General features: G+C 40.1%; 1 pseudogene across 3 annotated transcripts; it reads left to right on the plus strand.

Annotated features, from left to right (window-relative positions):
- Positions 1 to 19145: 19145 nt before the first annotated feature.
- LOC149251532 (pentatricopeptide repeat-containing protein At3g12770 pseudogene) lies at positions 19146 to 104693 on the plus strand (annotated as a pseudogene). 3 transcript variants are annotated; one of them, XR_016266895.1, is made up of 5 exons: positions 19930 to 20059; positions 20145 to 22727; positions 103238 to 103308; positions 103434 to 103503; positions 104217 to 104693. The product of XR_016266895.1 is annotated as a pentatricopeptide repeat-containing protein At3g12770 pseudogene, transcript variant X3 (transcript). The 3 variants fall into 3 exon arrangements; XR_016266893.1 differs by having other exon boundaries at positions 19146 to 22727; XR_016266894.1 differs by having other exon boundaries at positions 19146 to 22727; positions 103238 to 103298.
- Positions 104694 to 144179: the final 39486 nt, after the last annotated feature.

Raw genomic sequence — 144179 nt, forward strand, 5'->3', positions numbered from 1 at the left:
CACTCTGGCTGTCACTGTATAACCTGCCCAACTCCTGCTTCTTGCCCAATTCATCCAGAAACCTTTGTAACCAAATCATTTATTTACTAGCCTCTATAGCAGCAACATACTCTACTTCTGTTGTTGAAAGTGAAACAACACTTTGGATTTTTGAAACCCAACTGATAGTTGTTCCACCTACAGTAAACACATACCCTATTGTACTCCTCCTCTTATCTCTATCACCTGCCATATCTGCATCAACATATCCCTGTAGAGCAATGTTTGAACCACCAAAGCATAATGCTTGATTTGTGGTACCTCTCAAATACCTGAGAATCCACTTCACTACTATCCAATGTTCTTTTCCTGGATTGTTCATGTACTTGCTTACAACTCCCACTGCATGTGCAATATCAGGCCTTGTGTAGACCATTGCATACATTAAGCTTCCAACTGCTGATGCATATGGAACTTTAGAGATATGAGCCATTTCTTCCTGAGTCTTGGGACATGCCTCCTTACTTAATTTGAAATGGATAGCCAAAGGTATACTAACTAGTTTTTCATTCTGCATATTAAACCTTTTCAACACCTTTTCTATGTACTCACTTTGAGACAATGTTAATTTGCGATTCTTCCTGTCTCTAGTTATTCTCATACCAAGGATTTGTTTTGCAATACCCAAATCCTTCATTGCAAATGAGTTTGCCAATTTCCTTTTGAGCACATTTATTTCCTACATGTTAGAACCTACAACAAGCATGTCATCTACATACAATAAAAATATAATATAGCTGCCATCATTTTACCTTTTGAGATAAATTCAATGATCAGAGTGACATCTAGTATAACCTTGTTCAGACATAAACCTGTCAAATTTTAGATACCACTACCTTGGAGCCTGTTTGAAGCCATACAAGCTCTTCTTCAACCCACACACTAGTTTCTCCTTCCCTTTTACCTCATATCCTTGTGGCTGCTGCATATATATCTCTTCCTCCAAATCCCCATGGAGAAAGGTTGTCTTTACATCTAACTGCTCAAGATGCAGATCTTTAGCTACTACTAGACTTAAAATAGTTCTGATTGAAGTCATTTTAACAACAGGAGAAAATATTTCATCTAAATCAATACCTTTCTTCTGTGCAAACCCCTTCACCACAAGTCTAGATTTGTACCTCTGTTTTCCTCCATCTTCTTCCTTCAGCCTGTAAACCCATTTATTCTGCAATGTCGTTTTACCTGTAGGCAACCCAACTAAGTCCCAAGTCTGGTTATGTGCTAAGGAGTCCATCTCTTCTTTCATGGCTTGCTCCCACTTCTTCATGGTTTCTACCTGCATTGCTTCTTCATAACATTCTGGTTCACTAGAATCAGTCAACAATACATAATATAATGAAGGAGAGTATCGTTCAGGGGGTCTACTTTTCCTGGTAGATCTTCTAACACCACTTTCAGGTGTTTGAAGTGCTTGTTGTTGTTGTGGTTGCTGTTCTGGCTATTGATCATTATGATTTTCAGGCACCATCACTTTTCCTGCGATATCGTCAAGCACTGTGTATTCTCTGTTTTCTTTTTCTTGTTTCTTTTCCTGCAATTGATTCTTATACAAGACCTTTTCATTGAATATTACATCTCTGCTCCTAATGATTTTGTGATTTTCATAATCATATAAGCGATAACCAAAATAATTAGCACTATATCCAATAAAGGTACATTTCTTTGAGTTTGCCTCAAGCTTTGTTCTATTTTCTTTGTTAATGTGGACAAAGGCTTCACAACCAAAAGTCTTTAAAAATGAGTAGTTTACCTTTTCACCTGTCCATGCCTCCTCTGGAATACCACCATCCAAAGAACTTGAAGGCCCTCTGTTTATTAGATAAACAATAATATTTACAACATCTGCCCAAAATTGTAAAGGCAATCCTGCATGCAATCTCATGCACCTTGCATGCTCCATGATTGTCCTGTTCATCCTTTCTGACACACCATTTTCTTGTGGTGTTCCTCGAACTGTCTTCTCTCTACGAATTCCATTCTCTGAACAGTACCTGTCAAACTCTTTGCTGCAATATTCACCTTCATTATCCGATATGAGACACTTCAACCTTTTCCCTATCTCATTTTCAACCAAAGCTTTCCAATTCTTGAAATTATCAAATACATCAGATTTATTTCGAATACAATAAATCCAGGTTTTTCTGGTTGCATCATCAATAAAAGTAACATAATAACGAGAGCCACCAAGAGATAATACCTTAGCAGGTCCCCATACATCTGTATGCACAAGCTCTAATTTTTCACTCTTCTTTTCTTTCCCAACTCTAATGAATCTGACTCTCTTATGTTTTCCATAAACACAATTCTCATAGAATTTTAAATCAACATGCTTCAAACCTGGTAACAATTTCTTGAGTGAAGAATCTGCATCCCCTTCTCACTTATGTGCCCGAGCCTATGATTCCACAATGTTGTATCTTCTCCTGTAGAGGTTAAAGCATTAACAAAATTAGAAATACCATTACATAAATACAATGTACCAACCTTTTCTCCTTTTGCTATTACGAGGGATCCTTTAGTGACCTTCTAGGTTTTAATTGTGAAAGTAGTTACGCAACCTTCACCTCCCAACTCCTGTTCATATCAGATTTTTCTTCAGATCTGGAACATGCCTTACCTTCTTCAATAGCCACTGTTTTCCATTTTGCCGTTTTATGAAAATTGTACCCATTCGAACGATTTTACAAGGTTTATCATCACCCAATCGAACTTGTCCAAAATATCCTTGAACATAATCATGAAAATGTTTCTTATTAGGTGTGGCATGGAATGAGGCCCCTGAATCTATCACCTAGGCATCAATAATATTTTCTAATGAAAGAATCAACTCATCTTGCAACACATCACCTGTTACATTCGCTTCATGATTAGTTTCTTGTTGTGCATCTCCTTCTTTTCCCTTTCGAGACTTGCAGTCTTTCTTCAGGTGTCCTTTCTTCCCTCATTTCCAGCACACTATCCCCGATCTGGACTTGGATCTGCCTTTTCTTGACTTACTGCGATATCCTGGGCTCTTTCCTCTTTCCATTTTTCTTCCCCTAGTCTCTGCAATCAAAGCATTACCTGATGTCTCACAGAGCTTTTCTGTCACATTTTCTCGCTAAGGATTGCACCAACAACATCATCAAACTTTAAAGTACTAGATCCAAAGACAAAGTTACTAACGTCCATAACTAAACCATTCCAACTTTCTGGCAATGAGCACAGAAATAACAGAGCCCTAACTTCATCATCAAAATTTACCCCTACAGAACTTAACTGACTTGTAACTGTATTAAAATCATTTAAATGATCTGTAACAGATCCACTTTCTGACATCTTCATATTAAATAAATGCTTCATAAGAAATACCTTATTTGAGGCCGAGGGTTTTTCATACAGTTTGGCCAATGCCGACATTAACCCCTGTGTTGTCATTTCCTTTGAAATATTAAATGCTACCGACGTTGCTAGGCACAACCGTATTGTTCCAAGTGCCTTTTTGTCTAGAATATCCCATTCTGTGTTTGTCATACTCGTCGGCTTCTTTGTCTTTCCGCTCAATGGTAGGTACAAATCTCTCTGATACAGATAATCTTCCATCTGCATCTTCCACAGCTGGTAGTTTTGGCCGTTGAATTTTTCGACCCTAAACCTACCATCTTCCGCCATTGCTCCCACTCGAACCAGGAACCCTTATCTCCTACGAGTTTATCAGCCAAATAGACCTTCGGCTCTGATACTAGTTGTTAGAAAATTATATATTACGGAGCAATGGAACACATAAAATATTGCAGAAATATAAACACAGAAAACGCATAAAACAAGAGAGACACAGATATACGTGGTTCACCCAGTTTGGGCTACATCCACAGAGAAACAACTAGTCCTTCCTTTTATATTATCCAGCAAACTGAAGAGATACAACCTACAACAGATCCGTTGTAACACCCTCTTTGCTCTCAATCTCCGCTCTCTTCCTCACTCATAATACAGATATGCATAGATGCAATACAATTCCCTCATATATAGTGAGGGGTTGCCTTCTAGGGCAAAAAACCCTACATTAAACATAACTTCTACCGTCAGATCATCTGCCTAATGAACGACCCAGATTTACTAGAAATTACTAGAGTTTTACAAGGCAAATTTACATCTATTTTTAGCTTCTAGGGCGCTGCCCCCGAACCCCTGCGGGGGGGACAAGTCCCCCGCGCACCCCTCCCCCCCCCCGCGTGGAGGGGTGTATAGTCTTCATGGGGTATACATCTAGCTGAAACCTTTGAATACGGAAGATAATCATGCTCCACACCCAACATGTATGGCAAACATGTGGGTCTTTAACTGATAATCCCCCATTTGAAGTCTGACATTTTCACAACAGCCTTCACATTTCATTCTTCATATAGAGGCAAGATGACAGATAACTAAGTAGTGATAGCTGCACAAGGCCTCTTGTACTTTACCCAACTTGTTTCAAGAGTCATACATGGTTTCATGCGAAACTTACCTACGAACAAAAACAAGCAAACAAACCACAGAGCAAAGCAAAAGTAGAAGCAATTGCAAAATGAGTAAACAAACAAGTAAACAAATAAATAAACAAGCAAAGCAAGTAAGTAAACAAGCATGCAAGCAAGCAAATTGAAAGCAAACACTACTCCTACTCCTAAGCTAATAGAGCATGGGTTGTCTCACGTGAAGTGATACTTCCAATGTAGCCATCGGTGCATTGGTTGACCCATGTCGGTGAAGGCATGGTTTATGAACAACACAGCTGCGTGAACCAACAGATGTGAAAGATACAACAATGAAAATAGACACACTCCGAACTTACAAGCATCCACAAAACAAAAATGAGTGAAAGCGCATGACATGCACTATGTGGGATTGCCATGGTGTTGTGCTACATTGTGTGCAGATGTTAAGCATATGCACACTCTTGACCATGACATGCAAGAAAACGTGAGAAAGTGAGACCACTTACATTGTGCAAGTGTTCTTGCTATGTAAGATTCCTCGAATGCATGAGCGATGGGATCGTGTAGTTCGAGTGGAGGAAGTGAAATCTGAGTGTTGGATTGTTCTTTAGTGCATACATATGAGTGAGGAGCCTTAGATGTTTGAACCATTTCCTGATCGAAAGTGAGACCAACCTCAACATAGTGAGGGCCTGACATAACCATCAGCTCGGGCTAAAGTGCCTCGACAGTTTGGGTGGTTTCGACTTCGTCGATAGATAGATCATCATAGACCAATGGTTTAAAGGGATTATCAAAAAATGAATCAACATCGTGATCAAATGATGAGGTAAACATATCACGACAACCAAGATCAGAAAACTCAAGATGTTGGTTGGCATCCTCATGATTTGATGAATCACACACAGGGGTAGATGAGAAGAAAGGATTTTCACCCTCTGTGTTTATGGAAAAAGTAGATGAAAGATCAAGTGGATTTTCAATGAATGATTTGTCCTCTCTGTTGTCGGATGATGGTATGACATCCGGTGTGTCCTACGAATGATCAACAATGGGTACATCTGTGTATGGAGATGCACATGAAAAATCAGGAATGGTAGGATCATCAAGGATTCTAGGAAGAAACGGAGGAGGTACAGACAGACAGGGATGGTCCCCTGCTGCCACTGGATGTTTAAGTTCCTTGTCATGCTCTTCATGAATGCCAGCGCATGTTGGTTGTGCAACACCAACTCTGTCGATAGATCAATCCTCGTTCAAAACAAGTGTGGAGTCCGAAATGGAAGAACACAAAACAGTGTCATTCGGAGGATGATCAGAATACGAAGACATAGGTTGAGGTACAAAATACATGTGACGAGGTATGGGACTCACAACCAATTCTGCGCAACAATCAGAAGGAGCAATGTTGGGAAGTTGTGACGGTTCAACAAATGTGTGTTCATGCTCTCCCACATCACTCTGTGATGGTGGAGCTGTTTGATGAGGGGACGATGTACAGTCACTTGTGACAATGACCGTGTCCGTTTGTGATTGCGCAGCTCCATCACTGAAGTATGCTGAGCGGGGTTTGAGCTTGAACTTCTTTGTTATGAAACCAGCTCACAAAAAGATAGAAAAGATAGATGAACACCTTAGAAATCAGCCTCTTCGAGGGGGCAACCTCCTTTACATTACACAAATGAACAATTCTTGGATGATACAAATGACAAGACCTCCTTTCTATATATAGGAGTCTAAGGGGTCATAATATAATAAGAGCCGACATAACAATAATAATGTAAGGGCACAATAATAACAATATGGGGACTACATGGGCACAACAATATTTTAAGGTAGTTGTACTAATAAAAATAAGGGGTTATACTAGTAGTATAGGGACCTAACATGGCCCTCTTCTTCAAAAAGTGTTGTCCTCAATGCTTGAGTAGTTCTTGATACTTCTGTATAAAATTCTCATCCTTCCATGTGGAATCTTTAATGGGTAAGTTCTTCCACTTGATTAGATACTCTGAAATTGATCGATTCCGTAGCTGTCGACTTCTGTGTTCTGTGAATGCTTCAGGTTCCAATATGATTTTTCCTTCCTTGTCAAGTTCTGGCAATATTGTTGGAACTGTCAACAACTTTTGAATGAGTTCCCACCATGCTTCACCATTCTTCCATTCATCCCTTGCTTTGTTTATCAAATTTGGCTGGATAATTATACCAACCTCTACCATTTCTGCAACTGTATCTTCAATTTTACTCCTTTGCGCATATGGATATCTATAAGGCCTGATGTTTGGAGGAACACTTCCTGGAATCAAATGAATAGCATGATCATGATCACGAATATGTGGGAGACCTTTGGGAGTCTCAAATACCTTGGAATGATTGTCCAAGACTTTTTGGAGATCTGGAGAAATAGATGATTTCGATATGGGAACCATTAGCAAACATAATTGTGCAATTACCCCTTGTTGTTCTTTTTTTAGAAGATTTTTCATTCCTTTAGAGCTGATTATCTTTCCTGGTTTCCCTATGATACCCCTTAATTCAACTTCCTTTCCTTCCGAATAAAATTTCATGAAAAGTTCTTGAAAATTAAAAGTTATTGTACCCAAGGATTGTAGCCATTGGACTTCTAGTACAACATCAGTACCACCCATTGGAACGGAAAGCATTGGGCTATTCAATACATATTCTCTCATGGATATCTTGATATTATGGCACCTTCTAGAGCAATTTATGGTTCCTCCACTTACAACCGTCACTTGACAGTCTAGTGCTGGATATAGGAAGCAATTCAATTCCTTGGTTATCTTACAATGAATAAAATTATGGGTACTACCCGAATCAATCAACACTATTACCTTTTTCTTCTTGATATGTCCTTCTATCTTTATAGTTTGAGGAGTGGTAATTCTAACCAATAAATTACAAGATATGGTCAGATCCATTTCTTCTTTCTCTGGGGTTGGTTCCTAGTGAGTATCCTTTCCTTTTGATGTTTCTTGATACTTTTCTTCCTGATATTTCACTGCTTGAACCTTCTTCTTCTTGATATGTCCTTCTATCTTGAGAGTTTGAGGAGTGGTAATTCCTGCCATTGCAATACAAGATATGGTCGGATCCATTTGTTCTTTCTCTAGGGTTGGTTCCTGGTGTATATCCTCTTCTTTTGACGTTTCTTTATCCTTTTTGTCATCCGCTTCACAATCAATGTAAAATAATTTCTTCTCGGCACACTTATGACCTTTAATATATTTTTTTTATCACAATTGTAACAAAGCCCTTTTGATATTTTTACTTCCAATTGTTGTGGTGTCAACCTTGTAGGTTGTGTAAGGCTAGGAGAACCAACACTTCCATCTTTATAGTTGTGAGGTGTAGACATTCTTGTTGCCATAATTTTGCTTTGACCACTTTTGTTTGAGATTTATCAATTGGCTAAAGAAGGTGTTGCTCTTTGTATCCTCATAATGTGTTATCATTTCCTCCGTGAAAATTGACCACGTAACAAGTGGTTTACAAGAACAAAGCCCTTTATACCATAGCAATTGATCCGGTTCTAAATATGAAGATGCAATCTGTACCTTTTGTAATAGTGATACACCATGCAGATCAAAATATTTCTCCATCCGTGTATCCAATTTATCGGATCCTTGCCATCAAACTTCCTCATCTCGCTTTTTCTTGATTTTAGGAGCTCGATATTGAAACGAATGTAACTCTGTAATTTCAGATCTTTAAGTTATGAAATTTCTTCCTGTAATAGCCCTTTGAGTCGTCTTTCTAACTCTGTAGTTCTAATCGCAGTTGGATTCCCGAAGAAAGATTTATTCCCAATCTCCCGCGATGACCTAATTATAGACTAGTTCAGTAGAGTGAACTTGTACGACGTGCCACATGTCACTATTTCAACCTTAGGTTCTAAAACTTATACCCAAACAAAATATAGTCTGTCCTCTTTCTGTAACTTCTTACGAAATTTCAATCTGATGCTCAGAGAGAAAGTTATGATGATTTTCCCAAGGTCACCTGTTTAGGATGTAATTCGAGAGTCTGCAAAAACCCTAACTTCCTCAGATCATATATCCAAAAATATAGCGAGCCAAGATTTGAAATTCGGACCCAAGGTTTAGACTGATTTCTTCTCAAATGGGTTTTTTTTTAGCTTCTGAAACTTCGTAGTGAAAACGTTATAGCGAAAATTCCACGATGACTTGTTTTAGATGAAATTCTGGAGCTTGCAAAAACCCTAAATTCCTCAGATCATATCTCCGAAAATATAGCGATACAAGATCTGAAATTCAGATCCAAGGTTCAGCGCAATTTTTTCTCAAATGGGTTTTTTTTTGCTTCTGAAACATCGTAGAAACAAAGTTATAGCGAAAATTCCACGATGACCTGTTTGGAGCAGCGAAACCCTAGAATCCAAAGCTCTAATACCAAATGTTATGAAACCAGCTCACAAAAAGATAGAAAAGATAGATGAACGCCTTATAAATCAAACTCTTCAAGGGGGCAACTTCATTTACATTACACAAATGAACAATTCTTGGATGATACAAATGACAAGACCTCCTTTCTATATACAAGAGTCTAAAGGGTCATAATATAATCAGAGCCGACATAACAATAATAATGTAAGGGCACAATAATACCAATAGTGGGCTTCTATGGGGCACAATAATAACAACATGGGGACTACATGGGCACAACAATATTTTAAGGTGGTTGTACTAATAAAAATAAGGGGTTACACTAGTAATATAGGGACCTAACATTCTTCTTGGGATGGGTAGATTTCTTAAGACAATACGTGAATCTATCCCAAAGATAGGGAAATTTCATCTGACTCTTCAGAGCTTGAAACTGTAGATCACAGAAGCGCTGCCAAAAATCCATAGGCGATTCATGCAGAGCCTTCCGTTGTTGCAACAGTTTTTGGTCAAGGTGTTCTGCATCAAAATGATAAAAAGTGTCTTCAATGAGATCACAGAAGTGCTCAAGTGAGTGCACGTTGTCAGTCGATAGGCTGCACAACCACCGATGTGGAGATTCACGAAGTGTGTATGCAAGCAATAGACTGGCATGTTCGTTAGAACATCCATCTTCCTCATGAAGCATGGAGAGGAAGTCATGTAAGAACTTAGGCCAGGCCTCTTCGACTTCACCATCATAAGTGAATCTAGACAAGAGATTGAAGAACTCCCTCATGATGGTGATAGATTCGGCATGCAAAAAACATTGTGGAGGGAGGAGAGTGCAAGCCTCCATGATAGATATGCAAAGGTTCAAAACAAGATGAGAGGGCACAAATTGTCATCTGGCCCTCCTTCTAGCACCAAAAATGTTGACGTGCTGGACCCGCCAACATGTCAGGGGATCTCCCTGGTAAGAAGTCCCAATTAGACCTCAGACCATTTGGTGTAGGAGTCCCAGCAGTGGGTCGTACGGTAATGCCTTGACCGCGGTTTCGCATAGAGGCAAGTAAGATTTCCTTGTTGGTGGCTAGGGTTTGACAACTGCAGTAAATCAAGGAAGATGCATGAGAGGTTCTAATACACGGAGAGCGAGGTAAATGTGCCCCTTGGAAACCTGTAATAGTACGCGGCTTGGAAGGGAACACATGAGCGAAGATGCACCACAAGCTAGAAAGCAAGATAGCGAGCAATCCAAAGTGATGTTTAAACCAACAACACATATGCAACAAGATTTATACAATTGCATACAAAATAGTTCATACATAAATGCATAAGTTAAATAACACACATTGCTACAACCAGAATAGTCCAACTACAATAACAACATATGCATGAAAACATGCTAGCTCTGTTATATTAAGAAGTGTAAGTTCCAGTCATAAAATACATCCATGTCCAACCACTAGTTCCGATAGTGGAACATTACAACCACAACCGCCTGCTCCTCTAAAGAGATATACTAGCTCTGCACAGTGGAGAAGACAAGGCGTGTTGTAATAATGTCCAAACTTTCTCTAAGATACTCCTATCGAAGCTTGGATGACCAAAAGCCCTTACAATGAGTTATGAGGTACGATTTATAGCAAAGGGTGGGGTGACCTTTGAAATTCCCCTTTGAGATCGTTCATCTATCCTCATGACTCTTCAACTACTCTATGACTGTTACATTCAACTATTGACACTTGAACTTCCATTGGACAAGATGTTACATTACAATGCACATGTGCCCATGTGAGACAAAATGGCTTGAGCAAGCCATGCAAGACATCACTGACACTCAGACCGTTGTGGTGAGACCAACTCTTTGACATGCTTGTGATGGTTGAAGGTGGTGAGTTGATGCCAAGCTTGGTTGTTCGTGACGATGTCCATGCGCTCAATGGTGACATCTTATTGAAGCAAACTCTTGCCTTCGTTGCATCTGGGTGCACTGATATGGCTCCTCTGTCCAACTCGTTTGATAGCATGAGCATGGTTGTCCTAGTGCGATTGGACCGGAAACACGTTGATGCATAGTGTCTACATTGCTCTCTAAGCATGTGTTGGTGGCCATGTGCATCAACTTGTCGAAGTACATGTTCAGCTCCAGTCGAACTTGCTTGTTGTCTTCACCTCAGTGAGTGTGCCAAATGGGTGGGATCGCATGTGTGTGCACAATGACATGCATGCTGTTGCATTCCCTTGCATGCAATCAACAACATTGCTCACCTTGTCTGCTCTGTGCCAGCTGCTGGGATGGACCTATAACTTATACGGGCGCAGTTTCATCTGTGAGTGCATGTTGCGTCCCCTGTTGTACATGTTCCTGCCATTCTCTCATCTATACAACTCATGTTCTTCCTTGATTTTTTGCTTTAGCACATGCAACTCCTTCTCTGTTTCGTTCTTTGCCTTCACGCGATCTTCATGTCACACCGTCACCTCATAGCCTGAGTCTCCAAAGTTTCTTTCATCACAAGTGGATCTGCTTGAGCTTGCAACTTTGTTTCACCTCTGTGTTGTCAACAACCTTCCTCTTGCATTCGTTGCATTCGGTATGCTGCCTTCAGCTATTATTGATGGTGCTGGTTTTTGTGCTGTTGCTGCCGTCATATCTTGATGTCCTTTTCTACGAACAACTTGATGTCTTCGTGGGTAGGAAAGTTCATAGACACTTGATCGACTGCATCCCCAAGTGTGCTCTGAACAGTGTCTTTGACTCTGCTCTCCTGGAAACCATTGTACCTGTGTTGCTGAGAGGCAGATGAACACCTGCGATACCTGGAGACATGGCAACACTCATGGCAAACAATCTATCAGTTGAAAACCAAAACGAACTTGAGAACTGACTTGCAACATACCTGTGTGACTGATCATGAAGATTGCGCAATTTCCATCGAGAGGTCAGGAGACTGACTTCAAAAACTGTGCAAGGCATAGTCCGGGCTGTCAGGAGGGAGACTGACTGCTGGAACTGCACAATGCACAGTCCAACATGGCCTACTTAGGACTGAAATTGCGCAATGCATAATTTCAGTCAACAGTGACATGCAACCAGCAAACTGCATTGCGCAATTTCTCGAGCCAATAGGACACTGCCTCCAAGAATTGCGCAATGCAAGCCTAGAGGTCAGTGCCTAGCTAGAATTGCACAATTTCTGGAGGAAAGGCAGAGCCTTCACTTCCGGAAATGCGCTGTGCTAGCCGGGCAAGGCATGGTCCGGGCCAAGGCAACCTAGTCTGGTCAACGGGCGACTGAAAACATGAGAAGTGTGAATGCATGATGAGAGATAAGTGCAAACAAGAGTGAATGATCATTCATGCAAACATTAAGTGCATGATTCAAGAAACAAGAAAGCATGCATGTGTGTGAAGCCAGTTGTTGCAAAGACTACCGTTTGTGCAAAAACAATTTCATGCATGCGACAACAGTGAGATGTTAAGGAAAATTGAAATGGTGCTAGTACAAGCTAGTATGCATGTAAACGATAGCAAGCGCTCACTGAAATCAAGTAGAAATCACTCACACAAAGCGAAACACAAAAAAATGACAGAAATGCAGCACAAGTCATGAACAACAGGCTTACCCCAAGACAACTGAGTTGAACGTGCTGACAACTCCTAGATGTAATGTGGGATGTCAGAGCTACAAGATCGATGTGAGGAATGAGCTCTACAATGTCCAGTTGATGAATTTTGATAAGATCGAGGTTGTGACACGCATGCCACACATCTAGGAAAAGCGACACTCAGTGGGAGGTTTCTCAAAAGATCCTTGCATGTAACCTCTGACTGCTAAAAGTAGATCTCTGAATCAAGGGATGCCTTTTCATGCTGCCTTGGGAGAAGCAATCCATGCATACAAATAAGTTTTGCTCGGTCCCGGAGGGAACCGGTCAACCCAACTGCACATGCAACAGTTTGCTCAGCTGAGGGAAAAAATGCGCATTTCTCGGAGGGAGCTGGGCTGGCTTCCCAAAGGGATTGCACAATTTTTTGGGTAGAGCAACTGACTGCTGCCCAAAATTGCGCAATTTCTGGGCTGAGTAGCTCTGCTGGGAGGAATTGCACAATTTTCTCAATGAACAGTGACAGTAAGATTTGCGCAATTCTGGAGCCCAGCAGGTTGCGAGACATAATTGCGCAATTTTTGGAGGGAACGCTGGTTTCCCTCCAAAATTGCGCAATTTATTAAGGGAGTTGCTCAGCTTGCAGCTGAACCAAGTCTGGTGAAACAACCTGTGAGGGGGATGCAACAAGCTTTGATGGACAGGCTGTCATTATGCAAGAAAATCACTGAAGCTTGTACTTGACAAGGCAAGACATGCTGTTGTGAAAGGTTGGTAGGGAGGCTCTAAAACGAAGCTAAGGCAAAAATTTGGAGGGTGGTTGTAGTCGCTACAAGAGTTACATATATATGTGCATGGATTTTTTTATATGTTTTATAATATTTTATTTAAATTTTTAATGTGATGTGTGTGTATGTGCGTGTTTGTATGGGAGGCGATGGTGAGTGTTATCCAACTTAGGGTTTCTAGTGTAGGTTCTTTTTGTGGATGTTGATCAAGTGTGGATAGGCCACATGGATGAGTTGGGCATGTTTTGGTTTCCATTGATTAGTGAAGGAAAGATTAGTCTCTCTTATGGTGAGGATCGACAAAATATATGGTTGGATGAGGGAGTGGTTTGATTGACGCTCTCCTCAGATCACTACGTGAAATCACAAGGATGAGCAATGAGATCTATGACATCAAACGAAGGGGTTTTTCAGGTCCTCAACCCTCTGTCGAAAAGTTTTGGCCATACGCATCTCCAAAACTGATAAACATGTTTTCTGAGGCAAGGTTTAAAGTTGATCCAGATATGGAAAATTTTGGTTCTCCACCGAAAAGTGTTGAGTGGCAGTATTGTTCAATTAGACCCATAAATATTGTGGATAGATATGATCGTTTTCCAACTTTTTTCTACTATAAATTTGAAAGCAACTCAACCTCGTGCCAATTTAGTTGGGTTTTTACAGATCATGAAATTTTCTATATCTTCATTTAAAATACAAATGGGAAGTCTTCCCTATTCTGTATTAGGGACTCAAACTCGATGAAAAATTTGAGGCAACACATCGAGAACAAGCTAGGCATACCGACGAATTCTCAGTCCTTATTTATTGAATGGAAGATGCATCAGGATTTATACCAAATGAAGGACAATAATATTGAACTTGAGGCTACAAGGAGGAGCTTTGGGACCCAGAAATGCGAGTGGATCTACCTCCTACAAGGATGCGACACAAGGAAAGGCATCTAAAACAATAGATCAAACTCAATACAACCTAAGACCCTACATTGTAGAACAAATGAAGCAAGTGCCAGCCATGGAGGTTAAGCTTCTAGAAGTAAGCTACCTTTTTTCTGCTCTCCAATCCAAGGCTGTGATATGTAGGTTCAATGGTTTTTGGTCTAGATATCATGCTTTACATCAGCAGGTATTTTCATCTTGAACCCCCCACTATGATATCTATTTATGTTCCAAAGGCTTTTTTTATAATCCAAATTGACTCTTAATGCCTTCGTTTTGGGGAAGCACTGGGCTCTTCATCACCCCTTCGTTCCTAGATTTTGATGCCACAAAAATGGTGGTCTCAACAATGTCGTTATGGGTGAGGCTACTAAATCTCCCCCTCCCTTTCTAGCACAACAAGGCTCTAAAGGAAATAAAAAACACCATGGGAAAATTTAAAAAAAGGTGGATCTCGAAAGAACAGTGAAATGCATATTTACCTTCACCAGACTCTATGTAGAAATAGACCTCAACAAAGGCCTACTTGATCACATTCAATTGAAACATAAAAGCGTTTAGTGGACCCAAGTATTAGATTATGAAAACATGACATTTAGATGTTGAATATGTAACCAAATATGACACTTGCAAAACACGTCTCCACTAAAGATCCCAAAAAAGAAAAAGGGGTAGCCCCACAAATCAAAAGGATGACAACCCTTTGATCTCAACCTCTCAGAAGAGGAAGAAGAAGAAACCATGGAGAATCCTTCAAATCAAGTTGAAGAGGATGCATAGGTCCAAAAGGGAACTGTAACTCATACGAACGATTCACAAGAGATCTAGTAGGCATAGAACGAAAGAAAAATGAGATACATATAGAAATTGGGTCGGGTTTACAAAGAGAGTACATGTTTCTAAGAGCTCAGACTCAGATAAAGAATTCCCATTGAAGATAATAGGAAGTGAATTGTCTAGTTGTTCCAAACTCAAGGGGATGGAAGAAAGTGCAAAAAACAAAAGAGAAGTTAAGTGATTATTATCACACTTAACTTCGAATCTTCATATGTAATTTTTTTCATTCTTTTTTCTCTTTAGATCACAAACTATGAGGCTTATGTTACAAAATGCTTTCAACATATGCAAAATGTAATTTTGTTTTTTTTTTCAAGATGAACAAAATTATGAGTTTTTTTCTTGGGGATATATATATATATATAGAGAGAGAGAGAGAGAGAGAGAGAGAGAGAGAGAGAGAAAGAGAGAGAGAGAGAGATTATTGTAATTATTATTATTTTAATATATTTATTAAATATAATTATGAAATCATCAAATATTGTAGTAATGAATATCAATCATCATTATTTTTAATTATATTAAAATCCTTAAAATACATATAGCTATATGTGTATAACATTTTTTTGACATGTTTTATTTATTTGTTTTTTAATGTGATATATTTATTTTTTAATGTGATATATATATCTATATATATAGATATCAACCATCATTATTTTTAATTATATTAAAATCCTTAAAATACATATAGCTATATGTATATAGCATTTTTTTGACATGTTTTATTTATTTAATTTTTAATGTGATATATACATATATACATACATATATACATATATACATATATACATATACATATACATATATATATATATATATATATATATATATATATATATATTAACCATCATTTTTTTTAATTATATTAAAATCCTTAAAATATAGATAGCTATATGTGTATAGCATTTTTTTGACATGTTTTATTTATTTATTTTTTAATGTGATATATACATATATACATACACACACACACACACATATATATACACACACACATACTCACACACACACACATATATATATACACACACACATACTCACTCACACACACACACACACATACGCTTGGTAGGACTACATCTTCATCATGTCCAACTTCTCACCCCCATCGGAGGGGGGATATATATATTTTGTAAGCTTGGTAGGACTACATCTTCATCATGTCGAACTTCTCACCCCCATCGGGGGGATAGCACAAGATTTGAACCCAAGACTTCCGGTTCGGTGAGATTTCATTTCCACGGCCATTGCCAATTGAGCTTCCCCAAGCACACACACGCACACACAATTTTTTTTAAAACAATGTATTATAAGTATTAAGTCTTTAAATCATTATTAACTTAATTTAAATATGAAGTTGTAAATGTTATGGTTACAAAAATGAATCATTATTATTTTATTTTTTTAAATGTGATATGCATATTCTTAATTTTTTTGGAAAAAATTGTTTATAATTTTATCAATAAAAAATTTAAAATATAACAAATTAAATTGAGCTAGACTTATTACTTTTATTGTTAGTTTAATTAAATGGACATTATGTTTTATTATTATTAATTATTTTTGATTTAATCCTTCACTACAACAACTCTCCATTTACTACAACAACTCCCCATTTTGGGTTGTCCAACCCCTCTCGGAGCAATAAAGGATATGCTCAAGGCCAATTGAATGTTGATTTTCCCCATGGGATTTCAAGGGAAAATCATTCTCCATTTGCATTGATATTCTTCTGTCGTTGAGTATCCTACTAAGTTAACTTGTTTTGTGGATTATTTATTTACTAGTTGCAATTTAGTGGTTTCTCTATAGATTATTAATCTTTGTTAAGTAATTAATGAACTAAGTGCTTAGTATTATTATTGTGTGAGTTTTTCTTCATGTTATAATGGTTTAATGGTGGTACACATCTTAACAACTCTCTATCCTCCATTTTTAGGTGATTTTGGAGCTGAGAAATCAATTGTTCTCATTTCAAAGTTAATGCTATTAGTTGGGAATTGCTAAATTGGTTTACAAAGATGTAGGGGGACTTCTCACTTTTCCAAGGTTACCCTTTCACTCCTTAAGTCGAATTGGCAATGGTTGGCCGTCTTTTCTTTAACCCCGGGCTATCTACAACAATCTTTTGCTTAGTGGGCATGTTTCCTTTGCCCATGGGCTGTCTACAACAATCTATTGCTTAGTGGGCATGTTTCCTTTACCCATAAGCGATGCACAACATTCTATTGCTTACTAGGCATCTTTCTTTTGCCCATGGGTCATCTACAACCATCTATTTTTTGTTGTGCATGTTTCCTTTGCTCACAAGCTATGAACAACATTCTATTGCTTGTTGGATGGATCTTCCCTTTGCTTGCAAGTCATTGGTCAACTCATTTTGTTATCTAAATGTTTCCTTCACTATTGTTCAATTCATTTTGTTATATAAGTTTTTTTCTTCATTGTTGTTTTGGTTCATTTTGTTTTCAAAGCATTTTTCCACTATTGGTGGACTCATGTTATTCTTTGAGTATTTCCTTCATTATTGGTTGACTCATTTTATTATGCTAGTGTTTTTTTCACTTGCTAGTCAACTTATTTCTTAGGCTAAGCATTTTCTTATTGTCAATTGATTTACCTTATGTTAAGATATTTTAAATTTTGTGTAGATGTTTTTGATTTTATGATAGTTTTAATGAATCATGAACACAACATGCCTTATCCATGTTAATTCATAACTATATATAGTTTACTTGAAAACCCTAGTTATTGATACTAGTTAGAAGATGGAAGATGCTTCTTTTTTAATGTGTAAGTGAATTTTAAAACTACATTGTGCTAATGAGTTGTTAGAGTAGTGCTTTAAAATGTTAAGCATGCAAGTTCAAGATCACATTCAAAATTTTCTTTAAAACTTATTTACATGTGAAATAAAAAAATATATTCATAAATTTAATAATTTAAAAAATTACCAATTTTATATATTAAGATTTTTTTTTTTTTTACATGAATAATTTCATAATCATATTTTAGATATTATATTATGTTTTTTAAAATAATTTATATCAATATTTAAAATTAAAAATTAAAAAAATTAAATTCATAACTTAATATTTTCTAAATTTTTTATAAGAAAAATAAAAAAATTAAATTATTATATTTCTAAAAAATAATTTAAACAAAATAAAAAGTTAAATATACTTTATGGAAAAAAATAATAAATAAATATAAATTAATCCAAATGGATATTAAAATACAGAACCTTTAAGGAAAACTAATATGCTTATTCTATTGATTAATTAAAATATATTATTTTTTTGGTATCTATTAATGGTGTGGAAATAGATTCAACGCTATCAATAATCCTTGAAGCATCCATAATCTTGAAGTTTGACAAGCACAACCCAAAATCTTGAACAATCCCTAAGCATCCAAAATCTTGAAGTTTGACAACGACAACTCGAATTTTCAAAAAATTTAGTGAAATTTTATCAAAATCTTACCCATATTTTTATTATTTTCCATGCAAAATTGTAACCTCATTAGAATATCCTTTAACTATTTTGAAAATTCAATTTGCAAAAAGATGAAATTAAGTATTCAATTTGACTTTTCTCTCTTATTCCAAAGTTTAAGTTATATAAGAACAAAATTAACTAAATTAATGAAGTGTTGGGAAACAAATGAAATATTCCAAAATTTACAATCAGATCCAATCCAATAGGAAGTGTCTACATATGGAGGAATTCTCTGGAAAGTGGCTAGGCAAAAAAATTTCAAAATATCTCACACTAGCCGTGTTTGAATCATGTTTCTAATAATATTAAGTATCATAAAAAAATCACAGGGCAACCAAAACCTTAAAGTTTAACCTAGATTTACAAAAAATACCCAAATTTCCATAATTTTCGGGGCAAAAAACAATTTAATTAAACTAAAACAATCCCATAAAAAAATCACAAAACACCTAAAACCTTAAAGTTGGACAGTAACCTAAATTTACAAAAATCCCTACCTAATTTATATGGATTTTCTTTTCAAAGTAAAAAAACAGTTTAGTTAGAATACGGCAATCCAATCCAATCCAATATGGTCAGATTATGACATGCATGTAGAGCGCTGCAACCCAATTTCCAAGATGTCGATTTAATGAAATGAAGGAATATATAGTGTTTCTGAACTCGTTTATGTAACGAAAATAATGGCTATATAATGCTGTCTGAGCTCGTTTCATGCAAGGAAGAAAAAGGTATCCTCTGTGTTACTATTGATTTGTGATGCTGCCAAATAGTTGTGCTCTCTGAGAAGGCAAATTATTGTAACTATGTAGTACCTGGTTATAAATGTGACAGTATGTGAGAAACAGTATTAAGCAGCGAGTTTTAATGGGATTCTACATTTTGAATCATACAATATATATTTCATTGATTCTCCCATTTCATCTGCTGATACGTTGCCATATGCTCCTCAGTTGAGTGGATCCCTTCCATTATGGTTGTTGTTACAGTCCATAGAAAGTAAATTTGAATGGTATCATAGCTCGCAATTGGGTTCTCGGTCTGCCGGCAGCTTAAAAGACTTGTGTCATTGCAATTACATGAGGCTACGACTTCAAACAAAATACAAAACTTAAAAAAAACAAAACATAACGCTGATGACGTCCCAATCCCAATTGCAATATCTACCCAGCACCGATGGGTTCGCGATGCCTGTTTGTGTTGTCGTTTTTAAGACCATACAACAGAATCAAATTAGGCTTCAAATTCATTTATAACGTAAAGATTACTTCTTTGAGCAGTGGAATTTACAGTACTGAACTATCTCCAACTCTTTCGTCCAAGCATGTGAACAATCTGGAATTGGGCCGAAATGGGGTTATTCGTGAGAAAGCCCAGTCAAAAGCGGCATGGAGTATTTGCCCATCTAGTCCAATTGATGATTTTGTTTATATATTGCAGGGATGTGGTGATACCAAATCCTTGGCTCAAGGTAAATCAGTGCATGCACACATGTTTATCTATGGGTTTGACCATGAACTCATTTTAATGAGTAAGCTTGTGACTATGTACGCCAGGTGTGGAAACATGAATGATGCACGCCAATTGTTTGACAAAATGCCTAAACAATCGGTGTTCTTATGGAATGAAATTATCAGAGGATATGTGAGGTATGGCTTCTACGAGGAGGCTCTTGCTCTCTACCATCAAATGCAACATTTTAACATGAACCCCGACAATTTCACGTTTCCGTGTGTTCTCAAGGCCTGTGCTGGTTTATCAGATATGCAACAGGGCAGGGAGATCCACGATCTCATAATGCGTAGTAGATTAGAGTCAGACCATTTTGTGGGCAATGCTCTTGTAGCAATGTATGCCAAATGTGGGAGTTTAAAAGATGCACGCCATATCTTTGACAAAATGCCTCAAAGAAATGTGGTTTCATGGAATGCAATGATTGCAGGGTATGCTCAACATGGGCATGGTAATGAGGCTTTGGAACTCTTTCGTGAAATGCAGAGAGAAGGCGTGAAACTGGATTCATTTACCATGGCTACTGTTCTCTCAGTGAGCAGTCGAATGGGAGCTCTGCAACAGGGTAAACAGATTCATGCTTGTGTCGTGAGAGGTGGGTTTGAGTGCGATGTTTTTGTGGGCAGTGCTCTGGTGGACATGTATGCAAAGTGTGGAAACATGGATGATGCAAGCCAATTGTTTGACAAAATGTCTCAACGAAATGTGGTTTCATGGAATGCGATGATGGCAGGATATGCTCAGAATGGGTGTCACAGGGAGGCTTTGAATATCTTGCGTCAGATGAAACAAATGGGAGAGATGGCGGACTCTGTCACGATTGGATGTGCTCTCTCTGCGTGTGCACAATTACAAGCTCTCCAACAAGGCAAGGAAATCCACAATAACATACTCAGGACAGGGTTAGAGTTTGATGTCTTTGTGAGCAGTGCTCTTCTAGACATGTATGCCAAATGTGGGAACCTGAAAAATGCAGTAGAGGTCTTTGACAGCATGTGTTATAAAAATGTAGTAACATGGAATGCCATGATTGCAGGATATGCTCAAAATGGCCACGAGAGGGAATCTTTGGATCTTTTTTACAAAATGCTACAGGCAGGAGAGAAACCCGATTCAACAACTGTGGCTAGTGTTCTTCCAGTATGTGCTCATTTATCAGCTTTACAAAACGGTAGGGAGATTCACAGTTACATATACAGTAGTGGGCTTGAGTCAGATATTTATGTGGGGTGTGCCCTTATAGATATGTATTGTAAATGCAAAACGATAGAGCACGCACATAAAGTGTTTGACAAAATTTATAAAAGAGATGCAGTGCAATGGACTGCACTGATTGCAGGGTATGCCCAGAATGGGCAAGGTGATCAGGCCATTAAACTCTTTCACCAAATGCAAGTGGAAGGGATGAAACCCACTTCGACCACCATTGCTAGTGTTCTTCCAATATGCACTGACTTAACAGCTCTTCGAAAGGGTAAAGAGATTCACAACTACATATTAAGAAACGGATTTGAATCAGATGTTTTTGTGGGGAGTGCCCTTGTAGATACCTATGCCAAATGTGGAAGTATAGAGGCTGCACACTGGACTTTTGATAGGATACTTCAAAAAAATGTGGTTTCATGGAATACAATCATCGCAGGTTATGGAATGCATGGATATGGTGAAGATGCTCTCAAGCTCTTCCATGACATGCAAAAGGCAGGTACGAATCCAAATTACATAACATTTATTGCTATTCTGTCTGCATGTAGTCATGCAGGCCTAGTGGATAAAGGTTGGCAATACTTCGAGTCCATGAGTCATCAGTATGGTATCACCCCTATGGTGGAGCACTATACATGCATGGTTGACATTCTTGGACGCGCTGGGCTATTGGATGAGGCACTTGACTTTATCAAGAAAATGCCACTGCAACCTGATGCTGGTTTGTGGGGAGCTTTGCTTGGTGCCTGTAGAATCCATTGCCATGTAGAGATAGGGCAATATGTGGCACAACACATTTTTGAATTAGAACCACAAGACACTGGATATTATGTACTCATGTCAAACATGTATGCTGTGGCTGGTAGGTGGGATGAAGCAAAAAGAGTTAGAACACTGATGAAAGACAAGTGGCTGAATAAAAACCCAGGATGTAGCTGGATTGAGGTCAAGAAAAAGGTTTATGCATTTATTGCACGAGACAGATCATACCCCCAATCACAAGAAATCCATGCAATGCTAGAGAACTTGGCTGGGCAGATGAAGGAGGGAGGCTATGAACCTGCAAGGAACTTTGCACTGCAAGATGTGGAGGATGAAGATAAAGACTCCGGTCTCTGTTGCCACAGTGAAAAACTTGCTATTGCTTTTGGGCTGATTAATGAATTTCCTGGGATTCCTATCCGTGTCACTAAGAATCTTCGTGTGTGTGGTGATTGCCACACTGCCACAAAGTATATCTCCAAGATTGTCAGACGAGAAATTATCGTGAGGGATGCTAGCCGTTTCCACTATTTCAAGGATGGTGCATGTTCCTGTCGGGATTATTGGTGAAGTGAATCAAGAAAACCAAGAAACTCAAGTTTAAACTTCACAAATAGGCTACACACATTCTTTGCGTTCTTTTCATGGTGTATGACCAGGTATGATATGTTATTTCTGACTTTGTATATCTTATATTAGATTGTTAGTGCATGATGTTTTGCGGAAAGATATTTGTTTAGTGGCCTGTTTTTTTTTTTTTTCCATTCTCTACAACAATTACTGGTATAAGGGATACAGCCTTAGTTGCCTCAATAAAAAGCTGACCATTGTTTTTCTTTCTAGTTAATGCGTTACTTTGGAATTTCTCTCTGGATCACCTGGAAGCTTCTCATGTGTTGATTGTTGCAGCACCATGAAGTTTATCTCTAGGAGGAGAATGCAATTACTCTTCAGATCACCCGGATCTCTGCCCTGCTTTGACTGTTACAGTACTACTGCTATCAAACTCATCTCCTGAGTGAGAGGTTATGGGAGATACACTACCTGTTTCCACCATTTCCAGGATGACATGCATTATTTGCTTTATAACTGATGTTAATTGAGAAATCCATCAACCATAAGATTACATCACAAGAAGGTTATCTATATTACTGTAATGTCCCCTATGGATTGATTGCCTATGGGAGGATGAAGTAGCCTATCAAACCCTGTAGGCTATAGTCTTGATAAAGGGGGAAAAACCCAATTATCCAATGTTTGGGGCAACATTAGGTAAATTTTGGGTTGGATGTGGCAAAAAGGCTCAAATTGGAGTTGCACTTGCAACCCCTCACATTAGAGTGAACCCCATCAGAAAATCTATAAGTACTGTAAAAGGGAGTTGGAATCATTTATCACCATGAATTTGGATTTGATATCTCTATTTTTCTTGAGCTGAGGCTCTAAAGGTTTAAGACCCCTTCTCTTTCATTAGTTTCGGTGGAGGTGATCCCACCCTATCTAATCATCTGTCTAGTTTCGGTGGAAGTGATCCCACCCTATCTAGACAGTTTTGGTTTAGTTTAGGGATTGGAGATTTTACCTTGTCCTGGCACAACATATTCCTTGGAGCAATTAGGTCTAGTCTGAGGCAGATTTGTTGTGCTTTCTCTGTACAATTAAGCGATTCAAGACATAAAATCTGTGCAACAATAGTGGGTACCTTCCAGGCAATTAATTAAGAAATACTACCTCATAATCAGCAGAAGCGACAGTGAATTTTTTGGAGGCTGTAAGGCCACAGTTGCAGGGCCTCAGGCTAGGGCCGCATTTTCTGTCCGATCCAGCACAACTTGGTAGCATTTCCAATCAGTTTTATTGCTCGTTGTTGGACAAATTGAGGGATTCTGAGGCAGCGAAGACAACTAGTGGAAGAGCTGAACTATCCAAGAGGCAACAGCCTAGTATTCCATCCTCTTAGTGATTCAGATCTTCATAGAAGGGCAGTTGAACTTACAACAGAGACGCCTAACCTATTGTGCATTCCTGATGTGGCTTATAATTCTATAAAGTGAGCTATTTAAAGACGTTTTTGAGGATAGATGCAATTTTCTGAGCTCTGGGTACCCTCAGGAAGGTGGCCGAGCATATTATAACTACTCTCTCAGACTAGTGAATTAATAAAGGGCAGTCCAGGTTTAGTACAAGAGAATAGAGTAAAATAGATATCAGTAGAACTCAGCTAAATTGGTTTAATAGTGGATCTGGTTATTTACATTTGCAAATAGCAGAATATTGGTGGAATATTGGCTGTGTACATTCCCTGTTCATTGGACAATCAGTACTATTTATTGTCTGTTTGAGGATATCATATTGCTGTTGATTAGATTATTCATGCATTTATACTGTTGTTGTTGAATGACTTGTATATTATATGAAGGAAGGTTCGCTGTTGTGTGAGTAAATGAATTTCTGTTCAATTGGAAATCCTAGCTTGAATAAGAATGCTAAGCTGAAAAACTACCTTAGGATATTACAGTGGTATCAGAGCTAGGTTCACCTTGCCAGCCTATGATCAATTAGTTTAATGTCACTGACCAAGATCGTCAGGGAAGGATTCAATGGAGGATTGGCAGAAGCGATCTTGGCAAAAAACTAGGCAAATGATAGCTGCTCAAATGCAATAGAACCAACAACCGATAATTCAGCTTCTGGTCACTACATCACAACATGTAACCAAGCCATTTGGCACCCTTCAGGCAATGCCTTGGATGACTAGTGGTCAAAGAGGGGAGTCTTCTCCTTTTGTTCAATCTGGAGTATCTAGTCTAGCCGTTAATGGACCTATGCAAGTAAGGGTAACATCTCTGTTGACTCCAAAGGCATATGGTTGTTATTTTTTCACAATGTTCTATGCTGTAACAATTATTCAAACAATTTCTTCTTCCAATAGCATTCACTTTTCCAATATAATATTCAATCACCCAATAACAATAAGCAATTGTAGATAGAACAGTAAACAATATGCACAATAGAAGACAACTAGGATCAATGGGACACAGAGATTTAGGTCAAAGACCAGGGAGAAACCCCAACTAGATTCTTCTTCTATTAGATCAAATGTTCAGCAGAGAAATAATCCAAATAGTACATCCATCAACAAGTCAAAGTCAAGCTTTGACTATCCCAATTCAACCAATCCAAAAACCATTCAAAGATGAGAAATATAGTCAAATCTGGTCAAAGTACCAATCTGCAATTTTCGAACCTGTAAACAGTCAACAACTGTCAATGACTTGCCCTAACCAATCAAACTGAACGGTCCAGCTGCTTAGAAAAGTTCAGTCAAACCAGCAATGAATGTGGCCTTCCTTCCTTAGTCAAACCCAGTCAAAACAGTCCACAGACTCTGCCAACAAATCGGCCAACAATCACAGTCAACCAGTGGTCAAACCCTAGCTCAAATCGACAGTCAAACCAGTCAAAATATGCCGAGAAGTTCAGTCAAAGTCTCCTTGATTTCGGCCTCCCAAAATAGATTAGAAATTTAGTCAAACCAAGTCAAATCAGCCCAAGTCAATGCTGGTCAAAGAATGCCCAAAACAGAAAGTCAATGCTGGTCAGTAGAACACATCTCTCCTTTGCACGTGTGAACTCGTCCCTGCAGTTTTCAAAAGTGTACGAACCATTTGATGAATGTGTGATGTGATGATGATGTTTCCAAGTGAGGTCAACGAACTTGTATTTATATGGGTTGGAGGAGGGTCAATTTCTCTCTCTAGGCCAACTTGACTTTTTCATGCTGACTTGGACTAGCATAATAATAATATTTTCCATGTGCAATTTGAATTTTCTCAAGTAGAAGAGGGGTCTCTTCAGGGGTTGTTGGGCTTCTCCAATGGGGAAATTGCTCCCTCAACTGCCAATTTTCAACACTCCCTCTCAGCTAGGGAGGAATTTTTCCATCTGCATTATAAGTCATCTCGGATGTACATGTCTCATAATCGCTACATCCAATGTCTTCTCATCTCTATTGAAGAAGAAGAATCATCACAGGGGAGATCAATTTACCACTAAGGTAAAGATCCTCCAAACCCTATATCCATCGACTGATCTTCATCGACCATAGGGGAGATCAATTTACCACAAGTGGTAAAGATCCTCCATACCCCATGTCATATCCAACATGATCCAGAGTGGTCAAGTGTTTGAACACCATGCATCTCGAATTTAGGGAGATCAATTTACCTGACGTGTTTGCCATAGGTAAAGATCCTCCATACCTAAATCTCTTCACTCATTGGCCAGATGAGTGGCAATCCCAACAAGCCCGACTTGTGGGTAGGATGCATGTTGGGGTATTTACTCCGCCAAGTCCCAAAATTGGCTAGGGGAGATCAACTTATCAAAGGATAAGGATCTTCTGTAACACCTCCACCCCACATTTACCTGCTTTTACATGCCCTCCTGGTAAATGTGAAGCGGAGTGCCACTATGACATGACCCAACCTCCTAGTTCCAATTAAGGAAGTGGGGTCTACAAACTGACCACAAACTGAGATCCTGTAGGGACTACAAATCACCCAGGGGCTGAAGAAACACTTCACGTGGTCAATCCTTGAGATGGAACCTTGTTTCACTGACCTCGACCCCCAACAACACCCTTGACACTGCTTCCATGTAGTTATGAGGCTATAACCACACTCATAAGCCTAGCTACCCATAGTTATGACCTAAAATCCTTGGTTCAATGCCTGTGGTCCCGAGATCTGAGCTACTTTTCTAGGCTAGCCTCCAGACCATTGCCCAAAACTTCCTGTAACTTTCCATAATCATATCTCTCATGAAGACAAGGCTAAACATTCAAACTTGAATAAAAAACTTGACGTAGACTGACCAAAACATACTAGGCATTTCGTCAAACACATGGTAAACATGTAAGCTACAGGTCATGAATGCATATCTGAGTATAAACTGCTGTACTGTAGCTGAGAATCACTGAGAAGGTCTAATGCCCTCTTAAGTAGCTGCAACAACACTTGTTAGCCCATGCATTCATCAACTTATCAAACCTGAACAAGTGCCATAGGTAGAACATATTATAGAACCATGCTTATAACTAGCATATAATAAAAATATTAACCATGACAGAACCACCATCAAATCAACATAATAACAAGTACAAATACTCATAAATCACAATAGGAAAATAACTCTTATTAACGTATGCAAAAGCCAACCAAATCAGGGACTTCCACATACCACCTAACCATAGATTGAGCTGAACTTTTTTCAGCCAATCACCCCTGTGCCATATTGTTAAAATTGGCAACTAGGGCCAAACTCCACATGGGTCATCTTATTTATGACAACTGATATTTTTATTAGATTCCTCTCTCGGAGAGGTGTAGGATTGATCTAAAGATCATCTGATTCTAACATGTACAAATGAAGATATGAATTTATTTATATTATGGACAAATTGTCAAGGTCGGCCAGCAAGCAAAATAGGCACACAAGCCCCCAATTCATCCTCAACGTTGCATATAAAAAGAAGGAGACCTCAAGTCATTTTCACCATCATCTCATCACACATATCTCTCTCTCCTCTTGTGATTGGGCACACTATCCGAGGCAGTCTTCTCTCTCTCCACACGTGTGAACTAGGGTTTCCGTTTGCTGTGTTGACTGAGCTGCTGGGAGGCTATTTGCCTTCGTTGACCTGTTTTGACTTCGGTTTGGGTGAGTAATCTCTAAGCAGGTTGTAATTCTGGGCATGAAAATCAAGGAGTTTTGACCAACGTTGATTGTGGTTAGGGTTGACCGCAGGTTGACTGTTTGACTAGACTTTGACTGGGCAAAATTCCACTGTTTTGAGGGCTATTTCATTTTGCTGTTTGGAGGCCGAAGTTGATTGAAGTTGATCAAATCTTTGAGGGTCAAATCTTCCCTGTTGACCAGTGTTGACTTTTCTGGTTAGGGCTATTTTACTGCTGTTATAAATTATCAGAATTTGTAAATTGTACTCTCTCTGCTGAACTATTGAAGACTAAAAGAAGATTTGATCAAGGGTTTCCCCACATTGGGGTTTGTCCCTGGTTGGTGCTACATCTTGTGTCCTCTTGTCTTGGCTTGTCTTCTATTGTTTATGTTTATGTTCTATCAACATTTGACTTACATGTTTATGTGATTGCTAAATTGAAATTGATATTGGGCTCGTAAAGAAATTGAATTAATTGCTCTAAAGCATAGAACATACCATTGTTGCCTAAAATTAACATGGTATCAGAGTTGAGGTGAAGACAAAGCCCAAGCAAGAGTGAAAGAGCAATCACCAAAGACAGTTGGACAAGGACAAAAGACTCAATGGGTTCCTCATCCTAATTCCCGGCTGAAGACAAGCTCCATGATAAATTTGACTATCATGGATGGAAGATGTCTCTTGACTTGACCTTGGAAGAGAAGGAAGTGATGGATTATGTGCAAGGTAAAATCCCTGAGCCTCCTTCAAATGCATCGGTTGTTGCGAAGACCAAGTACAATAAGGCTGAAGTCAAAGCAAAGAAGATTATTAGGGTTTCCATTGACAAGCATCTGGTGGCCTATATCTCCAAATTGAAGACCTCCAACGAGATATACGACAGGTTGGTCAATATGTTCAAGGTTAGTAATGCTAATCAAATTCTCTTTCTCAAGAATAAGTTGAAGGATATTAAGAAGGGCAAGGACGAGGACATTCAATCCTATTTCTTGAGGATCACTGAGATGAAGAATGATCTACTCTCGATTGGAGAAGTCATTCCTGACAGAGAACTTACTCTCACCACCCTTGGAGGACTCCCACCTGAGTGGTATGTATTTAGAACCACTATACTCAACAATGATCGAATTCCAGGGTTTGAAGAATTGATGTCGAGATGCATTCAAGAAGAAACAAGAATGGTGGAGCAAGAAATGCCTTATAATAGAAGCAACCCCATTGCATTCTCTGCTCATGCCAAGAGGAAGAACAATGCAGGTTCAAAGAAGCAAAGCCAAGGAAGATCGGGATTCAAAAATGGAAGGAAGGGAAGATGCTTTGTTTGCAATAAGTTTGGCCACTATGCAAGGGAGTGTCTTAATAGAAGGGATACACCTCGAGATGATGACTATCATAACAATTCCAAGGGCAACTTCAACAACAACAATCAAAGGAATGGCAGGTCCAATGGCCAAGGAAAAAGGAATGCGGACATCAAGGAAATGGTCGACCCTCCAAGAAATCAAGGAACTCCAGGTATGATGAATCCAATGTTGTTAACTATAATAAAAAAGAGTACTATCTTATATCGGCCTTCTCCACTGCCTCTCCTCTAGACACTTTGGGAAATTGGCTGATTGATAGTGGTGCCTCAAGGCACTTCACCGGATACAAGGAAACCCTCTCTAATCTGATAGAAAAGGAGACAAACTTGGAGATCATCCTTGGAGACAATGCCACCTATTCTGTAAAGGGAGTAGGGAATGTTACCCTTCATTTGCAAGAAGTACTATATGTACCCGATCTCAAGAAGAACTTGGTGTCCATTTTAGCAATGGAAGATAAAGGATTCAAGGTGGATTTTATCGATGGAAAGGTACGTGTTTGGAAAATAAATTTCAAGGATGCTTTTACTCTTGGGTTCAGGGTTGACAATTTGTATCATGTTGGAGGAAGTCCATTGGGAACCATGTCTTGTGACACATCTCTACAATCTGAACTATGGAACCGGAGGTTCGCTCATCTTCATTATAAGGCCCTACCCGATGTGAGACAGATGGTGACAGGTATGCCCGAGTTAGAATCCAATGAATTCCAAGATTATTGTAGAGAAGCTGGCATTAAGAGGGAGACTACAACGCCATACACTCCCGAGCAGAATGGTGTGGCTGAAAGGAAGAATCGCTCTATTGTAGAAGCTGTCTGTGCCATGCTTCATGATCAAGGCCTTCTGAAGTTTCTATGGGGTGAAGCTGCAAATATTGCCGTGTATGTTCAAAACCGATGCCCTCATCAAGCATTGGACTCCAAGACTCCCGAAGAAATGTTCACTGGTAAGAAACCCGATGTCTCTCATTTTAGAATTTTTGGAAGCCCTGTATATTTTCATGTGCCGAAAGAGAAAAGAAGCAAATTGGGTGCATCTGGGAAGAAAGGAATCTTTGTGGGCTATAGTGAAAATTCTAAGGGATATAGAATTTATGTGGCTGGTTAAAGGGAAGTTGAGATAAGTCATGATGTCACCTTCGACGAAGATATGGCCCTTAAGAAGATCAACAACCTTCCCATCTGAAGGAAGGACAAAGACGATGACACAGGAAATCAGGGTGAAAAAGAGGACGAAATGATGCTTGATGTTGCTGAACCTATGGATCCTATTTATCCACTCCCTCATGAGCCTTCCTCCTCCAAGAGGAGACCCTCATGGCTTAGGGATACTCTCGAAGATGTTGAGAGGCACATTGCACCAAGGCAGACTTTCCGTGAAAGCAAGAAGCCGAACAGGTACCAAGGATATTTGATCGCCATGAGCACTATCATTCAAAATGAGCCTTCATCATTCGAAGGAGCCGTGAAGGAACAAGTATGGAAGGATGCTATGAATGAAGAATACGAGTCAATTATGAAGAATGATGTCTGGGATATGGTCCCTAGACCCAAGGACAAATCCGTTGTCACCTCGACATGGCTCTACAAGATCAAGCATGGAGCTGATAGAAGTGCTGAAAAATTCAAGGCTAAATTTGTTGCTCGAGGCTTCTCTCAAAAGGAAGGTGATGAGCACCAATATTGCAGCAAGGATGCTGCAATTCCTGGGGCTACTGACTTTACTTCATCAACCCGGGGTTCGTAAAAACTTGGAGGTGACAGTGCTGTATACACAAATACATGTAATTGGTCTACTCTTTGTCACTGCTGAGCTGGGGCAATAGATTGCTAGGGTTTCTCAAACCAACCTTCTATTGACTAGAAGAAGTCTGATTACCACTTTGGAGAAGGGAAATTTTTAATTTACCCTAATTGGAAGAAAATAAATGTTGTCTATTGCATGAAGGAAAGACTGAAAGAAATGCTTGCAAACCAACATGAAATCCTTAATCTACTTGCTAATCTACTTTGCTTGCAAAAGAACCCTATTTTAACACGTGAGGTTTTAACTAGTCTAAGCATGAAATCTGATCTAAAGAGTGCTAACTGCTGTGTGCAAGAACAAATGTAAAAGAACTCTTTTTCTTTTTATCTTCTTTCTTGAAAAATGTAAATGCTAATCTTGCTCGGTTAAATGGTACGGGAGACCAGGTGTGAAAGAAAAGGAGGACAATGGTTCAGATGACTTGGAGGGCAAGTAGGGACCTAATCCAGGCTTTTAGTGATGAATTTTCTCTATTCGGGCTCAAAACAGGCCACTACAGGTTTTCCTACAAGATGTCTACAAGAAGTACTAGTTTACCTACATGATCCCTTGTTGTACTACAGGAACAGGCTAAAAGCTTAAGGAGTGGTCTAGAAGGTGGGGTGGAGCTTGGAAAAGGTGAATAAGGAGGGAATAAGGCATGGGAGTGATAGGAACTTACTTAGAACTCAAGCCAAAGCTTTAAGATGGTTGGATTTGCTCAACAGAGATGGCTAGTTTTCCTCGTAAGACAAGAATTCGAATTGAGACCTTAGTGACTTTTGGCAATCATGGGTGGATATGGCTTGGCTGAGGCTGATGAGATGAGGTCTTCTTGCAATTTAGAATCTCCTACAATCAACAAACATCATTCTTGGCATTCATATATGAACTCCTCAAAAACAAGAAAGGTGTATTCGAGTAAAAGAAAACAGAGTTATCACCATTTACTTTGCTAAGCTCATGCATGGAAATGCTTGGAACCAATATGAAAGCGAGATGAGATTAGTGCAAAACTTCAAAGATTAGAAAATACCAACTGCAACTTATCTACGAAACTGCAAGATAATGACCTAATTAGCAAGAAAACCCTAAATTACACAAAAAGCTAGAATTCTGTCTTTTTGGGCTGCATGAGAAGTATTCCTCAAACCATGATCCCTGAAAGGGAGAAATGAGGTGAAAACCACTTGCTGTCAGCCTTTTTGGAATATATTCTTATCACTACAATGCTACTATTAGAACTATTCACAAATGGAAGCAAACTAATCAAATCTACCAATACTTGCAAATTAACAATACCAAAATCAGTTTAACAACTAACTATGAGATAACCTAAGCATACATATACAATAAGAGGAACCTCTGCTGCTAGGGTTGGGCCCTAACCCAAGAGCTTCAGCCCTCTGAGTCAACTCAGTGTTGGATCAAGGGAATGCTGCTCATTTTCATTAAAGAAATCAGAAATACATAAGAGTGCTTGGTTACAATGCTTCAACTCGAAAACTGCTTAGCTATCTTGAACAAAAAATCCGAATCCTAATGAGGCCCTAGGCCTCTTTATTTATACAACTGAAGTTACCAACAACTTCCTTAAATTTAGGGAGGCTTGGCTCCAATCTCGAGATCAACTGGTCTTCAACTGTCACTAGCTTGGCTGCTAATGAACTTCATGACTCGACTGCTTGCAACTCCGAGTTGATGAGATTTGATTGAGGAATCTTTGAGTGAGTGAGGAGTTAAGGAGGGAGATCCTGTCTCCTAGAATCCCTCTTGCTTGTCTCCATTCGAGTTCTTGCACTTTAATTAGCCAAAATTTGCTCCAAAACCTGCAATCAATGCACATTAGACCACTAAACATGACATCTCATCTTTACTCTCCTCATTAAGCAAAACATAATTAAAACATGTAAAGAATGATGAGAAAAGTTGATTTTAGTAAGCTGGAGGTGCATTAAGGTTCATATAATTTACCCATTGATGGGCCTCATCAGAAGGTGTGGACTACGGTGAGATATTTGCACCTATTGCCCGATATACCACCATCCGTTTGATTATAGCCCTTGCTGCCTCGCAAGGATGGAATCTACACTAGATGGATGTCAAGACCGTCTTTTGACATGGTTCAATTAAGGAGGAAGTTTATGTAGAACAACTCGAGGGGTTCGAAGTTCAAGATCGTCAGACACATGTATGTAGGTTGAAAAAAGGCCTCTATGGGTTGAAGCAAGCTCCCCGAGCTTGGTATGAAAGGATCGACAACTATCTGATGAAGCTGGGATTTACAAGAAGTGAAGCTGATCCAAACCTTTATTTTAAAGTTGAGAATGATAGACCTCTCATCTTGGTACTTTATGTGGATAATCTCTTTTTGACAGGTGCAAACCCTCTCATTCACAAATGTTAGAGGGAGTTGGCTTTTGAATTTGAGATGAAGGACTAGGACTGATGCACTATTTCCTAAGGTTGGAGGTCTGGCAAAAGCCAGGTGAAATTTTCCTCTCTTAAGGAAAATATGTTGTGAAGATATTGGAAAGATTTGGGATGGTGGACTGCAAGCCTGTGACTACTCCGATGGAACATAACTTTAATAAGTTATGTGGTAGTGCTGTTGGACCTGAATTGGGAAATGCTTCTGAGTATCGTCAACTCATAGGAGCCTATTTCCATCACGGCGGAACTCATTCACAGGATTTCTCGGCTTCCCTGTAAGGGAAGGGACCCCGGGGAAATAGCTGGTAAAAGCAGCGATTTGGCTCTCGCGGAAGCCATGAAAACCAAATATAAGCTGGAAAAGAAGAAGCGCGGCTATGCAATTGCGAGCATCAAGGATAAAGGCGTGCGCGTCGCCACCCAGCTCCTGGCCGGCAAAGTAATGCGGAAGTGCCATGTAGATGAAGTACCAGCGCCTGTGGTTGCGTTGGCCGAATAGTGCGCGGAGGGCATCCAGTTCAACTAGGTTGAGTTCCTCTGTGAGGAATTTTTGATAAACTGCAAGGAGGCCCAAGAGCAGGGTAAGACCTTCCACTATGCGTGGTTGCTCTTATCCATCTTGCTGGTAGTAGGCAAACTACCGGCAGAGAGCCAGTTCCCGCCAATCGACCAAGACCTTCCTGAGGCTGCGAAGTACGCTTCGCTCTGGGCCATGAAGGATGCAAAGCAAAATCACGCGGTCAAGGTGTTTTGGGTGTTGATGGAGGCAAGCATTCGGATATGGATAAATAGAAGGCCATGATTGTCTCCCACATTGTACGCCACTCTGAAGAGCTTTGCAGAGTTTAAAGCGGACATGCACAACATTCATGTCTGGGCGTGCAAGGATCCAGTGTAGAAATTGGTGAAGCTTCCGTTCATCGTAACGTATTATGCGATCTGCGCAATGATGGAGTCATGGCCTCCTGAGTCGCGCGTCTCGAACTTGGTAGGAATGGAGAAGGCCGCAGCCTAGCAAAGGAAGGACACCAAGCTGCGCATTGCGCAGCTGGCTGAAAAGAGGCGCTAGGAACAAGAAGCAGCGACACAGCAGAAGACGACTGATGCAACAGCAGTGTCGCAGACGACGACTGATGCAACAGCAGTGTCGCAGACGACAGAAACCACAACAGCACCAACAAAAGATCCCGAGGAGGGCCAGGAGATGTCCACGGGGCAGCAAATAGGGGAAGTGGACAGGACAGAAGAGCACGCGAACCCCGGTTTAACATCGACCCAACTCAAGCGACTGCGCGACCCTGAGAAAACGACTCCCAGGAAGAAGGTAAAGGCGACAAAGATGTCTGTCGACCCGATCACGCTCATAGAAGGTGATCTGTTTAACATCAGCGAAACGATTTGCGAGGTCACAAAGGACGCGCTCCAGGAAATGAGGATGGAGTAGAACATTGTGTTGGGGGGCGCTCAGTGCACAACTACAAGGCTTACAGGTACAGCCCCCCCAAACAGGTACAATGGCTTCGTACGTCATAATAGGAACAACAGAGGCCAAACAGACGCTGCGCGCCCGTATTGACAACCCTTTCGTGTTGCTCGAAGGCGCCCTAGCAGCAGTAAGCGAGGTTGACCAGGGTGCGATGAGCAGCATGAAAGGTGTCGGCTTAAACTTGGCAGCCTTGCCGCGTGAAACCTTGTACTAGTTACAGGATGGGGTCATCGCAGAGCTTCGCGCCAGGGAAGGCCGCGCGATCCAGGTCTTGAACGAGCAGAAAATCAACATGGATCAGCTCAGCCTCCAGCGTGATGAGTTGGTTGCGCAAGCTCGTAGACTGGAGCAGGTGGTAGAGGATGCGTGTAGGAGCGTCCCAGAGTTGGCCGTGCCGACAGAGCTACCAGCAGCAGAGCGGGTCCACAGATTGGCGGCTGGAGTTCGCGAGGCCAGGGAGGAAACGACGAAGGTTCAGTTGGAGCTGAACCTGCAGATCGCCGAGCTACGGTTGAAGGCGCAACCTTCCACGCCCCAGAGGTCAGAGAGCAGTGCAACTGCGCTATCCAAACATGGTTGGAGCAAATTGGCCAAGCGGTACAAGACTGCACTAGGATGTTGGATCAAGCACTAACCATGCTTACATACCTGCAGGAAGATCCAAACCTACAACGCCTAGAGACAGAGGTGCACGAGTTGCAGCAGGAGTACGACAATGTCCGGGGGACCGTGCAGACGGTTGTCCTTACTCAACGACTCGCCAAACTGCAGCAGGCAAGGGCACTAAAGGACCAGTTAGATGTCGCGCGACAAAAAGAATCCTTGCTTAAAGCGCGCATCCAGCCATGGATCGATGAAGCTTTCACAATTACAGCTACCATTGAAGAAAAGCTGGCACAAATGCAGGGACTTTATGCAGTTAGACAGGAATGTGACCCTGCGCACGAAGGTTTAGAGATACGCATGCAGCAAGTACAACAGACAGCGATAATGTGCCGCGGACACCCAAGCTGCGCGAGGCCTGTTGGATGGGATCCATGCCAAGACCGCCGCACCAGCGGAGTGATTCGGGACGAGTCACGATGATTGTGTTGGGGGATTGTTGGGCATGGGATCCCCTGCAGCAGGTTTTGGGGCTTAAAGCTCGAGTTTTGGTCAATTGTATTGTAAGACTCCGTGAAGTACGAGCGCGGAGCGCGAAAGTCTAGGATGAGTCATAGGGTTGTCCGCCCTAAGAATTGTAAAATAATGTGAAGTTGTGTTGGCCTACCGGACCATGGGATTGTATAAATAGAGCGAGGCTCTAAGTGTAAAGATAGTTTTTGGTAAGAAAGCAAGTAATAGATAGATGCGAAGGTATGGTTAGAGCATAGAGTGACAACTGAATTGTACTGGGTCGTAGTGGTAGGAAGAGGCTCTGCAGCTGAGTGCGCGGACCCCTGCAGCTAAGTGCGCAGGGTGGAGTTGGGTATGTAAGTGGGATTGTACTTGGATTTGAAAGCTAATAAAAAGAAGTTTATTCTATGCATCTATTCTTGAATCTGTATGTTGATGTTATGCGTTACTTTACTCTATTATTTACTGCGAGAAATTGATAATGACGTATAATTGCTTATATGTGAATTTAATCTAAGTAATCGGCTAATGGAGACTAATTAAGGAAGACTTGGGTAAATAACACGGGTCGCGCTACGATTAGAACTGCGCGAAGATAGTATCATAGGGCGCGGGGTGCCCACAGGTGCGCGTAGCACAATAAGTGTGAAGGTTGGACCACGTACCAATCACCACATATCAAACATCCCTAGGGTGGGGAAACCTGGTTCCAACACCCTCCCATACTACTTTGGGTGAGACCTCAGTCCACACTCCGCAGACTGTTGCTGAAAGGGCCAGTAGTACTGGGATTTGCTTCGCTAAATCACTTCTGAACCTGGGTCAGGCCCCACTAAGCCAACACTTTTGGATGTTGTTTTTCTTTGGGTTTTGCTTTGATATCCTGGATGAGCAGGAAGCAAAAATCGGTTGCTTTGAGCACCATCGAGGCCGAATACATAGCTGCTAGTATGGACTTCTTTGAGGTTGTCTGGTTGAGGAAGCTCTTTAGTGAGCTGTTTGGACATGTGTTGGATACCACCGTGATCTTTTGCGACAACTAGAGTGGGATCTGATTATCAGAGAATCCCGTGTTTCATGATCGCTCCAAGCATATAGATATCAGGTACCACTTTATTTGGGATATGGTATAATGGGGAGCAATAAGGCTCCATCGCATTGGGACTGATGAGCAGGTCACTGATAGGTCAAATTCTTGGCCTTCTGAGAACTACTTGGAGTCATGGAGAGACCCTCTTGTGAGGGTCCTGTATGAGATGGACATTGAGCTCTGTGAGCTCTGGGGGGCTTGGGTTACTTCTTGGAGAGGTGAGCAACCATAGGGTGAGTGGTTCAGCCTTCCCCTAGTGGTTTGTTGTGTAAGGGTGAGTGGTTCATCCTTCCCCTGTGATACCCCTTGGTGACATGTGAGCAGGATGAGTGGTTCATTCTTCTCCTGCCGAGACATCCTACCCATGGAGTCTGGGACTCATGGGAAGTACTTTTCATCTGGCCAATGAGTAGGGAAATGAGGATAGGGACCATAATACTACTGTTGGCTTAGTGGGGCCTGACCCAGGTTCAGAAGTGATTTAGCCAAGAAAATCCCGGTACTACTGGCCCTTATGGCAACTGTCCGCGGAGCGCGGATTGAGGTCTCACTCGAAGTAGTATGGGAGGGTGCTAGAACCAAGTTTCCGCACCCTGGGGATGTTTGATATGTGGTGATTGGTACGTGATTCAACCTTCGCGCTTTCTGGGCTACGCGCACCAGCGAGCCCCTTGCATCCTTCGCGTAGCTCTAGCCGTAGTGCGACCAGTGTTAATTACCCAAGTCTTCCTTACTTAGGTTCTGTTCGCTAATTATTTAGAGGGTTTTCATACATAAGCATTCATACCAATGTTTATCAAGTGCGCGCATATAAATAAATAGATACCATTAACGCATAACATCAAAATACAGATCCACGAAATAGATGCACAATATGCCGAATCAAACTTATATTTATTAATAATCCTTTTCAAGTTCAGTTCAATATAGACCCAACTCCGCCCTGCGCACTCAGCTGCAGAGCCTCTTCCTACTACTACGACCCAATACACTTCAGTTCCACTTCTATTCTCTAACCATGCCTTCGCATTTGTCTATTACTTTCTTACTTGCCAAAAACTAACTTTACACTTAGAGCCTCGCTCTATTTATACAATCCCATGGTTCGCGGACCATGGGTAGGCCGACACAACTTTACATTATTTTACAATTCTTACGGCGGACAACCCAATGTTGCACGAAGCAGAAGCGTTTTTTGGAAGCGGGGACGCCGAAGCGTCATTTTCCAAAAATCTAGGAAGCGAAGCGTCCGCGGAAGCGTCTGCTATATATATATATATTTATATTTTTTTGCATTTATACTCAAAACAAACATCCCAAATACCAAATTACTTGTAGAAGACATGAAAACATGCATATTTTTGCATAAATCAAGATAGATATAACATCCATTGTACATTAATGATCTAGAATCTAGATTCTTCTCATCTTGTCTAGCCTTTGCCTCTACCTCGATTGTCTAGGGATATTAGTCAACATTGCCCAATTTTGATCAAACTACCTAATTCAAGACTTAAAATATGGTAGAAAAAGCTTAACATGTTTGATCGATGATTTTGACTTGATTGAAAGGTAATTTTTTGCTAAGGGTGTGCCGCGTGACAAAGGAGTTAAACAATTAACACCACCAACACTAGGGTACATATAGGGCTTGGTGCTCTTGATTAAATGCTAATCGCATACCTTCATACTTGATATAATCTAATGAAATGCCACAATCCCATTGATCCTGAATTCTTGAAAACTGTTATGTCTGCTGAATTTTGAATAGGATATGAAATTCTATTTTCTCCATATGAAGTCCAATGAGGCTGGAACCACTCTCAAACATCCCGAGTCATTTCATGGTAATGTTAAAAATTTAAGTAAAAGGATGAAAATGAAAAATAAAGGAGAATGTCACTTTTACTTTAAGAATTTAACATTACCATGAGGGAGCATCTGCTATATTTATATTTTTTTTGCCTTCATTCGTCACCCTAACCCAAGGTGGACCCTCCCCCAACAAGCAAACTCACCTAAAATAAAAAAAAAATGAAAAAAACGATTTTCTAAACGCTTTTTCGGAAGCTTTTCTGGAAGCGTACGGGAAGCGTACGCTTCCTCCTCTGAAGCGCCACGCTTTCGACGCCCGAAGCGTCGTACAAAGCGCGCTTCGGCGCTTCGGAAGCGGCGCTTCCGTACAACGCTTCCAAATTTCCAGGAAGCGGCTAAAAAAGTCGAAGTGGCGCTTCCGTACGGGACGCGCTTCGGGGCTTGGAACCTGGGGGATGCTTCGTGCAACACTGGGACAACCCTATGACTCATCCTAAACTTTCGCGCTCTGCGTCCATACTTCGCGGAGTCTTTACAGTACATTGACCAAAAATTGGGCTTTAAGCCCCAAAAACATGCTGTGGGGGGGATCCGTTGCCCAACAGGCCCCCAACACAATCATCGTGACTCGTTTCGAGTCACTCTGCTGGTGCGACGATCTTTGCGTGAAGCCCATCCAGCAGGTCTTGCGCAACACACTGTTCGGCTGTCTGCTGTACTTGTTTTACATGTAGCTCTGAACCTTCATGAGTAGGGTCACATTCCTGTCCAATTGCATAAAGTTCCTGCATTTTTGCCAGCTTCCCTTCAATGGTAGTTGTAATTGTGAACGCTTCATCGATCCATGGTTGGATGCGTGCTTTAAGCAGGGCTTTTTTTTGGCGCGCGGTATCTAATTGGTCCTTCAGTGCCCTTGCCTGCTATAGTTTGGCGAGTCGTTGAGTAAGGACAACCGTCTGCATGGTGCCCCGGACACTGTCGTACTCCTGCTGCAACTTGCGCGCCTCGGTTTCTAGGCGCTGTAGATTCGGGTCTTCCTACAGGTGTGTAAGCATGGTTAGTGCTTGCTCCAACATCCCGGTGCAATCCTGTGTTGCCTGGCCAATTTGCTCCAACCCCATCTGGATAGTGCGGGCACGCTGCTCTCTGACTTCTGGGGGCGTGGAGGGCTGTGCCTTCAATCGCAGCTCGACGATCTGCAGGTTCAGCTCCAACTGAACCTTTGCTGTTTCTTCCCTGGCCTCGCGGACTCCGGCCGCCAATCTATGGACCTGCTTTGCTGCTGGTAGCTCTGCCGGCACGACCAACTCTGGGACGCTCCTGCATGCATCCTCTACTGCCTGCTCCAGTCCGCGAGCCTGCGCAACCAACTCATCACGCTGGAGGTTGAGCTGGTCCATGTTGATTTTCTGCTCATTCAGGACCTGGATCGCGCGGCCTTCCCGGGCGCGAAGCTCTGCGATGACCCCATCCTGCAGTTGGTACAGAATTTCACGCGGTAGGGTGGCCAAGTTCAAGCTGACGCCTTTCATGCTGCTCATCGCAGCCCGGTCACCCTTGCTTGCTGCTGCTAGTGTGCCTTCAGGCAATACGAAAGGGTTGTCCATACGAGCGCGCAACATCTGTTCGGCCTTAGCGGTTCCTGTTGCGACGTACTGAGCCATTGTACCTGTTTGGGGGGATTGTACTTGTAAGCCTTGTAACTGTGCGCTGAGCGCCCCCAACACAGTGTTCTGCTCCATCCTTAGTTCCTGGAGCGCGTCCTTTGTGACCTCGCAGATCGTTTCGCTGATGTCAAACAGATCACCTTCTGTGAGCGTGATCGGGTCGACGGACGTCTTTGTCGCTTTTACCTTCTTCATGGAAGTTGTTTTCTCAGGGTTGCGCGGCCGCTTGAGTTGGGTCGATGCGGAATCAGGGTCCGCGCATTCTTTTGCCCTATCCACTTCCCCGGTCTGCTGCCCCGTGGACATCTCCTGGCCCTCCTCGGGCTCTCTGGTTGGTGCTGTTGTGGTTTCTGCTGTCAGAGCTGCTACTGCTGCATCAACCGCTTTCTGTTGTGTGGCTGCTTCTTGTTCCTGGCGCCCCTTTTCAACCAACTGCGTGATGCGTAGCGTAGTGTCCTTCTTTCTTTGTTGGGCTGCGGCCTTCTCCATTTCTGCCACATCCGGGGCGCGTCACTCTGGAGGCCATGACTCCATTATTGTGAAGATCACATCATCTGTTGCAATGAACGGAAGCTTCACCCATTTCTATGCTGGATCCTTGCACGCCCGGATATACAGATTATGCATGTCTGCCTTGAACTCTGCTGCGCTTTGCAAGCTGTTATAAATCGTAGGAGACAGGCGCGACCGTCGGTTGATCCACATTCGGATGCTCGCCTCCACGAACACCTAGAACACCTTTGTCTCGCGAATCCTCTTCACGTCTTTTGTAGCCCAGAGCGAGGTGTACCTCGTAGTTTCGAGCAGATCACCCTCAATAGTGGGAAACTGGCTGTCTTTCGGCAGCTCCTCTGCAACCAACAGGATGGATAAGAGCAACCACGCGTAGTGGAAGGTATTACCTTGCTCCCGGGCCTCCCTGTAGTTCGTCAAAAACTCATTGCAGAGGAACTGCGCCCAGTTGAACTGGACCCCTTTGCGCACTGTTCTGCCAACGCAATCACATACGCTGGTACTTCGTCGACGCGACATTTCTTCATTAGCTTGCCGGATAGTAGTTGGGTGGCTACGCGCACCCCTTTGTCCTTAATGCTTGCTATTGCGTACCCTCGCTTTTTCTTCTCTAGTTTATACTTGGCCTTCATGGCTTCTACGAGGGCCAAGTCGCTGCTTTTCCCTGCTATGGCCGCGGGGTCGTGTCCTTTGAATGGCAGTCGAGAAATTCGGTGAATTAGGTCGGCCGTGATGGGAATAGGCTCCTCCAGCCAGAGATACCCATCATGCACCAGGCACAACAACTGCCTAATGACGAAAATGGTGATGGGCACGCGGTGGTAGTGGGGTATCCATCGCAGATGGAGTAACCCAGCCTTCTCCACACCACGCAACCATTTCTGCTTCATTAACTTCTCCGCGGCTAGGTGTGGGAACTTCTCGCTGTCCGCGAGGTCCCAATCCTCAAACTTCATGGTAGGTATTCATCCCAACGGCGGACCTTCAAACCTTATACCATCGGGGAGGAGCGGGGTCTGGAGCGCACTCTTCGTGGCCTCCAGGTCCTTCGGTATCTTGGCTTTCCCCTTCCACGGGGGGACGTACGGAGGTAACTTTGTCGCAGAAGGCATTTGTGAGACATCCTCCGCCTCATCGTCTTGTGCCTCAATTTGAGCGATCAGAGCTTGCAAGTCTTCCTCCTCCTCGTCTGTTTCAATGGTGACGGCTTTTCCCTTCTTTGCCATTGACAATTTGCCAAACCGTGGGTTTCTTGGGGATACACAGATTGGCCCCATAGTTTTCTTATCTTTCTGCGGCCGCGGCGTTTGTGGTGATTTTGGAACTTCTGGCATAACTGCCGCCTCTCTAGGCTCCTCATGGGTCATATGGGGCTCCGCGGTATCTTCGGCTAATCGAACTCTTGTTCTAGCAGCAATCATCGTGTCTATAGTTAAAGGTGGTAAGAGTATGCTGCGCTCACTGCTCTGTAACTGCTCAATTCTAACATAACCAAGTGTTGCCTCAAGGCTAGCCTCGGGGATTTTATAGTATCGTCTGAATTTGAATTCGACCATTCCCCCCACTTCTAAGCCATCCATGCTTTCTTGGCAACAGATCGTCCAAAATCTAGCTCTTAATTCGTGTCTTAATTGCTCGCCGCCTGCTCATTTTTTCCTTAAATTGAACCTCTTGTCATGAACAGTGACACAAACGGTCACTTCCCAGCCTATCTACGCTGTAGCGCAGCCCCCTATGCGCGAACGCGACCCTTGTGACATACTGATCCTGCGCGCAACCTCCTTATCGTGCAGCCCCCATATAGACTCTTTAATAGTCCTGCGCTCTCTTTCAACTGCTTGGAGCGCTGAGACTATGCTCCCTACGGATAGTCAGGTGGTCGCACCACTTGTGCGAGGCTTTAATTCGCCTTCCAGCCCGGTCCGTGGGCCCTCCTCAGTTACCCTCGCACTAGTCAGCGCCTCGCGCTCTTCCTTATGCGGTGTGCTCCCTTGGTTACTTTGTTTGATAAGGTGCGTTGTAGCCATGGTAGCAGAGCCACAAATTCTAGGCGACAATCTTCTAATGCAGTGGTATGGCTGCCCATATCTTGTTCTGTCATTCTATTGACGCGACATGCTTGCGTGATTTCGATTTCCAGTTTTTTGATTTCCGCGTCCATTAACGTGCTTTTCTGCCTCAGTCGTACCTGATCTTTTTCAAGTTCGCGAAGCTTAAGGTTCCCTCGCCGAATGGCTTTCTGAATCTGCATATGTTCATCCTCGCGCGACCGCATAATTCCTTCGTCCTGGTCCTCGCATACTGTCCCAATTGTGGGAGCTATTGCGTGGGGATTCCTTTCCTCCAAAACTATGGCCTCGACTCTGCTCGTCGGCTTCAGAATCATTTCTGCACTCAGGTTTTTGTACATGGCCCTATAGGCCCATCGGACTGCTGGTATGCGCAAGTCCTAATCGGTTCGGCTCGCTTGGTGGACCCTGTTCAGGACTCCGCATACCTTCTTGAATGCTTTTACGTGGAACATTCGTGGTGCGTCGCTTTTCTTGCTGCTGCGTCTTGTTCCGATTTTCGATCCTTAGTTTGGGGTGTGCTTGTGTGGACTGTACAACAGATGTCTGTACCCATCGACAGATGTGGGCGTGCAAGCTGCTCCGTCCTGGTTGCTCGACTCTCGTTCGAAACTGGGGGCTTCCAAACCATAGGCGCATCATCCTTCTACATCCACGCCAGTCCTCAAAAATTTCCTTGATGTGTACCCCACCATCGTGCGGGGGTTATGCGTAGTGCCCACTTCAACACATCGAATCGCTGCTGTTCTGGTATTGCGCTTTCAAATTTGCTCAGGAATTCGTCCACCACTGTCAGTCCGTCATATGTCGGCAACTCTTGTGCCTCTGTTGTCACGCAACACAGTGATCTAACCATCATGTTGCAATTTAGCGTTGTCACTTCGTGCAACCGATTTTGCCAGCGCTCTACTTCTTCATCTGAATCTGAAGTGCAGGAGCTTTCGCGCTCCCACGAGATTCTCCCATCTGCAGTCGGATTCACCCGATCTTGGTCTCGCGTAGTTATCTTGTAAATACAATCCAGCTCATCGTCGCTTTCATCGTCGCGCACTGGTTCAGTGTAGCGCGCTCCTTCGGCTGGGTCCAGTGGGACTACTATGTGTAGCGACTTTTTCTCGAAGATCATTTTGTGCTTCTTCAGATTGATGACTCCGTTCATATCAGTGGCCCAGTCGATTCCTAACAGTGCGGGATAGGGATTGCTGTCATCGACAATCTCTATCACTTCAAAATCCGTCTGTGTGCTCGTGCCTTCAATATCAACTGTTACCCCTTGCAACCTCCCCATGGGCAAAATCTTTTGTTGGTTCACCATTCGTAATTGAATAGGGGACCACTGTAACGTGGGCCTGCCCATGCGTTCCCATGTTTGCTTTGGTAACACATTCGCGTCCGAACCCAGATCTAGGATTACCTGATCCATTTCATACTCACCAATCTGCGCAGTCAATCTCATCTCCCTTCCAGTGCGCAAGGCATGCTTTCCCAATTTCCAGACTACGCGCGGTTCTCCTGACCCCGCGCACCTAGTGATAAGCTCCTGTAGTCCCTTAATTGCCTTGTTGTCGCGTAGCAGTTTCATGCATGTCTCCAGAAAGGTAGTAAGCATAGAAGGATCCATCCCTCGCTCTGGTTGATCCTTACTACCTGAAGTGGAGGCCTTTGCGAAGCTCTTCTTAGCTTCCATGAACGTCTCCTTTGCACGTTCTAAGTCAAACTCAGGTTCCTTTGCAGGAGCCTTGCAAACCCATGTATCTTCCTCGGGCTGCTTCCCCTTATCTTCCCCCGTGGTCGCATCGCTTCTGAGCATCATGTTCACATTCGAGTCTTCTTCATGCGGTTCAGACCTCATCATTTGTATATTCTGAGTCGGAGGAGGCTGGAGTACCCCTTTTTCGCGCATCTGTGTGATCAACGTAGGACAATCTATTGTTTCATGATCAAACTGAGCACAGTACGAACAAGATATCCTCGTCGGGTTGGTACAATCGCGGGCATAGTGCCCTGGTCCTCTGCAATTGTAACAAATTAACTGTCCGCGACCCCTTCCTGGTCCCATTACTCCTCGTCCTCGACCTCGCCCCTAAAATCTAGCATGCTCCGTCCCCGCAACTGGGTCGAGGGTTCGCGTTTCTGTCTGCATTCTATTGGCTGGGGTCCAATCCATCATTAACTCGTGGCTGCGACAAGTGCGCTTGTTGTGGCCTACCAACCTACAAAAATTACAAAACAGTTGTTGGGGTGTCGGTGTATATTTCTGCAACAAATGACAATTATCCGTCGTGTGTTTTCCTCCTATTTGACAGATTGCGCACCATAACGTGGGTGTCACACTCGGCCTTGCTTGTGCCTCTGGTCTCAATGGCATTGGCCCCCCTCTTGCGAAGTAGTTCGCAAACACTGGACAATGATCCTTGTCATGGCCCTGGCCTTTGCATTTTATGCACCATACTTCTTCGCGTGCCTCTGGCCGCGGTACCCTATCCTACTTCAAGCTTTGCATTTCCAAACACAGATTCTGTAGTTGTGCGTGGATTTGCTGAACTCCCAACCCAGGGTCCTGTATCAGGGTCTCATGTAATCTCATCGCCATCTCCAACGCTTCAGCCTGGGTAGAAAGTTTCTGCTGTGACAGCGCTGTCCTCAAGTGTGGTGTCAGAGATGCTACAAACCATGCACGATGTTGTGCATCCATTAGCGTCATATTGGCCTCGTAGATCGTACTCTTCAGCCTTTGGTCTAGATCCCAGGGAGTCTCGCCTGGAAGCATCACGATCTCTTTAAACCCGATGATTGACTACGTCTCTGATTTAGGCCTGCTAAATTCTCTGTTCAATGCATTCTGGATCTCTGCTATCCCTGCATTTGGGTGGTCGTTAGAGTGCTTGATGTACCACGTCAATGCACGATCCTGTAGCGCGCTCACCAATGTAGCCTTCTTAATATTGTCGTCCGTGACACCTTGTGCTTCCCATACTGCTCTTACCATGAACCAGAATTGATCCGGATCCTCACTCCCTACTCCTTTGAATACCGATAGTTTGATTGCGCTCACCATCCCGAACTGTGGAGGTGGTGGAGTGGGCGGGGATGGGGGTGAGGGAGGTGAAGCGGGTGGCGGGGTGGATGGAGGTAACCGCAGAATCCATTGCCTTATCAAACTGACCGCGCTTCTCAGAGAAACTTTCGCGAGCTCATCCTCGCTCTCCCGCGAGGGTGAAATTAAGGGACTGTTTTCTAATTCTTCACTGCTTCCGCTCTTGTAGATTCTTCCACTCCGCGTAGTCCCAAACATTAATTTATTCACATAACCCGCTTTTCACATAAGAGCGTCTTAATCCAGGTATTGAAAGATTTAATATACTTACCTCGCGGTCCCTTGAGAAAACGTCGTTCTGCCTTACTGTAACTGATGGTTTTGTCCACTGCGAACTCAGTGATAAATCCTCCTATTATTCGGTCGAGCCAGTGGTGCACAGCTCGTGCTATCTTATCCTCAGAGGCTTCTAGTTTGCGCACTAGCTTCGGAGTCCACACTATCAGTTGGTCGAGCCTATACCTTCCTTGGCTGTCGGCTAACCTCACGATCCACTCATACAGCTCAGACGGAAAGGATGCAAAGAAAATCTCGTGGATTTATGTATACACGTAGTGATTCAGCCACCTTTTCTCAGATACCTGCAGAGTTCTATTTTCTTGTGTCGTGAACTCGTGAATTTTCTTATCCAACCACTCTTCAATTTCCTTCTTTGTTGGGTTCTAGTGGCACGACATCAGACATCCCTTATGTAGATCCCGGTCCCGGCAACGGAACCATTTGTTGGCTTAGTGGGGCCTGACCCAGGTTCGGAAGTGATTTAGCCAAGCAAATCCTAGTACTATTGGCCCTTTCGGCAACAGTCTGCAGAGCGCGGATTAAGGTCTCACTTGAAGTAGTGTGGGAGGGTGTTAGAACCAGGTTTCCGCACCCTGGGGATGTTTGATATGTGGTGATTGGTACGCAATTCAACCTTTGCGCTTACTGGGCTACGCGCACCAGCGAGCCCCTTGTGTCCTTCGTGCAACTCTAGCCGCAACGCGACCAGTGTTAATTACCCAAGTCTTCCTTACTTAGGTTCTATTCGCTAATTACTTAGAGGGTTTTCATACATAAGCATTCATACCAATGTTTATCAAGTGCGCACATATAAATAAATAGATACCATTAACGCATAACATCAAAATATAGATCCACGAAATAGATGCACAATATGCCGAATCAAACTTATCTTTATTAATAATCCTTTTCAAGTTCAGTTCAATACACACCCAACTCTGCCCTGCGCATTCAGCTACAGGGGTCTGTGCACTCAACTGCGGACTCTACTAGCCTCTGAGCACTCAACTGTAGAGCCTCTTCCTACTACTACGACCCAATACACTTTAGTTCCACTTCTATCCTCTAACCATGCCTTCGCATCTGTCTATTACTTTCTTACTTGCCAAAAACTATCTTTACACTTAGAGCCTCGCTCTATTTATACAATCCCATGGTCCATGGACCATGGGTAGGCTGACACAACTTTACATTATTGCGGACCATTGGTAGGCTGACACAATTTTACATCATTTTACAATTCTTAGGGCAGACAACCCTATGACTCATCCTAAACTTTTGCGCTCCGCGTCCGTACTTCATGGAGTCTTTACATTACATTGACCAAAACTCAAGCCCCAAAAACATGCTGTGGGGTGGATTCGCTGCCCAACAACTACCGATGGATGCATCGGTGTACTACTGTACTCCCTATGCTAGGATGTCTGATATTAATCTGGGATGAATGGGAACTGACTTTGGGTCAATAAGAGTGGTATGAGACACTCTCTTTTGATTGGGACTGGCTTCGGGTCAGTAGAGAATGGTATGATACATTCTCGATCACTTCTTTTTCTTCATAGTTCAATAGAGCAGTGCATGGATGGCAGAGATGGTACATATTGGCAGATGGATTAGTAGGTGGAGTTCTCCCTAGTTGAGAGGGAGTGTTAAAATTGGCAACTAGGGCCAAACTCCACATGGGTCATCTTATTTATGACAACTGATATTTTTATTAGATTGCTCTCTCGGAGAGGTGTAGGATTGATCTAAAGATCATCCGATTCTGACATGTACAAATGAAGATATGAACTCATTTATATTATGGACAAATTGTCAAGGTCAGCGAACAAGAAAAACAGGCACACAAGCCCCCAATTCATCCTCAACATTGCATATAAAAAGGAGACCTCAAGTCATTTTCACCATCATCTCATCACACATATCTCTCTCTCTTCTCTTGTGATTGGGCACACTATCCGAAGTAGTCTTCTCTCTCTTGACACGTGTGAACTAGGGTTTCTATTTGTTGCATTGACTAGCATGGCCCGAGCTGCTATGAGGCTATTTGATTGTGTTGACTTGTTTTGACTTCGGTTTGGGTGAGGAATCTCTGTCTAAGTAGGCTGGAATTCTGGGCATGAAAATCAAAAAGTTTTGACCAACGTTGATTGTGGTTAGGGCTGACCACAGGTTCACTGTTTGACCAGACTTTGATTGGGCAGAATTCGATTCATCTCGCTGTTTGGAGGCTGAAATTGACTGAATCTTTGAGGGTCAAATCTGCCATGTTGACCAGCGTTGACTTTTCTGGTTAGGGCTCTTTTGCTACTGTTATAAATTATCAGAATTTGTAAATTGTACTCTCTATCTATTGAACTATTGAAGACTAACAGAAGATTTGATAAAGGGTTTACCCATATTGGGGTTTGTCCCTGGCTGGTGCCACATCTTGTGTCCTCTTCTCTTGGCTTGTCTTCTACTGTTTATGTTTGTGTTCTATCAACATTTTACTTACATGTTTATGTAATTGCTAAACTGAAATTGATATTGGGCTCATAAAGAAATTGAAGTAAAATTGCTCTAAAGCATAGAACATACCATTGTTGCCTAAAATTATCACATATTCCAAGCATGAATGTGGGATCTCATGGGATAAACCAAGACATAGACAACCAAGGGAATCCATAGGTTAAACCACCTCCACCCTCAAACTACTGTGATCTCGCCAAAACCAGTCAAGAGATCACAAACCAAAAAAAGCTAGGATGCCTTAGAATTCCTTCTTCATACCTTGAGGAATTTGTTTGTCTCCACCCACTTGTCTGTTGAGAAATCTAGGGGGCAACAAGTGGAGGTGATTTCTCTTACTTTGGTAACTGCTTGTGATGTATTTTTACTTTTCTTGATTAACTTCTTCTTTTCTTATTATTATTAGTGTTCTCTATCATCAAACAACTACCAAATCATAAAGAGAAATTAGACAATAGGACATAAGATATAGGCGATTAGCCAAGGCCAAAACCTCTCCAACTGAGACAAAAACCCACTAGAATCCTTCTCTTCTTATAGAACTTCAATTGACGAATTCCAAGACCTATGACCCTTGACCAAGACACTCCAAGACCAAGTCATCCTTCCTTCTTGATGACTTTTCCTTCCACAACTTCCATCAACAAACTTCGACCTTCCATCAACTTCTCAAGCAACTTTGACCCCAACAACAATTTTTGCAACTTTGACCTAGCAACTTCACAACTTCGACCTTGATGCAACTTCAGAAACTTCGACCTTGCAGCATCACAGCTTCGACCTTGCAGCTTCACAAATTCGATGCAACTTCAAAATTTCATCTAGCTCAAAAACCCTAACAAAAGAGAGAGAGAGAGGGAGAGGCCCAAAAACTTTGATCTTGATCTTCTTCTTCTTCTTTGTCCTTTTCCAGCTTCTATTTCGAGGAGATCAAATTTGCTCGAGTGAGTGTGAAAATGAGGTTGAATTCCTTCTTATTTATAGGCTTGTGAGGGGTACGAATTGCTATCTTGAGGCTGACTTGTCCCTTCATGTAGGTCGACTTGATCTTTGTGCCATGACAAGGTCTTGGAGGGTCTTTTTGACTTTATTTTGACTCGATAATTTTTTCTTCACAATATATAACTTGCCCAAATGGGTCTTCAATACATGACAATGACTGAATTGACTTATGACAAACCTAGAAGCACTCAATGGGTGCTTGACCTAAAAATAAATTTCCTTTGAGCATGAAACCCATGCCTCAAGAACACAAATAATATTTTTTTTCTTTTTCTTTTCGTTAAATACTTAAAATCACAATTACATATGCCATTATGAAGACTGAACCTAGTTACATATTTTAACACTCCCTCTTAACTACAGAGGTATTCATAATCCATACAAGGTACTTGGACATTCTCAATCTGAAGAATTCCCATAAGAAGAGTCAGATTGATAACCCATCTATATAGCATCATATCATCTAGCATTGTCACATAGCAAGGTTTTGACTGACAACTCTATCTCTCCACAAGATTGGAGCACAATGCTGGCGAGACCAATGATTTATAGACACACTCATCGTTATCTCTCTCGCAAGGTACCCCACCTGAGTTCTCTCAGAGTATGTTCCATTAGGACTATTCTTATCTTGGATTCCCAGTCCTCAAAGAATATCGGTCCTCTATGACTACTCTTATCTTGGATGCCCTACCACATCCTCAAAGAGTATCAGATGTCAGATGCTTACCCAATCCTCCATTCTATCTTCCCAGGTGAAGACAAGAATGATGTGTCTATCTCTCCCTCTCAATTAGGGAGGATATGCCCATTCCAGTGAAGGAATGTACCCATTCCTATAAAAGGAATGTATCCAAGCTCCCTCTTAATCAGGGACTTGACCAAGCTCCCTCTTGACCAAGGACTTGCTTCCAACAACTCTTTAGGTGGAGATCATGGGACAACTAGCTCCTTGAAGAGCTCCTCCTTTCGATGTCGTGAACTTCTTTTTTTTTCTTTATTCGGGAGTCTCCATCCTTTTGGGACTTCTTCATAGGGCATCGACCATCCATCACTTTCATTCATGTCATCCTTTCTTTCATTGGAAAGTGATCCATTAGTCCATATCTGGCCCTTGCTTCATACCTTGCTACCTTCTTCGCATCTTTATCCTACCACATGAATGTCATTTGTGGATGACATCTACAACTTTTCCTTTGGCAGCCTTGCATTAGCCCATCTAGATATTGTTCAAAAATAGAAAATAAACATTAAATCAAAAATACCTTTGTGATGGTCTTTCATCATGACATCTCCTTGTTTGCATCAGCATCCTGCATATATATTGACACATCTCCAAAAAGATATACAACGTCAAAGGTCTCTTTCTTTTTCAGACTTTATCAGGGTCTTCATATCTTTCCCATGGAGATATCATAGTCAAATCTTCTAGTCCTTGGATGTTGATTGCCTTCTCCATAGTTGCATTTTTTTGATCTTTTCCTTTCTTTATTCACACATTTCCTCCCAAGAACTTCCATTCATAGTTCCTTCGACCTTGTCAACCACCTCATATTTCATATGAGGACATATTATGTTGATTTCATCTAGTGTGAACCATGCCTTCGTGCATCCTTTCACAAAAGGTGTTCCTTTCTTTTGATCATGCTCTTGAGGTAGAGCACTCATTCATGATATGACTCTATTTTATCAAGTACAAGCATACATACCTCATCTCTTTCTTTTGGTCACCTAGACTTCCTTCGACAACTTCCTTGATTGCAAGAACTTCAATCCCTTGACCTCTTCACTTCTTTTGACATCATACCATTCCTGGCTAGACACTTGCTTCTTCCAGAAGGCGAACCTTCCAATGAAGATTCCAACAGAGGATCTTGATCATCCTCATCCTGCAAATGCTCCTTTTAAATGATGTATAATGAGATTCATACTAGATGACTTTTTTTCCCATAAGTACTACTTATGCTTGTAATGAGGTTACCAAGAGCTACATCCTTCTATAGGTGACAACCTTAGACTTCTATTTCAGCTATCTTTCATGCTTCTTTATGATCATGTCACGAGCTCTCGCTTTCAATTGTATGCTTCTATGATGCCATCTCCTAACATGATGCATCCTATCGTGCTTCTAATGATTCCTACCATGATAGTTATACTTTACATTGTTACAACAAACTTGAAACAAAAACTTGAAAAGAACTAGGTGAGAAAGACTATCTCAATCATAATAGAGATCTTTTACTTCCTCCTTGAATTTCTTCTTTTCAGCTTCTTCCACTTGTTCAGTGATATGGGCTTCTTCCCTTCCTCTTTTTTTGTTGTCCTTCTTGAGCTTAGGACAATCTCTCTTGTAGTGCCCATATTCTTGACGTCCATAGCATTGAAATTTCACCATATTCTTCTTCCTTCTCTGACGACCAACTTTTCCAAACTTCCCTTTCCTCATTGCCATGGCAGCGTATGCTTGACTTTGCTCATTTGATCCTACATCATTCTTTGCCTTCAATCTGGTTCCTTCTATCTTGCATAGTGACCATAGTTCATTGAATGGAGTAGCTTCACTTTCCATAGATGCTTGATGTGAAGTTGCCCCATTCCTCTGGTAGTGCATTGAGCACTATGGTAGTCATTTCCTTGTTAGACATTATTTCTCCCAACTCTTGAAGTTGATCCCTTATTTTAGACACCCTTATAAAGTATGAGGCTATTCCTTCTTCTTTGATATCTTCATCTTGTTTGTATATTTTCCCTTTCATGTATTTTGCTAGAGCTTGAGCTTCTTCTTTTGGCGGTTAGACAATTAAACCCTTAACATGCTCAACGACTTCATTTTCTATGAGGATCAAATCTATCTTCTTCTTCCATGCAAGAAAATTTTGATGACCCAACCAATTTATTGCTTTCCTTGCAAAATGAGGTCATATTGATAGATAAATATAAATATAAAGATACTTGCTTGTCAAGTGAAGATACTTGTATATCATGAAATCTTCAGCTTGATGCCTTCTCGATTTTGATGATGATGTAGATAATAGAAGATGTCTTCTTGGTGAAGATGCCTTCCTTCAAAAGTGATCCTTTACTCACAGGGTGATCACATTGATTCTTTGATGATGACAATGCTTTTTCCTACTTTTCTTTCTTCAAGTCAACGCTAGTCAAACTTGTTTCACAACCTCAAATTTTCTGCCCTTTTTTAGAATTTCGGCTTGCTGTAGTAGGTTTGCAATTTCAACGTTTTCTGCAGAAACCCTAGGTCACACGTGTGGCTGGAATATGGATAAATTTTCCTCCTTTCACATGACCTTGACTCCTCTTTACAATTCAACTTGCTAAATAGTCCTTCTTTGACCCAAACTTTGGCACCTTTGAGTGACTGCAATTTTAAGTTTTCACAACTGCAAATGATACCCTAACCTTCACACGCGTGGAGGAGAATTAGCCCAAAACAGATCAGAAAATGCTTCACTCCTTTATTCTTCCTTTGCTAGGTATTGGGTTCCTTTCTCTTCCTTTATCGAACTCTTCTTGATGATTGATGCTCTTGATGTTTCCAAGATGATTTCTTCATACTTCCTCCCTTGAGTATCCTTCTTTGTGCTGCCCTTCCTTGATGTAGTCACCTTAGCTCTGAAACCATGTACTTTGATAACTGCTTGTGATGTATTTTTACTTTACTTGATTAACTTCTTCTTTTCTTATTATTATTAGTGTTCTTTATCATCAAACAACTACCAAATCATAAAGAACAATTAGACAATAGGACACAAGATATAGATAATCAGGCAGGGCCAAAACCTCTCCAACTAAGAGGAAGCCCACCTGAATCCTTCTCTTCTTATAGAACTTCAATTGACGAATTCCAAGACCTATGACCCTTGACCAAGACCCTCCAAGACCAAGTCATCCTTCCTTATTGATGAGCTTTCCTTACACAACTTCTAACAACAAACTTAGACCTTCCAACAACTTCTCAAGCAACTTCGACCCCAACAACAATTTTTGCAACTTCGACCTAACAACTTCACAACTTCGGCTTTGATGCAGCTTCACAGCTTCAACCTTGCAGCTTCACAACATCGATCTTGCAGCTTTATAGCTTCGATCTTGCAGCTTCACAACTTCGACCTTGCAACTTCACAACTTCGATGCAGCTTCGAAATTTCATCTAGCCCAGAAAGCCTAACGAAAGAGAGAGAGAGAGGCCCAAAAAATTTGATCTTGATCTTCTTCTTCTTCTTCATCCTTTTCCAACTTCTATCTTGAGGACATCGAACTTGCTTGATTGAGTGTGCAAATGAGGTCTAATTCTTTCTTATTTATAGGCTTGTGTGGGGTATGAATTGCTATCTTGAGGCTGCCTTTTCCCTTCATGTAGGATGACTTGATCTTTGTGCCATGATGAGGTCTTGGAGGGTCTTTTGACTCTATTTTGACTCAATAAATTTTTCTTTACAATATGTAACATGCCCAAATGGGTCTTCAATGCATGATAATCACTCAATTGACTTTATGACAAACCTAGAAGCATTCAATGGGTGCTTGACTTAAAAATAAATTTCCCTTGAGCATGAAACCCATGCCTCAAGAACTCAAATAATAAATTTATTTTCTCTTTTCATTAAATACATAAAATCACGATTATATATGCCATAATGAAAACCGAACCTAGTTACATATTTCAACACTGTCGAGGGCTTCCTAAAGAAAACCATCTCCATCCCCAACCCTTGGGAATTTTCTTGACGCCACCTCACCTGGTTCCAAAATCTTCTGGCAATCCAAAGCTCAACAAAGAAATGAATCCCATCACACCATGGCTATCTAGGAAATGGCAAGGCAAAGTTGAAACCATTGTCAAACCTAACAAAACGCATGCTAATGACAACAAATGAACCAAATAACCAATGCATGAACCATGCATTCACATCTCAACTAGGAAATCACACATGCAACCTATTCCCTATAAAATCTTCTCGTTGAAGCTGTTGATCCAACCTTCTCCTTGCTTTCCTTTGCTTGCTTTCCTTCCCCTCTTGGTGTTCTCTCTCTTTCTCACTTGACCCAAGCTAAAACTGACAAAAGGGTTGTGAACTGATCCTCAAAAGCCTTTTTATGATTGAGACCTCTTTTTTCTTCATTTTCCTTCTAATTTCCCTCTCATGCAACTCTATGTCTCTTCACCTTCCTTTTCTCCTATTTTCCTTTATTTTCATAAATAAATGACAATTAATGCCTCTTTGCCTTTGCCAATGCATTTACCGATTTCCTTAGCCATCAATAAACCGAAAGTGATGCTCATTATAGTGCTTTTCCCAACATTCAGCTTGGAATACATGTCCCATAAACTTGGCCTTATTTTGTCTTTATTAACTTTTAATCTGGGGCTATTACAAACCCATCCCCCTTAGGGGAACACTGCCCTTGGTGTTCTATGACACCTATAACCAGTAAATCGCTGAAAACAAAACATACTACGTATGGAGCTTTATAACATAGCTCGATGCAATATTTACAATAAACAACTACTACAAACCATGACCAACATGACAAACATGACAATCATACCGCTTATTGGAGCTTTATAACATAGCTCATTGTAATGTCTACACACACACACACACATATACACAAAAACTTATTTGTTTGACCCAACAAATAATGAAGGATACAAAGTTCACATCTGATTCACCATCTCCCATGTAGCTTCATCGGGCCCAAAGTGCTTCCACTACACTTTAACGTGCTCGATTGCTCGGTTCCGGAGCATGAGCTGTTTCCACTACAATATGCATTGTGGTACAAAGCTCACATTTGATTCACCATCTCCCGAATTTGTTTTTTGATCTGTTTTGGGTAAATACTCTCCACATGTGCGAGGAATTAGTGTTGTCTGATGTAGGAGGAACCGAAATATCATAGTCACACTAAGAGGGCAGATTTAGGGAGAAAAACAAGTTGATTCTCAAGCTGAGTTGAAGAAGAAAGAGTCTCCACCTAGAGCGAAGGAAAGTGAGGAACAATATCTCTCACACATACTTCAACTAGGGTTTCTGAAGAGGTCGAGGGTTGCAGGTCTGATCCAAGAAGCCGAAATTTGAAGGATAGACTAGGAGGAGGAGAAGCAAACAATTTGACCATCGTTGACTCAAGGAAGAATAGGTTAAACTTAGAAGCCTTGTGACTTGGACTTGGAGAGGTTAATAGGTCAAGGGTCTTGGTCTTGGAATTCATCACTTGAAGATTCTATAAGAAGAAAAATTTGTTTGGATTTTCCTCTCAAGTTGGAGAGGTTTTGGCCCTGGTTGATTGCTTACTTTCTGTGTCTCTTGCCTCATTATTGTTTATGGTTTGGTCGCTGTTTGATGAAGAAGAACACTATAAAAATCTAATCCAAAGAAGAATCTAATCTAAATAAGTAAATAACATTCACACACAGTTATCATTGCTAGAGAAATCACCTAATCCTAAATGCCCTAGATTTCTCAACATGGTTTTAGAGCTAAGGTGACAAAATCAAGGAAAGGGCATCTCTTCAAGGGACACTCGAGCATTCAAGGACCAAATTTTGAGGATGGCATTAAAGCAAATCTAAAAGATCACCTTGAAGTCAAGATCTACAAAAGAAGTGTCAAAACCCTAGATCAAAGAAGAAGTCTACACCATAAGAAGTCTTGGGATCCTCCAGTCATCATCTAAAGACCACAAAGACCCTGCTCAAGTTGAAGAGATCTACAAATCAAAGTAACTTGAAGACTATGTTGCAGGAAACGTGGCATAGAGGTCCGTTTCCGTACGGAAACGGGTACGAAACGCGGAAACGCGTTTGGTACGGCCGTGAAACGCGTTTCCGACCGTACTGCCACGTTTCCCGAAACGGAAACGTGGCCAGTAAGGCCGGAAACGCGTTTCAGGGCTGTACAACCCATGTTTCCTCATTAACTTGTGTTTTTTTAAATTTTTTTTATTTGTTTTTTAATTTACTTTTAGGGTATGTTAGTGACTTCTAGATGTGTGTCTAAAGTTATAAAAGTGAATTTTTGCCCTAGTGTTGATATGCAGTTCATCAGGAAGTTTGAGGCATATGCAGTTCATGGTAATGTTAAATTCTTAAAGTAAAAGTGATATTCTCCTTTATTTTTCATTTTCATCCTTTTACTTAAATTTTTGACATTACCATGAAATGAGTCAGGATGTTTGAGAGTGGTTTCGTCCTCATTGGATTTCATATGGAGAAAGTAGAATTTTAGATCTCACTCAAAATCCAGCAGACTTATTTGTTTTTCAGGATTTCAGGATTGGGGGGATTGCAATGTTTCCATTGGATTTTATCATGTACTAAGGTATGGAACTTGTATTTAATCAAGAGAATCAAGCCCTCTATGCAGGGGAAACTCCCAATAATCAAGATCATGTAGGGTACTAGGGTATGAAACGTGTATTTAATCAAGAGCACTAAGGTCGTTCGACTATGTAGGAGGAGACTCCCAATACAACAGTGGTCCTTCTAAAGAATGGGATGTGGATGCAGAAAATCCTGATTTGGATCTCTCTCTTGCAGCCTTATAGTCTTTATTGTACTTGCAACCTCATATATTAATATAAATAAAGGCTGATTTTGAGATTTGGATATATAATAAACGTTGCTTTTGCATATTCCGATATTTTTATTTTCATTATGTGATCATTCATGAGTAAATGTGATGTAAATTAAATCTTAATGTTTAAGTGTAATAAATTATAATGTATCATTTATGCTTTATGATTGCACATATATATATATTTAAATATTTTCAATATATATATATATATTCGCGTTTCCCCGTTTCCAAAATTTGGGGAGGTCGCGTTTCGTATCGCTTCCCGTTTCGGAAACTCGTACCCGTTTCCCCGTTTCGTGCAACTTAGCTTGAAGACTACTCATCCAAGAAAAGCAAGATCAAGGACGTTGTCATCATCATCAAAAGTTCTAAGGAAATCTCCCTCTCGTTGAAATAAGGATTTCATCTCAAAAGAAAATCCTTATCCTTGAAGAAGATCATCCAAGAAGCATCAAGACATCATCAAGAAGTCATCATCAATCATTATCAACAAGGACATCACCATCAAAGGATCTAAAGTGATCTCCCTCTCTGTGGAGTCAAGGATCACTCTTGTAGAGAACTATCTTCATCAAGCAAAAGTTCTCTATTATCTATATCATCATCAAATTCAAGGAAGCAACAAGTTGAAGAAGCATCTTCACAAGTAAGTATATTTATGTCTACATCTGAATCTATTAAAATGTCTTTTTGCAAGAAAAACAACAAATTGGTTGGGGCTTCAAACTTTCTTGCATGAAAGAAGAGGAGAAATCTGAATCTCATTGAAAATGAGGTCATGTAACATGTTAAAGGCTCAATCACCAAATCTCCAAAAGAAGATGCTCAAGTACTTGCAAGGTTTATAAAATTGGAAGTAAGGGCTCAAAGGATTCTCATAGAATCCATCAAGGATCCCCTCATTCCATATGTATATAAACTTGAAACTTCAAAAGAAATATATGACAAATTGGTAGAGTTGTTTTCTATAAGCACTGCAGGAGAATTTATCTCATTAAGGCAAGAACTCTACAAGCTAAGGATATCAAAAGAAGAAGGAATAGCCTCATACTTTATGAGGATATCTGAAATAAAGGATCAACTTCAAGATCTGGGAGAAATAATGTCTGACAAGGAGATGACCATTGTAGTACTAAATGCACTACCAAAGGAATGGGGTAACTTTACTTCAAGCATTTATGGGAAGAAATAAGCTACTCCATTTAATGATCTATGGTCACTATGCAAGATTGAAGAAACCAGGCTAAAGGCAAAAACTGATGTAGGATCAAGTGAGCAAAATCAAGCATATGCTACAATGACAAAAAGAAAGGGAAAGTTTGGAAAATTTGGTCCTCAGAAAAAGAAGAAGAACATGGCTAAGATTCAATGCTATGGATGTCAAGAATATGGGCATTACAAGAGAGATTGTCCTAAGCTCAAGAAGGACAATAACAAAAGAGGAAGAGAAGAAGCCCATATCACCGAAGAAGTGGAGGAAGCTGAAAAGAAGAAATCCAAGAAAGAGGAAGTAAAAGATCTCTACTATGATTGAGATAGTCTTTCTCACCTAGTTCTTTTCAAGTTTCTGTTTTCTGTTGTAAGATATGGTCATCATGAGTCACTAAGGAGCATGATAGGATGTATCATGGCATCATTGAAGCATTGAAAGCAAGAGTTCGTGAAATCATCATAGAGAAGCATGAAAGATAGAAGTCTATGGCAGTCACCTATGGAAGGATATAACTCTTGGTAACCTCATTAGAAGCATAAATGGTACTTATGAGAAAAGGGAAAAGTCATCTAGTACAAAGCACATCATACATCAATCAAAAGGAAAACATTTGTTGAATGAGGATACTCAAGATCCTTTGTTGGAATCTTCATTGGAAGGTTCACCAATTAAAAGGAAGCAAGTGTTTCATCAAGAATTCCAACTTGTGGGAATTCATGGGATGGTGGAATGATGTCAAAAGAAGTGAAGCAGATCAAGGAATTGAAGTTATTTCAATCAAGGAAGCTACTGAAGGAAGTCTAGATGACCTAAAGGAAAATGAGGTATGTATGCTTGTATTTGATAAAATAGAGTCATGTCATATGGTTGCAGGTAACATGGATAAATGCTCTATCTCGAGAGCATGATCAAAAGAAAGGATCTCCTCTTTTGAAAGGATGCAGGAAGGCATGGGTCACACATTGACTAGATGAAATCAACATAATATGTCCTCATATGAAATATGAGGTGGTTGACAAAAAATGGAGGAACTCTAATTGGAAGTTCCTGGAAAAGAAATGTGTGAAGAAAGAAAGGAAGAGATCATGAAATATGCAACTATGGAAGAGGCGATCAACATCCAAGGATTGAAAGATTTGACTATGATATCTCCATGAAAGATATGAAGACCTTGATGAAGTCTGAAAAAGAAAGAGACCCTTGACAATATATATCTTTTGGAGATATGTCAATATGTATGTAGGATGCTGATGTAAACTAAAAGATGTCATGATGAAAGACCATCACAAAGGTAATTTTGATTTAATGTTCATTTCTTATTTTTTAATAATATCTAGATAGGCTATGCAGGGTTGCTAAGGGAAGAACTATGGAAGTCTTCTATAACTAACAATCATGTGGCAGGATGAAAGGTCCTTAAGGAAACATGATATGAAGAAGGCAACAGGAAACATGATATGAAGAAGGCAACATGGCATGAAGGAAGGCCAGATATAGACTAATGGATTACTTTCCAATGAAAGAAATGATGACATGACTCATGGATGAAAGTGATGGATGGTGTGTTACCTATAAAGAAATCCCGAAAGATGTAGACTCTATGGCTTCATGACATCAAAGTAAAGAGTTCTACAAGCAGCCAATTGTCCCATGATTTCCACTTACAGAGCTGCTGGAAGCAAGCCCCTGGTCAAGAGGGAGCTTGGACAAGTCCTTGATTAAGAGGGAGCTTGGGTACATTCCTTTTATGGAATGGGTTGGTCTTCCTTGGTCGAGTGGGAGTGACAAATATGGTTCTCTACTTCATGTGTCATGCACTAGACCAGGACTAACAACTGTAAGTCTTAGTGAAGGCCATGAGGAGAGATAGACACATCATTCTTGTCTTCACCTGGGAAGATAGAATGGAGGATTGGGTAAGCATCTGACATTCGATACTCTTTGAGGATGTGGTAGGGCATCCAAGATAAGAGTAGTTGTAGAAGACCGATATTCTTTGAGGACTGGGAATCCAAGATAAGAATAGTCTTGGTGGAACATACTCTGAGAGAACCCAGGTGGGGTATGTTTCGAGAGAGACAATGATGAGGGTGTCTATAAATCATTGGTCTCGCCAGCATTGTGCTCTGATCTTGTGGAGAGATAGAGCTGTTAATCATAGCTTTGCTATGTGACAATGCTGGATGATATGATGCTATATAGATGGATTACCAATCTGACTCTTCTTATGAGAATTCTTCAGATTGAGAATGTCCAAGTACCTTGTATGGATTATGAATACCTCCCTAGTTAAGAGGGAGTGTTGAAAAATGTAACTAGGTTCGGTCTTCATAATGACATGTGTAATCATGATTTTATGTAATTGATGTAAAGAAGAAAATAAAATTATTTTGTAATGCTTGAGTCATGGGTTTCATGCTCAAGGAATTTTATTTTATAGTTAAGGCTCCCATTGTGAGCCTTTAGGGTTGGTCATCATGTCATAAAGTCTAATGAGTCAATGTCAAAGATTGAAGACCCATTTGGGCATATTATACATTGTAAAAAGAGAAGTTAATTGTGTCAATAACCCTTAAAGACCTTGTCACAAGCTATGCCTCATGTCGGCCTTCTAAAAGGATGAAGATGTTTCTAGACATACATGTCGACCTATTTAGAGAGACAATCCACTATATATAGAGAGTAGCCGACCTCCATTTGGACAACATTCGATAAAGCACAAGAAGAATAGAAAAGAAGAGCAAAGATTACAAGAAGAGCCCTATCACTAAGCGAAGGAAGAAGGATCATCACCGAATTTGTTTTCTGATCTGTTTTGGGTTACTACTCTCCACACGTGCGAGGAATTAGTGTTGTCTACTCCAAGAGGAACCGAAATATCACAGTCACACTAAGAGGGCAGATTTAGGGAGAAAAACAAGCTGATTCTCAAGCCGAGTTGAAGAAGAAAGAGTCTTCACCTAGAGCGAAGGAAAGTGAGGAACAATATCTCTCACACGTGCTATAACTAGGGTTTCTGAAGAGGTCGAGGGTTGTTGAATTGAGACTTCTGTGATCCATAATAGTTGTAAGAAGAGCTTCGGCGTAATTCACATAATGAAAGACTTTTGTCGACGCGTTTCGAGGGTTGCAGGTCTGATCCAAGAAGCCAAAATTTGAAGGATAGCCGAGGAGGGAGAAGCAAACAATTTGACCATCATTGACTCACAGAAGAATAGGTTAAACTTAGAAGCCTTGTGTCTTGGTCAAGGGTCTTGGTCTTGGAATTCGTCTCTTGAAGATTCTATAAGAAGAAGAATTTGTTTGGGTTTTCCTCTCAAGTTCGAGAGGTTTTGGCCCTGGCTGATTGCCTACATTCTGTGTCTCGTCTCATTATTGTTTATGGTTTGGTAGCTGTTTGATGAAGAAGAACACTATAATAATCTAAGTCAAAGAAGAATCTAATCTAAAGAAGTAAAAAGCATTCACAAGCAGTTATCATTGCTAGAGAAATAACTTAATCCTAAATGCCCTAGATTTCTCAACATGGGCCACATATTTACAATAAGCAACTACTACAAACCATGACCAACATGACAAACATGACAATCATACCGCTTATTGGAGCTTTGTAACACAGCTCATTGTGGTGTCTACACACACACACACACATATACATATACAAAAACTTATTTGTTTGACCCAACAAATAATGAAGGATTCGCATCTGATTCGCCATCTCCCATGTTGCGTTATCGGGCCAAAAGTGCTTCCACTGCACTTTAACTTGCTCGATTGCTCGGTTCCGGATCATGAGCTGTTTCCACTGCAATATGCTTTGTGGTACAAAGCTCGCATCTGATTTGCCATCTCCCATGTAGCTTCATTGAGCCTAAAGTGCTTCCACTACACTTTAACTTGCTCGATTGCTCGGTTCCGGAGCATGAGTTGTTTCCACTGGTTCTAGTTGGAATTCTCCCTCCGGTTCCACCTGCAATACAGACCAGTCTATCGCATGATCAACATCCTGGACATATCACTATCGGAGGCAGTGCAGGTCTGTAGGCCACCGGTCCAATCCTCTCAAGGATCTCGAAAGGACTGCAACACTGAGATGCCAACTTGGCACATGACCCAATCCTCAAGGAGCTTCTCTTGGGCCTGATGTGCAAGTACACATGCTCCCCAACTTGAAACTCCTTGAATGCCCTGTCCTGATCTAAATAGCTCTTCGGCCTGTCTTGTGCTGCCTTCAAATTCCTCTTAATAACTTGCATTTCTTGTTCCATCTCTGCCAACATGTTCGGTCCATTCAACACCCTGTTCACTGGATCACTCCAACTGATAGGAGTATTGCAACTCAGCCCATAAAGTGCCTCAAACGAACTCATCTTTAAGGATTTCTGATACCCATTATTATACGTGTTGTTGCCTAAAGTGTACACCTAAGGCGCAACGCTCAGAGTAGGGGCTGTCACTCTGATCCCTACTCATTCCATTTAGACTCTCTCCTAGCTAAGTCAAGGGGGGTAGTCCCTGTAGGTGGATGGATGATGGGAGACCTGTTGGAACAACAGGGTCTAGGAGATCTAGGGCAAGGCAACTTGTTATTAATGTAACTTGGTTATTAATTAAGGCAAGTATTAATGATATGAGCAATGTTAAGATAGATTCAATTAAGCTTGATTAGGCAAACCACAAGATAGATTAGTGCCTTTATACAACAATGCTCAATGATCAATCAAAGTACTTGCTAAGAAATTATATCAAGCTACGGAATAACAGTGCTGCAAAGAGATGTTAGTATGAGCAATAAAGATGGTGATCTGCAACAGGGATAATGGAAAAATACTACCACTTAAAGAGATTACAGTGATGACAAAGATAGAGCCAAGTGACCAGGACAAGCATAAAAATTGCAAGATGCCAATGCTTCAAATGAGATGAGTAAGTGCCTCAACAATTTAATCAATATCCGGATCAATGACAATAAGAGTGCAAGGATCAACTCTAAACACAAGAAATATAATGCTGAAGGAAGAACTTGGAATTATTCAATGAAACATTAGTTAACTCCACAATGATTATGCTTGCAATATTTAGACACTTTAAGATGATGAAGCGTTAAGGCTGCTTAATGAGCTTATGACCATAAAGACAGCAATATCAAATGTCTTAGTTATAACTTATAATGCTTACTAGGAGTTCCTCACTTATATGATGTATCTATTAGAAAACAAGTGAGATTTAAATAATGCAAACACAAAGAGCTAAGGACATATGCGATTAGCTAACAGTGATAAAAGCAACAAGGAGTTAGCATGTAGATCGTTACATACCTCTACCACCAATGAACTTCCTTGGCTACCGGATGCCACAATGAACACACAAGCAAATGGACAGTATATTTCACTCAGAATTCGGAAGATACCACTGTAGAAAAAAGATCAGACTTCTGCAAGAATGATATCAGTCTCTTAAATGATCATATCAGTCATCAGGAATTTCTTAAGCATAATGTAGAAATCAGATTTGATCTATACACTTGCAACTCCTAACAAGAGAGTAGCAAAATGAAATCATTAGTGGCTAGGAGGAATGAGTATCCTCTCAATACTTCGACGAGATCAAAGAGGAAACCAATACTGTCATCAATCCACTATCGTTCAAGCTGCAAAGAATGCACAAGTCAACCAATAATGAGCTTCAGAAACCAAGGGAAAGCACCAGACCTGCTCTCAGTCCATAAATAGCCCACGGTTAAGTAAGATCAGTCACACCAACACCTCACAGTTAAGCAAGAGTGAAGGCCAAAACAATTATTAAATTTCCTGAGTGTTAATATGATCAATTATGAATATTTTAGGCCTTCTATTATTAGGTGTGCAAGGTTTCAGATCTGATGTATCTAAAGGCTGCAATAAGGCCATTGTTGAGTAGAGTTTGAGGAGTTGGAAGCTTGCAGCCTTGCCCCAGAGGCTGATATACCAATGCAAATGATCAAAGGTCAATGTTTGGTCTTCGAACGAGTGACAGAAAATCCTCCAAGACAAATGGTAATACCCCTGCAACCACAGACGTTAGTCCTAGATCATATATAATAAGGAATGGACCACAAAATTCCCTGTGCTAAGGAAAGATCAGACTTCAGTAGCCACTGTTAAAGCATAGTCACATGAGGTCAGAGAGTTAAAACAGTTGGTATAATTCTTAGTGATTATTATATAATTATATGATTATTATTATATGCCTCGCGGTCTTCCCTTACTAGCTGGTGTATCAATGCAAACTCTGAAAACACAAATTTTAGGCCACACATAAGTATCGAAATCTCTCCAAATTGACATGCTAGGCCTGCAGCCACCCACTGTCAACCTTCAAAATTTTTTTATGAGCATTCATAACTTATACTGACAAAGTTTCAAGTCAAAACCAATTTCAAAACCCCAAAATTTTCGTTTAGACATGCAATGCGGGCAGACTAGCATATAGACGTATCTGTGATGCCTCCAGTAGTTTGTGGCTAGAGTAAATAATCCCAACGGGCCCGCGGCTAGGGTTTTTAGCCCAAAAAATCCCCATGGCTGCCCTAGCAGCCCTAGATAACCCTGAAATATGAACTTTTCGGACTCCAAAGTTGATCAAATGGGCCTGCAATGTAAACTGGAGTTAGCCTATTTGGCTCATTTTTTGAGGGTCACATTTGTTCTAAGTCTAGATCTGGCCTCAGTTGATGCCTGCAAGCCCTACAGGGGCTAATCTGACTGCAGGCATCAACTGAGGCCCTAAGTCACCTGACATGGGGATTCGGGATTCGTGGTGTCGGATTCGGACACATTGACCCCCCGGAACAAGACATGTAGGATTCGTTATATATTATTTTATTAAATATATATATATATATATTAAAAATTAGATATTTCTTACACAAATTTTAATTAATGATACAAATTTATTGATTTCAAACATAGATCTTCATCTATAGCATGCATAGTACATACAAAATTCAAATACATGTCAGTGGTACTGGTCACATAAATCATGATTCATAATTCATAACTGAAAGACAACTTACAACTACAAGATAGTAAGATAAACACATTGACAACACAATATTGTTTAAAGCAAAGTGATAAATATCTCGAGGCATTGAAATCTAATATTGGTGGAGAGTACAGCACTAATGAGATTGACTCATTTTGCAGAGAGCATGGTATCAAGTGGAAATTCACAATCTATGCCGGAGCAGAATGTGATTGTGGAGGCATTAGGTCGATTTTGTTTATGTTTCTAATCAATGACCTGGGATAAAAGGATTTAAATTACCCCAGATTTTGCAATGTGGGGCAAGCCTCAATAGCATGTTATTTCACATAAAAGTTGTAAACCATACACACGCTGCAACTTTGTGCATAGTTGCGCCCAGAAAAGATATGGAAACAAGAAAACCAAGTCCAATCAAAGAGAATGTGAAACATTCTATTGAAAATCTGGATGATACATGTAGAAAAGGAAAAATAGAAACCACCATTAATGACTTACAAATAAAATGGCTATCTTGTGATCCTATAGTTGAAAGATTCCTCAATCAAAACTTCTCGTTCAAATAACTTACTTGATTGACATCATCATGAACAAAACCTTAATAAGTACATCCTGAATATTTACTCAAATCCGACTTCCACTATACATTTAGGATTTCCAATATACATCTAACCATGTTACTCTATATATTGCTAGAAATAAAGGGAATGCAACCAGAAAATATCTTTCAAAAGATGGTCTGGACAAACACAGGTCACTTTTCGGCCAAATGAATCCTGTACACGCTGTCAAAAATCAGGACACGCTAGTGAATTTCATGACATGCTTGGGATTTGACGTGTCCTGATAGGATTCGACGTGTCATGTTTTTTGGACACGTTTTTTGGGCAAATCGTGTCCGACACGCTGGATTCGGACACGTGGCCCCCCATATAACGAATCCAGTTACTTAGTTGAGGCCAGATCTAGCCTTAGAACAAATGTGACCCTCAAAAAATGAGCCAAATAGGCTAACGGTCTTCAGAAAATGGGCCCTCAAACCCTAACCGTCTAGGGTTTCTGAGGTCTGGAAGCCTCAAATGCTAGCTTCTTCTACAATCCTTGAAAAATTTGACTTGCAAAACAAATGAGGAAACCCTCGTCTTCTCGTTCAGATTTTTCGCTGATGTCTTGGTCTTTGGCACCTGTAGGTTAAATCAAAATAGCCATCCACAATATCTACAAAAATTTCAAAATAAAATCCCCAAATTATTATTTACAAGGAGAAATTAAAATTACAAAGGGTTAGTGAAAATATTTACACAATGAAAAGTTAAAAACATGAGCCCAAAAAATTATTAAAAATGATTCACAAATTAATTTACAATATCTACAAATAAAATTACAAGCTCTAATTAATAGATAAATTCATTATAGCACAAATAAATTTAAATAGATAAGATAAATAATTTTTTATGGTGAGCAATGGGCAAGATATCTGCAAAGCCAATCATTAGATAAGCCTTGAAATTTAACAAAGTAGGCTCTTAAGCTTTCTTGTCTTGGGAGTTGGTTGGTCCAACCGAAGACTTTCCCTCATTCCCAAGATCTGAATACCATAAATTCTCTACACACTTAAGATCAAGTTATTAAATCAATAGGGGCTATATAGACACCATAACCCTCAAGATTTAGAGATACCAGCTAGATCAATCAAGTTAAAATGCTTCTTTAAACCTAGTAACTAATGCAAGATACCTGTGCAAATAGCTAATCCAATCAGTGGCTAAAGAAATAATAACTTATAAAATATTATTCAATAGAGCATTCAGAACATGATCCAAAAAATTTACCACAAGAAGCAGAAGAGGAACACCACCATGAGTAAACCCCAAAGTTTTTTTTTTATTGATCAAAGAGTATTACAACCAACAAACCCTGACTCGGAGCTTCTTTACAAATTTTTCTGTGTTGAGAAGCAAATAGCTTCTAATTTATAGATAAATCCTCCAAGTGGAAAATAATGGCTAGTTGACTTGATCTCTGTCAAAATAATCTCGATCGTTGATAAATGTATTGATCATCTTTTAATCTCCACCGTTGGAAATCTTTATTTTTGAGGAATTTTCTAATTTTTCATTTAACCCATTTTTTATTAGCTCAAAAATAATTATTTTGAGCTAATTTCCTCAAAACATTGACTTTGACTTAACCACCAAGGCCTAGGGGTCCAATGTTTATTGAAATTTCCAATATTACCTTGGTGGGGGACCTTCAAAGATTATTTTCTTTAAAACCCACAATTTTTTCCACTTGGAGAATTTTATTTCTTTAGGATTTTAATTTTGACCTTAATTAATTAATTTTCTAGCTGAGGATTTTAATTTTTTTTGCCAAAAAAAATAATTAATTGACACTTGAAGGCATTAATAATATTTCTACCCTCTAATATTTTAGCCATGGTGTTTAAGTATGAGAGACTATGCACTAAAATATTTTTTACATAAGATAATAACATTTCAACTTTGTTACTGATTATCCTAGATTAAAAAAAAAAACATTTCAACTCTCAAAGGGGGAACACCCGTTTGTTATAGACCCTCAATTTATTACCCAATTCTGCGACTTAATATGATCTAGTAAACCAAGTGATTTGTAATAAAATAATTTAGTCAATTAGCTTAAATTATTCCCAATTCACTTTTATAAAGGACTCGACTAAAACACTAGGATTCACCTAAGATCTTGACGATAAATTCCACACTAGTTTTGGGGTGAGGTTGGAGGTAAAAACTCTACCGATTATCCGTGTTTAGAAACACAAATGAATCAGTGAGACGAAAAACCTCCTAGGATGAAATTCGTCGCCAAAATAATAAGCTTACCTAGGTTATTACATACACGCATGGTCTTACTAGCATCATTTACATTATACTTGCAGAATTTGGGTTTACAACTCTGATAAATTGATGAATGATGATGATGAATCTTGAATATCTGATTGCTTGAACATGATGGAATTCCTTTGCAAAAATATGTAATGCTATAGGGTAGTTGACATGGAGTGGTCAACATCTAGCTCTACTTGGGGACATGTTGCTTCACTGAAGGAATGTGAGAATTTAGAATCTACACCCAAGGAACACACAATTTCATATAAGTAGCGTCTATCCAAATATAATCCAGAAAATCATCATATAACATTAAGTACATGAAATAGAAACCCTGTAACCAACAAGTGGACCAAATGATTTCTAATAAAATAATTTAGCTAATTAGCTTAAATTATTCCCAAATCACTTTTACAAAGGACTCGACTAAAACACTAGGATTCACCTAAGACCTTGACGATAAATTCCACTAGTTTTGGGGTGAGGCTAGAGGGAAAAACTTTACTGATCATCTGTGTTTAAAAACACAAATGATTTAGTGAGACAAAAAACCTCCTAGGATGAAATTCATCGCCAAAATAATAGGCTTACCTAGGTTATTACATACACACAAGGTCTTACTAGAATTAATTGCATTATACTTGCAGAATTTGGGTTTACAACTTTGATAAACTGACGAATGATGATGACAAATCCTGAATATTTGATTGCTCGAACATGATGGAATTCCTTTGCAAAAATATGTACTGCTATAGGGTATTTGTGGTCAACATCTAGCTCTAGTTGGGGACGCGTTGCTTCACTAAAGGAATGTGAGAATCCAGAATCTGCACCCAAGGAACACACAATTTCATATAAGTAGCATCCATCCAAATATAATCCAGAAAATCATCATATAACATTAAGTACATGAAATAAAAGCTCCGTAACTAACAACTATTCTACTAACATGAAATTTAAATCTAAGCTAAAGATTGAAATGAAAATTAATCTATGAAAAATAAATGTTGAACTGAAATGACAGAGAGCAGGGTTAGAAATACGATACAGAGGATGCCCGATGGCATCAAATGTTTTCGACGAGTCCATCTTGAGCATCTGTTGACTTTTAGACAGATCCATGGGTTGTTTCTCTGATGTGCCATGTGCAATTTTGAAGATTTTGGGACATTGACCCATCTCAATGTTGTGTTGTATACAAGCATTAGATTTATCAAGCCTCTTTTGCTTTTGACTTCTAACTTGTTGAGGCTTGTTCCTACTTGACATTGATGATTTATCTTTTAGATCCTTTTTCCTTTTTTCCTTTTTTCTCTTCTTCTTGGTAGACCGTGGTGCTGATGATGATGTGATCAAAGTAGACCTTTTTGCCTGATCATGGAAATGCTTAGATGGAAAATTTGGAGCATCCAAAACTTCTGTGACATGCCTTTCTTCATTCTGCATCTGTTCTGTCATGAATGATGGATCAGTCTCACAAGTGTTATGACTAAGACCAATTCCTTGATTTTTCCCAATAGTTATAACTTGATCTTTTTCAATTTCCTTTCTAACCATGTCATTCTCAGCTAAACCTTCCTTAATGGGATAAGCAACTTTCTCATGAAGTTCACAACAAGATGTGACCAACTTCAACGGGTTAGGAGGCGTATGATTTGTTGAAAGCTCTTTGATTTTCTGACATCTATTATCTAGACAAGGTTGAAACTTTTGTACCTGTAATTTTTCCATTTCTTCCAACCTTTTCTGTATGGAACTCATTTCCCTGGCATGCCTTACTATTAATTTTGCTTGATTGAGTTCTGTTTTCACGAATCTGTCTTGTAGAGTGATCTGATTGGCCTCCATAGTTTTCATTTCCCGCGAGTGATTATCCTTCATGGCAGTCATTTCCTGGGTGTGTCTTGCTTCCATTGCAATCATATGATTTTGAATAATGGACATCTAATTAATGACTAAGTTCCATTATCTTTAACCCGTTTTCCGTGGCATTCATTTCCTTGTCATGGTTTTCCTCCATATTTATTATAAATTGTGCTTGTTTTTCTTTTGTGTCCTTTATTACCTATGCATGACTCGCTTTCATGGCTTTTATTGCTTGAACATGTTTTGCTCTCATGACAAGTAAACAATTTTGCATGGAAATCCTTTCTTTGTCATGATCTGCTTCCATGGCTTCTATCCTATTTTGAAGATTGATCTAGTTAACTTCCATGTTCTGAATCATTTGTGTATAATTGAGTTGCATATCCTTAATCATCTGAGTTAATTCCTTAATAGGATGTTCATGATCTTCTATAGGCGAGTGATATTCCTTACCAACAACATTAATTTGATTGCTCGTCCCTACCATTCTACTTTCTATGATTCTTTTGACAACATGGCATGTAGCTTCATCATGAAGAGCGATGCAAGGTCTACAGTAAGGCGGAGCATGCTCAACAAGATTATTACTTCTATGGTTCTGTAATTCATTTCCTGGAATTTCAGATTTCTCAGATGCTTTCCTACATTGTTCCATTTCTTCCACCAAAGTTTGGGTAGCCTTATAATCATTAGGCTTGGCACGTCTCAACTCATAAGAAATATCAGCTGTAAATGCATCAAGGTAATGGAGCAACAAAGACTTGTCTAGAGGTTTATAATCACAAGATAAACTCTTAACAATATCATTAAACCTCTTATTAAATTCTTTAACAATTTCATTCTCACTTTTCTCCATGTTGTAAATAGCTTGAAGTAAATCCTTTTGGTTCTTTTGATCTCCATATCCATTCATAAAGGCATTGATTATAGCTTGCAGAAAATCAAAAGAATTATCTGGAAAATCATAAAACCAATCCATAGCGTCTTGTTCCAGAGAGAGGACAAAGAGGCTCATCTTTACATCTTCATGATTATAGTCAGCACCTCTAGCATATTTACCCAACCAAGAGCTAAAAGCCTTGAGATGAGCTGTAGCACTAACCACATTAGTTCCTTGGAAAGAAGGCAACTTGTCAAGGCCATTGTCAGGAAGGTCATTTGGATAACCTTGAATGTTAGCAAAGTTACAAGGGGCAAACAAGTCCATGATATCTTGCTCACTTGACCTTGAAAGAGCAAATGAATATTAGAGAGAGGCTCTTGTCCAAGATTAACAAGAAATCTACAAGAAGAAAGCTTCATGTAGAAATCCTTGCCTAAAATGAAATAAGTGGAGTCTCCACCTGAACAAGAATCAAACTCCAAACTCCAAAATGCAAGAACCAAAAAGTTAGTCAGGGAGAAACAAATGGATATCAAGGAGGGCTTCCTGTCTGAGGAAAATGGATGAATAAGTGGAGTTGCCACCCAAACAGGAAACGAACTGAAATGTCCAGGTGCTAAAGGTGCAGATAAAGAAAATGGAAAGATTAGTGAGATGACGAAAGATAAGGTGATGAAAAGATGAAGAGATATAATGGTGTTAGAAAATGTGGCGTTGATGAGATAAGAAATGATGAAAGATGAAAGATTGAGAAGATGTCATTGAAGTGATGAGAATGAAATGTTCCTGACAACGACGCCAATAAATGTTGTCGCCTAAAGTGTTCACCTAAGGCACAACGCTCAGATTAGGGGCTGTCACTCTGATCCTTACTTAGCTAAGTCAAGGAGGGTAGTCCCTGTATGTGGATGGATGATGGGAGACTTGTTGGAACAACAGGGTCTAGGAGATCTAGGGCAAGGAAACTTGTTATTAATGTAATTTGGTTATTAATTAAGGCAAGTATTAATGATATGAGCAATGTTATAGATTCAATTAAGCTTGATTAGGGAAACCACAAGATCGACCAATGCCTTTATACAACAATGCTCAATGATAAATCAAAGTACTTGCTAAGAAATGATATCAAGCTACAAAATAACAGTGCTGCAAAGGGATGCTAGTATGAGCAATAAAGATGATGATTTGCAACAGGGATAATGGAAAAGTACTGCCACTCAAAGAGATTACAGTGATGACAAAGATAGAGCCAAGTGACCAGGACAAGCATAATAATTGCAAGATGCCAATGCTTCAAATGAGATGAGTAAGCGCCTCAACAATTTAATCAATATCCAGATCAATGACAATAAGAGTGCAAGGATTAACTCTAAACACAAGAAATATAATGATGAAGGAAGAACTTGGAATTATTCAATGAAACATTAAGTTAACTCCACAATGATTATGCTTGTAAGATTTAGATGCTTTAAGATGATGAAGCATTTAGGCTGCTTAATGAGCTTATGACAATAAAGACAACGATATCAAATGTCTTAGTTATAAAGCTTACTAGGAGTTCCTCGCTTATATGATGTATCTATTAGAAAACAAGTGAGATTTAAATAATGAAAACACAAAGAGATAAGGACATATGCGATTAGCTAATGGTGATAAAAACAAGGAGTTAGCATCTAGATAATTAAATAACTCTACCACCAATCAACTTCCTTGGCTATCAGATGCCACAATGAACACACAAGCAAATGGACAGTATATTTCAGTCAGAATTCGAAAGATACTGTAGAAAAAAAAAATCAGACTTCTGCAAGAATGATATCAATCTCTTAAGTGATCAAATCAGTCATCAGGAATTTCTTAAGCATAATTTAGAAATCAGATCTGATCTATACACATGCAACTTCTAACAAGAGAGTATCAGAATGAAATCGTTAGTGGCTAGGACGAATGAGAATCCTCTCAATACTTAGACGAGACCAAAGAGGAAAACAATTCTGTCATCAATCCACTATTGTTCAAGCTGCAAAGATTGCACAATTCAACCAATAATGAGCTTCAGAAACCAAAGGAAAGAACCAGACTTGCTATCAGTCCATAAATAGCCCACGGTTAAGTAAGATCGGTCACCCCAACACCTCACAGTTAAGCATGAGTGGAGGCCAAAACAATTATTAAATTTCCTGAGTGTTAATATGATCAATTATGAATGTTTTAGGCCTTCTATTATTAAGTTTGCAATGTTTCAGATCTGATGTATCTAAAGGCTGCAATAAGGTCACTGTTGAGGAGAATTTGAGGAGTTGGAAGCTTGCAGCCTTGCCCCAGAGGCTGATATACCAATGCAAATGATCAAAGGTCAATGTTTTGTCTTCGAACCCGTGACAGAAAATCCTCCAAGACAAATGGTGATACCCCTGCAGCCACAGACGTTAGTCCTAGATCATGTATAATAAGGAATGGACCACAAAATTGCCTGTGCTAAGGAAAAATCAGACTTCAGTAGCCACTGCTATAGCATAGTCACATGAGGTCAGAGAGTTAAAACACTTATTATAATTCTTATGATTATTATATGGTATCTTTTAGTGTTTCTAGGACTTATTATTGCTAGATCTCCATGTGATTAGGCTCTACATTATCATGCTTCAGATCTGATAGTTTGACAGTCATAAAAAGGCCACGGTTGGAAAGGAGTTGAGACCCTAATGCCCTGATAGTTTGACAGTCATAAAAAGGCCACGGTTGGGAAGGAGTTGAGACCCTAATGCCTTACTAGCTGGCGTATCAGTGCAAGCTCTGAAAACACAAATTTTAGGCCACAAATAAGTATCGAAACCTCGCCAAATTGACATGCTAGGCCTGCAACCACCCACAGTCAACCTTCAAAAAAACATTTATGAGCATTCAGAACTTATACTGACAAAGTTTCAAGTCAACCAATTTCAAAACCCCAAAATTTTTGTTTAGGCCTGCAATGAGGGCAGATTAGCATATAGATGTATCTGTGATGCCTCCAGTAGTTTGTGGCTAGAGTAAATAATCCCAACAGGCCTGCGGCTAGGGTTTTTAGCCCAAAAAATCCCTGTGGCTACCCTAGCAGCCCTAGATAACCCTGAAATATGAACTTTTCAGACTTCAGAATTGATCAAATGGGCCTGCAATGCAAACTGGAGTTAGGTTTTGATTTTTTTTGCAAAAAATATGGATCAAACCCTTGATTTGCAGTCAGTTTAGCCCGCAGCAACTTAGGCCAGATCTAGCCTTAGAACAAATGCGACCCTCCAAAAATGAGCCAAATAGGCTAACAGTCTTCAGAAAACGGGGCCACAAACCCTAGCCGTCTAGGGTTTCTGAGGTTTGGAATCCTCAAATGCCAGCTTCTTCTTCAATCCTTGAAAAATTTGACCTGCAAAACAAATTTATGAGGAAATCCTCGTCTTCTTGTTGAGATTTTTCGCTAATATTTTGGTCTTTGGCACCTGCAGGCTAAATCAAAATAGCCATCCACAATATCTAAAATAATTTCAAAATAAAACCCCCAAATTAATTATATACAAGGAGAAATTAAAATTACAAATGGCTAGTGAAAATATTTACACAATGAAAAAATAAAATACATGAGCCCAAAAAAATATTAAAAATTATTCACAAATTAATTTACAATATCTACAAATAAAATTACAAGCTCTAATTAGCAAATAAATTCTTTATAGCACAAATAAATTTGAATAGATAAGATAAATAAATTTTTATGGTGAGCAATGGCTAAGATCTTTGCAAAACCAATCGTTAGATAAGCCTTGAAATCTAACAAAGTGGGCTCTTAAGCTTTTTTGTCTTGGGAGTTGGTTGGTCCAATTGAATACTTACCCTCACGCTTAAGATCTAAATACCATAAATTCTCTACACACTTAAGATCAAGTTATTAGATCAATAGGGTCTAGATAGACACCATAACCCTCAAGATCTAGAGATACCTGCTATATCAATCAAGTTAGAATGTTTCTCTAAACCTAGTAACTGAAATTCCTGTGCGAATAATTAATTCAATCAATGACTAAAGAAATAATAACTTATAAAATATTATTCAATAAAACATTAAGAACATGATCCAAAAAATTTACCACAAGAAGCAGAAGAGGAACACCACGATGAATAAACCCCAAAGTCTTTTTTTTATTGATCAAAGAGTATTACAACCAACAGAGTCTGACTTAGAGCTTCTTTACAAAATTTTATGTGTGTTGAGAAGCAAATAGCTTCTAATTTATAGATAAATCCTCCAAGTGGAAAATAAAGGCTAGTTGGTTTGATCCCCGTCAAAATAATCTCGACCATTGATAAATGTTTGATCATCTTTTAATCTCTACCATTGAAAATCTTTTTTTTTGTGGAATTTTCAAATTTTTCATTTAACCCTTTTTTTTAGCTTAAAAATAATTATTTTGTGCTATTTTCCTCAAAAAATTGTCTTTGACTTAACTACGAAGGCCCAAGAGTCCAAATTTTCTTGAAATTTCGAATATTTCCTTGGTGGGGGACCTCCAAAAATTAATTTATTTAAAACTCACGAATTTTTCCAGTTGGAGAATTTAATTTTTCTAGGATTTTAATTTTGAGTTTAATTAATTAATTTTCTGGCTTAGGATTTTAATTTATTGCTGTTAGAAAAATTAATTAATTGACACTTGAGGAAATTAATAACTTTTCCACCCTCTAATATTTTAGCCATGGTGTCTAAAGTATGAGGGACCGTGCACTAAAATATTTTTTACATAAGATAATTACATTTCAACCGTCAAAGGGGGAAAAACCGTTCGTTATAGACTCTCAATTTATTACCCAATTTTGCGATTCAAGATGATCTAGTAGACCAAGTGATTTGTAATAAAATAATTTAGCCAATTAGCTTAAATGATTCCCAAATCACTTTTACAAAGGACTCGACTAAAACACTAGGATTCACCTAAGACCTTGACGATAAATTCCACACTAGCTTTGGGGTGAGGCTGGAGGGAAAAACTTTGCCGATCATCCATATTTAGAAACACAAATGAATCAGTGAGACGAAGAACCTCCTAGGATGAAAGTCCTCGCCAAAATAATAGTTATTACATACACACATGGTCTTACTAGCATAATTTACATTATACTTGCAAAATTTGGGTCTACAACTCTGATAAACTAACGGATGATGATGATGAATCCTGGATATCTGACTGCTCGAATATGATGGAATTCCTTTGCAAAAATATATACTACTATAGGGTAATTGACACAGAGTGGTTAACAATACACAAACTCAACCAGTGGAAGATAGTCTTCCCACTTCCATTGCTGATGCATGACATACATCCTCAACATGTCGTTAAGAATCCTGTTGACTCTGTCTGTCTATCCACCTATATGCAGACAATAAGCTGTACTGTAAGCCAACTCTGTGTCCAAACTTGCAAACAACTCTTTCCAAAACCTAGAAGTGAACTTGGCATCTCTGTCGGATACAATCTTCTTAGGAACACCATGCAATTTCACTATTTCCCTTATGAAAATTTGAGCTACCTCACTAGTTGAATTCATAGACTTAACTGCAATGAAGTGAGCTACGTTACTTAACCTATCAACCGCAACCATGATAGAATCAGTTGCTTCGATGTCCTCGACAAACCTGTAATGAAGTCCATGGAAATGACCCATTTCCACTCTGGAATTGGAATCGACTGTAATAAACCACTTTGTTGCTTACACTTTGCTTTTACCTGCTAACAGTCGAAGCATCTCACAACAAACTCAACCACCTCTTTCTTCATTTTCGACCAATGGTAGAATTTCTTCACTGCTGTCAATGTCTTTTGATATCCCAGGTGACCGGAATTCGGCTTGACATGAAACTCCCTCAAGATAAGCTTCTTGAGCTCATTGTCATTTTGTACATAAATCTTGTTCCTGAATCATCTATTGTGAGATGATACTCCTCATCCCTATTACCTTCACCCTACTGCTGGAACCTGTGCCTCAACCGCTGATACTTGTCATCATGTTGTCGTGCCTGTAAGATCTGATCTTGTAAATCTGTCCCATAAGAACTCACTGCTGCAATGTGATTCACTTGCACTTTCCTACTAAGAGCATTTGCAACCCTGTTCTCCTTTCCCTTAATGTACTTGATTTCAAAATTATATTCACTGAGAGTAGCTAACCATCTATCTTGCCTGACATTCATATTAGGTTGATCAAACAAGTACCTCAGTCCATTATGATCACTCATCAGAATAAACCATCTGCCAAGAAGCTAATGTCTCCACATCTTCAATGCATGAATGACAATTGCCAACTCGAGATCATGCATCACATAAATCTGCTCGTGCTCATTCAACTTCCTTGACTCATAGCATACCTCCTGTCCTTCTTGCATTAGGACTCCACCAAGTCCTGTCTTGCAAGCATCTGTACAAACCACAAACTCTTTGTTAGGGTTTGCGATCTTCAAAACTGGAGCATTTGTAAGCAAATGCTTCAACTGTTTTAAACTAGCTGCACACTCTTCAGTCCTTTCAAACTTATTTCCTTTTCGCTGCAAAGATGTAATAGGATAGGCAATTCAAGAGAAGTTCTTGATGAGCTGCCTGTAGTAACCTGCTAGTCCCATGAATGATCTAACCTCATCCACGTTCCTAGGAGCTGCCCACTCCATGATAGCTCTAATCTTTTCTGGGTTCATTGTTATACCTTCCTTGGAAATAACATGTCCCAAGTAATGAACTTCAGTTTGAAAGAAACTGCACTTACTAATCTTGGCATACAATTGATGCTCTCTCAATAATCTTAACAGTGCTGCTAGGTGCTTTGTATGCTCTTCCTCATTCTTAGAATGTCTCAATATGTCATCAATGAATACTATCACAAACTTGTCCAGATAAGGACGCAACACATTATTCATCAAACACATGAAAGTAGCTGGAGCATTAGTAAGATCAAAAGGAACTACTACAAACTCATAATGCCCATACCTGGTACATAATGCGATATTGTAGATGTCCTCTTCAAGGTCGCAGGGGAACGCCCCCGCCCCCACGTCCTTGCTCTGAATTTGCGCTCCACTCGGGAGCTAGTCAAGAGAACGCTCCCTTTAAAACAAAAACTCTCCTTGGTTTTTCTTGAGCGATTAGGGGAGCAGTTGGGAGCGGCCGCTCCTTGACCGCTCCCCTATGCTCCAGGAGCGATTTTTAAGAGGGGGAGCGGTCGCTCCTTGACCGCTCCCCTATGCTCCAGGAGCGATTTTTAAGAGGGGGAGTGGTCAGGGAGCGATCGCTCCCGACCGCTCCCCCTCTTAAAAATCACTCCCGTCCGGCGCCGAAAAAGAAGGCCGTGCGACCGAGAGAGAGGGGTGACAACCTAGAGGGAGAGGAAAGGGAGGGGGAAAAGGATAAAAATACCCTCTCCCCTCCCATTATTCACTTCATCCATTGAAGAGAAAGAGGAGCAAGAGAGAGTTTGGAGCTTGGAGAGGGCAAGAGAGAGGAGTTTGGGGGAGCTTGAGGAACTTGCAAGGGGAGATTAGAGCTTGGGATTGAAGGCCAAAGAGGTAGGATCTACACTCTAATTTAACATTTTTTTTATGTTCATTGTTAAATAATTTTTTTTCTCTATTTCCCATTCCCATTCCTCCATTTTTTTGCAGACTCAAAACCTCAAAGTTCAAACATCATGGTTATATGGCTTGGCATTTTCTTCTTCTTGGTTTCTTTTTTGGTTATTATGGTGTTGGAGACCAGGAGGGTTGATCATGATGAAGAAGTGGGTTATAGTGGATTTGATGAAAACCCCAAAGAGGAGTACCTTGGTGAGGAGGAAGAGAGTGAACATGATGGGGCCCAAAAAAATAAACAAGACCAAACCCCATTGTGGGAATATGTTTCTAGGCTTGAAGGAGGGAAAAGCGGGTGGAACCACTAGATTTGCATGCCACCATTGCAACAAAACTTACAAAGGTTCATACACTCGTGCCAGAAGGCACCTCTGTGGGAAAAGGCCATGGGATGAAGATAAACCAATAGGAATCAAAACTTGTGCAAGTGTGTCAGCGATAGATAGAGCCAAATACATAAGGGAAGAGGAAGAAGCCCAATACAAATCTAAAAAATCAAAGGGTTTCTTTGAACATGGCTCACAATCACATCAACATGCACAAAGAGCTCCTTCAACATCCTCCCATGGCAGTGGAAATGGAGGCACAGGAACAAACATCTCTTTAAGGTGTAGAACCATATCAGATTTCGTTGACGAAGGGTGTAGGAATGATGTGGATTCAAAAATTGACTGGTTTCTCTATGCAGGTGGGATACCATTCAATGTCCTTCGCTCACCTTATTGGCATGAAATGGTTTTTGCCATAAATGATGCCCCTAAAGGATACAAGAGCCCTGGGTATGACAAGGATAGAACCGTTGGACTTGATCATGAAAAAGAAAAAATATCACGTTCTTTGAGTAGAATGACAAATTCTTGGATTGAGCATGGGGTGCCCATTGTATCTGATGGATGGACAAATGTAAAAGGCAAGCCATTGATAAGTGTTCTTGCTGTGTCTGTTAGTGGTGCCATCTTTCTTTCAGCGTATGATTACTTAGAGAAGTTCAAGACCGACATCATCATTGCAGAACCATTACTTGAAACAATTGAACATATTGGGCCATACAATGTCATCCAAGTCATCATTGATAATGTTGCTAATTGTAAGGCATCGGGAGCAATTATTGAGGATAAATACCCCAACATATTTTGGTCTAGGTGTTTGGTTCACACAATGAACCTTTTGATGCATGATATTATTAAGAACAAAAACCAACAATACGAATGGATTGGTGATTTGTACAAGAGAGGCAAACAAATGATAAAATTTATTACAAATCATAACAATACCCATGGGATTTTCCGCAGTCACTCAAGATTGGAGCTGTTGAAGATTGCGAAGACTAGATTTGCTAGCTATTACCTCACCTTCAGGCGCCTTTTGAAGGTAAGAGAGTTATTGGCTAGCATGGTATCAAGTCCACGCTGGCAGGTATTAAAGGACAAGGCTACAGATGCAGCTGACAAGCAAGGTTTTGAACAAGCGGAGGAGATCGCTCTTGATGGTCTATTTTGGGCACATGTGAGGCAAGTATTGGAATTCACCAAGCCCATCTATAACATGAATCGTTTTGCAGATACAAATAAATCAGTGATTGGGGAGGTGTATGAGCAGATGGATACCATATTGTGGCAACTAAAAGATATTGTTCAGAAAGATGATCCCAACTTGTATACACTGATTCACAATTGTGTGTACACGGTGGAATAAACTTAATGTTCCAGTACATGCCTTGGCGTATATCCTTATGCCGAAATACTACTCTCCATCTTGGTTGGGCCAACCTGCACCTGGGGGTGGGTTAGGGTCAAACCCCATACAGATCTAGAGGTATTTACAGCATATATGCAAGCATTAGACAAGTTGGTACCTGACAGGGAGGAGTGTGCTAATCTGTGTCTTGAATTAGGTAGATACTTCAGTTGCAATGGTTTGTTTGGTTCTTTTCATGCAATGGAAGATAGAGACAGATTTGATGCTTTCACATGGTGGGAAGCATATGGCGGCATGGGACTTTTGCCAAACTTGGCAAAAATAAGTTCTCTCATAGGTTGTAAATACTTCTTTTGCAGAGAAGTGTTGGAGCACCTACAACTTCATACATAATGTGAGAAGAAACAAACTCAATGAAAACCGGGCAAAAATCTTGGTTTATGTGCACTACAACTTGAGGTTGTTGAGTCATTATTGTGATCGGGCTTATGAGTTTCCAACATATAAAATTTGGGACAACCACCCAGAGGATGATAATATGGAGGATGACACTATACATCTTGAAGAATTGGAAGCAAAACTGATGAGAGATGAAGATGAAGCAACAACAACCATGTCACCCCCACCATCCAGTGGCAGTGCCAATGCTCGATTTCCAAGTATTGTTCCTTTGCTGCTGCCGCCTCCATGTACATCCTCATGTGGAGGGCATGTGCCTTCTGGTCTAGTCGTGTGACTATGCGGGAGGAGACTCCTAGAAGACCACCACGACCTGCTCAGAAATTAGACATTTCTCGTGGCAGCAAGAGGAAGTTGTAGATAATAGATTTACTTGTCTTTTCTAGTTTCTAGTAGTTTTAATAACTGTTGACTCTTTCATATTTATTATGATATTTTTTGTAAACAATATATGACAATTTAAGTTTGAAGTTTGAAGTTGGCAATTATAACTCATTGGTAATGAATTATGAATATGATGCTTCGTGAAAGTTGAAAGTTGTTTCATTTCATGTTAGATATTCTTTGTTGTAATGGTTACACTTAGCTTACAAGTACAACTTTGGTGATCAATTATGATAAATGTTATATATTGAATTTTGAAAGCTTGAAACTTTAAGATTGATGAATCATGAGACTCAATATGTTGTATGTTACTAACTTGTGGATGTGGTTGATGAAGATTATAACTTCTAGATGATTGTTGTTATATGGTTCAATCTATGTTTTTTATGCTTTTTATATCTAATTCATCATTCTACATGCTTTTGTTGACATATATGCATCAAAATAAAAAAAAATATATATTATATAAAATATCGCTCTCGGAATCGGTCTCAAAATGGGAGCTTCTGAAAATGTCGCTCCCGCTCTCGCGTCTGCTCCCGCTTCCAAGTAACCTTGGTCCTCTTTCTTTGATGCGTATTTAATGATTTCTTGATCTCATGTCAGTCTTCAAGAACACTGTTGCTCCCCTCGACTGATCAAACAAGTCATCAATCTGCAACAAAGGATACCTGTTTTTGATTGTCACCTTGTTTAACTGCCTGCAATCAATACACAACCTGAGAGTACCATCCTTCTTCACAAACAACACTGGTGCACCCCAAGGTGACACACTTGGCATCATGTATACCTTATCAAGCATTTTTTTAAGCTGCAACTTCAATTCCACTAACTTCAGAATGCTCCTCCTATGAGGTGCCTTTGATGCTGGTGCTGTTCTTGGTACCAACTCAATAGAAAAGTCCATTTTCCTGTGAGGCAGTAACTTTGAAATCTCTGCTGGAAATACACCTTGAAACTATTGCAAAACTGGATACCTCTTTAAGAATTCAACATCCTCAACATCCTTCCCTTTGTCACTGGAAATATGAACTGCAAATAATACCTACCCTTTCCTGCAACTGCACTTTCCCTACATAGCTATAACTATTCTCACCGATGTAGGCTTCTTCTTATCCTAAAATATTCTCTTATCTCCATCATCATCCAAGCACTCTATAGCCTTCTTGTAGCAATCTACCCTAGTCCTGTGAAGGTAGAATCAATCCATACCCGAAAGCATACTGTACGAACCCAAAGGAAGCACATTTGGATGTGTTGATGTAGGCATACCATTCAACTCAAATGCACAAGCTCTCACCTAATGATGAACTCTTTTCTTAGTACCTGTAGCCAATTGCACCAACCAAGAATCTGCATGCACTTCTTTACTCAAGCCACACTTATCCACCACGTTAGGATTAACATAACTATAATTAGATCCAGGATCAAATCAAAATGGAAACAACTCGATCACATAACTTACCTTCTATCTCAGTATTGGATGCCTAGTGATCCGCTTGCTTGTTATCAAATGTTTCATAAATCCAAGAAATTCTCTGTCCAACATCCCCAACTGTTTGTGGTCTGCCACGCTGATACAATGAACAATCCTTCTTGCGACGATCCTTGCCACATATCCAAGACTGCAATGGTTCTCTGCCACTGCCTTTATTCTACTGCTCTTCAGGTTAAGATCCATGTGCCTTCTCTGCTCTACTGATATTCTTGTAAGGAGCCATATTCTCTTTCTCACCTGCATCCCGAGGTCTTTCCTGCTTCGAAAGCCATTTTCCTTTGGTCTTGTCATTACCTTTCCAATCATGCTTAGGCTTAGTCTTGCGGTTCGCCTGCTCATAACAATGCTTCAACTTCCCGATGACTTCCTCCAATGACCTGTTGAAGAATCAAGGGCAATTAGGTATAGTGTGATTCTGCTTGACTTGATAACAACTTGTGGAGTCTTTTTACTTTTTCTTGTTAGCTTAATCTTCTTCTTTGTCTTATTAATGCATGTGTGTGTACTTTATCAAATTGCTACCAAAACATTAAGAAAAAAAACACAAGATGTTGGCTTTCTGCGAGGGCCAAAACATCTCTTCTCTTGAGAGGAAAACCCTTCGGTAAATTTCTTTTATTGAAGCTTCTTATTGATCAATGCCAAACCCTAGACTCTTGACTAGAATGTAAGCACAAGTCAAGTCCTATCTCCTTTCTGCACTTAGTTCCCCGACACTTAGTCTTCCTTCTTCCGGCACTTCGTCCTCCTTCCGGCACTTCGCTCTTCTTTCAACTGTTGGTAGACCTTGTTGCACTTGCTCTAGAAGAGATGTTTTATCCTTGATAAAGAGGCCTTTTTCTTTTGCCCAACTGAGCTTTTACTTGAGATATAGTTGCAGACCTGTTATTATAGTAGTGCAGCTCTGTTTCTTCGCATGTGTGTGGATTTCTTGAGAGATTCACCTCTTCCTTCTTCGCTTGTTGAGGGGCCTTATAGGCCTAATTATCTAGCCCAAACAATGAAGTTTATGTGACTATGATAGAGGGCTGGTATGACCGTAGGGAGACCCTCTCCTTTTCGCACGTTTCACTCTATTCAGCCCTAGAACAAACTTCTAAGGCTCGGTATTTCGTCTTCCTTTGCTGCACTAGAGGCTCCTTTTCTTCTCTCTTCCTTCACCTTAACTCCTCTTCTATACTCGCTGATTTCAGAGGAATGGATGCTTGACGTTGGAGGAGTGGACAACCTCTATATATAGAGGACTGTCCCTCCTTTTAGGCCGACTTGACTTATTTAATTCAGATTGCTTCTTTTGATGGTGTCACATGCTTGGAGGAGACTTGAATTTGCTTGGAGGTGTCTTCTTTGACTCTAGTACATAATTATACCTATTGTATTATTGTAACATGCCCTTAAGGTCTTCAACATTTTCTTTTGACCATTTGAATCACCTATAGCACTTTAACATGTGCCAGACCTATTTCAATGAGCAAGAAACTCATCGACATATATTATAAAGCTAATATTTCTTTTCTTGAATAAATACAAATATCAAAAGTATATTTATGAAGACCGAACCTCATTACATTTTCTTCAACATGACCGAGGCTCATTATACTCAATCCGATCCTTGAATGCTAATGGCAGTCCACTGATGAATCTCAGAACCTTCGCCTTCTCATCCTTAAGATACGACACATACCTCAACAACTCCAAGAACTTAGTCGTATACTCTTCATCTGTCATAGATCCCATCTTCAATTCATAGAACTCCTTAGCCTTACGTCATAATATCTCTTTGGCAAGTACGTCTTCCTGAAGAGTCTTTTGAACTCATGCCAACTTAGCGCCTCCGTCTTGATGCCTCTGACGTGCTTCACATCTTCCCACTAGATGTCTGCCTTTCCCTTGAGACTGAAATTAACTATCTTGGCTTTCATATTCTCTGTATAGTCATGCAGTTCGAAGAAATTCTTCATCCCAAGCAACCATGCTTCTGCATCCCCCAGTTTCTTCATCTCTCCATCGAATGTAGGAGGCTTGGCTTTCTTGAACTCATCTGGCAAGTATCCCTTCTCACTCCTCCTGTAAGGATGATAGCGATGATGACCCTAATGTTTATTTGAACTAGAACTAGAATAGAACCCATAACCACTACCTTTCTTGTCAGGTGTATCCATCCATTTGCCACCTCTAACCGTGTCATCCCTGTTTGACCTGTGCCCTCCATGAGACCTGGTACCATATGCCCCATTATTCCTGTCCTCCTATCCATAACTGTGTCGTGGCTATCCCTGTCTCTGCAAATCTGATAAACTCTAAAGAATCATTGCATTGACCTCTGATTGCTTTTCCTGAGCCCTGGCAAGCCTTTCTTGCGACTAAATTATCTTGTCATTATCTGCCTTGCAACTCTTGATTTCTGCTTTCAGACTTCTCAAAGTATCTGCTATGTCAGGAGAGTACTCATCTCTTTGTTGCTCATTTGATCTATAAGGAGAGTCACGTGAACTGTAATCCACCACTTTGCTTGTCATCTCTAATCTTCTACTTCTTGCAAACATACCATGTCAAATAAACCAAATATAAACATAGTCAAACATACCTTAGAGAAGTTTAGGGGAGGCTATTTTGTCTGCACAAATCAATCCAGATTAGCACAATATACATGTATATATAGAATGACACCAATCATGTCAACCTATCGACGTCATGCACTGTAACACCGACTAGATACATGACAACCATAGCTACTACAATGTATGCATATGACTGATATGCATGCATAACAATCACATCTTGCCCATCCAGTCCAAGTGTTTGAACTTGGAAGCTCTGATACCAATCTGTAACACCTCCAACCCCACATTTACTCGCTTTTACAAGCCCTCCAGGTAAATGTGAAGTGGAGTGCCACTATGACATGACCCAACTTCCTAGTTCCAGTTAAGGAAGTGGGGCCTCCAAACTGATCACAAATTGACATCCTACAGGGACTACAGATCACCCAGGAGCTGAAGAAACACCCTGGGTGGTCAATCCCTGAGCTAGAACCTTGTTCCACTGACCTAGACCCCCAATTGCACCCTTGACACTGCTTCCATGCAGTTATGAGGCTATAACCACTCTCATAAGCCTAGATGTCAGCGATTATGACCTAAAATCCTCAGTTCAATGCCTGCGGCCCCGAGATTTGAGCCACTTTTCTAGGCTAGCCTCCAGACCACTGCCCATAACTTCCTGTAACTTTCCAGAATCATATTTCTCACGAAGACAAGGCTAAACATTCAAACTTAAATCAGAAACTTGACCTAGGCTGACCAGAACATACTAGGCATTTTGTCAAACACATGGTAAAAATGTAAGCTACAAGTCATGAATGCATATCTGAGTGTAAATCTCAGTACTTTAGCTGAGAATTACCGAGAAGGTCTAATGCCCTCTCAAGTAGCTGCAACAACACTTCTTAGCCCATGCATTCATCAACCTATCAAACATGAACAAGAGCCATAGGTAGAACATATTATAGAACCATGCTTATAACCAACATATAATCAGAATATTAATGATGACAAAACCACCATCAAATCAACATAATAACAAGTACAAATACTCATAAATCACGATAGGAAAATAAATCTTATTAACATATGCAAAAGCCAACCAAGTTAGGGACTTCCACATACCACCCGAACATAGGTTGAGCTGAAACAAATCTTTCTTTCATCCAATCACTCTCGTGCCATATTCCAAGCATGAATATGGGATCTCACGGGATGAACCAAGACATAGACAACCAATGGAATCTAGAGGTTAAACCACCTCCACCCTCAAACTTCGTGATCTCGCCAAAACCAGTCAAGAGATCACAAAAACAAAAAAATCTTGGATGCCTCTGAATTCCTTCATCATACCTTGAGGAATTTTCCTGTCTCCACCCTCCTATCGAGGGCATCCCGGAGAAAAACATCTCCACTCCTAACCCTTGGGAATTTTCCTGAGACCACCTCACCCGGTTCCAAAATATTCCGACAATCCAAAGCTTAACCAAGAAATGAAGATCAATCGTGACCCCTTCTTGAAAGGGTCACATGCATCAGTCCAAGTTGCTCTCTGAAGACAAAGAACTTCCCTTTCGGCAAAGGCTTGGTAAGACTACCAACTATCTACGCATTAGTCAAGATGTGTTGGAGCCTTACTATTCCTCTTTGCACCATACCCCAGATATAGTGATACCTAATCTCAATGTGCTTGGACTTGTCATGAAACATGGGATAATTTGAAATTCGGATCCCACTTTGATTGTCGTAGTATATCACAGTCGTATCCAATACCTGCTCAAACAACTCTCCAAAGAGCTTCCTCAACCATACTACCTCACAACTAGCCATGCTAGCAACAATGTATTCAGCCTTAGCCGCACTAAGGGAAACATACTTTTGCTTCTTGCTCATCCAAAATATCATGGAAGACCCCAAGCTAAAACAACACCCATATGTGCTCTTCCTATCAACAACGCTACCAGCCTAGTCAACATCAGTATATCCATGAAGTCTCAACTCGCCAAAAGTATATGTCAATCCATGATTGATAGTACCATGCAGGTATCTTAACACATGCTTAGCAACAACCCAATGTGCATATGTAATGGCTCCAAAATAAACTGAATCAAAAACAAAGCATATGTCTGGTCTACTGTTTACTAAGAATATTAATGCCCCAATCAGCTGTCGATACTCAAGAAGATTTTCCAAGTCAGGTCTAGCAGCTTCACCACATGGTTTCTTGATTTTTATTTCCATTAGAGTGCCCATAGACTTACACGTCACCATCCCAAATCTTTCCAACAACTTGACAACATATTTTCCTTGAGAAAGGAAAATCTCACTAGGTCTCTGCCACACCTCTAAGCCTAGGAAGTAGTGCATCAAACCAAGATCTTTCATCTCAAACTCAGAGGCCAACTCCCTCTTACATTGGAGAATAAGAGGCTCTCCACCTGTCAAGAATAAATCATCAACATATAATACTAGAATCAAAGGCATACCTTGGTCAACTTTGTAGTAGAGGTTCGGATCAACATTGCTTCTAGTAAATCCAAGCTTCATTAGATAGCTATTGATGCAGGCATACCAAGCCCTAGGGACTTGCTTCAATCTATAAAGGGATGTCTTTAGCCTGCACACATGAGTCTTCCTGTCATGTTCCTTGAAGCCCGGTGGTTGCTCCAAATACACTTCTTCCTTGAGAATGCCATGTAAAAATGTGGTCTTCACATCCATCTAATGAAGTGTCCATCCTTGGTTAGCAACAAGAGAGATGATAGATTGGATGGTAGTATATCAGGCAATAGGTGCAAAAATATCATCATAGTCCTCTCCCTCTTTCTGGGAGAATCCTCTAGCCACAAATCTCACCTTGTACTTTTAAACACTTCCATGAACGCCATGCTTGATCTTGTATATCCATTTTGAAGTCACAACAAATTTACCTTCTAGTCTCAAAACCACTTCCCATACATCATTCTTCATGATGGACTCATATTCTTCAGCCATAGCATCCTTCCAAACTTGTTCTTTCACAACTTCTTCAAAAGTGCATGGTTCAACCTGTATAATGTTGCTCATAGCTACAACGTATCCCTAGTATCGACATGGCTTCTTGTTATCTTTGAAGGTTACTCTTGGGGCAGCATGTCTCTCAACATCCTATAAAGTGTCACAAAGCCATAATGGTCTCTTCCTAGTAGAGGAAGGATCACATGGAGGGGGATCCAAAGGATCCATGGGTGCCATGGGTTCATTAGCAAAATTAGGCTCAGGCTTAGGCATAGGAAGCTCTTCTTGTACATCCATGGCATCATCTTTTCTCTCAACATTGGTAGGGGAGGAGTGTCCCTTGCTTTCCCAAGAGTAGCATCTTCATCAAATGTCCAATCCCTGCTAAACTCTATATTCCTTTGACCAGGTACATATATTTAAGTATTAGAATTTTCACAATAACCATCAAAAGTACTTTTCTTTCATGAAGCTTCTAGCTTTGTCCTCTTCTCCTTCGGCACATGAAAGTAAACGAGGCAGCCAAAGATCCTCAAGTGTCCAACCTCGGGCTTCACACCTGTGAAGACTTCTTCGGGAGTCTTGTCACCTAAGACTTGGTGAGGACTTCTATTTTGAACATAGACAATAGTGTTAGCAACTTCTCCCCATAGAAACATTGGCAACTTTTGATCATGCAACATAGCTTTGGCTACTTCCATGACAATCTTGTTCTTCCTTTTAGCTACACCATTTTGTTCAAGGTTATAAGGTATGATGGTCTCCTTAATTCTAGCTTCCTTACAAAAGTCAATGAATTCATTTGAAGTGAATTCTCCTCCATTGTCAGTCCTCAAAATTTTGATCTTCTTTCCGGTTTGATTTTCCACTAGTGCCTTGAAGTCCTTGAACATGTCAAATGCTTGGTCCTTTTTCTTTAAGAAGAAAATCCATGTCTTGCGGGAAAAGTCATCCACAAAGATTATATAGTACAAATAGCCACCAAGAGAGGTCACAGGCATGGGTCCACAAAGATCAGAATGTATAAGTTGAAGTATTCCATTAGTCTTGTTGCTACTAGAAGGAAATGGTCCCTTCACATGTTTTCCACTTGCACATCCTTGACAAACTCCATCATGATCTAGTCGTATCTCAAGCATCCCAGAAACCATCTTTCTCACATTAGGCAAAGCTTTGTAGTGAAGGTGAGTGAATCTTCGATGCCACAACTCACATTGATGAGTACTATCATGGACCAATGCTTGGATTGGTCTTCCATTGACTTTGTAAAGGCCTTCAATTCTAGATCCCAGAGTGAAGGCATCCTTCAAGCTAGACTTCCTTGGCCAAGCAAGGACTTTTCCATTTATGAAAGCAACTTTGAATCCTTTGTCCTCCATGGCAGATATAGATACAAGATTCTTTTTCAATCTTGGCACATATAGAACATCTTGTAGATGTATAGTTTGACCAAAATCCAAATGAAAAGAAACAGACCCAGTCCCCTTAATAGGATATGTAGCATTATCTCCAAGAATAATCTTCAAATTGGACTCCCTCTCAACCAGGTTTGAGAGGACTTCACGATAACCAATGAAGTGTCTAGAAGCCCCACTATCTACTAACCAACTATCAAAAGAATCCAAAGGAGAGGAACTAGAAAGAGCAGAAATAAGAAAGTATTTAGATTGAGTTTTAGCTGCATTATTATCATACCTTGAATTTCTTGATCTCTTAGGACGATGAGACTCTTCTCAAGTAGGGGATCCTCTCTTCCTTCTTTGATCAAAGTTGTTCCTTGGAGCACTTCTTCCTTTCGGACAATCTCGGGCATAGTGACCATGCTTGTGGCAATTGTAGCATTGGATCTTGGACATGTCCTTGAATCCTTTATTGTTGTTCTTGAATCCTTGACCTTGCTTTCTTGACTTCCAATTTGAGGGCCTTCCTTTCTCTTTCTTCTTCTTGGCTTGGGCAGAAAATGCAGTAGGTTCTCCTTCTTCATGCTTTTGAATTCTTCCTCTAGAGATCATCCTGGACTCCTCTTGAGTGCACTTGCCTAAGAGCTCATCAAATGTGGGGAGCTTGTCATTGTTGCTAATGGTTGTGATAAATGTTTCCCAATACATAGGGAGGCCTCCAAGTGTAATCAACACCATCTCTCTATCAGGTACAATCTCACCAATAGACAAAAGTTGATCTTTGACTTGTGATATCCTCATGAAGTATGCTTGAATGGTCTCACCCTTGTTCATCTTGATGTCCCTGAGTTGATTCTTCAAAGTGATGATATGGCTCAAATTGTTGACCTCATGCATTCCAATTAGCTTGTCATACATTTCCTTGGACTTCTTCATCTTTGACACATAAGTAATCAGATGATCCTTCAAGGAATCAATAATGATTTTTTTAGCTTTGATTTCTCCTTTCTTGTACTTGGACTTGACAACAACAATTGCATTCTCCAGAGGCTCAGGTACCTTGCCTTCAACATATTCCATAACATCATTCTCTTCCAAAGTTAGATCCAACCTAGCCCTCCAAGTAACAAAGTTGGAGGAGTCATTTAGTTTCTCTTCAACCTTGAAGTATGAGGTAGACATCTTGACCAAGTCAAATGATCTTCAACAACAGCTAAGATATCTTTAGAGGGTAATTGCTCTTGTCTCCTTGAGCTTGTCTTCACCTTAACTCTAATACCTGTTAAATTTTCACAACGTTCTATGTTGTAACAATTACTTGAACAATTTCTTCTTCCAATAGCATTCACTTTACCAATATAATATTCAATCACCCAATAATGGTAAGCAATTGTAGATAGAATAGTAAACAATATGCATAATAGAAGACAACCAAGATCAATGAGACATAGAGATTTAAGTCAAAGAACAGGGAAAAACCCCACTAGGGGGAAAACCCAACCAGATTCTTCTTCTATTAGATCAAATGTTCAACAAAGAAATAATCCAAATAGTACATCCATCAAGTCAAAGTCAACCTTTAACTATCCCAATTCAGTCAATCCAAAAACCATTCAAAGATGAGAAATATATTCAAATCTGGTCAAAGTACCAGTTTGCAATTTTCGGCCCTACAAAAGTATAGTCAATAGTAGTCAACGACCTGCCCTAACCAGTTAGAGTCAATGGTCCAACTGCCCAGAAAAGTTCGATCAAACCAGCAATGAATGCAGCCTTCCTTAGTCAAACCCAGTGAAAACAGTCCACAAACTCTGCCAACAAATCGGTCGACCTTCAAAGTCAACATGTGTTCAAACCCTAGCTTAGATCTGTAGTTAAACGAGTGAAAGTATGCCTAGAAGTTCGGTCAAACTCTCCCTGAATTCGACCTCCCAAAACAAATAAGAAATTCAGTCAAGCCAATTCAAATCAACCCAAGTCAATGCTAGTCAAAGAATGCCCAAAATAGAAAGTCAATGCTGGTCAACATAACTCTTCTCACTCCTTCACACATGTGAACTCGTCCTTGCAATTTTCAGAAGTGTACGAACCATTTGATGAATTTGTGATGTGATGATGATGTCTCCAAGTGAGGTCAATGAACTTGTATTTATATGGGTTGGAGGAGGGTCAATTTCTCTCTCTAGGCCAACTTGACTTTTTCATGTTGACTTGGACTAGCGTAAAAATAATATATTTCCATGTGCAAATTTGACTTTTCTCAAGTAGAAGAGGGGTCTCCTTGGGGGTTGTTGGGCTTCTCCAATGGGGAAATTGCTCCCTAAGCTGCCAGTTTTCAACAATGGTAACATTGAAGCATCTACTCATAAAGAAGAAGAAAGAACAAAGGAGTAGTAGGCAAAAACTTTTGCAAAATTGAAAGAGCTAAACAGAAAAGGCTATTGCAAAATTGGAAGAGTTGAATAGAATGAGTGCAATATCTAAGGAATAGTTGGAGGTAGTACCCAATGTGGAAAAAGTCGACCTCGGGAATAAATCAGCAAGGGTCCATAAATTGAAAAAGTCGTTAAAGTCGGGATGTTTTTGAAAAAATCAGCAGAAACTCGAAAAAATTAAAAAAATACAAAATATTCATTTTTTAAATTTGTATTTAGCATCTAAAGTATCCACAACATCAAATAAATGCATTTCCACATAAACATGAAAAGAAAGCTAATATATAATATGTGTATGAAGCCTAGTGCTACATCACATATCAAAATAGTGAATCAAACACTGAATCTTGAGTCTTGACTCAGTCTCAACCCTCAAGAGTCAAAATATCAACAAAAAATATAATAAATGTATATCATGAGTCATCTACATTTCATAAAGTAATTAGTCACTAAGATTCTGTGCCCCTTTTACGGGAATAGGGAACGACTTTGCCTTTTCCTCTAGAGGAAGAAGGCTGTGCCGCTAGGGCTACAAATGGACTTTGTCGTCCTCCAGTAACAAACAAAATTTGGTGGCCTCTGCCCTCTGTTGTTTCGCATCCTAGATGGTGTCACCTCCTCCTCGTCATCCTCCTCTTGCTCTGCCTCCTGACCTTGCTCCTCCTCCTCCTTTACCTTTGGCTTTCCCTCCCTTGCAGCTGCTACCTCCTTTGCCTCTAGTGCCTCTGGATCCACATCTAACCAAGCAGGGATCGACTCCATGGCAGGTCTCTTAGTCTCAACCCTCCATGTAGTAGTGGTATAAATATTGTCCAATGAGATGGCTTCCACATCAGTTGTTTTCTGAAGTTGTCTCACCCACAATCGGAGATTGTAGTAGACGTAGACCATGTCATTGAGGCGTTGGGACTCCAATATGTATTAGGGTCATAGATTGTAAATTAGTACTTAGAAAATTTAAATATTAAAAATAATAAATGAATTGAAAAAATTAATTCGAGTTTTTTACCTGTTGCGTTTTTTGCTATATATTTTGTCAAATAGACTCCAGTTATGCTCACACCCAGAGGAACTGAATGTTTGGCTAAGCACTCGAATGGCAAGCTTTTGGAGATGGGGTACCTTGCCACCATAGCTTGTCCACCAAGCTTCTACAAGTTAAGAAAAATGAGAAACATAAAAAAGAAGTTAAAACATTGAAATTCTAAACTTGAAGCAAATTATGAAGAGACAATGAATTATGAAATTTGAAAGTTGAAACAAACTGAAGCTTATCTGGCATTTTGGTCGTCCTATTCTTAATAGCCATGATAAACCAAATGTGCCAATTGCCATCCTAGATATCTCCATTTCTTTAGAAATTTCTTCATGTTCTTGCTCAAATGCCACCATCCTCTCAACACAAGTGAGGAATCCATCCTTCACCTCGGCATCAAATCTAAAATCACAAGAGAAAGAAAATGCGGGGTTGAGGTAGATACCTGTAGCATGAATGGGGCGATGGAGGGTATTGTTCTGTCGCTCATCAGTCACTCTCCATACCAACTGTTGTTTCTCTGAGCCCTTGTCTCCCTTATCTTCATAATAGGCACAAATGGCTTCTTTGGCCCTATCCATGTTCTCATACAAGTATCCCATTGCGAGTTTGTTTCCATTAACCAACCGAAGAACCCTTACCAAAGGTTTTGAAATGACACACACCTCCTCTACTCTTGCCGAAAAGGTCTGATCATATGAAACTAGTTTGCATATGCCCTCTCCCTCTAGTTTGTGGCTAATAGATAAAGCACGCCAATCTTGTGAACGAAACATGCTCTTCACATCCCACAGAGAATTCAACAGAGACTGAAGAGATATGAAAGTAGTGGCAAATCGTGTAATGGTAGGATGCACCAACTCTTTGTTGTTGGTGGATCTTCTCATCAAGCTAAGCACAAATGCATGATTATATATAAATTTTGTTATGCTCTTAGATGATTCAACAATATCCCCCACAAGAGGAATCTTACCTATATCCTCCAACATCAAGTCAATATAATGAGCAACACAAAGTGTCCAAAACAAGTTAAGATACCTCTCCATAAGCAACTTGCCAACAACAACATAATTTGCAGTGTTTTCTGTTATGACTTGGACAACATTTTGTGGACCTACTTCCTGAATGAAGATGTCCAACAACTCACATAATAAACGTGCATCTTTAATGTGTGCAGATGCATCAACAAAATTCATAAACATTGTCCCCTTGGGACAACTTGTTCGTTTTTGTAGCATCATAGGTGTTCTAGTCTCAAAACTTTGTGGGGAGGCTAAAACACATGAGATATCCACAACCCAGAAATCGTTTTTGGAAATTCCACCTAGAGAAGGCTCAATTAGATTATTAGCCGATTTTTAAATATTTCCAAGTCTAAACTTAGGGAATATGGTTAATTAATCAATATTAATTGAGATAAGGTGATAATTCTCTAGAAACTCACATGGATCGACAGGGATTTAATATGGGCCCTTGATTAAGTTCTAATCTTGGCTGTTGCTGCTCCAACAGAGGATTATAAGAAGAAGTTGATTGGTAGATGGAGAACACACTCATGAGAACCACAAAGAGTTTGATTTTCTTGGAGAGTTTGATTTTCTAGAGAGCCAGCAGTGCTGGGAGAGTTCAAACTTTAGTAGGGAAGCAAAGACAAAGAGGGGCAGGGACAGTGATTCAGAGGAAGTTTTCTAGATCCGAAGAGGCAACAACAAGAGGCCGAGTTTATTCCCAACGAGGCAATGCAGAGGACTGCGTAGTCAACTTCAGAGGTCAATTCGATTTAGCTGGGGGAAAAATCGATTCAGCTTCCAAAGGCTTGCAAACTCTTTTAGAAGGCCGAAGAATCATTTTCCTTAGCAGAGACAGGCAAAATGGCTTCATCAGAGATAGTTTTGGGTTAGACCTCCAAGGGTCTACGCAAAAGCTTGCGCAGAGGGTCCAAGAGAACGAGCTTTCTGAGCAGAGTTGTGCCAGGGTTGCTTGTGGAGGAAGGGAAATTCCCTTAGACAATTTTGCCCAGATTTTCTTGCTGTTTGGATTGCTAGTTGGGCATCCATAGATTGTACTTAGATTTCACTGCTGCATAATGATAAAACCCTCAGCTGTTGCACCGATTTTCTCGAGTTGGGTTTTTCTGGGGACTTTTGTCCAAAAATAACTGTGTTAATTATTGTGTGTGTGCTAGTATTTTCTCAGTTTCCAGCGCTATTTTTCTTCCGCAGTTTATTTGCGAAAATCATACTGTGAATTATTTGATATTTGTTGTAGTAGATAAATTTAGGAAAACAATTTCCAGTTGCTGTGATAGATGAAATTTTCACACAACTAACCAAGAAGTTAAGAAGGGTTCTACCCTTCTGGTCAATCCAACCATCTGACATGACTATGCATCCATTGTGTTCCCATGATGCCCTGAACTCCTCCAATCTAGCAGTGCAATCACTCTTTTTATTTTGCAGAACAAACCCTCTTAACCCTGCAAAGGTAGGGGCTTTGTACCCCGGGCCAACAACAACAACATCAAACATAGGCTGGTAGAATTGGTTGGTCTTGGCAATGTTGAAAGGAACATCACTCCATAGAAGACACTTAGTGACCAACTTGTCAGCTTCTGCCTTTTCCTTTTTTTTAAGTTCCAATTTGATGCCAGGTTGTGCACCCAGTGTGGTTTTAAGAACAAAAAAAGATGAGAAATATGAGAGGCTGGGACATGTGGGTGTGGAATGTGATGTTGAAGAACCACTCTCACTTCCCAGCACTCCTGAGACCCCTATAAGCTGGTTTTTTACAGCTGCCCTGATGTCTTTTCCTTCTTCTTTATCCATTAATGATTTAATGGTCTGCCAGATTATTTCTGGGGTTGGATTTTGGCACAGTTCTATATTTTGCTCCAGATGGAATTTTAATCTTTTGCCACCCCTTGACATATGCTTGCCACACAACTTGCAAGTCAAATATTGTCTATTGACCCCCCACTTTCAGGTATAGGATCAAGTTCACCATATTCTCACATAGGGTCCAAATTCCTCGGTATTTTGTTTGAAACTTTGAACTTGAATTTGAACCTAGGACACAAAAAAAATTGAAAAAAATTAAAAATTGCCCATTACAAATGTAATTGTTGATTTTAAATTTTAAATGCCTCTTCTCACTCACTTGAACACACTCAGAATCACTAAACAAGGGTTCAAAATTTTTATTCTTGAAAGTTGAAACATGAAAACAATCTATACATTTTGAAGTTTTGATTCAATCTAGATTCTAAACAATGTTTTGATTCAAATTTTTAGCAAAAATAAGCTAAAAACAAATTAATAGAAATATTTAAGAAGCCATGTGTAACAGAGATTGAGATAGAAATTAAAATACATACCTGGCAGCAGCAAATCGACACCTTGAGTCTCTCACGTTGAGCAGTGGACAAATCTACAAATCCACACCACAAAACTAGTAAATCTCCTCGTCATGGGCAATGGCAAGCACCTCCTCTCTCCACAGGGATGAATGGCAGAAAGAAGAGTGAAAAATGAGTGATTTTTCGGCCTTTTCCCTCATTTATCCGTGGCCTAGGCGGGCTTCGCGATTTTTTCAATTGACTCCCGATAACATCGTGACTTTTTTGTTTTCGAAAAAATCGCCAAAAAATTGGCTAGCCCAAAAAATCAGACTTTGCTGATTTTATCGCGACTTTTTCCACACTGGCAGTAAGACAACCAGTGGAGGAGCTGAACTGTCCAAGAGGCAACAACCTGGTATTCGTCCCTCTTAGGGCTTCAGATCGTCACAGAAGGGCAGCTGAAATTACAACAGAGACTCCTAACCTACTGTGCATTCCTGATGTGGCTTATAATTCTGTACAGTGAGCTATTTAAGGACGTTTCTGAGGAAAGATGCCATTTCTGAGCTGCAGGTGCCCTCAGGAAGGTGGCCGAGCATACTGTAACTTCTCTTTCAGACCAGTGAATGAATAGAGTGCAGTACAGGTTCAGTACATGAGAATAGAGTAAAATAGATGACAGTAGAACCCAGCTAAATTGGTTTGATAGTGGATCTGGTTATTTACATTTGCAAACAACAGAATATTGGTGGAATATTGGCTGTGTACATTCTCTGTTCATTGGACAGTCGGTCCTATTTATTGTGGGTTTGAAGATATCATATTGCTGTTGATTAGGTTATTCATGCAGTTTTACTGTTGCTGTTGAATGACTTGTATATTATAGGAAGGAAGGTTCACTGTTGTGTGAGTAGATGAATTTCTGTTCAATTGGAAACCCTAGCTTGAAGGAACCTAGGATGAAAAATTACGTTAGGATATTACAATTACAGACTCAGGAGGCCATGGATGTTCTATGATTTTCTACATTTATCTTTTGATTCTCTTTTGTTTGTATATCCCTGGAGTAAATTGTTGGCACATGGTGTGTTGCAATTTTTTTATGTCCAGCTACATAATTTTCAATCAAATAGAATGATTGTCTAAACTAAATCATGCTATAGTCATAGTGTTGATTTCTGGTAGCATTAGATGTGCTCTAAGTCTCAAATTTTGCAGGGAGGCTTGGGCACATGTATTCCAAAGAACCCAGAAAGCGTTTTGGGAAATTCCACTCAGAAACAGTTTTATTAAAATGATTAATTATTTTTAAAGGGACCCTAAGTCTAAACTAAGGAAAATAAAATAATAAAGGGTATTAATATAAACTGTGGGTGTAACTTCTAAAAGAAGACGAGGATCAAACATAAATGATCTTAGCCATTGATTAGCTTCTAATCTGGGTCGTTGAATGTCAACGAGGAGATTATTTAAGGAGGCTTGAGGGTCATTTGGAAAAACACAGAGTGAGTTCAGAAGTTCAATTTTTTGAAGCAGAGTAGCTGCCAGGAGAATTTCGATTATGAGCTTTTGCAGAGAAAGTATCCGAAGGGAAATCTTCCCTAGTCGGAGAATACTCAACAAAGAAGGCAGAGGGAGATCCAACAATGGCAGCGCTGAGCCAGAGGGGCGAACGCAGAGCCACGCAGAGGCAACGCAAAAGCCAAGAGGGAGTTCAAAATTTGCAGAGGGAATTCGAGTTTCAGAAGCCGGGAGCCAAGGTGTGAGACCGGGAGGCAGAAATCGAATCCCCTGGGCAGCAAATCGCCCAGCCAGAGGATTGATGCTGTCCCCAATGAGCTTGACGCTGGGCTGACGCAGACATTGCACAGAGGCAATCAGAAAAGCCGGGGGCAATCTTTCTGGGGTTGGATAAGCCAGGATTCCTAGTGATAGTGTGAGGTAATCTCACAAATCTCTCTGTCAGGATTATTCTCTGTAACTGGATTGCCGGGAGGGTTTTTCCGAGGACATCTGTCCAAAAATAACTGTGTCAAGTGTGTTTATGTTTCTCTATTTTTTTGTTCTTTTTTTGGGCAAATTAATTAATTAAGTGAATGCTGCAGTAGTATTAGCTTCGATATTTGCTGTAGGAAGTAATGAGTAATTTGTTTTAGTAATTAACAAATAGGAGAATTTTAATCAGTTGCTGCAGTAGTAGATTCGTATGGGATTCTCGAATTTTCACATGGCATCGGAGCAGTTCAGGTGAAGCAAGAAGAACAGTGCCAGAGAACCCAACGCGGAGCAAAAGAGGGAGATCGAAATAGCAGCAAGAGGCAATAGTAAGAACCCGAGAGAAGATTTTCGACATTTGTGGTAGAGATGGCAACCAGTGGATTGAGGGATCTGGATAGGTTGGTTGGAGCATCCAACTATGTCATTTGGAAGGCTAGAATGCCATTCTTTTTAGATGAACATGCCCTCAAGACATATGTCGACAGCGTGGTGGCTATGCCTGCAGAAGCAGATCTGTTGAAGAAGTACCGAGCTGAAATGGCAAAGGCAAAAGGAATGATCCTCGATGGAGTGAAGGATCATGTTGTTTGTCACATCGCTAGTAGAGGGACTATTAGGGAGATGTGGGATGTGTTGTCTACGCTATATCAGGGATCTTTCGAGCAACGGAAAATGTACTTGGAGCAGAAGCTGAGGTCTACTCAGATGTAGAATGGGGAGCGTGTGGATCCATTCCTCACGAAGTTTCAGGAGACCCGTGATGAGTTATCTGCTGTGGGGTCTACACCTCATGAATCAAAGTTCGTTAGACTGGTCCTCAATTCAGTCCCAGACGAGTGGCAAGTCTTTGTCCAAAGTACCTTGGGCAAGGCGACTTTGCCGAATTGGGATGAGAAGTTGCCGAATTGGGATGAGAAGTGGGCAACTCTTAAGCAAGAGGAGCTGAGGAGAGACTTGGTCAAATGTAAACTTGATGGAAGCGGCAACAGTGGGTCGAAGTCCAAGGAGGAGGAGGAGAATGCAGCCCTTGCATCTAAGGGGCAGCAGGAGCAGCGGAGGTGGAAGGACGTCTCGAAGATAAAGTGCTTCAGGTGTGGTGAGATGGGTCGCTACACTACACAATGTCCTCTCAGGAAGAAGGACAAAGATGAGAAACATGATCCACAGGCTGCACTCACGAAGATCGAAGAGAAAGAGTTTGCCATGACAACCGAGATACCTCCAGGAGGAAGGTGGGATGATTTGGAGCTATAGTTCAAAAGAGCTACGGATGAGTAGGATCCTTGAGGAGCCCACCTCTCAGATCAATTCCTTGCCACGGGAGCCCAGATCAGAAGTAGTAGGATGGACTAATGTCGGATGGTGTCGAGGAGTGTTGGAGAGACAATTGCAGTGGCTAGGAGTGCCAGAGACTGAGCAACACAGAGCAGAGTTGGCAGCAGTGCAGATGGCACAGAGCAGAGGCCGGCAACAACGCAGTAGATTCATAGGGTTAGCGCAGAGACTAGCAGTAGTCAGGTTTCAACATTCACATGGTATCATACTGAACATAATTAGTTTAGTAATTTGGGATGTTTTTTCCGTTGCTGATGGAGTAGCAACAACAATTTACAGTGCAGTGGCAGTGGCAGTGCTAGCAGCAGCACAGATGCAAAATTTCAAAGGTAGTTGCAGTATAGATGCAGTGTTGACAGTGGCAGGGTCAACAACAGTACAAATGCAGCATTTGAGTAGTGGTTGGTGGATAGCATGTCAGACATCAGCAGCGCAGAGGACGATGTTATGAAGTCAAAGTGATGCTTCAGTGGTAGGCATTGTTAGATCACATTCCTCACTAAGAGGGAGTGTTGGTTTCTGGTAGCATCGGATGTGCTCTAAGTCTCAAAATTTTGCAAGGAGGCTTGGGCACATGTATTCCAAATACCCCAGAAAGCGTTTTGGGAAATTCCACCCAGAAACAGTTTTATTAAAATAATTAATTATTTTTAAAGGGACCCTAATTCTAAACTTGGGAAAATAAAATAATTAAATGGTATTAATATAAACTATGGGTGTAACTTCTAGAAGAAGTCGAGGATCAAGCATAAATGATCTTAGCCATTGATTAGCTTCTAATCTGGGCCGTTGAATGTCAACAAGGAGATTATTTAAGGAGGCTTGAGGGTCACTTGGAAAAACACACTGAGTGAGTTCAAAAGTTCGATTTTCTAAAGCAGAGCAGTTGCCGGGAGAATTTCAATAGTGAGCTTTTGCAGTGAGGGGCAGGGATAGTATTTGAAGGGAAATCTTTCCCGGTCGAAGGATACTCAACAAAGAAGGCAAAGGGAGATCCAACAGTGGTAGCGCTGAGCCAGAGGGGCTAACGTAGGGCCAGAGGGGCTAACGCAGAGGCAACGCAAAAGCCAAGAGGGAGTCCGAAATTTGCAAAGGGAATTCGAGTTTCAGAAGCCGGGAGCCGGGGTGTGAGACCGGGAGGCAGAAATCGAATCACTTGGGTAGCAAATCGACCAGCCAGAGGATTGACGTTGTCCCCAGTAAGCTTGACACTGTGCTGACGCAGACACTGCGCAGAGGCAGCTAGAAAAGCCGGGGGCAATCTTTCTGGGGCTGGATCAGCCAGGATTCCCAGTGATAGTGTGAGGTAATCTCACAAATCTCTCTGTCAGCATTATTCACTGTAACTAGATTGCCGGGAGGGCTTCTAGAGATGTATTCAGATTTTACTACTGCATAATAATAAAAACCCTCAGATCTGCTGCACCGGTTTTCCTGCATTGGGTTTTTCCGGGGACATTTGTCCAAAAATAACTGTGTCAAGTGTGTTTATCTTTCTCTATTGTTCTGTTTCTGTTTTGGGCAAATTAATTAATTAAGTGAAGGCTGCAGTTGTATTAGCTTCGATTTTTGCTGTAGGAAGCAATGAATAATTTGTTTCAGTAATTAACAAATAGGAGAAGCTTAATCAGTTGCTGCAGTAGTAGATTCGGGTGGGATTCTCGAATTTTCACACATAGGTCATTAGAATAATACAATATTACATGGGGACATGTTCTTGGTGGTAAGGGCTGCACTCCTGCAACATGGGTACTCCAAGGGGGATGTTTCTGCACTACCATGATTCCTTTTGACCAAAGTCTGCCATTTTGTGAAAAGAAAAATGACAAAATAGCAAACTAAAAATAAAATGAATGTTAACGGTGTACACAAGTGGACGAGGAGAGACCTGATGAAGTGCAACTCAGGTTGGTTGGTCTGTCATTGAGTATTCGTCAGAATGCTAATGATTCTGATTCAGGTAGCGACATTACCATGGTTAGTCATCATTCCTTCCTGCAGTGGTTGATGTAAACACTAGTGGGGCATTGCTTTGAGCAATGACTCTTATTTGCCATTTGACATGTTCTTAGCTCAGTTATGACATAAGTCTATATCTTCAGAATTTGTGAACTGTGAGTATTATATTATGTTACATCATGTATTATTTATGATTTATTGTGTTACATGTAATGATGTATGATATCGAGTCATTGTTAGGTATAACATTTCGATGATTTATGTTTCAGTTTTCATATATTTTAATTTTATATTTTTAGTAGTCAAGTGAGGTTCCCTATGTCGGAGAGCCGGATGTCCCCTATGATGTTCCCTAGAATTTGGGTGGTGCTTCCAGATGTCCTCCAAATGCATTTCCCTGCTCCTATGTTCTGCAGACTTGATCGAACATTGGAATAATATATTCATTGAGTAAACTGAGATGGATAGTGGTGAGTTTTGTGGATCAAAGCAAAGGCTTCCTAATGTAGGGTATTGTAATTTTCTGTGATTAATGCTGTATGTTTTTGAACACCAAATGAGGATTGCAGATAGATGGACCATTTAGACTGCACATGGATTGTTGTATTTATGCTGTGATCGATTTAGTCTGGTCTCATTAAGTTTCATGTTTTTATATGTGAGCGCTTCTCTTGTGATGGAAAGAAAGATAAAACATTTCTATTGTTATAGCTTAAAATATTGGTATTTTATCTTGATGTAAAATGAAAATACATCAAAGAGATTATTAAGTGAGTCTATGCAATGAGGATTCTGTGTTTACTTGACATCCTTTGACTTTGAAGAGCAAGTACAAGAAGTAGAAACCAATCTCTGTTTTGAGCCTTCTTTATTTTGAAATTTGAAGTTTAAAGACATGCATGGAAAATAGACAACTCCTATAGATGAAAGTTAGATCTACTCAATGTTAGGCAGTGCCCATATAATCTACAATATTATATCTTACTGACTGTAATTGATCACTTGAATGGATTGTAGGTGCCAGTGGACCATTTTGAGTGTGCATAATGGACTTTCAAAGCATGCAATAGTCAGACGAGTATGTTTATGTGAGGTTTCACTTCTTGTGTTCATCCCATGAATGAATAGATTTATGGATAGTTTTATTCAATAATCTATCTTTGCTTGGATATTTGATAGCAAGTAATCTGGGCATTTTATTTTTCTGGCACAGATGATCTGGAGTACAGCTTAAAAGAACAGACAAGGAGACAATATGTTTCCTTTGAGGGTATTACCAAGAGGTGAAATCAATGTTGCATCTTCTGCTCGATTAGAAATAAGTTGAACAGGGAGTCTGTCATTGATTCATTGATGTCTTGTAAAAAAATTCAGTGTCTGATTGCATACTTTTCAAGGTAAATCATGCATGTAGTTATAGCCTATAGGTCATTAAATAATATTTTTATAGAGAATACAGAGATGGATATAGTGATTTTTGTAAATCAAAGGCTTTTATAATGTAGGGCACTGTAATTTTCTAAGCTTACTGCTGTCTGCATTTGATCACCAAATGATGATTGGAGACAGATGGACCATTTGGAGTGCACATGGATGGTGTTTGTGTGCTATGGACAGTTTCATCTGTTTGCATTGTGTGTCAAATTTTTGTACTTGAACGTTAATATTTTGATGGAAGGGAAGATGAATATTTATATTATTCTAGATTAACATATTGATCTTTTATCTTTTGATGTAAAATGGTAATGCATGAAAGAAGTTGATGCACCAAGGATTCTGTGTTTCCTTGATATCATTTTACTTTGAATTATAAGCACAGCAAAGAGAAATCATTCTTTGTTTTGAATCTCGTTTATTTTGAAGTCTAATGACATGCATGGAGATTAGACACTTGCTACTTATGAAGGTTAGATTTCCTTATTGTTAGGCAATGTGCATATAATCCACAATATGTTATTTCCTACTAACTGTACTTGATCACTTGAATGAATTGTAGGAGCTACATGGAGTATCTCGAGGCTGCATTATGGACTTTCAAAGATTGTGATATGTGAAGTTCCATAACTCGTTCATCTATTCATGAATGAATCATTGCTCGGATATTTGATAGCAAGTGATATGGAGCTTTCATTTCTTCTGCACAGAAGATATGGGTTTCCGGTTTAATGGAACAGATCAAGAAGACATGTTTCCTCAACAGTATTATTAAGAGTTGAAATTATTGCTGCTTCTTCTGTTTGATTAGAAGTAGGTGGAACAAGGAGCCTGTTGTGAATTGCTCAAGCCTCATCGTATATTGTGATTTTTAAGACAGTGGAAAAGGGCAAAAGGATCATAGCTTTGGAAAACAGAAAAGGAAGTCATCTTCGCTTTCTTCCATTCAGTTCTTGAGATTTTGTAAATGTCTACTTTCTCTGATTATAAATTTAACCTTACAAGGACATACCTATAATAAAGAATTTGTTCTATGAAAGGACATGCTAAAATCAGTACCAAAAGCAATGATTAAAATTTTAACAATGGTTCTACTGTTCAAACTCAAAGACACATGACTCAAACTGAAGAGCCACACAGCTATAGAATAAGGGTCAACTCAGCACTGTAATAAGTAGACAGACTAGAAATATTTATACTATTCAAATGTTGAAAAAGAATAGAGACCATTCTACTCCATGACAGTCCATCATATGGCATCAAAATATGCATTTGCTCATCTAAATAGGCAAGTAAAACTAGTACTATAAACATACATGATAGTTTATAAGCCAATGCCCTGAAGGTCAAAAACGTGCAGTTTAGATATTGCAAGTATATAAATGCAATATATGACATATGTACTACATAGTAGGAACTCAAATTACATACGATTATCACACAATCCCACACTTCCTGAGATAAATACCTAAAGCTCAAGTGTGGCCTTGGTGAAACTATGTGGGAGGCCACTGTTTCCTCACCAACCCTCTTCCATTCTTTTAGCTGTCTCTTCTGTGGCTCAAGGGAGGATTCCCTAGGGTCGAATTGCTGGGATTTTAGGGCAATGAGTTGCAAGGTGATTTTAAAGAGTAAATCCAGCAAAATAGATTCAAATGAGGATATTACTTAACGACATATATGCTATAACTACATGCATGATTTACCTTGAATATCATACTATCCTATTGAAAAGTATGCAATCAAACACTGAATTTATTTACAAGACATCAGTGAATCAAAATGACAGGCTCCCTGTCCAACTTATTTCTAATCAAGCAGAAGATGCAGCCTTGATGTGTTCATCCATTCATGAATGAATAGATTTATGGATAATTTTATTAATAATCTATCATTGCTTGGATATGTGATAGCAAGTAATCTGGGCATTTATTTTTCTGGCAAGATGATCTGGCGTGCAACTACACCTTAAAGGAACAGACCGGGAGACAATATGTTTCCTTCAAGGGTATTACCAATAGGTGAAATCAAGGCTGCATCTTCTGCTCGATTAGAAATAAGTTGAACAGGGAGCCTGTCATTGATTCATTGATGTCTTGTAAAAAAATTCAATGTCTGGTTGCATACTTTTCAATAGGATAGTATTATATTCAAGGTAATCATGCAAGTACTTATAGCCTATAGGTGATTAAGTAATATTTTTATAGAGAATACAGAGATGGATGTAGTGAATTTTGTAAATCAAAGCAAAGGCTTTCATAATGTAGGGTATGTTGAGAAATCTAAAGGGCAAGAATTAGAGTGATTTCTCTTTACTTGATAACTGCTTGTGATGACTTTTTACTTATTATCTTTGTTACTTATTATTATGTGTGTATATCATCAAACAACTACCAAAACAAGAAGAACAAGAACACAAAATATACTCTGCAAGCCAGGGCTAAAACCTCTTCACTTGAGAGGAAAACCCGCAAATCTCTTCTCTTCCTTATAGATTCTTCAATTGACGAATACCAACACCTTAAGGCTGAAACCAATACCCTCCAAGGCCAAGACCAACCTCTCCGGATTATGTGCTAAGCTTGATCCAGTCAAACCCAGTCAAATCTCTTCCAAAAGCACTTCTTCAACTTTCTACTGCAAAATTTCGGCCTCTACTGCAAACCTGAAATTTTCAGCCCTCCAGCAGTTACTGTCTTCGCTTACCTCACCCTAACTTCTGGAGCTTGAGGATGACCTTTGGTGACCTTCACTTGACCTTCTTGCCTTATTTTCTCTAAGATCGAAGTTGTAGATGAAAACCCTAGATCTGCTGCAGAAACCCTAGTCCTCCTTCGCATGTGTGAGAGAGAAATAGCCGAAACAAAAGCCTTCTTGGTCCTCTTCCTTCTTCGCTGCTGCCTTCTTTCTCCTTCTTCCCTAGAATGAGTGATGGATTAATGTCTCTCAAGGAGGTCGAGTTTACTCCTATATATAGGCTCTTCAAGGTGGATGTGGCTCTTCCTTTTAGGCCAACTTGCCAGCTGCCAGGCCGACTTGGTCTTGGAGGGTATTTTGACACTTTTAATGACAAAAATAATTTACTTTACAAGTTACAGTGTGCCGGAAGGGGTCTTCAACTTATGACAATGACTCTTTTGAATTCTTGACCTAGGACAAACCCTAGAAGCACTCAATGGGTGCTTGACCTATAAGATAAAAGACCTTGACTCCGAAAACAACAATAATAATATTCTTTCATTTTACAATTTACAACAATCAAAAGTACATTTCATATTTATGAAAATTGAACCTAGTTACACATTTTTCAACACTCTCCCTCTTACCTTGGGAGGTATTGGTAAATGATACATGGATATTCTCAATCTGAAGAGATCTCATAAGAAGAGTCGGATTGGTAACCCATCTGTTTAGCATCATACCAACCAACATTGTCACATAGCAAGGCCTTGAATAAAAACTCTATCTCTCCACAAGATCAGAGCACAATGCTGGCGAGACCAATGATTTATAGACACCATCATCATTGTCTCTCAAGGTACATACTCCACCCGGGTGTTCACAGAGTATGACCTTCTTTGGACTATTCTTATCTTGGATAGCTAGTCCTCAAAGAATATCGGTCCACGACTACTCTTATCTTGGATGCCCTACCTCATCCTCAAAGAGTATCAGATGCTAGATGCTTACCCAATCCTCCATTTTGTCTTCCCAAGTGAAGACAAGAATGATGTGCCTATCTCTCCCTCTCAAATAGGGAGGATACATCAACAAAACCAAGCTTGTTTCTCAAATACACAAGCTTCTTATTAGGAAGAGATTTTGTCAATATGTCAACTACCTGCTCATCGGTGGAGATATACTGTAGCTGCAACACACCATCTTGTACTAGCTTCCGAATGTAGTGATACTTGTTGTTGATATGCTTTGTCTTTCCATGAAACACTGGGTCTTCAGACAATCGTATACAACTGGTGTTATCACAATGTATCACTGTAGGGTCCATTGGTCCTTCAAATAGGTTAGATAGCAACTTCCTCAACCAGAACGCTTCTCTTCTTACTCACATGTTACAATAACTCTGCCTCAACACTACTCAAAGCAACTGTATCTTGCTTTCGGCTCATCCATGAGATCATGGAGGATCCCAAACTGAAACATCCTCCTGTAGTGCTCCTTCCATCTTGCTCACTACCTCCCCAATCGAAATTTGTATATCCAATCAGGTGGACATCATTCCTCCTATCGTACTTCAGGCAGTAGTGGATGGTTCCTTGCAGATATCTCATAATATGTTTTGCTGCTATCCAATGATCATGCTTCGACTCCACTTGGAATTGATTGAGAACATTTACTGCAAAGCATATGTCTGGTCGAGTATTCACCAAGTACATCAGTGAGCCAATTAATTGTCTATACTTGGAAGGATCCACAGGGCTTGATTCAAAACTCCTTAGTCTTTTCAAATTTGTGATCATCGGGGTTGTCATTGGTTTGCAATCCATCATGTCAAACCTCTTCAACATCTTGATCACATACTTTCCTTGACCTAGATAGATTTCATTAGGTCCTTGCCAAACTTCTAGTCCCAAATAGTAGTGCATCAGCCCTAGATCCTTCATGTCAAATTCTGCTGTTAGTTGCTTCTTGCATTCTTAATTTCGACCTTCTACTCCTGTCAAGAGAAGATCATCCAAATACCGAAGAATGATTACTGGTTCACCCTTCACAACCTTAATATAAAGGTTCAGATCAACAAAACTTGTTGTGAAACCTAATCTCTGAAGGTATGCATCCATCCTAGCATACCATGCCCTTGGTGTTGGAAAATGTAACTATGTTCGGTCTTCAATAATGTACTTGAGGCATTATGTAATGTACTTGTCAACATAATAAAAAAAAGAATTTTATTATTATTATTGTGACTTATTAAAGCATGGGTTTCATGCTTGGGTCACCATGTTTTAGGTCAAAGTCCCCATTGAGGACTTCTAGGATTTATTCTATGTCTATAGAACTAAGTTGCAGGAAACGCATGTGGTACGGCCGTGAAACGTGTTTCCGGCCGTACTGGCACGTTTCTCGATGCGGAAATGTGGCCAGTACGGTCGGAAACGCGTTTCACGGCCGTACAACGCACGTTTCCACTTGTAACTTGTGTTTTTTTAATTTGTTTTCTAATTTATTATTAGGTTTTCCTAATGACTTCTAGTTGCTTCTAGATGCCTGTCTAAAGTTATAAAAGTGAACTTTTGCCCTAGTGTTGATATGCAGTTCATCAGGAAGTTTGATATTCTCCTTTATTTTTCATTTTCATCCTTTTACTTAAATTTTTAACATTACCATGAAATGACTTAGGATGTTTGAGAGTGGTTTCGCTCTCATTGGATTTCATATGGAGAAAGTAGAATTTTAGATCTCACTCAAAATCCAGTAGACTTATCTGTTTTTCAAGATTTCAGGATTGGGGGGATTGCAATGTTTCCATTGGATTTTATCATGTACTAGGGTATGGAACTTGTATTTAATCAAGAGAACCAAGCCCTCTATGCAAGGGAGACTCCCAATAATCAAGAGCATGTAGGGTACTAGGGTATGAAACTTGTATTTAATCAAGAGCACTAAGGTCATTCGACTATGTAGGAGGAGACTCCCAATCAAACACGAGACAAGAAATTAGAAATTTCTCGTGTCTGATTTTGGATATTTCTATTTTCATTATGTGATCATTCATGAGTAAATGTGATGTAAATTTAGAGACTTATAGTTTATGCATCGACAATTGACAATTTTATCATAATGTAATAAATTAGAATGTATCATATATGATTTATGATTGCACATATTTCTTAAATGTCCTAATATATATATATATATATATATATATATATTCGTGTTTCCCTGTTTCCAAAATTTGGGGAGGTCGCGTTTTGTATCGGTTCCCGTTTCGGAAACTCGTACCCGTTTCCCCGTTTCGTGCAACCTTGCTATAGAATTATTGTACATTTAAAGAGACCCTTCTTGGGCTTTTGAATCATGTAAAAAGGTTAAGTATTGAGTCAAATATGAATTATGGAACCTCCACACCATGTCGGCTTGAAGGAAGATCAAGTCAGCCTAAGACCTATTTGAACCCACAAGAAGCCTATAAAAGGAAGGACATCGAATTCATTTGGAGCATCACTTCTCATCAAGTTCGAATTCTCTCTACTGGGTAGAAGTGCGAAAATCCTGTCGCTGGGTAGAAGTGCAAAAATCTTGTCGCTGGGCAGAAGTGTGAAGTGGGTAGCTGGGAAAGTCTGTTGCCGGGAAGCCGAAGTGAATGCGAGTTTGGGTGAATCAAAGGAGTCAAGGAAAATCGAAATTTTGGTGGTGGTCTCTCTTTGTTTCGTGCTTTGAATTGGGAGATTGAAGTATTCCAAGTTGGACTGCTGTCGGAAGCTGTTAGCTGCTGCAAGTCGCTGCATAGTCGAAGTTGCTAGGAAGAGGCGAATCTTTTGGAGGCCGACTTGGTGTGGAGTCAAGGTCTGGTCTTGGTCTAGGGTGAAGAGTCTCAAAGAATACTATTGAAAGGAAGAATTACTTCAACTGGGTTTTCCCCTCAAGGGGGGTTTTGCTTGGCATGTGCCTACATCTCGTGTTCATTGTTTATGTGCTGCTGCTTTTAGTAATTGCTTGATGAACTAAAGAAAGAAGATATAAAGAATTGTAATAATAAGAAACATCACAAGTAATCATCAAGATCAAGAAAATCTTTACTGCCTTTCTGATTTAACAACATGGTATCAAAGCTTTGGTGAAGAAAGAAGAAAAAGGCAGATCCATTCATAGGCACTATCTTAGGGAAGGAATCTATTATACTCGAGGAATATGTCTAATTCAATCAAGGGTGAGAACAAGCTTGAAGGAGCATCTAACTTTAGATCTTGGAAGAAGAGGATTGACCTAATCCTCAAGAAGAACAAGGCATTGGATTTGGTAAAAGGAAATGTAAAGAAGCCTACAAAAGAAGCTAGTGATGTCGACAACGAGAAATTCAGAGATTTAGAATTGGTAGCTACGATTCTGATGGTAGAAGGGATAAAAGACAATCTTGTCCCATTCATAGCTAACCTCTATCATGCTCAAGAGATCGAAGGGATCGAGGAAGAAAGCTGACATGTCTAAGATAGAGTGCTATAAATGTCATAAGAAATGTCACTACAAAAATGATTGTCCCGAGAATCCAAGGAATAAGAAGAGAGGAAGAGATCAAGGGAACTTTGCTGAAGAACGAGACTCAAAGAAAGTCAAGCTTGAAGAATCTGACATTAGGGACTTACACTATTAAGTCCTTGCTTGTAGTTTTATATATCTTGTTTTATATGTTTAGAATTTATAAGTTTTTAACATATTTTGGAAAAGACATTTCTGTATTATTTATAGGTTTCCCTCAAGCTTTGGAGGGAGCTCCCAACAACTCTCAAAGATAAGTATCTCACTTCTTTTCAGTTTTGGATTCTTGTACTCATTTAGTTTTTGATTATATAAAACACTAATCACCTCTCTCCCTCTGTTGTCTTGACTAGGGAAAAACCTCTGTAAGAAGGAGGATATCTCAAGGCAAGGTTAGTCAAGAAACAAAGGTATGCTTTGAATACATTGATTGAAAGGATTATTCATTTGATGATCTATTATTAACCTTGTTATGACTATCTGTGTTGAATCTTAGTGATTCTTGTTTATGTGATTCATCTCTTGATAAATCTACCCACCCCACTCATATTCTTGATTGACTACGTAGAACACTAGACAGGTTTTGGAAAACCCTAACCGAAGGGTATGCTAATGTGAATGTTTGAAATCCTAAGCTACTTAGGGTGATTGTGAAATGTTAGTTGAAGTTTTATTGATGATGTCTTGTTTGGGCTTGTGGTGTGATGTGGAAATCCTAACTTGTTAGGGTTGAATGATAAGGTATAAAATCCCGGAACCTTTGAAGTTTGGTAATGTAGGGTTTGCTATGTTTCTACATTTGAACCCTAGCTGATTGGGGTTTGGTGGAATATGTGTTATGAATTGGCAACCTAGCTTATTAGGGTTTGGTGGAATGTGTGAGCAAGACCCTTATATTAGAATTGATTTACTTGGTATGTGTGTGATGACTGATCAAACCCTAGTGTAATCAAAATGAATGCGTGTCTAACTCTTATTTGACATTGTTGCGAGGTTGGGTTTGAATAACACATGATATGAAATATATTTTTTCATGATGATAAAATATAGGCATATATATAGATATGTCCTTTTGGTTGAAGTCCTAGGTTGGTTTAGGTCAAATGTATTTATGCCATTGGACATATGATATGCTTATGTATGGTTATGAATTCCTAGATATGTGAGCTGACCTAGTTATTGATGGTCATGAGTCTTAGGATTTAATGGAAGTCCTTGTTTGAGATTCTAGGATGATGATATCTGAAAATGTAGGGTTTAGCAGTTAAATCCTAGTAGTAACATTGTCTAGTAACAATCTGAGATCTATGTATAGATTGTGAAAATGGAATTTTAAGGTTAAACCTTAGTTAAAGTAAAATCTCTAGAATATGATGATTTGAAATTTGTATAAAGTTTGATGAATTTGTGAATACTAGGGTTTTGTAGTTGAACCTTGGTCGAAATAGAAATCTCTAATGACTATATGATAACTTGAGATGTGTGAGAGATTTGTTGCAATTTGAATTTCTGGTTGAGATTGATGATTGCTCGGAAATCTAGTGTTTGCAACTAACCCTAGTAGTAGCTGGTCATGTTAGTCACTATTTGATGGTTGATTGAAAATCTAGGAGTATGGAACTAACCCTAGTGGAAGTTGGTCAGGTTAATGACTAAGCTGTAATTGACTTTGATTAAATATTTTGTATGAAATCTAGGGGTATGGAACTAACCCTAGTGGAAGTTGGTCAGGTTAATGACTAAGCTGTAATTGACTTTGATTAAATATTTTGTATGAAATCTAGGATTTGTATGAATCCCTAGTGTGAAGCCTAATATATGTATTTTGAAAGGTTGTTAGATACTTTGTAGATCTATATTTGTGTGAATTGTTTCTAGGGTTTTCTATATGTTGTAGTAAGGTATGTCATACCTTGGGAAGACACATTGAAACCCTAGATGGAATGAATATTGTTATGAAGTAGTGTAGGGTGTATAAAGTCCCTAGCAAGATGTTGAAGAGTATATGTCTCTTGTTTGTAAGTCTGGGTATCTGATATGAATAAAGTTGAAATGCTTCTGTGATTTTGATATGGCTAACATCATGCTTTTATAGTTTTGGTTGTACTTGCTATTGAAGTTGTGCAGGTACACAATCTTCAACTTGGTGAAGATGTGCTCATTGATGTGATAAGCATGATGGGGATGATGATAACTCTGATGAAATGGTTGGAATCCATGAAAGATTCTATGATGTTAAAAAGAAGTTGATCTGCTAGAGGAAGCATGAATATAAGAGATCTCCCTAAGATTAAGAGGGAGTTCGGATTAAGAGGCGCTTCCTGATTGAGAGGGAAGGCATAGCTTGGTATTAATTGAAGAATGAATTTCGGAGGATATGTTGCTGCATGAGAAGTATGAAGGAAAACAATCTTCTGTCAAAGATTCGGTTGATAGTCCTACTATGGAAAGTTGAAAAGCAACATATGTTGTCTAGAAATCCCTGGAGGTTTGTATTTGAATATATACATGTGAAAATATTATTGATTGGGGTTGTGTTTGTAACAGGTGAATCTTTCGAAGGATTTGATAACGTGTTGCTTACCAATCAGTTTGATTGGGAGAGATTTGTTATCCTTGATCTGCTGGATCAAGGGTTGTTGAGGCTTTGTGAGTGAAGCATTGCCTCGGAGGACATCTGGTCAGCACATTGTGTTGATGTCTAGAATTTGGAAAGGTGGTGTTGATCAAAGAGCTCTGTTTTGGATACACACCTGGATTTTTGGGTTGGTGGTTAGCAAGATTGATGGTACCTAGAGGGGCTAAAAGCTTGAGTCCACCTTAGTCCCACTTGGATAGATTGTTCTGGTTAGGAATCTAATTCATGGCATTGTGGTGCCTACTGTTTGGATAGATTGTCCTGGTCAGGTATGTAGTCCATGGCATTGCGGTGCCTAAAGTTCTTCATGGTTCATATTGTGAAAATTCCTTAAACTTGAGAATTCCTACTGCAACACTAATGATATTTCATCTACTTGTTAGATTTACATGAACAAGTTATTTGTAGTTTCCTATGGCAAACATCGAAATACATACACTGCAGCCTACACCATTTAAATAATATGCCGAAATGAGAAACTGAATAATAGAGAAAGATACACACAAATAACACAGTTGTTTTTGGACAAACGTCACCAGAAGAACCCAATGCGGGAAAACCAATGCAACAGATCTGAAGGTTTTTATTATTAAGCTAAAGTATTTCTGAATATAACCACTGGACGCCTTCTCGACAATCCAGTTACAGAGAAAATCACTTAGCAGAAGAAACTAGTGATATTACCTCACTCTACACTGCAAGTCTCGGCTGATGTGATAGCTGAACCACGAGTTCCCCGATTACTTCTGCATTTCCCTTGCGTGGGCCCTCCGTTGACATCTAAAGCCCTGCACCAGCTCAATTGAGAATCAATTTGTCTTCAGAAGCCTTTTCCAACCCTCTCAGCTCAGAAATGTTAGCCTCCTCAGCAAACTCAGACTTTGCACTGGAGGCCACTGCGCTGCTCTGCGTGGGGCCTACATGAGCCCTTCCTGGCTCTGTGTCACCCTTTCTACCCTCTGCGCTGCCTCTGTGTGTCTCTTTGCCTCTCTGCTGAGTATCCTTGGCTCCAAAGAAGATCCTCCAACCAAAACTCCCTCTACCCCTGTCTGAGTGATCACGACAAATCACTGCGCTACTCTCTAGCTCAATAATTTGATTTGACTGATCAAATCCCTGTGTGTTTTCCAAATGACCCTCAAGCCCCCTTAAATAATCTTCTCGTTGACATTCAACGGCCTAGATTAGAAGCTAATCAATGGCTAAGATCATTTATGCCTGATCCTCGTCTTCTTCTAGAAGTTACACCCACAGTTAGATTAATACCCATTAATTATTTTAATTTCCTAAGTTTAGACTTAGGGTCCCATTAAAAATAATTAATTATTTTAATAAAATTGTCTCCGGGTGGAATTTCCCAAAACGCTTTCTGGGGTCTTTAGAATACATGTGCGTAAGCCTCCCTTAGAGCACATCTGATGCTACCAGAAATCAACACTCCCTCTTAGCGAGGAATGTGCTCTAGCAATGCCTCCCACTGAAGCATCACCATGACTTCATAACATCGTCCTCTGCGCTGCTAATGTCTGACATGCTGTCCACCAACTACTGCGCCGCTGTTGCGACTATGCTGCTGCTGACATTGCCACTGTCAACACTGCATTCGTACTACAACTCCCTCTAAATTTTTGCATCCGTGCTATTGCTGGCACTGTCACTGCCAGCCGCCCCTGCACTGCAAACTGCTGCTGCTACTGCATTAACAATGGAAAAACATCCCAAATTACTAAACAAGTGTTTAGCATAGATGCATCTCGATGTTGAAGATCCGACTGTTGCTAGTCCTATGCTGACACTCTGAAGCCACCCGTGCTGCTGCTGCTATTGCACTGTGCCAACCTGCGCTGCTGCAACTGTACACTACGCTGCTCAGACTTGGCGTTCTAGCCACTGCATCTGTCGCTCCAACACTCCTCTGCTCCATCTAACACTGGTCCATCTTGCTATTTCTGATCTGGGCTCTTGTAGGAAGGAATTGATCCGAGAGGGCGGTTCCTCAAGGATCCTGCCCATCTGTAGCTCTTTTGAACTACAGTTCCAAATCAGCTGACCTCCCTCCTGGAGGTATCTCGGCTGTCATGGCGAACTCCTCTTCCTCGATTTTTGCGAGTGCAACCCTCAGATCATGCTTCTCATCTTTGTCCTTCTTCCTGAGAGGACATTGTGTTGCATAGTGACCCATCTCACCACACCTGAAGCATTTTATCTTCAAGGCATCCTTCTTTCGCCTACGTTGCTCTTGTTGCCACTTTGTTGCAAGGGCTGCATTCTCATCCTCCTCCTTGGGCTTCGACCCACTGCTACTGCTTCCGTCAAGCTTGCACTTGACTAGATCTCTCCTCAGTTCTTCCTGCTTGAGAGCTGCCCACATACTATCCCATTCTGGCAAAGCTGCCCTGCCTAGGATGCTCTAGACAAATACTTGCCACTCTTCTGAGACTGAGTTTAGGGCCAATCTCACCATCTCGAAACCTTGAGGTGTAGACCCCACAACTGCTAACTCATCCCGGGTCTCTTGAAGCTTCGTGAGGAACGGATCTATGCACTCCCCCTTCTGCATCTGTGCAGATCTCAGTTTTCTGCTCTAAGTACATCTTCCGCTGCTCGGAAGATCCCTGATATAACGTAGACAACGCATCCCACATCTCCTTAGTAGTCCCTCTGTTAGCGATGTGACAGACTACATGATCCTTTACTCCATCGAGGATCATTCTCTTTGCCTTTGCCATTTTTGCCTTGTACTTCTTCAACGGATCTGGATCTGCAGGCTCAGCCACCACACTGTCGACATATGTCTTGAGGGAATGCTCATCTAGAAGGAATGACATTCTTGCCTTCCAGATGACATAGTTGGATGCTCTGTCCAATCTATCTTGATCCCTCAAACCACTGGTTGCCATCTCTGCCATGAAAATGTCGAACTGCTCCTCTTTGCTTCTTACTGCTGCTGCTCAGCCAATAAGAAAATGGACTTCTTGGCGGGAAGTCTACTAAGGAAAAATTCCCTCATTGTGCTTCTCTTCTCTCCTCTGACGTCTTTTTGCCCAGCAAAACGACCTTTAGAAAAACTGTGCCACACCAACTCTTCTTCACACCGAGGCTCAACACTGCTCCCTTTGCCATGGTAGGATTTTGATCTGGAAACCCTTCTCTGTTGACTCTCTCGGAGAGAGACTGCCTGGAAATTCAGCCCTCCTGGCTTGGACTGCGCAAACCCCTCTAAAGATTCAAACTGTTGCCTCCTGCAGCTATTTTGATCTCCTTTTCAACTCAATGCTGGGTTCTCTGGCACTATTCTTCTTGTCTCCCTACACTGCTCTGATACCATGTGAAAATAACTTAAACCCGAGAATTCCTACTGCAACATTTATGATATTTCTTCTATTTGTTAGATTTACATGAACAAGTTATTTACAGTTTCCTACGACAAACATAGAAATACATAAACTGCAACCTACACCATTTAAATAATATGTCGAAACAAGAAACTAAACAACAAAGAAATATACACACAAATGCCAGTTGTTTTTGGACAAACGTCCTTGGAAAAACCCGATGCAGGAAAACCGATGCAATAGATCTAAGGGTTTCTATTATTAAGCTGAAGTATTTCTGAATACAACTACTGGATGCCTTCTCGGCAATCCAGTTACAGAGAAAATTACTTAGCATAAGAAACTGGTGAGATTTCCTCACTCTACATTACAAGTCCTGACTGATCCGACAGCTGAACCATGAGTTCCCCAGCTACTATGTGGGCCCTGCGTCAACCTCTAAAGCCTTGCATCAGCTCAATTGAGAATCGATCTGCCTTCAGAAGCCTTTTCCAACCCTTCCGACTCAGAAACGTTAGCCTCCTCAGCGAACTTAGACTTCTGCACTGCTCTGCGTGGGGCCTGCGTGAGCCCTTCCTGGCTCTGCGTCACCCTCTTTGCCCTTTGCGTTGCCTCCTCTGTGTGTCTCTCTGCCTCTCTGCTGAGTATCCTTGGCTCCGGAGAAGATCCTCCAGCCAAAACTCCCTCTGCCCCTCTCTGAGTGATCACTACAAATCACTGTGCTGCTCTCTAGTTCAGCAGTTCGATCTGACTGATCAACTCTCAGTGTGTTTTCCAAATGACCCTCAAGCCTCCTTAAATAATCTTCTCGTTGACATTCAACGACCCAGATTAGAAGTTAATGAATGGCTAAGATCATTTCTGCTTGATCCTCGTCTTCTTCTAGAAGTTACCCTCGCAGTTAGATTAATACCCATTAATTATTTTAATTTCCTAAGTTTAGACTTAGGGTCCCATTAAAAATAATCAATTATTTTAATAAAACTATCTCTGGGTGGAATTTCCCAAAACGTTTTTTGGGTTCTTTGGAATACATGTGCCTAAGCCTCCATGCAAAATTTGAGACTTAGAGCACATCCGATGCTACGAAAAATCAACACATATAGTTTGAGATCTTCCATTGTATATGTACATTATGAATACCTCCCTAGTTAAGAGGGAGTGTTGGAACTATGTTTGGTCTTCAATAATGTACTTGAGTCATTATGTAATGTACTTGTCAAAAGAATTAAGAATTTTATTATTATTATTATCATTATTGTGACTTATTAAAGCATGGGTTTCATGCTTGGGTCACCATGTTTTAAGTCAAAGTCCCCATTGAGGACTTCTAGGATTTATTTTGAGTCTATAGAATTATTGTACATTTAAAGAGACCCTTCTTGGGCTTTTGAATCATGTCAAAAGGTTAAGTATTGAGTCAAATATGAATTATGGATCCTCCACACCATGTCAGCCTAAGGGAAGATCAAGTTGGCCTAAGACCCTTTTCGACCCCACAAGAAGCTTATAAAGGAAGGACATCAGATTCATTTGGAGCATCACTTCTCATCAAGTTCTAATTCTCTCTACTAGGTAGAAGTGCAAAGTGGGTAGCTGGGAAAGTTTGTTGCCAGGAAGCTAAAGTGAATGTGAGTTTGGGTGAGTCTAAGGAGTCAAGGAAAATCAAAATTTTGGTGGTGGTCTCTCTCTGTTTCGTGCTCTGGATTGGGAGATTGAAGTCTTCCAAGGTGGACTGCTGCCAGAAGCTGTTAGTTGCATAGTCGAAGTTGCTGGGAAGAGGCCAATTTTCTTGAGGCTAACTTGGTGTGGAGGGAAGGTCTGGTCTTGGTCTAGGGTGAAGAGTCTCAAAGAATACTATTGAAAGGAAGAATTACTTTGACTGGGTTTTCCCCTCGAGGGGGGTTTTGCTCTGGCATGTGCCTACATTTTGTGTTCATTGTTTTATGTGTTGCTGCATTTGGTAATTGCTTGGTGAACTAAAGAAAGAAGATATAAAGAATCATAGTAAAAAGAAAAATCACAAGTAATTATCAAGATCAAGAAAATCTTTATTGCCTTTCTGATTTTCTAACACTTGGTACTTGCTTGAGGCCATATAATGCCGCCTTCAATCTGCAAACATATGCCTTTCTGCCTTTAACTTCAAATCCCAAGGGTTGTTCTATGTAGACTTCCTCATCAATTGTTCCATTCAGAAATGCAGTCTTGACATCCATTTGATGGATGTTCCATCCCATCAATGCTGCCAAAGAGACCAATGAACATATAGTTGTATACCTTGCTGTTGGAGCAAATGTCTCTTCATTGTCGATGCCTTCTAAGTTCTAGTTGAGAGAAACCCCTAGCCACAAATCATGCCTTATACTTGTCAATACTTCCATCTACTGCTTATACTTGTCAATACTTCCATCTGCTGCATTTTTGATCTTATAGATCCATTTGGAAGTTACCACAGATTTGTCTTCGGGCCTAGGCACGATCTCCCAAACTCCATTCTTCATTATAGATTGATATTCTTCATTCATGGCATCCTTCCATTCTTGATGATTGACAACTTCTTCAAAAGTGGATGGCTCTGCTTCTATTAGTTTTTTCATGTAGGCTGCATACCTAGAATATTGTTTGGGCTTCTTGCTTTCCCTAAATGTGCCTTGAGCTACTCCATGACCCTCTGCATCAAGTAGTGTAGACTTCAACCAATTAGGTCTCTTTCTTTATTCAGGGATGACCACAGGTTGAATAGGTTCACTGGGACCTTCATCTTCATGATTAGATTCTTCTTCTTCCCTGGTGACTTCTTCTTCAAATATTGGAAGTTCTTCATCATCAGAGTCCATAGGAAGTTCCTTTGATTTCTTGAATGCAATACTTTTGCTAAGTTGCACGAAACGGGGAAACGGAAACGAGTTTCCGAAACGGGAAGCGAAACGAAACGCGACCTCCCCAAATTTTGGAAACGGGGAAACACGAATATATATAATAATATATATATATATATATATATATATATATTAAAAATATTTAAAAATTATTATTATATATATGTGCAATCATAAAGCATGAATGATACATTTACATTATATGATTATAATTTATTACATTTAAACATTAAGATTAAATTTACATCACATTTACTCATGAGTCATGAATGATCACATAATGAAAATAAAAATATTGGAAAATCCAAAATCAGCCTTTATTTATGTTAGTATATGAGGCTGCAAGTACAATAAAGACTATAAGGCTGCAAGAACTATAGAGACAAGTCACAAAAGACTAATCCTCATCATAACAATCCTCATAAAAAATAGAAGCAGCACAATGCTCAACAGTGGATGGTAGTGCTGAAGAAGATGATGCACCAATTCCACTATCAGATTCGGCCTCAATATTCAGGGCAACAAGAGAGAGATCCAAATCAGGATTTTCTACATCCACATCCCATTCTTTAGAAGGACCACTGTTGTATTCTGGACCCCATCCACATCTCTTTCTCTTGCTGCTGAAATCTCTTTCTCCTGCTGCTGAAATCTACTTTGCTCACTGCTCAAAACACCCTAGCTGAAACAACTGCCAGTCTCCAAGAGAAACGACTTGCTGAATAGTGTGATGAGAGAATGAGACAAACTGCTCTTTTATAACTTTAGAATAGGTTTCTAGAACATCCCGGAAACCTAAAAAAAATTTAAAAACAAATTAAAAAACAACACATAAATTTGGGGAAACGTGGCTCGTACGGCCTGGAAACGCGTTTCCGGCCGTACTGCCACGTTTCCGTTTCGGGAAACGTGGCAGTACGGCCGGAAACGCGTTTCCGGGTTTCGTTTTGTTTCCCGGGAGGAAACGACCCCTAGGGCCACGTTTCCTGCAACTTAGTACTTTTGTCAAATATAACATCTCGACTAACTTCTATACAATGTCCTTCCTTTATGTAGATCCTATAGGCCTGAGAAGAGTTACTGTAGCCAACAAATGTTCCTCTCATGCTTGAAGGGTCCAACTTCTTTCTTTTGTCCTTTGGTATATGAATATATATAGGACAACCAAAGATTCAGAGATGATCCATAGTTGGTTTCTTCCCAGTGAATTCTTCTTCAGGAGTTTTGTTACCTAGTGACTTGTGGCGACTTCGATTTTGAATGTATACAACTATCTTCGTGGCTTCTCCCCACAGAAATTACTTTTGCACTTTTTTCAATGGATCGGTTCTTTCATTCTACAACTCCATTTTGTTTCGGATTATATGGGGCTATCAACTCCCTCTTAATCCCAGACTCCTTATAAAAGGCTATGATTTCCTTGGGATGTATACTCTCCTCCATTATCGGACCTTAGTATCTTGATTCTCCTTTCTATAAGGTTCTCTACTTCAACTTTGCATACTCCTTGATCTTCTTTCGGTTTAGGGATTCCATCTACTATAGAACTTAGAGTTGGAAGGGTTTTGAAATGGAGATGACCAAATCTTCTATGCCAGAGTTCACATGGGCTGATTTCAGTGTGAACCAAAGCTTGAGCAAGAGGAGATATCAACCTGTAAAGTCTTCCTTCACGAATACCAATTACTCTAGCATTTTCTATGCTTGAGTTCTTACTCCATACTACAACTTTTCCATCAATGAAAGCCACTCTATCACCCTTATCTTCTAGACTTGAAATGGAAAGTAAGTTCTTATGCAAACCTGGAACAAATAAGATGTTGTTGAGATGAATATTGCTTCCATTCTCCAACTCTATTGAAGTTGATCCAATTCCTCTTACAGGATAACTCTTATTATCTCCAAGTTCCATTGAGTAAGAAGATTTTCCTTTTGATAATGTCTTCAGTTGCTTGTGATGACCAATCATGTGTCTAGATGCACCACTATCGATTACCCAAATGTTCTCGTCTTGAAATGTGCCAGTGAGTGCTGAGAAGAGTCCTTCATCCTTTGTCTTGGTTACTTCCTTCTTTGTAGTAAATAGAAGATTCCATGCTTCCTTAATGCCTTTCTTGAGATGGCTTGCTACCTTTGAACACTTCTTGAGGATCTTTTTCAATGTAGTAGAGATCCTCATAATGCCCTTAGCCAATTTTAGCTCTGACACCATGTTGAGAAATCTAAAGGGCAAGAATTAGAGTGATTTCTATTTGCTTGATAACTTCTTGTGATGTCTTTTTACTTATTAGCTTTGTTACTTATTATTATGTGTGTATATCATCAAATAGCTACCAAAACAAAAAGAACAAGAACACAAAATATAGGCTGCAAGCCAGGGCCAAAACCTCTCCACTTGAGAGGAAAACCCGCAAATCTCTTCTCTTTGTTATAGATTCTTCAATTGACGAATCCCAAGACCTTAACATTGAAACCAATACCCTCCAAGATCAAGACCAAGCTTTCTGGATGATGTGCTAACCTTGATCCAATCAAACCCAGTGAAATCTCTTCCATTAGCACTTCTTCAACCTTCTGCTGCAGAATTTCGGCCTCCACTGTAGACTTGACATTTTCGGCCCTCCAACAGTGACTGTTGCCACACGTGTGAGCCTCGTTTAGCCTTCTAAGGCTTCCTTAGACCTTCGCTTGCCTCTCCTTGACTTTTGGAGCTTGAGGATGACCTTTGGTGACCTTCACTTGACCTTCTTGCCTTCTTTTCTCCAAGATCAAACTTGTAGCTGAAAACCCTGGATCTGCTATAGAAACCCTAGTCCTCCTTCGCACGTGTGAGAGAGAAATAACCCAAACAAAAGTCTTCTTCATCCTCTCCCTTCTTCGTCAGTAGAATGAGTGATGGATGAATGTCTCTCAAGGAGGTCAAGTTCATGGAAAATTTTAGGGGATAATATTTGCAGGTTGGCTAATTTTTCATGCTTTTCTCGAAAAAAACATTTGTCAATTTCCATTTTTTTAAGAAATTATTCGCCCAAATTTTAGAGTATAAAATTATTTTACCAAAAAAATGGCTAAAATTGTATATACAATAATATAAATTATAATTAGAAATCAAAATAACTTTATAAAATTTTTGTCAAACATCTTACAATTTACATATTAGGTACTAATAACATTCGCCAAGATTTCTAAAATTTAAGATAAAGTTTCATCCTTAAAATTTTCCCTAGTCGAATTTCCTCCTATATATAGGCTCTTCAAAGTGGACGTGGCTCTTCCTTTTAGGCCAACTTGCTTGCTGCCAGGCCGACTTGGTCTTGGAGGGTATTTTGACACTTATAATGACAAAAAAAAAATTGTTTACAAGTTACAATGTGCCCGAAGGGGTCTTCAACTTATGACAATGACTCTTTTGACTTCTTGACCTAGGACAAACCCTAGAAGCACTCAATGGGTGCTTGACCTAGGACAAACCCTAGAAGCACTCAATGGGTGCTTGACCTGTAAAATAAAAGACCTTGAGCATGAAACCCATGCTCCAAAAACAATAACAATAATTTTCTTTCATTTTATAATTTACAAGAATCAAAAGTACATTTCATATTTATGAAGATCGAACCTAGTTACACATTTTTCAACAATATGTTTCCTTCGAGAGTATTACCAATAGGTGAAATCAAGGCTGCATCTTCTGCTCAATTAGAAATAAGTTGAACAGGGAGCCTGTCATTGATTAATTGATGTCTTGTAAAAAAAATTCAACGTCTGATTGCATACTTTTCAATAGGATAGTATTTAGCCTATATGTCATTAAGTAATACTTTTGTAGAGAATACCGAGAGGGATGTGAAATTTGTAAATCAAAGCAAAGGCTTTCATAATGTAGGGTACTGTAATTTTCTAAGCTTACTGCTGTATGCATTTGATCACCAAATGAGGATCGGAGCCAGATGGACCATTTGGAGTGCACATGGATGGTGTTTGTGTGCTATGGACAGTTTCATCTGTTTGCAATTGCATTATGTGTCAAATTTTGTACATGAGCGTTAATATTTTGATGGAAGGAAAGATGAATATTTTATTTTTCTAGCTTAACATATTGATCTTTTATCTTTTGATGTAAAATGACAATGCATGAAAGAAGTCGATGCACTGAGAATTCTGTGTTTCCTTGATATCCATTTACATCAAAGAGAAATCACTCTGTTTTGAATCTCATTTATTTTGAAGTCTAATGACATGCAGGGATATTAGACACTTGCTATTTATGAAGGTTAGGTCTCCTTATTGTTAGGCAATGTGCATATAATCCACAATATGTTATTTCGTAATTACTACACTTGATCACTTGAATGAATTGTAGGAGCTAGATGGAGTATTTGGAGGCTGCATTATGGACTTTCAAAGATTGCAATATGTGAAGTTCCATACCTCATGTTCATCTATTCATGAATGAATCATTGCTCGGATACTTAATAGCATGTGATCAAGGAGACATGTTTCCTGCACAGAAGATATAGGTTTCCAGTTTAATGGAACAGATCAAGGAGACATGTTTCCTCAACAGTATTATTGAGAGTTGAAAATAGCTGCTGCTTCTGTTTGATTAGAAATAGGTGGAACAAGGAGCCTGTTGTGAATTGCTCAAGCCTCATCGTATATTGTGAATTTGAAGACAGTGGAAAAGGGCAAAAAGATCATTGCTTTGAAAAAAAAAAACAGACATCTTTGCTTTCTCCCATCAATTTTCGAGATTCTGTAAATGTCTACTTTCTGTGATTATAAATTTTACCTTATGAGGAAATACCTATAATAAAGGATTTGTTCCATGAAGGGACATGATAAAATCAGTACCAAAAGCAATGATTAAAATTTTGACAGATGTTCTACTGTTCAAAGACGCATGACTCAAACTGGAGAACCACTCAGCTTTAGGATAAGGGTCAACTCGGCACTGTAATAAGTAGACAAACTAGAAATATTTAAACATTTCAAGTGTTGAAAAAGAATAGAGACCATTCTGCTCCATGACAGTCCATCATATGGCATCAAAATATGCATTTTCTCATCTAAATAGGAAAATAAAACTAGTATTATAAATATACATGATAGTTTATAAGCCACACGCTCGTATAGTTTGGATCAAGTATATAAATCCAACTGACATATGTACTGGATAGTGGGAATTCAAATTACATACCATTCTCACATAATCCCACACTCGAGATGAAGTCCTTAAGCTCAAGTGCGGCCTTGGTGAAACAACGAGGGAGGCCAGTCTTCTCACCAACCCTCTTCTACACTTTTGGCTGGCTCTTCTCTGGCTCAAGGTAGGGTTCTCTAGGGTAGAATTGCTGGGATTTTAAGGCAATGAGTTGCAAGGTGATTTTAAAGAGGAAATCCAGCAAAATAATTTTAAAAAAGAAGGAAATAAGGTTTATGGAAGGACCAGAAACTAGTCCCTTTTCATTGGGCATATGGGGTCAACTAACGCTCCTTGTTCAGAAGTTACAAGTGAAACCAAAATGATTATTAGGGTTGTCCACTACAAACCCTAATAAACCATCCTAGTTTTTCAACAAGTTTCAAGAAGCTCAAAGTATGATTCTCCACTAGAATTTTCCATTGTGTTTGAGAAGGGACCTATCATGGAAGGAAGAAGAGAGTGGACCAACACCACTAGGGAAGACCACATTTACAACCATTTAAAATAAAATATCACAAGGAAATGAAGAGACCACTTACTCATCAAAACATGTGCAAAGCCATTTGTCCATTGAACATCCATTCATTGATAAGAATCCACAAAATAACACCTTCATGAGAGTGCTCTAGGCTATCCATAGAACAAAGAAAAAGATAAAAGTCTCCAACAAGATTTCAGAAATGTGAAGGGATTTCTCCCCAAATCCTACCATCAGTATGGATGAGGAAGTGCATGTTTATTTATAGAGTGATGTCCTTGCAATAAAATAATAATATTTTCATGAGATACCCAAAGACTTAGCCTAGGCCCTAAGTTACAATTTACAATCAATGGTCATCCCACATATACAATGGTCAAATGAAATCAGCCCCAAAAGAAGGATGTCTCAAGTAACGATGGAAAATAACAGTTCCCAGATGCCATGTCCAGCCTCCAAAGGCCCTCAAAGGTGTAGATGCTCAACCCAATCATTATAATGTACAAGTCAATCCTCTTAGGTCTCTTCCAAAGTGAGCCTATGGGCTTCCAAAGCGAGCCTATGGGCTTCCAAAGCAAATGAATTAAAAAAAACCCTTCTAAATTGGATCCCTAGATCACTCTTCTCAAAATTTGCCATGTATGATTGTTAGATCCCCTCCAGGTGGACATTGTGATCTTCAATGGTGAACAGATTTACCAGATAATAGACCCTCACATTAAGGTGCAAGTAACCACTTCAAGTGGTATGTATGGACTAAAAGCAAGAACATGTGTTTATGTTTCCTCTGAGATGGGGTGGCAAAATATGCATAAGGCAGCTTTAGTTTCTCTCCTTTTAAATATTCCTTTTGACCAATTAACCTCCTCCACATGCTGGATTCCTCCCTTTGGCCAGATCTCTCCTAAATCTTTAGGCAGCTGCTGTGGTGATCCTCTCCTTCCAGAAGCAAAACAAATGTGCAATAGACTCCTTCCAGGAAATTGCTCCTCAAATTTTGCTTTGAGTTCTTTGATTAGACTCCTTCATGCTGAGCAATATACATTTCAAATAAGGGTAGTGAATGGGTCTTCACGCCACTTGTTCAAAACTGAAAATGTCCAGACTCCAACTCACTGAAACAGTGGAACACTCAGCAAGATGTGGCTGTTGACCCTCACTTCCTAGTCTAGGCACCCCTCTAATCAAGGTCAACCCTTAGAAGATGCTTTGACCATGTAATATAAAGGGATTGCTCAACAAAGGAGGGGTTGTGCACCCTTACAATATATGCCCATGGTAGCTAAAGGTCACCAACTCCCTTCTTGGGAGATATGCACCTTTTCCAAATGCAATTGTATCTCAATATCCCCCTCTGGACTACCTTCAAAGCATTTGAGAATCCTTCTAACCAGCCTTCATTCAGCAATTCTTTTATTCATTTCCAGTGCTGGACATATCCTTCAAAACAATGATGTGATCTACCTGTTATTTAGAGAAAGACATGGCTGCTGTAAGTGCTGATCTGAGAATGTCTCCCTGTGGTTGGAATGCATTGGAAAATACCCTTCGCTTTGCAATGAACAGATTTGAAAATATGCTGTGTCATAATGCTCCAAAATACATGACAGAATTCACAACATGATCTCCAGCATAATGAATATTTAATTGCAATTCATCCCCTTCGTTGGGCCTGCAACAAAAAGCTGAAACTCATGACTAACCAATTGGATTGTTCCAACCACTACAGGCCCGTATCATGATATGCCAGGGCATGTATCAGATAACCAAGAATAAATTCTGGAGAACCTCCATATGAGCTGCAATTTAAGATGATTGATGCAACTGGATATCTTGACAATTCTCAATTAAATTCCATCTTTTAAAAGATCATGCTCAGTGCCTTCCAGCTGAGATGAGTACAAAATCATATGCATATTCATGGAGAAGATTGCTACCCTTCAAGTATCCATGTGGCTTATCTAGAAATTGTTTCCCGATGAGGCTAAATATCCTGTGCAGTTCTTGGTGTCAAAATGGGAAAGGATAAAAAGTTATATGACAGTCCTGTGATATAAAACTAAGCAAGCTGCCCATTGTCCAAACCTCAACAAGATATAAGGGGCAGTGAAGGAATTCACCAGGGTTACCCTTTTGTACACGGTGGATAACATATACTACAAATACATATCATTTGGAACATGGACGCATAACAGCACCATTGAACACATGGAATCAAAACCATTAGTGCCTCGCATTATTTATGGCTTTGTGTTTGTGGTTGGGAAAGTGAATATAGATGTCAATGTCTCCAATTCTCTTTGTAAATTGAAGTCTTTATGTGTAATCGTTGGCCTCTTTGTACCCACAACCCAATCCAAATGTTGAGTTGGCCTCATCCAAACCTATGGTTTCAATTTTCATGTCGCTGTGCAATTGTTTGTTTTGGAGGTAAAGATCCTTGTGAATAAAAACTAACCTGCTGCACTTCTACGGGCAAGCCTAATGGCCAAATGAATGTGAGATCAGGCCATAAAGGGGAACAAATGATTTTGTAATTGTATGTACAAGATTTTACAAATGAAATAGAATTTATGTCAATTTGTAATTGTCTTTGTGTGTATGAATGAAGAATTCCAACATCTCTGTATAATCCAAAATTAAGTGAGCATAACTTAAAAAGGCATGTGAACAATCTTGTAGTTTTGTTTTACAACTAATCATCATGGGAAATATAATTTCTTGTAATAAAACAAAGGGAAAGTTGGTTATTGGATCAGAAGAGATGTCGGTGGCATTAATGTCCTACATGAAAAAACACAACAACAATATTAGAGGAAGAAGTTGAAGATTCAGGAAAGTGAGACTTTCCTACATAAAAGTGATATCAGAGCAAGGATATGCTTTTTAGGAAACATAGATCCGAGTGAGAAGGTTTTTTTGTAGGAAGCTTATGCCAAGGATGAAAGAGCATATCTATTGAGATCTAATAGGTTAATGGTCTTGTTTTTTTACAATTAATTAATGTGCAAGTTGTTAAATTTTAGCAAGAAAATGCTTCATTTGACTTGTGCCTTAGTCAAATGGAGAAATTCAAAATTCCACATCAGCAGGATGACTTGAGTTACAGTTAGCAGGATGGTCATGGCCTTGTCACTTAGTGAAGTCAATAAATTCAAGTTTGTGGGCTAGAAGTAGAGTTGTGCATGAGTTGATTGCTAAAATTTAGCAATCTAGTGGAGTTATTGTTACTTAAACTCAATTATCTGAGCTATAGTCATGAATAGAGTCAGTAGGAGTTCAATTGAGTGTTGTGAAGGCAAATCCCCTCTGCAGACAAAGGTGATCTCTCTAGGCCAATGAGTGGGTCTAACAACAAACTAAACAAATCACATACACTTTCCTAGCTTATGTTTAACAAATGCAGAGAGAGTGTGACCTACCTCGCTCTAATGCTAATCAGTCAATCCTTTGGAGATGACTTTGATTCCTTTGCTTTCAGGCTTGCTCCTTATTTGTGCTTCACGTCCGAGTACCTACAAGAAATATCAAAGAGTAATACAAGGTACAAGAGCATATATGACATACATCAAACATAAACTACTTAATAGATCAAGGAGTATTAAGCTAAAAGCATAAACATTTACACAATTATGGAAAGTGAACATCAGATGTATATATTAATAAGCTAAAAAGGGAAGCATACAACCTATGCCTTGATGTTGGAGACCTCCTTTTGGTGGATGTCCAAGTCCAAGCAAAGACTCTTCAAGCACTCCTTCTCCAAGTTAGAATGGGCAACATTTGGGCATAATCTCAATATAGGAATGCAGGCAATCAATGACCAACCATTTGGGGATGGAAGGGAGTTGATTTATAGGAAGGGAGAGGAGTTAGGGATCCACAAAAGAGGGAGGAAGGTCCACATCTCAAGGGGAAGGCCCATAATGATAAGATCAAGAGCTCCAAATGGGAGAGCTCGACCATATCTACAACAACCAATATCTAGCTCATTGTTCTCGAAGTTTCTAGCATACGAAGCTTCTCCCCCATTTTTGGAAAACCTGCCAGAAGAGGTTCAACGTGGGTTTTCATATCAAAACCCATGCTAGCAACGTTGGGGTAAACAGTGAAACCTGCCATAAGCATGGGCAAGCAGTGGAGCAAAGAGCGTTGGCCCTAAAAATTAGGGTTTTAGCTAACCTTCTTCAGAATTGACTCAGGGCAGTTTTCCTTTGGTTTTTCAGGGATGTTTTTGTCTGTGTATCATGATGGATATACTTCACAGTTGTCAACATTTTGGCACTTTGGGATATAGAATAGGAATTGAGAGGAGGTGTGAAAAATAACTGTGTAATAGATGCCCCCTAAAGCATGAAGGCAAAACAGGGAGTGATGGCTGAGATGCTTTACAAGCCAAGGCAAGGACTAGAACAACACCGTCAAGAGACCTACAAATCAAGCATATACATATACATATACATATCTGACATCTCTGATAAACATGCCTAGTGATACATGAATATGCATCTAATGATACATGAATATGCATCTAATGATACATGAATCCACAGTATGGACACGACCATTTGAATAGAAGGGATCATGCGTATGGATCCACGGTATGGTCGCAATCATCCAAATAAATAGGATCATATATATGGACCCATGGTATGGTTACATTCATCTGTATAAAGGAAAACGTGTACAATCATGAATAACTCATAACTCCACACAACTTGGATTTTATCAGACAAAATCCAGGGTCTTGCGCTCCGTCTCGATCCAACCAATGTATGAATCCTAACATGTAAATAGATGTATCGAAGTCGAACATGATAGAAAACCACCTGATTACCGGTCAATGATGTAAACTATTAATATGCATGAGAGAAACCACCAATAATGGCAATGGCTCTCAAGGTACAATCAACACAATCCATAAATGTGAATAATGAAGCTGAAGTCGAACACCCATGGAATCATCCGATCGTAGGTTAATGATGTAAACTTGTTGTCGAATGCGAAAAAAATTTCATTGAGGCATGCACACTCTAAGACACTAGAAGGGAGTTTCTAGATCATCTTCCCGGATAATGCGCTGAAGTCAACAGGAAGTGATCTGTCGAAGGAGGGCCATAATGAATCCCACATCCTCAACACAAAACAAAGGGTGTGGTAGAGTAGATAAGTATGATCCAGGACTGTGGCAAAAAGTCAGACAATGTATAAGCAGTAAAGAATTACAGATAGGACTTCTCTTGAACATATCAGCGACACGACTCCAGAGTTTGGCAACATTTGAATCAACATAGGATCAGAGGTCTTGATGACGAAGTGGTATAATTAGATGAGAGGAAAAATGGATTTCCCAAACGTAGCAAGGCAAGTGACTAAGTGAGGATGTCCCAAACTTAACACGAACAATGAATAAGTGTAATGTTCAAGAGCGACATGTTGCCTTCAAAAAATACAAGAGATGATTGCTTTCATTTTCCCCCCCACCATTTCTAGCGAGTAGCCCATTATTTTTTATCGCAAGCTTGAAGGGGATAACATATGCTTGCCATATAAGTTCATCCTTTAGATGAATACATCCTAGTAAGTTTTACGAGCTTTAGGAAAGAGAAATTCGGTCTTGTCATGGTGACAAGTCCTGCGTCGTTTAAGTTTTATGAGTCCAACAAAGGGAAACTTGACATCATTTTCATGTTTAGAGAGTTTGAAAAAGAAGCGGAAAAGAAAACTCCAAAGGTCCCTTTTCGTAAATCGTCTCTTGAACCCGAAAAGGTAGAAAACAATAACCAAGAGAACCTCTTAGCCATGTTCGACTAAGGTATTCCTTTTTCGTACAATAGTCTTAGTCCGGAAAATGGTTAAACTTATACTACGTAGACGTCATTTCATTTACTTTAATGAGTTTGAAACGACAAGTACTCGACAATTTTTTAATTTTTCGAGAGTCGGAAAAGAGCTTAAAGATGACTCCAGGGGGTCTCTTTTTCGTTTATTTTTGAAAAGTTTGAAAAAGTGATAAACTAAAACTCGTTGAATCAGTTAAAATAAATTACTATCACCAAGTATAATGATCTGTCACTGCACATTACCAATTTTCGAGGAAAAATATTTAAAAATAAGTGAAAATGCCCTAATTTTGGTAAAAATATCATTTGAGACTTATAAAAACTTGAAAAACAAAAGAATTTTACCATTTTACCAAATTGTAACTTGGAGAGAAAATTTACCGTATTTTACCTAAAACTTCAGGCAAGGAGTGTGTCAAAAAATATACATTGCCTTCGATCATAGGTTGAAAAACACCTTATGATCGGCAAAAATGATAAGTACAAAAAACCAAAAATGTCACATGTGTTTACAAAAAGTGACTAGCCAATCACTGGTGGTGCTCTCTATACGAGACCACTGCCCGCGCTACCCTACACAGGAACCTCTTTAAAGGTCCTGGGACTGCGACCACATAGCGCTGAAGTCGGATAGGAATATCGTCTATAGTCGTCTCTGGTATGTCCGCCGTGAGACGCTCTAGGTCCTGTTCCAACTCGGCTAAGGTCTCTGTGGCCGCATCCTGTGGGGCCGGTGCTGGTGCAACTGGTACTCTTCTCTCTAATGGCCGGAGATTGGCCGGACGCTGTGGACCTACATCTGCATTTTGAAAATTGTCACTGTCAGTTTTGAGACAATATAAAAACAAACAAAAAAGTAAATAGTTTAAAAACTTGTGAAAAATGAAGTACCTCTGTCATCCCATTGTTCTCCCTGTGGAAGAACCATGTCCGGATCACCGCGAAAATCTACTCCGGCATAAGGAAAATCCTGGATCGCAAAGACCTGGTCCTCCAACCAGTGAAAGTAACCCGCAGGAAATCGAACAACTCCCGCTCCCTCATCAGGATGCCGGGCCATCAACGCAACCCATCGCATCAACTTTGGCTCCCGAGGAGGCCCAGCTGCAACAGTGAGATGCTGTGGGATCAACATCGGAACCCTCTCTAGGGCAAAGCTCACAATTAGAGGACCATACCCAAAGGTCTTTAATTGCCCGTTCTTTGCCCTAGTCAGTTGGCCCTTCATATTGGCCAACACAGCGTCACACCAATTGAAAATGGTGCCTCGGTAGCAATCTATCGCCATCCGCATTTGGGACCCGGTGGCAATGTGCAAAGCGGCTGCGCCGCAGAGTCTGGCAACTGTAAAGGCAATTACCATAAGTTCAGGCAGGGATATGTATTTGATTTCTATCCCTTTCTCCTGGTTCTGATTGTTGCACCACTCTAGCCGGAGGCTAGCAAGGGATTGGTCACCCGGCCTAGTCCGGGACAGAGTCAGTTGCTCGCCCCTGTTAGGCAAACTAGTGAGAAAATATATGTCTGAGGGAACTATCTCGAGCTGGTGCCCTCCGATGTAGAAACATTGATCCTGGACGTTCCACCTTTCAACCAGCCATTCTAAGAATCGCACCTGGGCCCTCATGCCAGGTATGGCCCAGTATTTGTAGAGACCGCATGCCTTCAAAGCATCAATGGAGGGTTGATGATCTATTGCGGCCAAATCGACATCTTCGTGTTCTCTTTCGTGCCAATCAAGCATGGTGGGCAATCTACACACCAAAAAACATTCATTAGAATTCATTAAATCAAAAATTAGTGGTTTAGTTTTGAGATTTGGGGTTTTGAAATTGCTTTGCGCGGAGTACGCACCCCGCGTTCAGAAACAGAGCGTGGGTACGCAGCTGTTCTGAAAGTAGGCTGCGTACTCCCGCCATTTTCCCATTAACGAAAATGTCGGGGTACGCAAGTCGCCCATGGGGCACCTGCGTACCCCGAAAAGCGGATCCTAAAACCCCAAAGCCCCCACAAAATCAAACTAGGGCTTAAAATGAAATTCTAAACGGATGAAAACAAAGAGGAGGATGTTGTGAAATACCTGAAAGAGACGGCACTCGATTCCGACGGTCGGATTCTCCGCAAAGTCCACGGGAAGTTTCTTGCCAAAAGCCCTTTTCTCTCCCTCAACAGTGAAATGGTAAAAATGACATGGTAAAAGGTCTTTTTATAGGTTTTTTGGATAAATGAATGCTAAGTTTGTTTATTTTTCACCATGGAAGGATATTTCTCAATGCATTTTTGCTTATCTTAAACAGGTATGAGTAATGTGTCGTTTTTGTGCAAGGCAATAGGACTTTCAAGGAAAATTATCATTTTTCACGAACCAAAACATCAGTCATCTTTTAAGCCCTTTTGTGACTCCTAAAACATGAAAAGATTGTCGAGCGTTTTTTTTACACTCGTTAAAACATAATTAAAATACTGTCCCCTTATAGCTCTTTTCTGACTGTAAAAACAGGAAAAGATTGCCGGGTTTTTGTCGTTTCAAACTCGATACTGGAAATAAAATGACGTGTCCTTGATCGCTTTTTACTTTTCAGGTCAGAGGCACTAATCATGAAAGTACTCCTTGGTCGCAAGACTAAGCGGTTCTCTCAAGTATTATTTTATACTTTTTCAGGCTTGGGAGACACAACTTTACGAAAAAGTTCAACCTGGAGTCTTCTTAAGTTTTTCAGACTCTCTAAAAATGAAAAACGCCGAGTTTCTCCTATACTGGACTCGTTAAAATTTCACAGTAAAGGACCTGTTTGATTACAAACAGGAACAGACCACTCCTTCTTAGGGTTCGAATCAAAACTAAGTTGGACTCATCCGAAGGATGAGCTTATAATCAAGCATATGTTATCCTCCTCAAGCTTGTAAAAAATAAAGAGGTACTTGCCAGAAATGGTGGGGGAAAAGAGAGAAAAATGAGCCCATTTGTTATCCTTTGTCTCAGAAGAAGCCTTGTTACCACTCTTGAACACGACACTTTTTCATTCACCTGGGTTGGGAAATCCTTTGCTTCACAGTTGATCAAACCACATTGAAAGTCTTTAGCCAGGTATTAGCTTTGGGTCAAATGTCACCAAGCCATCTATCGTGTCGTTATGTGTTCAAGAGGTCTCTGCAATAAACATTCATCTGCAAAATACTCGTCGTCCATTTTTGACCATCCCTGAGTCAGTCCTTATAGCTACATTTCTTCAACTTGATCTATGATTTCGTGTTGTGGGCTTACCTGCAACGGGTCGCTTTCTATCGACATCAACACATTATCTAGAAAGATGACCTAGGAATCGTCAGTACCTTGAAGTCTGCATGCATGAATGGCAGGTTTCTCGCATTTGACGACAGTTTACATCATTGACTCTCGATCAAAGGATTCCGTGAAATGTTCGACATCAACTCATTCATTCACATCTCATGGATTGTACTGGGTACTTTGAGAACCATTGACATCACTGGTGGTCTCTTTCACGCTTGTTAACAGTTTACATCATTGACTGGTAATCAAGTGGTTTCTACCATGTTCGACATCAACTCATTTATTCGCATGGATAGAATCGTACCTGTTCAGGAAGTAGAAATGAAGACCCTGGATCTAGTTTCCACCATCCAGGCTGCGAGGAGTTTTGTATACATTATACAATAGACTAACTATAAACAGATGGCTGCGTCCATACTGTGTCTACAAAAGTCTGTAATTATGATGTACTGCAGAATCATTCCTGTATCAGAGTAGTAGATAGTCAATTAGTTAAAGTTTTCAATCTGAGTATGGGAATGCCTACCTCAGCGATGATATGATCATATATATGTATTTTGTGTTGAATACTTGCAGATTCCGACTGGGCTCTCCACAAGATAATCCTTGAAATGATAAAGTACTTCACCCTTCCTAGATAATATGAAACCCTAATCTACTACAGGCTTCGCACTTTAGGGGGCAATCTGTTACACTAAAATTTGTCACCATGACTATTTGCAGTTAGTATGGCTCCATCAACTGTCATACTATCCTCCTTGGCAAGCCTCATACCTCTGCTCTCCATGTCAAACTCCAAGAAAAGAGAGAAAGTCATTAAAAATCTATATATCTCTGGGTACGCAGTTTCTCTTAGCCTTACCTGCGTGTACGCACCCCAAGTTCACAATACCTGCGTACTTGTACGCTCTGTCTATAAAGCCATGGGTGCGTACTCCTGTAAAGGTCAAAAGGCGCAAGTTTCACTCCAAAAAAGTTATTTGTGGTCATTTCTAGAGCATTCTAGAAGCTTGTTTGACGTGTATGAAGCGCCTCCAGATGGTTCATGTATCCCTACCAAAGAGGAACTTATCCCATCAAGAGGGGAGCTATCCCATCCAAAGAGGGGCTTATCCCATTGATGGTGGACCTGAATAACTTCCTCTAGAGCACTATAAATACAGGCATTGGGCCAGAGAGAGGGAGGTTGAAAGCTGAACATTCCTAAGGGTAGATGCTACTGGAATTAGGACTCCCTTGTAAAGCTTGAGAGGAGAGATTCCCATCCTTTCCTAGCCTTATTTGAGAGTGGGTGAGTTGATCAAAGTAAAGGAAAACTCTTGCTGGACCCTAGGAGGGACTTGCACAACACCAAGGCTCAGGTTGTAATGGTTCCTTTTGTTACCTTTTAATACAAATGAACTTATTTTTCTCAACAGATTGTTATTCATGGTTTGTTTCATATACTCCTTGGTCTGTATGATGGATATGTATTGTTTTATGAGTTTATCAGGTGCTATTTAATCTTTTGGCTTGTTAGTGAATGCAGGTTTCGAAGAGAAGGAGGAGCTCATCCGGATCGGCGAGGCTGGACTACTACAAAGCGTTGGACTAAAGGTATGTTAAGATCCCCCGATTACTTGTATTTTCAATGCATGTTTAGAGAAAGGTAGTGTTTATTTGTCTTGATTGTCACTAGAAAACTTTTGCTTCTAGGGAGGTCGGTTGTGTCCGCACTAACGACTCTTTCCGCATGACAAAATGGCGACCATACTGGGGATTCCATTGATGTGAATGTTTTTTCCTTTATATCAAATTTTGATCTGAGAAAAGTTGTTTGTTTTCTGGTTTTTGGCTGTCTGACTATGTATTTGGGTGGGCTAGCTTAGGGTTAAATTAGATTTTCGTTTTTCTTTGTTTTGCTAGAAGTACGCAGCCTCTGCGTTGAGCACAGTGCGTACCTGTACGCACTGTCGCTTTGTGCACAGAGTGTACCCGCACCTGTGCAAACAGGTCGCCTGCTACCCTGTCAAAATTAAGAAAATTTCAATTTTCTTCTTTTTGCCTTTTAGGTTTTGTTTTTTAATTTGTTTTTTCTGCCCAGATCCACTGGTTTTCTGCCATAAATCTTCACCTAAGCTTGTTTCGTCAGTGTTGAGCGTTTTAGTGAAATTCATAGGGATTTTTCCTTAGGGTTTGATTTTTAACTGGTCCTGTAGTGACTTTGGCGTTAGAGGTTGTCAAACTTTGGATCTCCTTGGTTTTGTTCAGTCCTCTTAGGAGTCGGGCCTGTCATAGAATTCACCCTTGTGAGAGACCTACCTTTGCGTCTTCTCTTTGCGAATCTCGAAAAAGTTTGTTGTTTGAACTTTGAATTTTATTCTTGAGAAAAGAACAAAAGATTTTGATTTTTGTTTTGACTAGTTTTTGGTTCTGCATTAACTAGTCCTTAGTTACATTTTGACTGAGTAAAACATCCAGGAATCATCTTTAGTAAGCTTTTGACTCGTTAGATTTACTTTTAGGTGCTTTTCTATTAGATTTGATTTTGAGTGCAATTCAGTTGATTTGATTGCCATAGCTTTTTTAACTTTGATTTTTGTTAAAGTAAGTTTTACATGCTTTATTAATTAGGAAAAAATACAAAAATATATTTTGAAGGAAGGTTTGCTTGAGTCGCATTTGAGTCTTTGAAAGAAAAAGGAATTTTCGTGAAGTGATTAGTGGTCATGTGTCGTATGTCTTGAAAAGATAAAAAGTTTGTTTCTTTGTTTTTCATTGCCAAGAAAGTTGTTTTTATATCAATTTTGCATTCTCCAACTCTCTTAGCTAGGGAATTAATTGAAAAAGGAAAAATTAGTATAAATCATCATAAGTGCATCTTTTTAGTGGATTTCGGTCGAGTCTACACACCATCAGTTTCATCTCCACTACCTTTTGTCTTAAAGAAAGCCATAAAATTAACGCTTAAAGTAAAATCAACTTAGTAACTTTTATTTACTAGGGCTCTGAAACACCAATATAGATCAGGCTAGTGTCTTGGAGTAGGAGAGTAATTAACTCTCCAAGACAGCAAAACCAAACAAGTAGCTCATCTTGTGGTAGGATAAATCCAACTGTTTCATTTGTACTCTGGGAAAGCTCCTCTTAAAGGAGAAGCACGAGCTTGTGTCCGAACTAGTGAGGGGATCAATCCTCCCTCGTTGGGAACGACGCCAGACACGCACGTATTACAAATGGTGAACCTCAGATTAACCATTGTCGAGGAGCCAGGGGTCACTTGTCGGTAAACCTTGGATTATTGTTAAGGAGCCGGCAAGGGGATTGAGCTTGATACTCTGCCCTTGCGTGCTGTCGGAGTGTAGACTATTCCCCCAGGTGCATTTGTTGCTGTTGGTAACCTTAGTGACCATTATCTTTAGGATTCTACCGAGGTGACGGTGGAGGGAAGATCCCACTGTACCTGGAGCAGACGTCGGCTAGACTCACTTGGATTTTCCGGGGGGTTCACTTCACTCGAGACGGTTAAAGTGGATGAACTTGTGCCAGTATATTCATTAAGCAGGTTGCCGGGGTAACTGTTCCGCCCACCACTTCTGTACTGAATTCGGCGATGTTGGGTTTCATCTCCAACTAGTGTTTTCGGTCCAGAAGGCTACTGTTTGTGTATGGTTTGACGCCCTAGATTTTTTAGGCGAGTGATTCAAATTTGTTTGGTTCTTTAGAGACTTTAGGTGGTTTGCTTTGAGATTTTACTTTGTTTGCGTGTGTAGTAGTTAAAAGTTTTTAACTGTGGCTGAATTACTGAGACAGTCCCGTAGACTTCGGGGCAAGTCTCCTGAGATTGTTACTGTGGCCGATTTGTTGAGGAAGTCCCGTAGATTGCGGGACGAACCTCCTGAAGAGGTCCCGAGTCATTACGAAGGTTTGAAGGTCCTTGTAACTCCTAGTGACAGTAAAGTAGGTTCACCTGAAGAAGGAGAATCGTCATTGGTAGTCCATCCAGATTACCAAAGTCTAGAAACAGGTTATAATCCTGAAGCTGTTGCAGTTTCTGAGCTTGCTGGTAGTTTTTCATCTACTAGTGATATAGGCGAAGAACCTGAAATATCTGAACCTGTTACTCCAACTTCTAGTGCACCTGATTCACCTAGGGTAGAAAGAGTCATCACCGAAAATCTTCCTGCTGGTTTGATAGCTATTGAAGAACTTGCTCCAGAGGAAGAATTTGGCGTATCTATCCTTGAAGATCAACCTACTATTGATCTAAGGGAGCGTGAATCTATCTTTTACAGTCCTCCTAGAAGTACTACTTGGTACCTTTCGTTAACCAATTATTTAGACAACTCAGGGATAAGTTTTTCTCCACCTCGTACTCCTTTTCCACCTGGAGGTATTTATACTCCTGTAAATATGTCTGGTCAGTCGTCCGTGTTCACTCAATCTCCTGAATCTTTCTTGTACGGCGGTCCTTCTGTTCCCTCTGGGTATCAGTCACTTTCTGGTACTTTTGCGGGAGCATCTCCTCAACCCATTGAACATGGGTTATTAGCTGGAAACAATGGTAATAAACCATTGGGTGTAGGAGACATTTACATGATGTCAGGTTCAGTTCCCGGTTCTCAACTTCAAGGTGGTCAATTACCGCCTGGGGGGCAGCCTCAATTAACGCCTAGGGGGCAACCTCAAGGTACACAAATTGCGTCTGGGGGGCAACCTCAAGGACAGTATGTACCCATAGTACAATACATTCCTCAAGGTCAACCCCAGCCTCAATATGTACCCCAGGGTCAACCTCAGTATCAGTATTTACCTCAAGGGTATCAACCTCAAGGTCAAGGTCAACCCCAGTATCAGTATTTACTTCAAGGTTATCAACCTCAAGGTCAATACTTGAGTCAAGGTTATCAACCACCTCAAGGTCAAACATATGTTCAAGGTACGGGAACTGTGCCTTTCAGTTATCAATCCTATCCTCAATCCGGTTATGGATCTTAATATCCTCAACCTGTCATGGGTCAATACCCTGGAATGAACATAGTGTGGGATCCATCGCAAGTTCAACAGGTATTGCAGCCAAGTATACAATTGTCATCACAAGCTGGACAACCCTTAGTTGCTGGTCCATCCCAGCAACCGGTCCAGTCTAATGTTCAAACTTCTGTAGCTTCGGTAGTTACTAACCGCCAATTGCACCTAGTACTCCATCTCAAACGGCTGCTGCAACTACCGCAACATCTGCTCCTTCCACCACACTTGCTTCTGGAGTATCGACAGCTCCAGTTTCTACTGTCTCTGCAACTACTCCTCAGACATCTTCACCATTGTCTGGATCTACGATTCAAACTACGGTTCAGATGCCTGTAGGACAACCTGGTTTAAGTACGGTTGTCACTAGTCAACCACAATTCACTTATCAGCCGTACCAGGGACAGTACCAATACGGGCCTGCTGTCCAACAACCGGTTTACCAGTATCAACCGCATCCTGGGTACACTTATCAACAACCTCAACAACCCCAATACGGTCCGGTTAATCCTGGTTTTCCAGGAGGATACAATATCCCGAATACGATTCCAATTCCAAGTTATCCTAGATATCCTCCTCCCGGACTGGCCTTGTGACCCAGAGTTTTAGGGATCCTAATCGGCAGTTACCGTTTATCGCAACTTTGGATTTACCAGATTTGACGCGCCTAACGAACGATCCAATCAATTATCTTCCGTTCTGGCCGCCAATGCCAAATAAGTTGCCTAGTGATATACCCAAGTTCGAAGGTAAGTCTGGAGAGGATCCGTCCAATCATGTGATGACTTACCACCTCTGGTGTGCTTCAAATTCTATCTCGGATGATTCGATCCGCTTACGTCTTTTCCAGCGTACGCTCATTGGTCTCGCGGCCAAGTGGCACATTGAGTTACCACGGGCCTCTTTTTACAATTTTAGTCAGTTAGCTACCTCGTTCCTAACTCATTTTCAGTTGCCGGTCAGATATGATAATGGCACGGAGCTACTAACTTCACTAAAAAAGTCGACGTCCACTTATATTTCCGATCATATCCATGAATGGAGACGTCGACGACGATTAGTGAAATTTTTTATCCCAGACCAAATCTTAGCTGAATGGTTTGTTAAATCATTATTACCAAAGATTACTGAAGACGTAGCTAAGGCCGGAGTAGTTACTGAAGAGCAAGTAATTGCTCAAGCGCAGTACCTTGACTTAGTTTACACTCAGTCGGGTACGTTACATGAAAAGATCCCAGATCTTCCAAAGTCAAATCAAATCACTGCTGCTCCTTCGGGATCTCATGCTGCTGATGGCATGATTGGTTCAGTAAATACTAAAAGTAAGAAGAAATCTTCAAAGAATTCTTCGCCCATTATTACCTTACCAGATTCCCCGACAGGAGAGTCTTCTCCTGAAATTTCCGCCGATATTCACGCTGTAGAGTCATCTACGACTAAATCAAAAAACGGTGGAAAGAAAAAGGGTAAGAAGAAGGGTAAAGCAGACAAGACTCCAAAGGATAAAACAGAAAAGTCAGAAACCAATGACAAAAAGCGCAAACCTCGATATCCTTGTCTAATTTGTGAAGAGGATCATTTTACGAGCGATTGCCCCCATCGGGCCGAGGTTGTGAAAATTGTCAAAGGTTCCTCAACTCCTGCTGTTTTGAAAGATCCATTTCCAAAGCAGGAGAGTAAGATGATAGGTTCTTCCTCGAATGCCACTGAAGAACCCATATTGATGATGTCTCATGTAAGGATTGCGACTCGATCACACGATTATGGTAGTAAAAGTCTTGTTGATGAATCGAAAGAAGCAGAATCTTCTCATTCAAATCCATCAACCTCAGCTCCTGGTTCCGATCCACTATAGATCGAGAAACCTAACCCTGACTTAGTAATAAAACCGCCCGCCAAGGGTGTACTTCGTAGGTCTGCTTTCAATCCACATGCGAGAGCGGCTCAGAATTACAACATTGCTGAGGATTTAGCTGTTTCACCCTCAGCAATGTCGGCTTTAGAAGTGCTGCAATCATGCCTAGCACAGCGAAAATTACTTTTGTCGGCTATAGGAGCTGTTGATGTTCAGGACCCGAACCTGATAATCTTTGATATAGAAAATAGTACACCGCGTCTCCCTCATCAGATGGCTTTCCAGATTCCAGTGATAGTAAAAAACAGGCCTATTCATCAGACTGTAATTGACGAGGGAGCTTCCACGTGTATTATGTCGATTCAGTGTTGGAGATCACTTGGTTCTCCTTCGCTGAACCAATCCCCGACAATTCTTAAGGCCTTTGATGGCCGTGGGTTCCATCCGTTTGGCATTTTACAAGATTTTCCTATAGGGGTTGAAGGAAAAACCATTAGTCTGGATGTGGAGGTGGTTGATGCCCCTCTAGACTACAACCTTCTCTTGGGTCGAAGTTGGTCTTACGCTATGACAGCGGTCGTTTCATCGGTCTTCCGAGTTATAAAGTTTCCACATAATGGTAAGATCGTGACAATAGACCAGCTGGCTTATTTTTCATCCGACCCAGCCTCTTCAGAGAGTATCCAGCATGTTGGTAAAACGACTATCCCTTATAAGGATGTTGGCGTAGGATTAGTTAAAGATTCCAGTTTACTGGGAACTTTTCATTTTCCTCCAATCAACGCAGACCCTTCATTCGCATTCATTCATATGATTACTTCAGACACTATTATTTATGACGATCCTTGGATTGTCCCATCTGAATCTGAAATAGACTCATTCGGTGATGCAATGCCTTTGAGTCCATATGAAATTGCCTATGAAGACGTGCAGTCTTTTTCCGACCCAAGTTCAACCAGAATCGACCAAATGAATGTGGTCCGTGAGGAATCCCTTTTCGCGTCAACCTCGGAGTTAATAACGTTTCCCGAAGTTGTGTCATCTGACGAACAACTTTGTGAAGTCCTGTGTGTAGACGATTTACCATGGGAAGATCTCCATCATAGATCTTCGTTTTTACCTGAGGATGATCGTTTTGAAAATGATTTCTCATCAATTTTTATAGCTGAATATGTCAAAGACGCTCAGAGTCCAATGAAACATCCCGATTCAGAGCTGAATTTGGGAAACGTTTCTCGCACTATTCCCATTGACATTTCAGTGAAGCCCGGAATTGTTGAACACATTCATATAGGTGCCTCGTGTTCAGATGACGAAATTCAAACATACAAAGCCCTATTTCAAGAATTTCGCGACGTGTTTGCCTGGTCCTATGAGGAAATGCCAGGAATTGATCCCTCCATTGTTGTTCATGAGATCAAGACTTACCCGGACGCTAAACCCGTTCGGCAACGTCTACGTCAGATACACCCTCGGAAAGCGGCTGCAATTAAAGCAGAAGTCGAGAAGCTGTTGAAAGCAGGTTTCATTTATCCGATCCCGTTAACGGATTGGGTATCGAATATTGTTCCAGTTAACAAAAAGCAGGGAACAATAAGAATATGTATCGACTATAGGGATATCAATCGTGCTTGTCCCAAGGACAACTATCCAACGCCCTATATCAATCAAATAATTGATGATTGTGCCGGCAGTGAAATATTTTCCTTTATGGACGGTTTTTCCGGTTACAACCAAATCAATATTCTACCTGCCGATCAACCAAAAACAGCTTTCATTTGTCCATGGGGGACATTTGCTTATTGCAAATTACCTTTTGGGCTTAAGAATGCCGGAGCCACTTTCCAAAGGGCAATGTCTTATGCATTTCATGACATCAAGCACATTGTGCAACCGTATCTCGATGATTTGCCCGCTCACTCCTTACATCGAGCTGATCACCTTATCCATTTACAAGCAATTTTTATGAGGTGTAGGCATTATCGTATATAGTTGAACCCACACAAATGTGTCTTCTGCATAGAAGTGGGACATTTGCTGGGATTTGTAGTTTCAAAAGCCGGCATTCGCGTCGATCCCTCGAAGGTCAAAGCTATCATCAAATTGCCTCCTCCTTCGAGTCTTCGCCAACTCAAAAGTTTGCAAGGGAAAGCAAACTTTTTACGCCGATTCATTCCTAACTACACCGAGATTACCAAGGGTTTTACCCGGTTGTTGAAACAAAATGCTCAATTCTCTTGGGATGAGATAGCTCAGAAATATTTTGATGCGCTAAAGCACGCGTTGACCCATGCATCGTTGCTGCATCCTCCCAACTACAACCAGGATTACTTTTTGTACCTCGCCGCCGCTCATTCCACCATTGGAATGGTCTTAGTACAGGAAGATGAATTCGAAACGGAAAATGTGATATATTATCTTAGTAGGACGTTAAATCCCACTGAGCTAAAATATTCGCATGTGGAGAAATTGGCCCTGGCAGCTGTTCAGGCTGTCCAACGTTTTCGTCATTACATTCTTCTCCGTAAAACTACAGTCATTTCGGATTGCAACCCTATGATTTACATTTTGACTAAACAATTGCTAGGGGGAAAGTACTCTAAATGGATTGTTATCTTGCAAGAGTTCGACTTGGAGTTTGAAAAATCTAAGTCTAAGAAATCTTTAGTTTTTGCAGAGTTGATGTGTGACTTCCCACGTGCTGACACAGAAACTGTGGCAGAGGAACCCATTGCGGACGAATCTCTGTTTCTCATCAGCACTTCAGATCCGTGGTA

The sequence above is a fragment of the Pinus tabuliformis genome, chromosome 7, assembly GCF_031772625.1.
Source record: "Pinus tabuliformis cultivar Carrire ecotype Pingquan chromosome 7, CPIR1, whole genome shotgun sequence".
Lineage (NCBI taxonomy): Eukaryota > Viridiplantae > Streptophyta > Pinopsida > Pinales > Pinaceae > Pinus > Pinus tabuliformis.